The 112,812-nt window shown below is 35.3% G+C and overlaps 3 protein-coding genes across 5 annotated transcripts; 1 reads left to right on the top strand and 2 right to left on the bottom strand.

Annotated features, from left to right (window-relative positions):
• Positions 1–2,680: 2,680 nt before the first annotated feature.
• On the bottom strand, positions 2,681–70,262 carry LOC125829239 (vacuolar sorting protein 18-like). Its single transcript, XM_049508488.1, has 24 exons — positions 70,233–70,262; positions 68,741–68,904; positions 66,460–66,672; positions 66,237–66,376; positions 65,953–66,048; positions 65,029–65,096; positions 58,034–58,135; positions 57,721–57,865; positions 56,176–56,319; positions 55,965–56,084; positions 55,733–55,789; positions 55,107–55,166; positions 53,993–54,100; positions 39,234–39,376; positions 37,332–37,410; positions 29,882–29,944; positions 29,434–29,564; positions 25,875–25,980; positions 24,518–24,706; positions 21,024–21,251; positions 15,772–15,927; positions 15,388–15,549; positions 3,072–3,188; positions 2,681–2,901 (listed from the first exon to the last, which is right to left on the bottom strand). Exons 2-24 carry the CDS (start codon positions 68,901–68,903, stop codon positions 2,728–2,730), a joined length of 2,964 nt encoding a protein of 987 aa, XP_049364445.1. The 5' UTR covers position 68,904; positions 70,233–70,262; the 3' UTR covers positions 2,681–2,727.
• Positions 70,263–91,110: 20,848 nt separating this feature from the next.
• Positions 91,111–92,384, bottom strand: LOC125829236 (uncharacterized). Of its 3 annotated transcripts, none has more exons than XM_049508484.1 (4): positions 92,250–92,384; positions 92,049–92,154; positions 91,668–91,968; positions 91,111–91,591 (listed from the first exon to the last, which is right to left on the bottom strand). In XM_049508484.1, exons 1-4 carry the CDS (start codon positions 92,378–92,380, stop codon positions 91,587–91,589), a joined length of 543 nt encoding a protein of 180 aa, XP_049364441.1. In that variant the 5' UTR covers positions 92,381–92,384; the 3' UTR covers positions 91,111–91,586. The 3 variants fall into 3 exon arrangements, with proteins under 3 accessions (XP_049364441.1, XP_049364442.1, XP_049364440.1); XM_049508485.1 differs by having other exon boundaries at positions 91,684–91,968; XM_049508483.1 differs by lacking the exon at positions 91,111–91,591 and having other exon boundaries at positions 91,599–91,968.
• A 10,136-nt stretch (positions 92,385–102,520) lies between these two features.
• Positions 102,521–106,131, top strand: LOC125829237 (glucan endo-1,3-beta-glucosidase 8-like). Its single transcript, XM_049508486.1, has 3 exons — positions 102,521–102,864; positions 102,950–103,683; positions 105,797–106,131. Exons 1-3 carry the CDS (start codon positions 102,521–102,523, stop codon positions 106,129–106,131), a joined length of 1,413 nt encoding a protein of 470 aa, XP_049364443.1.
• Positions 106,132–112,812: the final 6,681 nt, after the last annotated feature.

Genomic DNA, 112,812 nt, shown 5'->3' with positions numbered 1-112,812 from the left:
AAACTTATACTTAGCATAACTTGCCAAAATTTCCAAATTTAATCTTTCCAAAAAATAGCTCTTTCTAATTCTAGTTCTTTCTAAGGCGGGATGTTACAAGTTCACAACTTCATATTATACAAAACGTTAAAATCTAAAGTAAGAACCCTATTCCTCTTAATTTCTCTATGTTACACTTGTATAATTTTTCTTTTTCATGTTTGTTATTATTGTTTCTATTTTATGAGCATTTGTAAAGTTACATTATTGTGTTGTCGCATCAAATTTATTAGAAAAGTCATATATTTTTTTATAAGTATTTTCTTATTGATTAAATCGAAAATCTAACCATTAAGGATCAAAACCGATAAAAAATATCTTATTGATTTAATGTATTTAAAAATAAAAAATCGATAAACCGAACCAATAATACATAAAACCGAACCAAACCGACTGGTGCACACCCTAGGGTACAATATATTATGAAACTTATATTATTTCTTCCTTTTTCATGTTTTTTTGAGACAAGGGTAACTTCCTTTATCATGTGTTTTGAGCTTATCAAATACTAAGTCTTTATTTCATTCACTTACAAATGATAAGAACTCATTTTGCAATGACTAGAAACCAAGAACCCGCACCTGCTGCAATGGCCATAACAAGCAATAGAGGCAGTAGATGAGGTAGGGCAAGGCAGGAGTTGCGGCGCCGACTAGAGCTAGAGCATTGACAGCTGCTCAGGCTTATGTTAGAGATAAGTCTCCCTATATTTCAGCGGATAATTAGATTCATATTGAAGGGATGAGCCTAGATAAGGTACCACCTGAGTTTGTTTCTACTCTAATACTTCAACACACTCGTGCCTATAGTCTTAGCTGTATGGATGAGCTGGGACATGACAATGTTCTACCTTACACAACAGATGGTTCTTATATTAGAGTAGGAGGTCAAACTCCCAATCATCAGATAACTCCAACACTTTAGCCTAAAACAGGTTAGCCAACTGAGGCAGTAGCTCCTAGAATTGGGGGTATGCCTTTGCCAGACATTTGCTCCACCCCCAGTTTCTAGGGTTACTGTACATATAGAGGAGTAGAAGTTGTTTAATCAATTCAGGATAGAGCCTCTCAGTTTGAAGGTGGTCATATGAGAGGATGCATATTAGTTTCTCATCAAATGTCATGAAAGGTTGCATAATTAGGAATCAGAGTCCCATAGAGTTTATTACACCGCATTTAAGATTATTGCCCCGGTCAAGCAATGGTGGAGATCGTATATCTAAACTATAAACCAACCAGGTCTACTATGTCTTGGGAGAAATTTACTCGGGCATACCTGGAGAAGTTTGGTACCCGTAGCATGCAGAAAGAAAGGAGTAATTAGTTCAAGAAGTTGATAAAGATGGGGGAAGAAAGGAGAAATCTGTCCAAAATGGGGAAGCTGCGACAGTTCAACGGATCAGAAATGGGGAACTCATTTGAAGCAAATATAAGGAACCAAAGTGCAATTTTCTTTATTGTTACACCCTACAGAGCATAGTTCCATCCCTTGCTTACCATATTTTAGACGCTGTTTTGGGAGGAAAGAAAAGAAAGAAAGAAGGAAAATCCCTGGTCCGGAAAAGCAGTAGCAGTAGGTGTTCAGTATAAAGGAGCATGTTTTCTAGAAAAAGTAGTTTTTTTTTACATATTTTTTTGTGTTTGGTAAGCAAGTTAAAATCTTTTTATTCTAAAAGTATTTGTATAAACACTCAGGGGTTGGCCTGCTGGCAATTGACTTGAGCCTTGGGGTTTGCTCCCTTTCAAGGTCTCAAGTTCGAAACCCACTGGGTGCAAACAATTTCTGAGGGCCATCGGACTGGGTAAAACCTGAATTAACCGTGGTGCACTTGCGGGAAACTCCTTGCCGAGGGCCTGTGCACCCCCGGGATTAGTCGGGGCTCAAAGAGACTCGGACACCCGGTGCAAATCAAAAAAAAAAAAAAAAAAAAGTATTTGTATATAATCTAGACAAATAATATGAGAGGTAAGAATAGGCTAGGGAGTGGAGTGAAGATGAAGTGTGTTGCAGGATGGGAGACCACAATCTATGTAAAGTATCATTCATAGAACTTGCTTTCCCTACTTCCACAAGGGAAGTTATTTTTTCTCATATTTAAGGAACTTTACTTTTCAACCGAAGATGGAAAAATTAGAAAATATTTTCTTCCCTTACGGAACACACCCAAAATGGACATTTCTATATCATGTGAATTTCAGAACAAAACAACAGCAAAAGAATACCAAGAAATTAGAAGACAAAATAAACCTTTTTCCTGTTTGCATCAATTTAACAGCAACATTGAAAACTTGACATGAGCGTTTTACTACTTCTGGAATCTGTAAGCACAGTGATCATATTTTTCTCAAGACAAGTTTATATTTCACCCATAATACAACAATTGGAGGAACATATGTTATCACAAGATGATACAATAGAAATAGGAATTAGGATGAAAACGAAATAATAAGCAGTTTTTTCCAAGATGATGCTTGGTATGCACAATGATTCGTGAAATATCGTAGGACAATTTATTTCCCCTACAATCAACATGCCCATGTTGCTTGCATTAGCTTCATGTTGCAATAATTACTATCAAACCTCATAAATTATACAAACAATTCTTTTAGACGCCTCAAACATGCTTTTTTTTTTTTACTTCTCAAACAAGGAATTGCAGGGAGAAACCTGCACTAACAGATGATAAAATCACACAGCCAAAGAAAGGCTTCTCTGACTAGGATGATTATGTGGCTTTATCTCCCACGATTCAGATTCTTCTGCTTCTTCTGGCAGAATGAAAGGCAAGGAAATCTCTCGGATCATAAGGTCGCCACAAAATGGGCAATCACTAGCTACAGCATCATCCAGCTGTGACCGGATCTGGAAAATCCAGTTAAGCAAAGTATCAAATACGGAATGCCAGAAACTAAGGCTACAATTTCTAGATGAATCAACATGGAGTGAGCTCATATGAATCAACTGGAAGAAACTTTATTCTATAATTACTAGACCACTTAAAGGAAGTGATATTTTACAGGCATAAGACAAACCTTATGCATGGGCGTCACACTAACTAGCGGTTCTTCACACAAGCCACCATTTGACACATTCTTAGGTTCAACCCCAAGTAAAGTAAGTTGCTTCTGCAGATCCAGAATGTATTCAGCCTGCAATATCATTTAAGGAAAATGCTAAAGAGACTGTCAACCAAAGTAACTACCAGAAGCAAAGACATTTCTTCCAAAGACGTAACAGACGGTATATGAGGACACAGATGTGGCCCTATCATGAATATGTATAATTGCAAGTATCAACGACAAGATTATGCATATGCATATTAGTCCTGTTAGTAAAAGAAGAATTAATTGGCCAGTGCCGAAAAGCAGAACTGCACTAGATCTCCTTTTCTTTATCAATTATTAGAAACAAAGATATAATTTTTTTTTTAAAAAGTAACAGATATTTGAGCACTTATATTTGGAACCATCATGGACAACTTATCAATCCTAAATTTATGCATATATGATATTTTCCCATTAATTAAAGAAAAGAAATTTGCTGTTGCTGCAAATGAGAACATCAACAAATCTGTAGAGCCTATGTTGTTCGGACTCTTCAAAAATGTCAATGGGTGAATATCGAATCTAATTTGCCTAGTTCCGTATGTCTTTCTGGTGATAGTGATACTCTCTCTTGGCTAAAGAGCATATGTCCGACATGTTCTATTTATGGTTGTTCGCCATTGGATTTTTAATCAGTTACATATTAAGAATGTTTTTCTCCACGTTGATCTCGAGGAAGAACATATGGAGCAACCACTTGGTTTAGTTGCTCAAGGGGAGTCTAGTAGCCTTGTATGTTGATTGTGCAGGTCACTTTATGGTCTGAAACAATAATCTCAAGCTTGGTTTGAAAAGTTCAGCACAGTAATTAAGGAATTTGGCATGACTCATGACGGAGCTAGTCACTTCGTGTTTTATTAGCACTATGCATCAAATTCATTATTTCATGAGAAGATTAAGCACATTAAAATTGACTGTCAATTTTGTAAAGTCGAGTGATCAACTTATAGATATCTTCACCAAGCCCCTCACCTAATAGAAATTTAAAATTCAAATCATCCTAAAACTTGCAACTGAAAGAGATTTTCAACAATCCACAATCCTCCTTTGCTTCAATTCCTGCAGTATTAAAAAAGTTGCTCCTCCTCAATTTCTGCTTCGATTGTTTGTGCATGAGGATTTTTTTTTATTTTTTTGAACTTGCACAGTTTTTTTGATATCGATCTTGGTCTTTTTTTGGTTTTGTGCTTAAAGAACACACTCAATAATCTTGTCTTGTTTGAAAATGCTTTCAACTGAAAAATGATAGCATTTGCAGTGAGTTCTTGCAAGGATTTCTCTTCCATCACAATATCTTATAAAACATAGGTTTCAAAATGAGATTTCATTTTCACGGATCAAATTTGATAGTTTTTGTCGATGAAAAATTTGTGGGACATTGAAAGAGAGACTGTTAGTTGACAGGATTGAAAAAGTAGGTTAAAAATTGATATTGGTTGAAAATAGTTTTTGAGAATTGGTAAACATTGTATTCTTCAGCATTAAGGATATGCTGGGGACCTTTAGAAAATCAGAAAAGAACAAAAAACATAATACTTACAAGGATCCTAAGAATTCTAAAAGTTGATCAAAAAGTTGATTTGAATCCTAATCCTATCTCTTTACACCAAAAATATAGAGATACAATGCAATTCCATTTAACCTTGTGAATGGAATTGGATATATCTTCAAAATTCCTACTATTCCTCTCCTTCCACACTGTCCACCAAATGCAATGTGGAATCAAATTCCACCAGGTCTTATGTCTCTTGCTACCTCCTCTCCTGATCCAACAACAAAGTAAATCAGTTGTATGTTCGGGCATAGTCCATTTCACTTCTAAAAAGTTGAAAAACATGGGCCATATTTGTGCTGTGAAAGTACAATGTAAGAATAAGTGACTGTTAGTTTCCTTGTCTTCCCACATAAAGAGCACCACGAAAGTATGATCTTTCTTTTCTTCCTCAAGACTTCATGTGTCAAGCATGCCTTTCTAATGACCAGCCAAGTAAAGCATTTAACTTTTGTTGGTGCTGCAGTCCTCCAGATATTTTTCCATGAACTCTGGTATCTGCTACTTTGCGAGTTGCACTCCTTTTTATATGCACTGCCAACTGTGAAGATCCCATCCTTACTGTGTGACCATCTAACAACATCATTGTCAGTATTGGTGCCTGCAAAATCCCCCACTTCCTTCAACAATTTGGCTACTCTCTCTATTTCCCAATCATTTAGAAGTCTTCTGAAATAGAGATTCCAACCTTGTACTGTCCAACAATCACTGATCATTGCCTCAGAATTGGTGCACAAAATAAATAGATCAGGAAACAGGTCTTTTAAGGGGGTTTGTCTGATCCATGCATCCCACCAGAATCTAGTTCTCCTTCCACCCCCCACCTTGATATGTAAATTTGCTTCTAACTTGGGCCATAAGTTTCTAATAGCTCTCCAAACCCTCGCTCCATAAGCATCCGTGCTTATGTTGCTAATCCATCCTCCCCATATTTACATTTAATCAAATCTTTCCACAAAGCTTGCCTCTCCTCAGTGTATCTCCACAACCATTTCATCAAAAGACTGTTGTTATGCTTCCTCAAATCTCTGATGCCCAAGCCACCTTTATCTTTTCTATGCGAAACTGTCGCCCACTTGACCAAATTGTATCCTTTGTTCTCTTTGCAACCATGCCAAAGGAAATCTCTCCTATGTTTGTCCAATTTCTTAACCACTTTTGCAGGTATAGTGAAAAGAGACATAACATTTGTTGGGAGAGAATCTAGAACAGAGTTGATAAGAATGTGTCTACCACCAAAAGAAATGTATTGAGCCTTCCATCGGGCTAGTCTTTTTTCAGTCGTCTCGACTATGTTGTCCCATATCTTCAAATCTTTGTGTGTATTACCTAAAGGCATACCCAAATAAGTTGTGGGCAATTTCCCCACTCCGCAGCCCAAAATGTCAGCTTGACTTTGGATGTTTGTCACATCCTGAATAGGATATAAACTGTTCTTTCCCATTTAACTTTCAAATCTGTACAAGCTTCAAAAAACAACAAAATTAGTTTGATGAATCTAAATTGCTCCTCCTGTGGCTCACAGAAAATCACGGTGTCATCTGCATAAAGTAGATGGCAAATCTCTTTAATATCACCATTGTTTCCACTAATCTGGAAACCTCTGATCCATCTGTTTTGAGTAGCAGTCCTTATCAAACTATCAAATACCTCTATTACCAGGATAAATAAAAAGGGTGAAAGAGGATCACCCTGTCTGATTCCCCTTCCTGAAGAGAAAAAACCCATTGGTTCTCCATTTACAAGAATGGAGAATCTCACAGTGCTTATGCAAAATTTTATCCATGCCACCCATCTTTCTCCAAAACCCATTTGTCTCAAGGTGTTTAGCAGGAAACCCCAATTTACGTGATCGTATGCCTTTTCAATGTCCAGCTTGCACATTACCCCTGGAATGTTTCCTTTCAATCTGGAGTCCACACTCACTTGCAATGAGAGTTGCATCCATTATTTGTCTTCCTTTAATAAATGCCATTTGGTTTTTGTTGACAAGCTTATCAATCACTCTTTTCAGCCTTTCTGCCAGTAGTTTTGCTATCACCTTGTAAACTCCAGTGATCAGACTTATTGGTCTGAAGTCTTTAAGTTCAGCAGCACTGGCTTTCTTGGGGATGAGTGCTACAAAAGTAGCATTAAAGCTCTTCTCAGTAATCTGTCTAGCATGGAATTCTTGTATAGCCTTTATAATATTCTCTTTTAGGATCTCCCAGAAAGACAAGTAAAAGGACATGGGGAAACCATCAGGTCCAAGTGCTTTCTCCATAGCACAAAGCTTTAAGCAGCCTAAGATCTCTTCCTCCTCAAAAGGACCCTCTAGTTCTATCTGCTCCTCCACAGTAATGGTTGTGATCCCTTGTAATTGGAGCTCAGGCCCCCACTCCTTTGGTTCTGTGTACAAATTTTGGTAGAAGCTTTTGATGGTCTCTTTAATGACAGAGGGGTCATTAGTATTGCATCCATCCACCAGTAGAGACTCAATGGAATTATACCTCTTATGAGAAGTAGCTACTCTGTGAAAAAAACTTAGTATTTTTATCCCCCTGCTTTAGCCACTGGATTCTTGATCTTTGCCTCCATCTTATTTCTTCATTCTTAGCTACTTGCTCATAAGTGATAGCCAAATTTGTTTATTGTTGGATCTCCTCCTCTGTGAGCACTCTTTGTTCCTGTACAACTTCCCATTTGGCTAGCTCCTCCATAATCTCCTCCTTTTGTGCTTTACAATTTTTTCTAGTATTCTTACTCTATTCCTTCATCTTTCGTTTCAAAAGTTTCAGATTTTCTGCCAAAACAAAACCTGGGGTTACAGTTATTACAAAAGATTGCCACCATAATTTCACCTCTTCCTTGAATCCTTCCACTCTCATCCACCAATTTTTGAATTTGAAGTAGGACTTCTTGAAATTCAGATTCCCAAATGTCAGTAGAATTGGGTTGTGGTCAGATCCCAACTTTGGCATTGTGGATTGCTTGATAAAAGTGAACTGCTCCTCCCATTGTGAGCTATACAGAAATCTATCAATTCTGGAAGCTGTTTGGTGCCCTTCCCCTCTTCTCCAAGTGTAAGACCCTCCAAATAAAGGAGGGTCTACTAATTCCAATTCCTCAATGCATTCAGAAAATTCAGTCATAGTACCATTAATCCTAGAGCAATTGGATCTTTCTGCCGGGTATCTAATAACATTGAAGTCCCCCCCTACTACCCAAGGACCTTCACACAGACTTCTCATAGCACCCAACTCACCCCACAGTTCTCTCCTCTCTATTTTCTTGCACTTAGCATAAACTACTGTCAGAAACCAGGAAAATTCTTGATTTTGGTTTGAAAATTTACAAGAAATGCATTGTGATCCTGCTTCCACCAGAACCCCCTCCCATATTCTTTTATCCCACATAATTAAAATACCTCCACTAGACCCTTGTGCCTCTACATGAAGTTCACTCAACCATCTGTTGTTCCAAATGCTGTGAATTAAACTGCTAATATTGTCCTTTAGTTTAGTCTCCAAAAGGATATAGACATCTGCCCCCCATTGATTAACCAGGTTTCTGACTAAATCCCTCTTTCCTTCGTCGTTTAACCCCCTTACATTCCAAGAAATTATTTTGACCATCATTGTTCCACAATTGATAATCTCCTCCCTCTACTCCTAGGCTCCCCCCTCTTTGAATTTCATATTGAAAATGAGATTCCTCAACTCTTTAGGCACTGATTGGTTGGTTGTGTTGCTATTATTCTCTCTGTTGCTTTGTTCCTCCCTTGTGGTTTTTTGCCCCATTCTACTTATTAATGAGAAGAATTCTCTTTCATATTCCTCTGTACACACCCCAAATATTTGGCTTAATTTGACTAAATTTATGTGAAATCTCAGCGATTGCGCGTTAAAAACAAATATGGGTTGGAATAGATTGAAAATAGCCTTGCGCTGAAAATAAGCATGGTTTGAAATGAATTGAAAATAGCCCTAACGAGTTAAAAATGAGTTGAAAACAGTTCTTTCGAAGAACTCACAAATCTCATAAGATCAATGAGTCTCTTGACACCTGTTAGAATAGAAATAAGTATTTCCTACTTAGAATAGAAATAAGAATAGGAATAGGAATAGGAATAAGAATAGGAATCCTAGTTGGAAAAGGATTCCAATGTAGTGTCTATAAATAGGGTCTCAATGTAACTATTTAGATACACAATTCAATAATATTTTTCGTATATATTTCTCACATGGTATCAGAGCATTGGTGAGAACAAACAAGTCACCGTATGTCTATGTCAATTTCCGGTGACTGTTGGGTCTGATTTTGTTATACTTTTTTCTTTCTGTGGGTGTTGTGCGAAAACCAACACCACCACGAGGCTCGGAAAGCCCCCGCGACCAAACCCCAGCCAAAACCACCGGAAAACACCACCCCACGCGCTCTCACGCGCCTATCGGAGGTGGCAGTTTCCGGCGAGATCTGTCTCACGCGCCGGCGCGTGAGGGCTTTTCTGATCATATTTTTTTGAGATTTTTTTTGACAGTTGGGGTCGTCCAGCCAATCCGACCAGGCCCATACTGTTTTTGACCAGATCCGATTGCCGGAATTAGAGTTCCAGCTATTTCCAGGCAGTTTCCGGCGACTTTTCTTCGAGATTTGAATTTTCCGAGACAAATTTAGCATAATGTCTTTTGGGTGTGATGTTTTTGGTTCCAAAAATATGGGGATTGGAAGTTCTAGCCCTATAATCACTTCAGAACTTTTATTGGGAAGTTCAAACTATTTATCTTGGGCTTCCTCAGTTGAGTTGTGGTGCAAGGGTCAAGGTGTCCAAGATCACTTAACATACAAGGCTACTAGAGGAATATTTTGCATGGTCCACCACCCAGTTATGATCCTATTGTTCTAAAGGAATATAATGAGTTCCTTCGAAATCGCGCAAGTAAACAGACATCTCCACCAGTAGCATATGGTGCTCAACCTAATCAACCATCCAATAATGCTCATATTGCTCAGACAGAATATGATGAGTTCCTTCAGTATCGTGCAAATAAGCAAACGTCTCCACAAGTAGTTTCCGTTGCACAACCTGATGTCTCTGTTGCGGGTAATTCTTTTGCTTGTGTGTCGCAATCTAGTACTCTTGGAACATGGGTCATGGACTCTGGGGCTTCTGATCATATCTCTGGTAATAAATCACTTTTATCCGATATTGTTTATTCACAATCTCTTCCAGCTATTACTTTAGCCAATGGGATCCAAACCAAACCAAAAGGGGTTGGAAAAGCCAAACCCCTATCTTCTGTCACCCTAGACTCTGTTCTTTATGTCCCTGGTTCTCCTTTTAATCTAGCATCTGTTAGTCGTTTGACGAAAGCCCTACATTGTAGCATAACTTTTTTCGATGATTTTTTTCTCATGCAGGACCGCAGTACGGGACAGATGATTGGAACAGGACATGAATCACAAGGCCTTTACTATCTTACCTCTTCAAATTCCTTAGCAGCATGCTCCATTACAGATTCCCCAGATTTAATTCACAAACGTTTGGGACATCCGAGTCTATCCAAACTGCAAAAGATGGTGCCTAGTTTGTCTAGTTTATCCACATTAGATTGTGAGTCGTGTCAACTTGGGAAACACACTCGTGCTACGTTTTCTCGTAGTACTGAGGGTCGTTCAGAGTCTATTTTTTCATTAGTTCATTCTGATATTTGGGGTCCTAGTAGAGTCAGTTCCACCTTAGGATTTCGTTATTTTGTTAGTTTCATTGATGATTATTCAAAATGTACTTGGGTTTTCTTAATGAAAGATCGTTCTGAGTTATTTTCTATTTTCAAAAGTTTCTTTGCTGAAATACAAAATCAGTTTGGTGTTTCTATTCGTACTTTTCGTAGTGATAATGCCTTAGAATACTTATCCTCCCAATTTCGGGAGTTTATGACTCACCAAGGCATTATTCACCAGACTACTTGTCCATACACCCCTCAACAAAATGGTGTAGCTGAAAGAAAAAATCGGCATCTTATTGAGACCGCTCGTACTCTTCTCCTTGAATCCAATGTTCCATTGCGTTTTTGGGGAGATGCAGTTCTTACGTCTTGTTATTTGATAAATAGAATGCCCTCTTCTTCTATTCAGAATCAGGTTCCCCATTCCATACTGTTTCCTCAGTCACATCTCTATCCTATCCCTCCTCGTGTCTTTGGGAGCACATGCTTCGTTCATAACTTAGCCCCAGGAAAAGATAAATTAGCTCCTCGTGCCCTCAAATGTGTCTTTCTTGGTTACTCTCGAGTCCAAAAAGGGTATCGTTGTTATTCACATGATCTTCATCGATACCTTATGTCTGCTGATGTTACATTTTTTGAGTCTCAGCCTTACTATACATCTTCTGATCATCCTGATGTCTCTATGGTCTTACCCATACCTCAGGTTTTACCTGTGCCAACCTTTGTGGAATCTACGGTTACTTCTACATCTCCAGTTGTAGTGCCACCACTACTAACTTATCATCGCCGTCCACGTCCAACCCTAGTCCCAGATGATTCATGTCATGCGCCAGACCCTGCTCCTACTGCGGACTTGCCTCCTCCTAGCCAACCGCTTGCACTTCAAAAAGGTATACGATCCACTCGAAATACTAACCCACATTATACCTTCTTAAGTTATCATCGTCTATCATCACCCCATTATGCATTTGTGTCGTCTTTGTCCTCTATTTCCATTCCTAAGACTACAGGTGAAGCACTTTCTCATTCTGGATGGAGGCAGGCTATGGTTGATGAGATGTCTGCTTTACATAAGAGTGGTACTTGGGAGCTTGTCTCCCTTCCTGCAGGTAAATCTACTGTTGGTTGTCGTTGGGTTTATGCAGTCAAAATTGGTCCAGACGGTCAGGTTGATCGACTTAAGGCTCGCCTTGTTGCCAAAGGGTATACTCAGATATTTGGGCTAGATTATAGTGACACTTTCGCTCCTGTGGCTAAAATTGCATCTGTTCGTCTTTTTCTATCTATGGCTGCCGTTCGTCATTGGCCTCTTCATCAGTTGGACATTAAGAATGCTTTTCTGCATGGTGATCTTGAGGAAGAAGTCTATATGGAGCAACCACCTGGTTTTGTTGCTCAGGGGGAGTCTAGTAGCCTTGTATGTCGATTGCGCAGGTCACTCTATGGTCTAAAACAGTCTCCTCGAGCTTGGTTCGGGAAGTTCAGCACAGTAATTCAGGAGTTTGGCATGACTCGTAGTGGAGCTGATCACTCTGTGTTTTATCGGCATTCTGCACCAAGTCGATGTATCTATTTGGTTGTTTACGTTGATGATATTGTTATCACCGGTAATGATCAAGATGGTATCACCGATTTGAAGCAACATCTCTTTAAGCACTTCCAAACTAAAGACCTTGGCAGATTGAAGTATTTTCTAGGTATTGAGGTTGCTCAGTCTAGATCAGGTATTGTTATTTCTCAGCGCAAGTATGCCTTAGACATTCTTGAGGAGACAGGGATGATGGGATGTAGACCTGTTGACACTCCTATGGATCCGAATGTTAAACTTCTTCCAGGACAGGGGGAGCCACTTAGTAATCCTAAAAGGTATAGACGACTTGTTGGAAAGTTGAATTATCTCACAGTGACTAGACCTGACATCTCTTTTCCTGTGAGTGTTGTAAGTCAGTTTATGACTTCCCCTTGTGATAGTCATTGGGAAGCAGTTGTTCGTATTCTGCGATATATAAAGTCAGCTCCCGGTAAAGGACTACTCTTTGAGGATCAAGGCCATGAGCATATCATTGGATATACAGACGCTGATTGGGCAGGATCACCCTCTGACAGACGTTCGACATCCGGATATTGTGTTTTAGTAGGAGGTAATTTGGTGTCGTGGAAGAGCAAGAAACAGAATGTGGTTGCTCGATCTAGTGCAGAATCAGAATATCGAGCAATGGCGACAGCAACTTGTGAGCTAGTTTGGATCAAACAGTTGCTGGGAGAACTAAAATTTGGCAAAGTTGATAAGATGGAACTTGTGTGTGATAATCAAGCGGCTCTTCATATCGCATCAAATCCAGTGTTTCATGAAAGGACTAAGCACATTGAGATTGACTGTCACTTTGTCAGAGAAAAGATACTCTCGGGAGATATTGTTACGAAATTTGTGAAGTCAAATGATCAGCTTGCAGATATCTTCACCAAGTCCCTCACATGTCCTCGTATTAATTACATCTGTAACAAGCTAGGTACATATGATTTGTATGCACCAGCTTGAGGGGGAGTGTTAGAATAGAAATAAGTATTTCCTACTTAGAATAGAAATAAGAATAGGAATAGGAATAGGAATAAGAATAGGAATCCTAGTTGGAAAAGGATTCCAATGTAGTGTCTATAAATAGGGTCTCAATGTAACTATTTAGATACACAATTCAATAATATTTTTCGTATATATTTCTCACAACACCATTGTTGTTTTTTTAAAAGATGGTGCAACAAATAGTTATAAGTATTGATTGAAAATGTCTCACAATATTTTTCTTATGCAGAGGAGGGCTTCAAATTGCCAACTTACAACAGAAAATCTTATAATTCCAAATTCAAAAACCATTAAAATATCTCAACAACTAACCAAAACCTAATAGAAATTTAAAACTCAAATCATCCTAAAACTTGCAACTTATTTTGCTAAAAAGAAAATTATTGCAGTAACTGAAAACAATTTTCAACAATAATTAATTTACTTTGGAGCTATTGGGCCAAAATCATTACACAACCTTAGAAAACAATTTGTTGAAGGAGTCAGAATGTGGGCCAAATCAAAGGCTTTGAGTAATGATATAGAAGTAAGGAACAGGGTCGAGAGACCAATTGTTCCTCACGTTTTAGCTGGGCATTAGAACATTTCTTGTTTTCATCATGGAAAGGAACAAAGAAACATGAGGTATTGGGGGAGCTGGTGGTGGCAGTAAATGAGCTTTTCCTCAACTCACTAGTGGCATGAATTGAGATCTAGGAGAGTCGAAAGTTCATGCATTCAATAGTATTGCTCAGGTATAATATTGCCCTATTAAATTGACTAGGAAGAATATCATTATTAAATTGATCTTGGAAAGTGACAAGAACGGAAGATGGAAACTAATTTCATGGCATGATTGAAATTAATAATGATGACTATGATTCGGTATAGAATAATTATTATGAAATCATCAGATTAATCATTTTAGACAAATAGAATACAAGTTAATGTATTGGTTCTATTTGAGTGACACTGTTTTGGCTTCTTGTTCAATTATGGTACCAGATTTACTTCAATTTGCATGCTTGTTAGGAGTATTATTTTGGGACAAGAGTATTAATATATTGGATATGATATTCACTAATAAGTTTGAATGGTGATATTGGGATATACTTCCACCTTTCAAACATGGTATTTGAGGTTTAAAACCGAAATTTAACAGAAGCTTGTTAATAGGGGGAAATGAGATTTGACCCATCAATTGGCAACAAAAAATTGAAACTTGAGCATAAAATTGAACTCATAAATTATGGGTAATTGGATTCCTGATTTGCTTCGGGATTCAATTAATTTGATTGAGGAATCAATCACCTCATTGACCACTAGGCCAAAAAAAAGAAATTAAATTGCAACAGCAATGCCAAGAAGATGATTTCCATTCCAACATGCAAATGTCTGATAAATACAGTGAGTATATACTGTGACATAAAGATTTGGGACTTGAAGTCAACTCTTGCAGTTCACTCTATTTAAGTCTATCAAGTTACTTATCAATTGTTCCATGAATGTTGAGCTTCTTAAAATACCACTTTGTGCTACTTCCCCTATTCTAGTGACAGTTACCGAAAGGCAACACCAAACCAATTCTACCGCACACTAGAAAACCAAAATATAAAGGTGAAACTTCCACCTTGAAACTATAACTTACATCACCTAAATAAAACATCAACCATTTCCTACACCATCCTGAAAGAACAAAAAATGAAGAGAACTTCCACCATAGAACTATAATCCCATTGTCCACTGCACTCCACAGAAAATTACCCATAATTCTCTCATCACCTTCCTAACAACTGCAACTTATTAATGAAGGCCAAGGGATCGTAACGGTGTTTACCCAACCAGGTTTAGAGAACATTTTCCAACTACGCCAATTACAAAACTCATAGTCAATGCCTAAACCCAGTCGTATCCATGAAAACTTGTTAAACCAAGGTCTCTTCAGAATTCCTAGACAGCTAAATATTGAGAAGACTGACATAACACCAGAAAGAAAAAGACACTATCATCAGAAACTCTATTACTTTCTCCAAAAACCTGGCAACCCGCAAAATAACTATCTGGATGTGTTGGTTTAGTGGTTAAGACTTTGGCAATAGCCAGGAGGTGGTAAAACCAAATATCAACTTCACCCCCACCCTAGCGTCGAATCTAACAATTCCTAAAGAGTGAAAACAAATATTCAAGCAAAGAACCAAATTCTTCCGGTTGTCAGAATTGCACTAAGCAAAAGTGACAAGATCATTTTCAACATGTTTTGTCAATATCAATAATGCAAAATTGAAAATACAGATGATCCAATAAATAAACATGTGGTTGCACATATATGATATATGAAGAGACCAGAAGACAAAAGCAGTACAACCAGTATTCAAATGATAAGCAGAAGCTGGTAAGGAAAGGACACACACTTCTGTTACTTACTTGAGCATGATTAGTACACCTTGTCACGTGAGCAATCAGGCATTGAGCATGAAATGCATGCCCACATGGAAAGACATAGAAAGGAGCCATTGGTCCAACAACCATATAACTTGTAGTCATTCGATAATCACCACCCACATTTAATATTTTCCGCCGGCAAACCTAAAAATGAAAATATAGGAGTGAAACTTAGTAAAAGAAAAGAAGAAAGAAAACCACAGCAATGCATGTACAGCAGTCTGGAAACAAAATATATTGCAGATATGATGAACAATAAAAAACTTGCAGGATACACATATTATATGCAAAAGCAATACATATACAAGCATATGATGGAGGTAATGCTAAAGAAATGCAAAAGAACAAACATCAGGAGGCCATTACCCCACATTCCTCATCCCGATCAATTACAGTATATCGCTGAGCAAGAGCGCTGATGTCATTTCTAATGTTATCGGCACCACGTGTTGCATCATTCATCTCCTGCTTTAGTTTTTCAATTTGCTCATTGTAATCTTCTAAGGATGAGCAAATTGCTTCCTACAAAAATTATTGAAAAAGAATAATGTAGAAGCAGTTGAACATAGAAATGACCATTACAGAATGAAAAGATAACATAAGTGTAAGAAAGAGGAGAGTTTGTGAGATAACTTAGCTTTATAATTCCCTCAAGCCATTGGGGTTTGAATAGCTAAGAGTATAGTGTTATATAGTTATTTTATATACGGAAAAGGCTCAAAAATACCCTTGAACTATCGAAAATAGCTCACATATACCCTTAAACTATATTCTGGCTCAAAAATACCCTTCCGTTAAAGTATTGGGTCACAAATACCCTTACTATTAACAGAGGTGTGTTAAGTGCCATGTGGACGCCACATGAACGCCACGTCGATGCCACATAAGCACCAAACAACTCTCACCTCCACATAGACCCATACATCTTAAGTATTAATTTTGCCCTCATTTCTTTTGGGACATACAATATGACCCACTCTCATTTCTCTAAAACTAGTTGTTTAGCAAATAGCCCATTTATGCACCTGTCATGTTAGGGACCTTTATGTCCCACGCGTTCCCTTTAAATATGAGTAGTAACTTTTTCCCTTATATATAACTAATTTCTTAAACTTATCATGATATTTTATTTAGGCAATTGAATTAAAACTTATTTCAATTAAATATATCTCAATTACTAATAAACTATTTTAGTTAGATACTTTCAAATTAAATTTTAGAAAACCTTTTTTCAAGTCAAATTTTGTACATTTTTTTATGTTAGGACTATATTTTTATTTGTCTATTAAATAGTTAAATTAACTATATAAAATATGTATCATTTACTCTCATTATACCATTTGCCTCAAGAAGATGTAAATTTTCACACATTTTTATTAAAGCTAATCTATATAATTAAAAGAAAAAATAAATTTTACGTGATTAATTTAACTATATAATTGACAAATAAGAATCCGCATCAATCTTTATTAGAAATTAAGATGTATAATTGAACATAAATTAATTTAAATATCTAAATACAATATTCTAATAAATTGAGGAAACTAACTACGTTAAGTCTTAGTTTTTCAACTTTCTTTTTTATTCGACACATTTACAACCTACTCATATCCAATCCATTAATCGTATACGATAATTAATGATAGGTACAAGTTTTTTTTTTTTTTTTAATAACAGCAGCTATCAGTGTTGGCAGTGACTTCTGCCCCACGTGTACTACTCCTTTCCACTCTTCATAACCTCTTTCTGCCATATGTCAATTTTCTTATAATTATACATTTCCCCTCTTTCTCTCTAATACGATTTCTCCTCTTTCTCTCTAATACGATTTCACCTAGGGTTTCAGATTTCCTCTCATGGACGCTATTCCATGAGAGGAAATCTGAAACCCTAGGTGAAATCGTATTAGAGAGAAAGAAGGAAAATGTATTTTAGAGAAATGAGAGTGGGTCAAATTGTATGTCCCAAAAGAAATGAGGGCAAAATTAATACTTAGGATGTATGGGTCTATGTGGAGGTGAGAGTTGTTTGGTGCTTATGTGGCATCGACGTGGCGTCCATGTGGCGTTCACGTGGCGTCCACATGGCACTTAACACACCTCTGTTAATAGTAAGGGTATTTGTGACCCAATACTTTAACGGAAGGGTATTTTTGAGCCAGAATATAGTTTAAGGGTATATGTGAGCTATTTCCGATAGTTCAGGGGTATTTTTGAGCCTTTTCCGTTTTATATAATACTACTCTTAGTGTCCCACATTGGTTAATATGTATGTTCATTTTGTAAATTAATTAGCATGATTCTAGGATAACTTATTTTTCCTTTAAATAGCGTGACTGTAGACATTGAATGTTTCTTTTTATTGCAATCCATTATGTTTCGTTAATCAATTAGGATTCACTTGTATAAATACCCTTTCTCATGGGATGTAAAGACATACGGCAATACAAAGAAGCATTTCTTATTTCTCGAATTCTACATGGTATCAAAGTCGTGGAAGTTCGCGTCTAGTGTCTTATGTGATAAGAATGTGTCATCAAAACTTAAAGCTAAGTTCTATAGAGTTATGGTTAGACCGACTTTGCTGTATGAGATTGAATGTTGGCCAATCAAGAACTCTCACCTTTCGAAGATGAAGGTAGCAGAAGTGAGGAAGCTTAGGTGGATGTGTGGGAATGCTAGGAGAGACAAGCTTAGGAACAAAGATATACGGGGCAAGGTAGGACTGGATTTAGTGGTGCACAAGATGTGGGAAACAAGACTGAGATAGTTCAATCATGTGCAGAGGAGGAGCACAGAAGCCCCAATGAGGAGGTGTGAGAGATTGACAGTGATAGGTCTAACGAGAGGTAGAGGTAGACCGAGAAAGAATTAGGGAAGGGTAATTAGACAAGACATGCCACATCTTCGACTCACCAAGGACTTGAACCTAGATAGGGGATCATGGAGGTTGAGGATTAGGGTAGACAATTAGTGGGCAATTGAGCAACTTATCTTTACCTGTGGTAGAGCACAGTTCTAGGTTAGAGCATCTACTTGCTCTCCTACCGGTATTATTATTGTTATGATGGCATTATCTATTTCTTCAATTTATTATTAATGTTGTTGATTATTACTTTGGTTATTTTTACTGATTGTGTTGTCAGTATTTCTACATACTCTTGCATTTGTTTTTATTCTTCAAAACTATTTTGAAAAACAATCCCTTTTCCCCTAAGCCGAAGGTCTATCGAAAACAATCTCTCTATCCTACAAAGGTAGGGGTAAGGTTTGCGTACGCCATACACCCACCCTCCCAAACTCCACTTGTGGGATCTCACTGGGTAGTTGTATCAGAGACATTGTTGTCGTTTGATGCAAGCTTTAATCCCTCACAGAATTAGGGTTGCTTTTTTCAAGTTGTCAGCCCCTAAAACTCTGTTTCTGTTAGTTTTTATTTTAAAATCCAATACCACCACAAGTTGCAGTTGACGATTGCAACCTGGTTTTCTAGTGAGACAGATCTGTCCGATGATTTTTTCCAGTTGTTTCTTCTTTCCCGAGTGACTGATTTGAAGATAATTTCCACCTAGAGTTATATGAATTCTATTTTCTAATTTGGAATCCTATTAAACCTATGAGTGATTTAAGGAGGATAAGGTGATAAAGTTCATTTGATTCATGCCCGGTACCAATGATCCGTGATGTACTGTGTTCCTGTATAAAAACAGTCATCTAACAATGAAGCAGAGCAGTTAAGTGTTTTGGCTAAGCGACTAATGGATATGAGATTAACAGGACTACCAGGAACATCATGGACTAGATTGACCTATTCCAGTTGCCATGGTTTGAGACTCATTGGTCATTTGTGACTTTTGGAAGAGATTGAGAGTAATAAATAGTAGTGAAAATAGATGTATTACCAGAAATGTAGTCAGATGCTCCTGAACTAATAACCCAACTACTGGGAGAAGAAGGTTGAGAGAAACAAGTAACGCTATTACCTATCTAAACGACAAAATCTATCTCAGAGGATGTCTATTTACATGTTCTGTACAGGACTCCTATAATCCAATAAAGAAACCATCCGTATATTCAAAGTATTAGATCCAATGGATTGGGAGCCAAAAGCATCTTATCCCAGTGACATTATAATCGAGTAAAGAGAGATTCACCAAACAAAACGGAATATCGAAAACTGGTAGGTCGACCTTCAAGGTGCTGAAAAATCTGCGCAAAGTAGGCTGGACAATGACTGGAGAGTTACTAGTTGACAAAGGTTGGCTGGAAAATCGCTGAATAAATCAAACATGGCTGGGAAACAAGTTTCAGGTGGCTGGGTTAGGGTTCCATTGATCGGAATATGCAGAAGAATAGCAAGGGTGACTCAGAAAGGCTGGACAACTCCCACGGAAAGAGATCTGCTCCAAAAGATGGCTGAAAATGGTCACACACGCCTGTCGCATGTTTCAGATGGAGCCGGAGCCGTAGGATCAGCTGGCGTGTGATGGCAAGTCTGCAAAGTGGTTTTCTAGAGTTATATTGTTGGAGCTTCCTCAACCTCATGGTGGTATCAGTTTTGGCAGAACACCCACCACCTCAGAAAAAAGTGATGCAATCAGCCTGAAATAAATCAGCGGAAAAAAGGCATGGTAACTGTCTTGGATTCACTGCTTACTGCACATCAAGGAATCTTACTAAGACCATTTTCATGTGAGAAAGAAGAGTTTGAGAGATAACACAGCTTCATTATTCCCTCAAACCATTTGGGGTTTAAATAGCTAATCAAAGAAAGGAAAAAGAATCAAAACACATAATTACAGGAGTATATCGAGCTATACTATATTTACAAGATCCTTGAATATTCTAGAATATCTCCGAGTTTCTAACAAGGAAAAAAAGCTTAGTTTAGATAAGCACTAAAAGTAGCGTTATATCAAGAATTAAGGTGACCCAATGTACACTATTTGTTGACCAACTAATGCTAAAATCATTCAATTGATCTTAGTAACAAAACAAAAAAAATCATCGACGGTAACTTACTGTGACAAGCAACGAGACCAGAAAAGTCTGAAGCTTAAACAACTCTTCACTAGGAGTTGGAAATCAGACACCTTGCTGTTCTTTGTTATTATCATGACACTGAAATTGTTTGTCCAAACAGAAGGATTTGTTTGATGAAACGAATTATACTCTGAAGAACATGGAAGAAAAACATATTTTCCAGAATCCTTCTGAACCAATCATAAATTAAGTAATAAAGTTGTGATCAAGTTTATAAAAGAGAGATCAAAGAACGGTAGGCAAGGTAGTATCAAAATCTCAAACTCATTCTGATTCTTATACAATGTGTTGCCAACCGGCACATGCAGGACCATTGAACTATTTGAGACCTAGCAGTTGCTCTTAAATTCCACATCTCTTTTCTTTCTAATCATTTTCTTTGATTTTACCCTTATAAACTTCAACTCATTGATCAGAAACAGCTTTCTGTGTTCTTTTTCCTCTAACAAAAGAAAGATATATTCAAGGCAAGGCTTTTTTAGTTAAGCTACATTACAGCTTTCTAACAAATAAATTTAAAGGATTAAAACCAATAAATATTTGAAGTAGTTAAGTAGTATGCCAAGTGGAACTTACCTTGAAGTCATCAATTAAAGCAAAGTCTGGGAAGAAGGGTAAGATGTCCTCAATCTTTAATAGGCCATCAGTTTCCTTGAGAAAAGCAATTGCCTTCCGTATATTCTCCCTTTTGGTTCCTTTTTCTTGCTCAATGACATGCTTAGCAATCATCAGCCAAAGCTTCTTCCTCAAGTCCTCATCATCTTCTACCTTGTCTGCTTCAGCCATCGCAAGTTCTGGATCAACCTATTGAAACAAGGGAAGTAGTGAATGGTGTACTCTCTTTAAGAAACTTATGGAAGCTATTTGAATGTGGAAAGTGCAAAAAACCTGACAGGATCTATAGGTGAAGCACAAAATTACAAGAACATGCCAAAAATCATTAAAATATCCTAAAAAGTTCATTACAAAAATGATTCCCCAGGCTTAACAAAGTAACCACAAATAATCTTGTCCATCAAAAATGAATAGGAAGCAAATAACTTCAGTTGCAAATTAACTCCACCTTATAACGTTAGTTCAAAATTAATCTTTAGCAACAGAAATTAGCATAAAGTTAAATTGAGCATATAATATCAATTACAAGAATCAAATTTAGCACATACTCCAGTCACAAAATTAATTACAACATGTTAATCATAGTACCAATATTAAAACAAAAATTAAAAGAAAGAAAAGCAAGAGTGTGCAAGACAGAGAAGCCTTAAAACAGACTATCGCCAAGTCTACTAGTGTTCCATCAATTCAGAAACACAAGGAGCAATACATCCTGCATAAGCAAGCCACATAAGAAGTTGAACCATGTACAGACATATGTCCTTATAGTTGAACGAAGTTTAATTGACTTAGTCCTAGTCCTATTAAGCTAGAAGTCACGAGAGAGAGAAGATATGGTGGTAGACGAAATGACCCGTCTACATTTGAGAAGAGAGGTAAACACAACTTAATTTGGTTATAGGCGAACATAAACATTGAACCTAGGTGCTATGCAGCTGGACCATTCGCCTCACTTAGGTGAGGCGTCATTGCATGCATCAAAAGCACACACCTTAGCTCAATTGACTCCATCAAAAATAAATTCCAGATCAATATAAAAAAGAGGAGGGCAATAAACAATAAAATCACAGGCTAAAGAATGAAAATTGTCAAAACAATGTTATGATAGATATGTACGTGTTTAAAAGTACAATATAGGAATTCAAGTTCAAAAAAAAAAGTACAATATAGGAGCAAGGAGGTCATCACCAAATTTGGATTAGACAATTAAATTACATTTTTTTGGTACAATTAAAATTACATTTTTAAATTATATGTTTATATAGGGTTTGAACTTGATTGTCAGATTCTTACTTCATTTATCTTTTCTTATTTTTGATAAGGTATTAACTCCCAACATTCCAATTTATGTGACACTCTATTCTTTTTAGTCAGTCCCAAAAAAAATGACATATTTTTATATAGAGTAGCAATTTAACTTTAAAATACTCATTTGACCCTTAATGACATGATATATATATATATAACCAGGCAAATATCTAAAGCTTATTTTAGACCACAAGATCCAAAAGTCTTCCTTTATTTCTTAAATTTCGTGTCCAGTCAAACACCATCACATAAATTGGGACGAAACTAATAATTCTTATAAGCGACAAGGGAAAAAAGGTGCCATATACAAAATTATCCCTCTTGCTAGCAACCAAGTACGAATCACACCTTTCCTGGTACTTTAGGTACTCAAATCGAGCTATATTAAAAGGAAACCTTCCAAGACAACATAAAGCACGCCATTCCAATTTATGTGACACTCTTTCCTTTTTAGTCAGTCCTAAAAAGAATGACACATTTCTATTTTTAGTAGCAATTTAACTTTAAAATACTCATTTTATCCTTAATGACATGATCTATAACCAGACAAATATATAAAGTTTATGTTAGACCACAAGATCCAAAAGTCTTCTTTTATTTCTTAAATCTTAAATTTTGTGTCCAAGTCAAACACCATCACATAAATTGAGATGGAGCTAATAAATCTTATTAATGTTGCCCAAGTAATAGCCCACCTACAAGATTATCCCTCTTGCTAGCAACCAAGTGAAAAATCACACCTTTCGAGGTACTTTAGGTACCCAATTTGAAAAGGAGGATGAAAAATCCTGCACAAGATGAAGGTTAGTGATCTGAAGATGAAGGTTAGTGATCTGAATAATTTTGATCCTTGTTTTATTTGCTTAAGTAGTGTTTTAGATGCTTAACTGTATTACTGAATATGCAGGGTATACTGTATACGTGTCAAGTGTGTGTATGTATTTGACTGGAAAAGGCCCATTTTGTGTTAATCTCAAGGTTTTGTTTGGTGGGTCATTGAGTTTAGGTCGGGACAATGGGCTAGGGTTATCACTCGGGTGAGAATTAATGACCCATAGTTTAGTGGGAATCCTAGTTGGCAACACTTAGATGGAGGGATTAGTCCCACGTGGCTTGTCACATCACCAAAAATTTGGGATGTTAACTCTTGAGGGTATTTGTGGTCTCTTGGGATAACAGCGGGGGTATTTTTTATCCCAAAATGTAATGGAGGGTATAAGTGATCCAAGCAATCAAAGTGTGGACATTTCATGACTATGATTAGTTGGGCTGAGAATAGCTGAAGTCAACTGCTATTTTTAATTCCTTAGTCTCCTTTTTTTTTATAACCATGGTGTCTGAGTTAGTTTGTATGCACCTTCACTAATTCCACGGGATACCTGACACCTCCCACCAGCATCATATACCAAGTAACTCTATCCACCAAGGCTAGAAGCCTAGAACTGATGGGAAGAAATCACCTAATGTTTTGTCTCTGCTGAGATTTGAACATGAGACCTCAGTGTGCTTGATACACTTCATTAACCACTAGGCCACACCGTTGGGTTCTTAATTCCTTAAGACTTTAAGTCGATTCTGTTTCTCTGTCTCAGTTATGTCCCAAAACGTCTATACAGCTATTAGGCGACACGAGTTGCTTTTATTATGGAGTTTGTTAGGGAATTGCCTTTGTAGGACAGCTGTCCAGATGAGTATAAATAGAATGCAGAGTCAGAAATATTCCCTTTTTATCTTTTTAATTCCTAGTAGCAGCTGGCACCTGCTACACACCACCAATGGCCTTGATTTTTAACGAAAAACTTGAATATAAATAAGGAAGACGTAATTCAGATAAGTTTTTTTGGATTTTACACTTTCTTTTTTTCTTTTTATTTAGTGTAAGTAACAAGAACAGCTTGTGCTTGAAAACTGGCTCTTAGTCTTGTTTTCCTACATGTGACAAGCAACAATCAATAGACCAACCTCATGCCTTGCACTTTTGATTTCAGCTTATTCCAAAGTACAATAAATGATGCATGAGAATTGTTAACATGACAGCTAACTTAATAGTTAATGTGGTCATAAATTGCAGAATATAAGCAGTAAGATTAAGAGAACCATCAGGCTTTCAGGAAACACACAGAGGGAAATCAGTATTGAAACAGAACCTGTAGTGCTAGAGCAACTGCTTCTTCATGCATAGACATCATGCTGTATATATGAACACAAGCTCGCATTCTCTTTTCCTTGAGGCAAAGGCGTAGCGCATATTTGGGATCATAAAAGAATTCAGGACCACCTGGTTGCCCTTTACCAAACTTGCATTCTAGGAAACGCAGAAGAGCACTCTCATCTTCCTACTTTGAAAAAAAAAGGGAGAGAGAGAGAGAGAGAAATTAGGCGCAACTATGCATATTTATAATTGACAAGCATGCAAATAACATCTAGCAAGTTATTGAGTGCACAAAGATATTCCAAGATCTCCCTGCAGCTATGATTAATGACTTTATCGACACATTTACATGACAACAACAACATTCCCAATGAAATCCCAGTCTGGGGGAGGGTAGAGTGTAAGCAAACCTTACCACTACCTCGTGGAGGTAGTGAGGTTGTTCCTGAAAGACCCTCGGTTCAAGTGTATCAAACCCAAGTAAGGAAGAAAAAAACAATGAAGAAAGCATTGCCGTTAATGAGAAAAAGCAATGTAAAATCTACAAGAAAGAGACAATAACAATAGCAAAATAGTGTGATAATCAAAACACAATAAACAACACATGACAAGAACTACAAGGGTACGATTAGTTCTACAACTTTGACAAAGAAACAATAATTTATAAAATAATTACACAAAGTAATTTTTTTTAAGATGGTGGTGTCTCGGGACAACTTGCGTGCACCTCAACTACTACACCGGGTACCTTGCTACCTCCAACAAGAACAACTACTCAGGTACCAGGTAACTCTGCCCACCAAGGCTTGGGCAGATGAGAAGAAATCACCAAGTACTTTTGCCTCAGCTAGGATTTGAACTTGAGACCTCATGGTTCTCATCCCTCTTCATGGACCACTAGGTGACAGCCTTGTGTGCATTGAAAAAAAAAGGGTACATCAAGAAGTACTGATTTCTCCCAATTCTTGCAAGTATAATTTGTAACATGTACAAAGCAGTCCTGATTTCTTCCAGTTCGTGCAAGTAACATTTGTATATCTGGTTACGGTGAAATATAAGCCACCTTCTATGAATTTAAAATGAAATCACAATTTATCAAGATGAATAGCTTTCAGTAGGGAAATTAGCATAATGCTTAAATATTGCCGTGGCTTCTGCACATTTGCAACAGAAAATGTGCAAGATTATTTTCTGTAAATGAGTAAAATGAGATGCAGACTGAGTACTCGAAGATATAATGGATGGGTAACTATTCACAGATTTAAAAAAATCTCAACGAAAATAGAAAGATGGATAAATCCCGCATAGCACATGAGACCAGATAAGCATTCCAAAAGCTAAATAACTTGAACCTTTTTGGCATATAAGGAAAGTAACAGATTGTGAATGCCAGGATCCTCATTCTGTAAACGATGAACACAATACTTCAGGTATTTGATTACTTCATGAGTTTCATTCCTGCAGGTGGCATATGGTAGAAATGATATTAACCAAAAAATACAAAGACTATCCAGATAAAGGGTATCCTGAATGCAGAAAACAATCAAACAGGAGAAACTTCAACGTGGAAGAAACTCACGGGGCACATCAGGACATACTAATATTCCACGTATATTGCTACAGAACACAAAAGTCTTCAATTTCTGTAGAATCCTAGATGATAAGATGAGATTTGTGCATCGTATTTTTGTCTAGTACAAAGTATTAAGTACTTATCAAAAACATTAAAAGATACATGGGAATCAACATGAATTTATGATTTTGCAACTAGTCAAGGAGAAGTTGCAGAAGAAAAAGAGAACAACAATGGATCTAAGCTTTTCAATTCACAAAAGATCAGTTAAATGGAAACCAAACTGGCAGTTCTTCCCCAAAATAAGAAAAGAATCACAATATCCAGATCACCTTAAAGTTCTGGAAGTTGAACCGAACGCTCAAGCCACTTGATCTACAGAAACACTATAAGACAGTCCACTTAGAAAGACTTAACTATATGTAATCCTAACAAAAATCAAGAAAAAGACATTTGCTTCACAAAATAAACCTAGGATGCAAGGCCTATTGGTGTTTCTAGCCTATAAAGCTTCATTTTCAAGGGGGTTCCAGCTTTCCCACTGTTAGAATAGGAATAGGAACAAGAATAGTATATACAATCCCACTTAGAATAGGAATAGGAATAGTATATAGAATTCTACTTGCAAAAGGACTGTAATATAGTGCCCTAGTTGGAAAAAGAGTCTAATGTAGTGTCTATAAATAAGATCTCAATGTAATAATGTAAATATACAATTCAATAATATTCTTCTCCAATATTTCTCACGTGGTATCAATGCTTCTACGATCCTGGTAAAGAATCAAAGAGCTTCTGCTGATGGCGGGGCGCTATGACCCATATATGTTGTCCGTCCGACCAATGGGTATGTTAACAAAAGTAAGGCCAATGATATATGCATGAACCCCATATTCAGAAGAAGATATCTCAATGAGACAGGTCACCATGCGTCAATTTCAGATGACTTTCTAAGACTGATTTGTGTCAACTCTGTATCCGTCAGTGTTTGCGTAGCACCATGCATCTTCCCGTGACTACTTTCTCATGTCTAATTAGCGTTTAGCGTAGCACCATGCCATCTTTTTGGTGACTACTTTCTCATATCCAATTTGTGTAGCATCATGCCATCTTTCTGATGACTACTTTCTCATATCCGATTTACGTTGCACCATGCCATCTTTTCGGTGACTACTTTCTCATATCCAATTTGTGTCGCACCGTGCTATCTTTTCGCTGACTACTTTTTCATACACGATTTGCCTAGCACAGGGAATCTTTTCGATGACTGTTTTTTCATATCTGATTTTCGTAGCACCGTGCATCATTCTAGTGATTACTTTTTCATATATGATTTGTGTAGCACCGTGCATCATTCCAGTGACCACTTTCTCATATCTGATTTGTGTAGCACCATGCATCTTTCCAATGACTACTCACAACTATCTATGTTTCTGTTGGTTTTGTGCAAAATCTAACACCACCTCAAGGACCAGCAACCACACAAGTACCACACATTGGTGCGTGAGCCTATTCCAACCAATTTTTCAGCGCCTTTTCTTGTTCAATATCAACTAGTATCTTGATCTCGAGACGATCCATATATTTTATACCAGATTTCGAGCACTTTCTAGTGATTGTTGTATTGTTTCTGGCAAATCTAAGTTTCCCAACGTTTTTTTCTCTGTTTCAAATTTACTTTTGCCAAAAGAGGGTATACTTAGATATTTTGGCTAGATTACAATGATACTTCCTATCCCATGGCTAAAATAGCATATGTCCACCTTTCTCTATCTATGATTGTTGTTCGCCATTGGCCTTTTAATCAGTTGAACACAGTGTTATCAAAGGCGAAAAGCGCAAAAAAGCTCTAAGGTTCGTGGGGGCTTTAAGCGCAAAGCGCAAATAAAGCGTGGACTTTAATGAGAAAAGGTGCAAAGGGAGAAAAGAATACTTCTTCCTTCCCTTCTGCCAGTAGCACTTCCACTCTTTCCTCAACCAAGTCGGACGCCTAGAGCGCCCCACCTGAGTTAGAACAAGTATTTGATAGAATCTGCCAAAATAGCACGGAGTTGCTTAGAGTCAAAGGTAGGGAATTTCCTCCATATATGTTTAGTCCAAGACTAATAATTATACACATGAATGACAAATATATGACCAAAGAAATGGAAAAAAAATTATGATAAAGTGAAATACCAATTATTTAGTTCCACTTCTTCATAAGAAGCTCATTGGCAAGGAAATGTTTGCCTTAGAACCTTGATGACGACACTGAAGCGCAAATAAAGCGAGGCGAAGTGCTCAACACGTTTTGAGCCTCGCTTCAGGGCTTAAGCACTCCTTTGATAACACTGGTTGGACATTAGAATATTTTTCTCCACAATGATCTCGAGGAAGAAGTTTGTATGGAGCAACCGCCTATTTTATTGCTCATGGGGAGTCTACTTGCCTTATATGTCGATTGTGTACGTCACTCTATGGTCTGAAATAGTTTGAAATAGTCATCAACATAGTAATTCAGGAGTTTGCTATGGCTCGTAGTAGAGGTGATCATTCTTTGTTTTATCGGCATTCTACATCAAATCCAGTTGTTCATGAGAGGACTACGCACACTGAGATTGACTATCACTTTGTCAAAGAAAAGATACTCTCAAGAGATGTTGTTACAAAATAAGTAAATACGAGTGATCAACTTGCAGATATCTTCACCAAGTCTCTCACCGGTCCTTGTATCAATTATATTTGTAACAAGCAAGGTAGATATAACTTGTATGCATCAGCTTGAGGGTGAGTGTTTAGAATATGAATAGGAACAAGAATAGTATATACAATCCCACTTAAAATAGGAATAATATATGGCATCCTACTTGAAAAAGGATTGTAATGTAGTGTCATAGTCGGAAAAAGAGTCTAATGTAGTGTCTATAAATAATGTCTCAATGTAATAATGTAGATACACAATTCAATAATATTCTTCCCCAATATTTCTCACACCTACGGAAAATATCATAGTGACCACTATAAGAACTTTGGAAACGCAGGTACTAAACATTGCCTTACCTTCTCAAGTCCACCTTTAAATTCAGAGAAGTAGGGGACAAAAGCAAACCACAACATTTTTATGGCTTTGTGCTACTCAGTTTTTGAGAGAAAATTTGTATAAATTGCAAATGAGATAGTAATATTACAACCGAAAAATACTCCCAGATATTAAAGAGGGTACCATCAGCCATTCTACAATCACTATTGGAATGTTCAATATTAGCATTTGTATTAACTACCCCCTACTATCCACAAAACTAAGATACAAATAAATGGAATAGAATTGGCACTTAAAAGTGCAAGGTAGAGATGCACATTACTTTGCATGTGGTTCACTTGAATAACGCATCATTGCAGGAATGAGCTTTCTCGGGTTCAAACTCTTAGTGGTCATCCATGACTCAACAGTTTCATATGCATCAAGCATGATGAGATCTGGCGCAAACTTGTACTGCAATAGAACAAAAAAAACCAAGTAGGGCATGGTGCGATTACAGTAAATTCAAAACACAATTCCTACTTAGGGGGCGTTTGGATTGGCTTTTTTTAAGTGGCTTATAAGTTAAAACCTATCAGCCATAAGTTGGGAACATCCAACTTTTGGCTTTTGGCTTCTTTTGTACTTTTAAAGCCTAAGATATAGTGCTTAAAAGCACTTTTTGTGTTTCCCAAACACTTCCAGAAATAAAAAAAATAAAAAAACTCAAAAGTCAAAAGCTACTTAAAATAAGTCAATCTAGACATGCACTTTATAGTTTCTACCCATACCTGAAGTTCTGTTGGAACATTAGGCTTCTGAAGAACTTGTAACGCCTTCTTTGCTTCTCCTTGCTGTGTATTTGCATGGAAAAAGAAAGACAAATTACTGTTCATACCAACAATCAACTAATGCACCAAGTTACTATGAGCACAAAATGCAGAACATATGCAAAAAGATCTCAAAATAATATTTCTTCCCTTGGTCTTATTCATAAGTATCTGTAAGGGTCCTGATCCAGTTACTCGACATTGGCACGGTGGCGGCAAAGGGTTGGCATGAATGACTTTGTCAAGGGCCTAGGTGCGGGTATAATCAACCATGTATAAAGTGGGCGAAGTGTTAGCATGGCTTAATGATGCCAAACAATGTTAGTCAGGCAGTGTCATAACATGAAATGGACGTTGGCAAGGCAACAGGCCATGGCATGGCATGGGCGCTAACCGGTATTGGTTGTGGGCAGGTTTGGCATGAGGAAAACACATGGTCTGGTCAAGTGCGGGAAAATCGAGCTGAACTAAATTAAAGCATAGACAAATATGAATGAAACGCAACAAGTAAACAATGAATGGCACGAGTGGATTAAAAGTTAGCATGGCCAAGGCAAACGCAGGCAAGGCAGCGGCAGGGCGTTGGCAGTGCGCAGGAATGGAAAATGGGCAGATGGATTCGGGTGGACTTTGATCAGGCAATGACTATACAATGTTTAGACACTGCATTGGCGCCATAAATGTGGAGGGAAATGGCAACAAAGGGCCGAAATCCAGTCAGCCAAGATCACATGCCAAGCACATGCGGCGGTTACCTTTTTGTAACCGCTTGTGTCCAGATTCATTGTAACTTGTATTTGCTTTTTGAATTCGAAATTTGAATGCTCTTATCAGTTGGGGATGTCAACTGAAGTTTAATTTAGTGGGCTGATGTCTTGACAAGTGTTAGACATGTGTCACAACACTATGCATTGTAAAACACAAGGCTGCCACATGGTCTATAAATGTGCAGCCTTGGTGTTGGACGGAAAAAAAAAAAAAAAAAGAGGGTGAAAGAGGGAGGATTAAGTCTGGAATTTCACCAAGACACTTAGAAAAAACGTGAGGGTTGTAAAAGAATGTCAAAGGCAGCAATCGACTTGTGATTGTGCCTTAAGTCGAAGTCGAAGTTGGGATAGAATTGTTATCCTAGCAAGTGAGTTCCTTTGTATTGTTTTGATTATTAATATAAAGGTTGGATTTTCCCGTATTCTATGTATTCATTTCATTGTTAAGCATCGAAAAATAATCTAAGGCAAAACAGAAAACGTCATTGAACGTTAGGCAAAATAGGCTGAGTTAAGTGTGGGACTTGACTGCCGCACAGTGGGCTAACCTCTTGCACTGAATTTAGGTGAAGTAGTCTGCCCGTGTGACAGTATCCAAGAAACAGAAGCATGCAAGTTGACAGAAGTTCATGCTATATGCCAAGTGCAATCTCAAAGAAAGAAATGTAAGAGTCTATATGGGGGTGCAGTGGGGTTGGACAGAGATCTCCAAAGATAATGCAAGGAAAAGGTAGTGGAATCAGTAAACAAAATGCATGTTATATGCATCAAGCCACTCTTTGGAGGAATCCATTGAAGATGAGTGTAGACTGGGATGTCCAAGCAAAATGCAAACATCATTCTATTTCAACTACATATTTAAGAGCATAAAGGGAAACCCAAGAGAACACCATGGCAAATTGCACCACTAACAGCACAACAAGGTTCACTCTCCGGAAGTAAAGGCGCTACTAGAAGAACAATACCTCTGATGCTCCAGCTCAAAAATGAGTTACTACAACTCACATATCTCAATGTTCTACCAATCAGTATGCCATCATATCGTTAAAAAAAATGTGCATAATTGTTTAATCTAAACCAACTCCACAACCTGATTTAGCATCCACTCAAGCATTCCATACAACAACAACATACCCAGTGTGATTCCACAAGCGGGGTCTGGGAAAGGTGGGATGTATGCAAACCTTACAAGAAAAATCTTTTACAAAGCAGGTTTGAAGAAGATGAGATGAAAATATCAAAGAAAAGAAAAATATTGACAACGAAAATAGTAAGGATACAGAACTGCCCATTAAAAGTAAATCAATTACCCTTGCCTACCCATCAAATTAATAACCCTTTGTAGCTTTAGTAGGTAATAGCCTCTTTTTCTCTGTTTCTTTTTTTTTCTTTACTTCTTTTGTTCCTCTTATTTCTCTTTTCCTTTGCCTTTTTCTCACTTATTCTTTATTTTTAAACTTTTTTTCTCCTTTTCAAGTCATTTTTTTTTCAAATCATATTATTCTTTATTTTCTTTTTTCATCATAATCTAATTTCATACTCATTTTGAGCTTTCATTATTTTCATCTTTTTTCCTTTTTCTTTTCTAATTTCATTTGACTCTTTTTTTCTCCATAATATAATTTCATTCACTTTTTTTGCTCCCTATCTTTAATTTCTATAAAGATAACAAATAGTAAATATTTATTCATTTCTTTTTTTATATAACTTTGCCTTTTTCTCAAAATCAGTAACCACAATAACTTATATATTATACTTATTTTCCATTTTTCTAATTTCTTTTATATATTTATTTCAAATCATTTTTCCTTATTTCCTGTATTTTTCAAAATCTAATTCTACACACCTTTTGGCTCCTTTTTTTTGTTCTCTTGTCTTTTTTTTCTAAATCAATAAAAAAGAACGCCCATGTGATGTGCGGAACTCTATGATACCCACGAGGTATATATACTTCCCTTTTTAGATTTGTATTAGAAAGGGAAGCCTCAAATAGTGATGGGAGTACCCCACAAGCTTAGGATATAGTGGGACGATATTACACGAGACCATAGTAGGGAGATCCGTAAATTGCTGGGTTTTCTGACGTTCCTTATTTATGTCGCTCCTAATTGATATTTGGTCAAAGCATTGCTAAATTTTTGGGATCCAGAAAGAGTGGACTTCAAATTTAAAGATTGAGTTAACACCCACCATAAACGAAATTGGTGGGTTCACTGATTTGAATTGCCATTGGAGGAGCATGATTGTACCTCACAGGCAATCCAGGAAGAAGTTCTTGCATTGAAAAACAATCTCAAGTTGGCATGCTTGGACTATGAATGGATCTCTCTCGACTTTTTGTATGAACACTTACAAGATGATAGAGGGAGAGATTTCTTGCCCGGCAGAAAAGTGGGAGAAGAAGCGTTTGAATAGTTTTGTCATTGCATTGTTGGGTACTTTGGTATTTTCTAAAGGTAACGGAAAAATTGACGCATGCTTTAGTTCGAGAGGTGGGTGGCATTGAGGTAACTATGGTGCCAATGATAGTAAGAGAAATATTGAGGGCTCTATCCAAATGTGCTAAAGGTAGAAGAATTTTTTAGGGATACAACTTTTTACTTCAACTATGGGCCGTAGAAAGCTTCTACGAGCACATGATACACACTCTTACGGGGGTTGGCAACAAAATTGACACTCATTCGTAGAGAATGACCATGTTTATTGCCACTGTAGGAGCTGAAGATTGGTTTGCATTCTTGAAAGAGCTTTTGGGTTATCGCATTTAATGGAAATACACTTATGTTATCCGCCCCTAGTGCTATTATAAGAGATGAGTTTTACTACATCGAGGTTCATTGGTCTAAGGGATGTCCAACCATATGGTCCTTTACGAGTGCTTCGTCAGTTTGGGGCTTTGGGCAAACTCAAGTCATACCGTTGTGGTCAAATATGGGCAAGCCTGAGTACGAGCTTGGGCCAGATTTTCCAAAAGTCCACAATATACTTCAAAGGTGGAAAGAGTTGTTGACTATGAGTGTCTGCGAGGAGTTACACGCTAGAATATTATGTGTGACTCCTAGAGGATGCTGAAAATGGACTTTAGCATAGAAGGGCATCATGGATGTGAAGGAAAAGACTTGGGCACGCAACTTGTTGAATCGTCCATATGACATCACTCTAGAGATGAAGGAACAAATTGCTCCAAGCTCTGAGAATCAACGTCATATGACATCTTGAGGTTTAGGATTTTCCCTTTTGTTATCCCATTTCCCTTAGTTTAACTTTATGTCTGTCTTACTTCGTTTCAAGAGATGTACTAGTTTCAATTATTTAATAAATCAAATGGTTTGTTTCTCTTTTATTTATTGACTTTAAACTCCCGTTAATGTCAAAATAAGGGTTGGATTAACCCTTGTGAGTCACTTATTTGTCGTCTTAGGCCTACCTCTGGCTCAATGAGGTCCCTGCCTTTAGAATGTTTATTTCTAGTAAAACGTGTTTATTTTTATAATTTGCTTTACTATCCTAACAAAACTTCTCTTGATATTATTTTTCCCTTCCCCAAAGATTGATTTGTGCACTCTAGCAGATACACAATCAAAAGGTAGAAGCAATCGTAGAATGAGGGAGTGCAGCTAGAATGAGCACTAAAACTAAGCACAATGCTCTGAAATAGCATCGTAGAGGCATTACCGTTAGAATAATCTCCAAGTATAACAGTGGTGTCATTAGAAAAGATGCCAGAAAATATATGATATGCCAGAGTGCACAGATCAAACTTTGGGGAAAGGAAAATAAGATTAAGAGAAAAGTCTTGTTATGAGAGTAAAAAATATAATAAATATAAACACGTTTTACGAGAAATAAACGTCCTAAATGTAGGGAGCCTCATTAAGCTAGAAGTAGGCCTAAGACGACAAATAAGTGATTCATGAGAGTTTAGAGTCAGAATTGAAAGAGAAACAAACCATTTGGTTCATTAAATAATTAAACCTAATACATCTCTTGAAACAGAGAAGTAAGAAAGACAAAAAATTAAACTAAGGGAAATGGGATAACAAAAGGGAAAATCCTAAACTTTAAGTTGTCCTATGACGATGATTCTCAGAGCATAAGCAATTTGTTCTTTCATCTCTAGAGTGATGTCATATGGACGATTCAGCAAGTTGTGTGCCCAAGTCTTTCCTTCATATCCTCACATCCATTATGCCCTTCTCTACTAAAGTTCACGCTCTCAGCGTCCTCAAGGAGCCACATGTAGAATTCTGGTGTGCAAAAGGCTTGCTTCTCATAGACACTCATAGTCCTTAGTTTTTTCCACCTTTGAAGAATATTGTGGACTTTTGGAATGTCTGGCCCAAACTCGTACTCAAACTTGCCCATATTTGACTGCAATGGTATGACTTGAGTTTGCCAAACTGACGAAGCACTCATAAAGGAGCATATGGTTGGACACCTCTTAGACCATGAACCTCGATGTAGTAAAGCTCATCACCTCTTATAATAGCATTAGGGGTGGACAACCAAAAGTATTTCCATTAAATTTGATAACCTGAAAGCTCTTTCATGAATGCATACCAATCTTCAGCTCTTATAGGGTCAATAAACCTAGCCATTCTCCGCGAATGAGTATCAATTTTGTTGCCAACCCTAGTAAGAATGTCTATCATGTTGGACCGACAGTTAAAGCAAAATGTTGCATCCCTCGAAAAATCTCCTACCTTTATCACATTTGGATAGAGCCCTCAACATTTTTGCTACTATCATTGGCACCTAAGTTACCTCATGCTACCCACCTCTCAGGCCAATGCTCGAACCACGCAACTAAGGCATGTCTCAATTTTTCCATTTTCATTAGGAAATACCAAAGTACCCAGGAATGAAATGGCAAAACCGTTCAAACGCTTTTTCTCCCACTTTTCAGCCGAGCACGAAAACTCTCTATTGAATATCTTGTAACCGCCCTTATGACCAAAGCGTTCATACAGAAAGTCAAGACAGATTCATTTATATTCCAAGCATGCCAATTTTAGATTGTTTTTCAATCCAAGATAATGCAAGAACTTCTTCCCCGAATGCCTATGAGGTACAATCATGCTCCTCCATGGTAATGCAAATCAGTGAGCCCACCAATTTTGTCTATGGTGGATGTTAACTCGAAATATTTTAATTTGTAGACCACTCTTTCTGGAGCAATGCTTTGACCAAATATCGATCAAGAGCAACATAAAAAAGGAACCTTAGAGAACTCAAAAATTTACGATTCTCCCGAACATGGTCCTGTTTAATATCTTCCCACCATCTCCTAAGCTTGTGGGGTACTCCCAGCCTTGAAGGTTGCTCCAAAGACCAAAGTAATCCACCAAATCTTTCAAACTAATATCATTTGTAATTTAATAGAGATTAGAGACTTGAGAGTTGAGAGAATTAAAGAGGAAGAATATTTGTGAGTAAAAATAATGAAAGTTTGGGGGCTTTTATAGTTAAAAAATAGGACAAAAATGTAAATTTTGAAACTTTGGGCTATTAAAAAAAGTTTGGGGGGTAGGGGGTGTTTTGGGGGGGTTAAAGGCTGAAATAGTCGTTGGGTGGGGCCCAATACCCGTTACCCAACGACTTGCAACGGCTATAATTTATTTAATTATTAAAAAAAAAAAAAATTAAAAATTTGAGTCGGACCGGACTGGTAATTTACCGTTTCCATCCCATTTCCCTTTCAAGCCGGACCAAACAGGAGCCTATAGGAACGGTACCGGACCGGTAACGGACCAGGACGGAACGGTACCGACCCCTCCCCGTTCCGCTGCCAAGCTTAACTCCCACCACCATTCGAGGTTGGAGAATGGAAACGAAGTTGAAGGTGTCAAAGCTTCGAAACTATAATTTCCTTTTTAGATTTGTATTAGAAAGGGAAACCAGAGTGCTTTTCAAGAAGGCCAACGAACGAGGAGTACCTGAAGCAGGAGAGATGGTTAGAAGGTGTAGGTTGTGTAGAGAAAAGGGCAAAGAAAGATATTATTGTGGTGAACATTTCCAACATCTCGGTGCACTTGTGGTCTGTGGACTTGTTTAGAAGGGTGGGGGTTATATGTTAAGGGTTTGTGGATATCCAGTGAAGTATGAACGATATGTCCAGAGTAAGCTTTTGTGCAGAAAGGGACACTATCCACACTAGAGAACGCTAGGGAACGTTGTTACAGGTTATGACTTACTCCAGAATTTGAGTCAAAAGTGTTTAATGCTAATAGGGAGGTTTAGGGAAAGAAGGAACGGAAGATAAGGGATGGGATAGAGTGAGAAAAGTCTAAGCTGAGAAAATTTGAAGGACTGCCTGGCTGGAAAGCCCCATTAATAAGATTGTCGTCTTCGCAATCTAATGACATTCAAAAGGAATACATGAGAGAATTGTATTATACACCAGATCTAAGAAGAAACTCTAGCATGAAAGACAACAATCCACCTTTGATTGTGGAGGGAAACAGTTTTCTCCAAACAAAAGGGAAAACAAGATAAGTATCCAAAATCATAAAGATGCCTCTGGTAACCTCTAACAAAAATAAAGAACAGCATGAAAGTGGAAATAAGACATTGATTAACAAAAAAAAAAAAAAGACAAGCCAATGAAAACACAGCATGTCAAAAGATACATAAAAAGAACAAACCTGAACGTAGTGGTGAAGTACAATTTCGTATTGCTCCTTTAGACTAGCAAAGAACACTAGCTCATCAACTCTACCGTAGCTGCAACAGAAAAAATAACAACATAGAAGACAATAAAGCCACTGACAAACTATTAGAACATATTAGGGAACGAATAAATAATAAAAATATATGAAGCAAAGATGATTGAACTTTTACAAAGGAAGAGTTCATTTTTTCCCCTAGATAACCATAGATTTCTTTTTTTTTTTTTTTGATAAAGGTAACATTTGTATATCAATCATCAGCTCAAAGCTGGTATCCAAAATTTACATCATATCGTCCCTCCACACATGTGTGTCGGACATAAACAAAAGATAAAGAAAAGAAAAGAAGAAAAAAGAGAAACTATCCCTAGATCCTCCTTTTATCTTTATAAGGACCCTAGAATGTCTACAATAGCCACAGGGTCATCTATATACTCTGAACTACACCAATAGCAAAAAGTGATAATGCAGTTCATTTTAATCTTGTGCAGAGGGCTGCTCTTGTTATCAAAATTCCTAGAATTTCTTTCTTTCCATATGGTCCACCAAATAACAGCTGGGACAATTTTCCATCTACTCTTGTCTGTGCTGCCACTGCCCTCCATATTCCAGCTTTCTAGAGCCTGTCCTATTCTCCCTGGAACAATCCAACTTATACCTCTGAAGCTAGTAAACAAATTCCACAGCTGGCCAACCACTTTACAATGTAAGAACAGATGATTAATTGTCTCTGCAAGCTGCTCACAAAAACAGCATCTTGGGCACATTTGTATTCCCCTCTTCATAAGATTCTCTTGTGTAAGTACAGCCTCTTTCACCACCAACCAAGTAAAAACTACCACTTTATATGGTATTTTAACCTTCCATATAAGCTTCCAAGGCAGAAAGTTAACTTGGGATCCCATCTAATTCATAATTCTATATGCAGAACTGACAGTGAATAAACCTTTATTATGACATTTCCATTTAAGAGTGTCTTCTCCATCCTTGAATCCTAAGAACTGATCAAGTGTTCCATAAAATTCAGCCAATCTTTCCACCTCCCAGTCTTGCATTAGTCTTCTGTAGGTAAGGTTCCATCCATGTTCAGACCAAACTTCATAAAGAGTCGACTCTTGTTGTTGGTTCAGGTGATGAATATCCGGGAACAAGCGTTTGAGGCTTCCATTCCCTAACCAGTTATCTTCCCAAAACCTGATCTTCCTCCCATTGTTCACATTACATTCAGTTTTTGCATAGAAATCATGACATAAGTTTCTAATTGATCTCCACAAACTGGTTCCATATGTGGATGTCACTTCCTTAGTCTTCCAGGGTCCTTCCTTCCCATATTTGGCCTGGATCACCCTACCCCACAAAGATTGATCTTCTAAAGGAAATCTCCACAACCACTTCATGAGAAGACTTTTGTTCTGCTTTCTAAGATTTTTGATTGCCAGTCCTCCCTGCTTCTTGGATAGTAGCAGTGTCTTCCATTCGACTAGGTGAAAACCTTTATATTCCTTCTCACCGTGCCACAAAAAATTCCTTCTCAGAGCATCAATTCTTTCTTCCACCTTTGCTGGAAGGGGAAAAACTGACATTAAGTAAGTTGGTAATGCATCCAGGACTGAGTCTCTGACATGTGCATACGTACATGAGATTTCAGCCTGAAAAACGTTGCAGGTCACAGCACCTAAAATGTCAAACATGTTCTACCATGTGAGTCTCTGACATGTGCATACGTACAGTCAGCAATTAGTATGACATGAAAAATACGCATTATGTTTCTTGGAGGAAGCGGAGATAGAAAAGATAAGTAATTGGACTGACAAAAAAAAAGAGAAATTTACAAGAATTGGATTTAAAACCAAGCGAGATCAGTTGTCAAAAAGCTACCTTTCTAGTAGTTTCATGGTTGTTGCCTCATCCAATACATCCTTGCAGTCACTTAGGAAAGCACGAAACTCTTTAATGAGTGATTGGTACTCAGTATTATTACTGTCCAATGCACCGTCATCTTCCAAAAGCAGCCGATTGATCTGTCAAGCAAGATGTATGAAATCAAAAACCTAAAAAGTCCAATCATATATGTTCAAATTACAGCCACCATGTTATCACTTAAAGAATACACTTTGGTCTGAAGATGGATAAGTGGAATCATTCCATTAATATTCAGCTTCCTCGTATCACATTAAGAGAGCTTAAGAGAAGAGGAGATATATTGATAATTAAGCCATTTGGTACCCATGACAGACCAATATATAGGTTGATGTGACGCCAAAATACATATTTTTTAATCATTATTTGCCTCACATTTATTATTTATTATTTATATTTGTCCTTTTTTAGCATGGATTTTATGAATTGTGCTTAATAATGTATTTTATTTGTAGGATTAAATTGATGGAAAAATAAAGAAGTTTGGAGCTAAAACGAATTAAAGATGGAAGATTGAAGAAGGAAATCAAGCAGACAGCTTAATGGATTAACTTCAATTTAATAATAATATTTTATATATATGGCAAAGTACATAATGCGAATTTTGAAGGAAATAAATATGTGCCACGTGGCAAATATCCAAGGCAAGACCACGAAGAGTTGGAGTCGGCTACAATTTCACGCGGAATCCTTTTAGGTTTTGGGTTCCTAATTTGTTTTGGACTCAATTATTTTATTCAGGATTTCCTACATCTATAAATAGTCCATAAGAATAAATTATTAGGGAGAGAGGAGGATGAATGTAGAAAATAACTTTTGATTTAGGGTTTTATCTTTTCTTTCTCTTTTATTTATTTTACATCTTTTCTTTGAATGATGGGTTGTAATTGCTCTATGTCTATGTGGAGTTAAACTTCTAGTTCTTAGATTATATTTACTTACAATATGATTGTTTAGTGATTTTGATTCAGCATGATTTGTTTATCATATTAGTTGTTCTTATATTCTTGTGATTACTATTTTGATGCTTGATCACCATTAAAATAAACATATTGTCCGAACTGAACTCGGGAGAGGAATAAGAGGATAGAACGTGGAATATAAGGAGCATGATTTTCTCTTACTAATTAGGGTTAATTTGTATCTAGGATAGGAATATACCTAGAAACCATGCTTGGTCACTATACAGGAAGAAATCGTAATGCTTGGTACTTGATCCAACCTATCCCCGCTCAACGATGTAGTTAGGTTGTCATTTATCGTAGGCGATTAGAGGTCGAGAGACCATGATCATACATTTAACCCTGTGAATCAATAACTAGATAATCAAATAAGTTGATGAAATTGATGCTAAACATGATTGTTAGTTAAATTATAATCCTAGATCGATTCATTCATTGATTGTTTAAACATCTATCTTTTCTTAGTTAATTGCTTTTTAGTTATTTTATCTTTATTTTTAGTTTAGTTAATATATTCATCTTTTGAAATCCTCCCCTCAAATAAATAATTAGAATTAATATAATTTAGTAAGAATAATTTTTTTTGAGAAAGTAACTTTGTATTCACAAAAAATCATCATCAAAAGAATGATGAGGTGGGGCACTTACAACCCACAATGGGTGGGACACATTCTCCACAAAAACTAAAAAGCTTTACAATTTGCCTATGAAATCAACTAGAGTTACTACCTCCCCCACCATATTCTGTTTACACCAAAAAAAATAAAAGGCTTAGGCATTTCATTTTGATCTTCTGTGTGTTGCAGCTTTTGCCTTCAAAACATCTAGTATTTCTTTCCTTCCATAAAGTCCACCAGATACAAATTGGAATGTTCATCCACCAATCTTCGCTTTGCCCTCTTCTTCCAATTCCTTTCCAACTGTTGAGTAGCTCCAGGGTGGTTTTAGGCATTACCCAACTTACTCCCAGAATACGTAAGAACATGTTCCACATATTTGCAGCTGTTTTGCAGTGTAGAAACAAATGACTATTTACCTATGTTTCCTGATCACACATAAAGCACCTTGAGCAAATATGTAAACCTCTTCTTTGTAACACCTCATGAGTTAGACATGCTCTTTTGATCACAAGCCAAGCGAAACATGAAACATTCAGTGGGCTTTTAACTTCCAGGAACATATATATATCTATCAAAGATTGCCTGTTGTTCATCTTCCAGTAGCAAGATTTTACGGTAAAAAAACCTCTACTATGTAGACTCCAAACTGGTTTGTCTGGCCCCATAGAGATACCTGAAAAAGAGTTTAAAACCTGAAGCAGGCCTGCTACTCCATCAATTTCCCAGTCATTCAAAGCTCTTCTAAAAATCAGGTTCCACCCTTGCTGGCTCCAAACCTGAGATACAGTGGCATTTTTTTGAAGGCTTATGATGTATAGTTGAGGAAAAGTGCTTCTTAGAGTATCATCACCTATCCAAAGCTCATTCCAAAAATCAATCTTCACTCCATCACCCACTCTGAATGAAATATTGACGTTGAATTTTGTCCATAATCTCCTGATGGTTTTCCATACACTACACCCAAAAGTACCCAAAACTTCCTCAGTTTTACACTGATTGAGCAGCCCATATTTTTCTGTGATGAACCTTCTCCACCGAGCCAAATCTTCCATGCAAAATCTCCATAACCATTTTTGTCGTAGGCATGCATTCTGTTTGCTGAGATTCTTTATACCTAGGCCCCCTTGTTTTTTTGTTGAGTGTTAGGGTATCCCACTTCACCCTCTCTTCTCCTTGTTTCCTTGCCAGATAAAAGATCTTCTCAGTTGATTGATTCTCTTTTCAATGATTTTAGGTATTGGGAAAAGACTCATCATATAAGTGGGAAGGCCATCCAACACAGATTTAATGAGTGTCAACCTCCCTCCAAGGGATAAATATTGACTCTTCCATCTTGTAAGTTTCTTTTCACATCTTTCCAACACTTCATTCCAGACTTCCAACTCTTTGTTCTTAGCTCCCAGTGGCATTCTAAGGTATTTTGTAGGTACGGAAGCTACCTGGCAACCGAGAGTCTAAGCTAAGGATTGTATATTGTCAACCTGATTGACAGGAGGGAACTCTTATTCCAGTTAACATGTAATCCAGAAATACCTTCGAAAATGGTGAGAATTGCCCTTAGCTTAGCTGCGCGGACTCTTCACTTTTGATGCTGCACCCGTCTCGGATTCTTCAAAAATACACTACTTTGGCGAATCCGACACGCACCCGTTGGCATTTTTGAAGAGTCCGAGCAACATAGGCCCTTAGGTGCCTGATTTGAATCTCCTCAGCTTCACAAAGAACTAATGAGTCATCTGCATACAGGAGATGTGTAACCTCCAAAGCATCTCCCCTGACTGTCTGAGCACTGAAACCCTTCAACCATCCTTTTCCATTTGCAATCCTTATCATGTGATTTAATCCTTCCATTGCCAGTAAAAATAGAAAGGGAGATATAGGGTCTTCCTGCCTCAATCCTCTCTGGGACTTAAAAAAAACCTTCAGTGCTCCCATTTATGATGAGTGAAAATTTCACATTGGATATGCAAAATCTGATCCATTTGTTGCCAAACCCCATATCTTTTAGAATTTTAAGAAGGAAATTCCAATTGACATGGTCATAGGCCTTCTCAATGTCAAGCTTACACAGAATTCCAGGTGTCTTTTGTTTCACCCTAGAGTCCACCAGTTCATTGGCCAACATAGCTGCATCTAGAATCTGCCTTCCTTTCAAAAAGGCCATTTGGTGTTCATCTACCAATTGCCCCATGACAGTTTTCAACCTTTCAGTGATAAGTTTAGAGATGATTTTGTACACTCCTCCTATCAAGCTAATAGGTCTGAAATCTTTTAATTCTTCTGCTCCTGTCTTTTTTTGGAATTAGAGCTATGAAGGTGGCATAAAAAGATTTCTCAAAGATCTCATTATGATGAAAGTTCTGGACAGTCAGCATCAGGTTTTCTCTCAATATTTCCCAACATCTTTTGAAGAAATTCATGGTAAAACCATCCGGGCCTGGAACTTTATCTCCATCACATTGCTTAACAATTTGTAGTACTTCTGCTTCTGTAAAAGGCCTCTCCAACCACTCTTGTTCCTCTCGGGAAACTTTTGGACAGTCCATAAGCTCAAAAGGTCTCCATGTCTCTGATTCTGTATATAGATCTTTGTAAAAGTCGATCATGGCTACCTTAATCTTTGCAGTGTCCTGAACTTCCTCCCCCCTTACCACCAACCTATCAATTGTATTGTATCTTCTGTGAGCTGTTGCTATTCGTTGGAAAAATTTAGTATTGTTATCTCCTTGTTTTAACCATAAAACTCTTGATTTCTGCCTCCAACTAGCCTCCTCATTCTTGGCCAGTACCTCCAATTCCACTAATATTGTTGCTCTTACCATCATTTCATCTTCAGTCAGGTCCCTGTCATCTTGAGTTCTATCAATTTCAGCCAGCTCCTCTAACAAGTTGTTCCTCTTATTGGTAAACTCACCGAAGGTTGTTTTACTCCATTCTTTGAGTTTTTGTTTCAACATCTTTAGCTTGATGCTAAATTTGTAATCTGGACAACCTTCCACCACAAACCCATTCCACCATCCCTGTACCATATCATTGAAGCCTTCCACATTGAGCCACCAGTTTTCAAACTTAAAAGTAAGAGCTTTTCTGCTCCCAGTTCCCACATTCAAGCATAATCGGGCTATGATCAGAAATCACTCTAGGTAGTATCTTCTGGCTGATATTTTTAAAAGCTTCCTCCCACTCCATGGAATAGAGAAATCTATCTAACCTGGCAGCACTTTGGTGATTGACTCCCCTGAACCATGTGAATTTCCCCCCATTCAAGTGGGGATCATGAAGCTCCATATCTTCTATCCACTTAGAGAAATCAGACATAACATTTGTGATCCTATTGCATCCTCTCCTTTCTCTCATGTATCTGACTGTATTAAAGTCCCCACAGGAAATCCAAGGACCTTCACACAGTTCCTTCATTGCTGCAATATCTTCCCAACATTCTAACTTTTCACCTCTGGTATGGCGTGCATAAACCCCAGTGAGATACCAAGTAAAAGAGTTTTGCACCGAGACAAATTTGTATGTTATCGAGTGTTGCCCTACTTCCATCATGGTACCAACCCAAATTCTGCTATCCCACATAACCAATATCCCCCCACTGCTACCATTAGCTTCTATGTAGCCACATCTCATCCATCTACATGACCATAGTTGCTTTGCAATACCCTCCACATCCTTACTCACCTTAGTTTCTTGAAAGCAGTATACATCCACCTTCCAATTCTGTAAAGAGCACTTAACAAGATTTCTCCTGGAAGTACTGTTAAGTCCCCTTACATTCCAAGTGACAAGATTAACATTCATTAAAGGTCAAACTGAGAACTCTCCCTCTACTCCAACCACCTTCTACCTCTTTATTAAGACTAGACTGAAGATTTTTCAGTTCATTCTTTCCAATCCTCCTGCTTTTCGGTGTCGTGCTTGATTTCCCTTGGCCCTTTTTGTCCAATGAAACCTTTCTCTCATCAATCTTCATGAGGAGTGCTAGAGTCTCCTTTTCAAAGCCTTCAAAAGCTACCCCGTAAGTATTGCTCAGTTCTAGAATGTGGGAATTTACCCAATTTGATGCCTCTGCTTCGGTTTCCTCTTGGTCAATCAGATTATGTGTGGCTACAGGTTCAACATCATGAATTTGTTGTAGCTGCATGTTTGTTCCTATCGTTTCTGCCTCAGAGGTGTCTTCATCTGTTCATTTTCCTTCTGAGAACTTAGGAGATTCAACATTCTTGTCAATTTCATTAATCTTTATGCTTTGCTCATTCTGCGTGCGAGCCTCTTTGTTTTTTGTGGTGTTTGCAATCTTCTTGACGTTTCCAATTTCTGTTGCAGATGACTCCCAGTCTTTGAGCGCTTCTAAGAAATTAGAAGCCAAAGTTTTAAGATCGTTCAGCTCTTTAGAGGGGGATTTGAGAGCTTCATGTGCAACCATGTGTTTATTAAAAGAGACTGATGGTTGGGAAAACCGAGTTTGGTCCAAAGAGAGAAAATTTGGGCCTCTATTTGTGTCTTCAGCATAAGATATATTGGACTGGCCCAAATGTTTTTAAAAAAGTTCCTCACGCGGGGGCACACGTGCTGGGAGCACTAACTTTTTAAGAGACGGGCTGTTATGAGCTGTTTCTTTACCCTTTGTGTTTTCCCTCAATATATGCTGGTCCAAGACTTGGACCCCTTCTTCCCCTTCTCCAACGTGAAATCTCACCGGCACTTCTGCCCAGATTTGAGTTGTGAAGAAGAATCCACCACTCTCAATAGTCACTTCCTTTGGGATAGATGTTCCATCTCCAAGGATTTTGATTCTAGCCCACTTAAGATGATTTCTTAGTTGTGTTTCTCCTCTGTTTCTATCCAGCCGCCACAAAAATCTCCAATGGCCTTGTAACTTTTCTGCGACCAAAGATGAAGGGGCAGGCCAACAATTCTAATCCATGTTGAATTAGGTTTTGCTTTTACTTCGATTGCTCCAACCGTAGGGCTCCACCACTGGAACCTAATGTGCATTTGTTTCCAAAGCCAATCACCATTCATTACTTGTTCTGCGGCTGCTTTCGAGGAAAACTCAAATAGGAAATTTTATTTCCCATTTCATAAATGTTCAGCCCAAAGATTTGCTTCCACATGCTAGAGGACCATCTTCTAATCTCTGAGAGGGATGGTGTATCCACATCCTTGAAGTTTCCAACCAAACTTCTACTAAGAACTTCATTTTGTTTGTTGGGTCCATCATTAATGCAAACTACTCCCCCCTTCAATGTGACTTCTGCATTGAATGAACTTTCCCCTCTGTTGGACCATTTACTACTTCGAAGGGCATCAGCGTAAGGGATGTTCTTGTCAGTCAATCTAGGTTCCGTTGGAACTTTCTCATTCCTGTGGAAGTTAATAAATCTTTCCACCTTTGCTGCAATGAACATCCAGCCTGAGTTAAAGGTTATTTCAGGGATTATCAACACTGATCTTCGTCTGCCTTTCAAGTTTATGATGTTGATGTATCGTCCAGACTTATTGAAATTCCTTGCACAATAAGTTTCAGAGAAAATTTCTCGCCTCTTCCACATTCTGACCGAGTTCCCTTTTACCAAAGAAGCTTCTTTCAGCCTTTGTATCAACCATATCATTGTTCTCTTGGTAAACTAGGTTCTAGTGATGCACTTCCTACTCCTTTCGGTTCATTCGTACAAGTCCCCCTGTGTACCTGAAATTCTTGAGACATCAAAAGACTTGAAGCCCACAGCAAAATAAATGGTGTCTTCTTCCATCAGATCAATGGTGAAAAGGGTTTCAGAAGAGAGAGGAGAGAGAAGATAGAGAAGAGGGATGAGAATCAATGGAGAAGTGGGTATCAGAAGAAAGAGGAGGGAGAGATAAAGAAGAGAAGGAGGACGAGAGGGGTTGATTCCGGTGATCAGAAGGATCACCGGAGAGGGAAAAGGAATGGAAGATAGGTTAGGTCATATTGTTGGGGAATGTGCCTGGGAGCATTTTGAAATTAAAATATTGGAGGTAATTACCCTTATCATTAATTATAGTCATTTTTCATCCCAAATTAAAAAATGACTATAATTAATGATAAGCACATATCCCAAGACTCTCCTCTAAAGACCCTTTTGGTCCTTTAGTCTCATCCCTCTGTGGTTTCTGGCCCTCCGGAATCCTTCTTCTCTCTCTTGTGTTTTCTTACTCAACCTTTTCTTATCTATAGAGAATCATATCTACTTCAGATTAGGGGGAAATCTTATGATCTCGCAAAAACTAAGTCTCCCTCTGAGACATGGTTCAAATAGGTTGAAAGTTATATTACATCATGAAAATGGTGCTATTTAAAGTGGCAATATGGTGGCTCTGCAGAAGACTCAAGGAGGCTTCAGATGTCAGGGGGAAGAGATTTAAGTCTTAGCGAGGCAGAGAGTCAGAGACATTTCAACCAACATTTGTTGCTCCCTCAAGTTCAATAAATTGGGAAGATACACTTCTATCATCAAGTTCAACCAACATTTGTTGCTCCCAGGCATCGTAAGCTTTTAAGAATTGCATAGCCAATGTTTTAAGACCACTTCGACCTTTATTAATCCCCACGTGCCCTTCATGTGCCACTTCTCTTTGCTTTCCTGAATTAATTGGGCTAAATGGACCATTCATTAAAAGACCCACACTAGGTTTTGGGCCTAAGTTTGTATTGCACAATATTTTCAAGCCCAAATTCAGATCAGGGATTTTGGCAGCTACCCCACGTGTTTCAGCCCTAGCACGTGGCTGGGCAGCTTTATATGTCCCCTCTCTTACTAAGACAGAATTCTCTTCTAAAACCTCTGGTCCGCGACTGGTTGACTGCTAGGTAAAAACCATCTAAGGCTGAGTTTGAATTCATTCTCCGGCAGCCACTCTCACTGGGGCTTCAGTCCATAATTGCATCGTGTACTGGAAAGAGCTGTCGTCAATCGTCACTTCCTTCGGCACGCAAGAGCCATCACCATTAGTTTTGATTCTCGCCCATTTGAGGTGGTTTCGGAGGTGAGTCTCCTCTTCCGTTTCGACCCCGCCTCCACAAAAATCACTGATGGCTTTGAATGTTTTTTGTGCCCAGAGATACAACGGCAGACCTACCACTCTAACCCAAGTAGATTTGGGTCGGCCATAATCCGCCGATGTACCTATTGTCTGACTCCACCACTGCATTTTGACCGGAAAATTCTTCCACACCAGTCACCTTCTACCACTTGTTCTGCAGTGGTTTTGGATGCAAATTCGAATAGGAAAATTCCCTCCCCCATTTCGTAAATATTCAGACCATGAATCTGCTTCTAGAGATTATTAGCCCATTTCCTGACCTCTGTAAGATTTGGAGTCTTACCTTTACTAACCATAAATGCCCACCAAACTCTTCTTTAATACATCACTCTGGGAATTTATGTCCTCATAAATGCAAATTTTGTCCCCCCCTTTTAACCGAGTTCACTGTTTGTGTGTTTTTCCTCCCCTCATTCCCCCATTTAATGCTTCTTAGCATATTCGCATACGGAATGTTGTTGTCAACCAGTCTATGCTTCTCTAAGTTCCCCCCACGTTTGTGACTACTAATGAATCTCCCAACTTTCTCTGCAATTCCTGTCCAGCCTGAGTTAAGAGTTAACTCCGATATAATCATGACTGCCCTTCTTCTACCTCTGATGTTTATCAAGCTTATATATCTGCCAAACTTGTTAAAATTCCTAGAGCGGTAGATTTCTGAAAAGGCATCTTTTTTCTTCCATCTTCTAACTGAGTTACCCTTTGATTTGGAAGCTTCTCACAAGGTCCAAGAAATCCATTCCATATCCTTGCCATTGAATGTTGTTCTCGTCATGGACTTCCTGTTTCTTTCTGTCCAGTAATACCAATCTCCTATTGTACCTGAGGTTCTTGCGATATCGTATGATTTGAATCCCACCACGAAATAAATGATGTCATCCATCGAATGCTTGGCTGAGTTTGAAAGAGAAGGGCAAGAAAGAGAAAGAGAAAAGAAATAGAAAGAAGAAGCGAGAAGGTGTTCCAGTGATCGGAAGAGATCACCGGATATAGAGGAAGGAGAAAGTTAGTTCTCAGGTGACCTACCGGAAAGAGGGATCTCTCTCCTAGGAAGTAGGAGAGAGAGGGTTTTTGGGAAAAGTGCATGAGAGCATTTTCCTTTTCATAAAACTCAAACTTGGAAAGTATATGCAGTCCTTTTGGAGTTCACAAGATCATTGCAAAGATGCTAGCAGAAAGACGGAAAAAGGCAGTAAGCAAACTGGTTAACAACCATCAAAGGAAGACAGATCATAGATGTTGCTCTTATAGCCTGTGAATGTGTGGATTCCAGACTTAAAGGCAATGATCCAGAAGTTATTACAAACTTGACATAGAAAAGGCATTTGATCATGTCAACTGGGACTTTCCTACTGCGCATTCTCAAGAAGATGGGTTATGGAGTGAAATGATTGAAATGGATTTGTTTTTGCATAAAAACTGTCAGGTTCTCAATACTGGTGAATGGAGAACTTGTGGATTTTTTTCTTTCTGAAACAAGTCTCAGACAGGGTGACCCACTTTCACCTTTCCTTTCCATTATTGCCAGAAAAGGTTTCAACAGCATAATGAAGATTGCAGTTCAGAAAGAGGTGGCTGAATGGCTTCAACATAGGCAGCAGGTTGGGTGAAGACATAAAAACTTTCCACTTACTTTTATGTTGATGACACTGTCATCTTCTGTGATGCTGAATTTGATCAAATATGCTATATCAGGATGATCCTCTTAACTTTTGAGGCAACCTCTGGGATAAGTGTAAATTGGAATAAGAGCAGCTTATTCCCTATCAATGAGGTGGCTCATATGGAAGGATTGGCCAGCATTCTGGGATGCATGATAGACCGTCTACCAACAATATATTTGGGCATGCCCTTGAGAAATAAGCACAAGAAACTGAAAATATGGGATGAGATGGCAGAAAAACAGAGAAGAAGCTATCAAAATGGAAATCACTAAACTTATCACTCAGAAGGAGATTGACTTCGACAAATCCTGTTCTAGATTCATTGCATATCTATGTAATGTCTCTATTCCCGAATCCTTCTAAAGTGGAAGAAAGGTTGGACAAATTAAAAAGAAATTTCTAGTGGCAGGGCAACAAGGAAGGCAATGGTTTCCATCATCTGGTCAAATGGGAGATTGTCCAACTAAGCAAAGACTCTGGGGGTCTTGGAATCAGGAACCTTGCACTTATAAGTATCTAATGATGAAAGGGCAATGGAGATGTGTTGATGAAGAACAGGCACTTTGGAAGAAAGTGATTCAGTTCAAATATGGCCAAGACAGTCATCAGGGTACCAATTTAGTGACCACTACTTATGGTGTCTCAGTATGGAGGTCTATTGCAGCCCTTTGGCCCACTTTCTCAAACAATTCTTGTTACAAAATTGGCAATGGCAACAAAGTTCCCTTTTGGAGGGATGTCTGGAATGGACAGGAGACATTGATGAGCACCTATCCAGCTCTGTTCTCTCTATGCAGCAATGCTGAAACAACTGTGGCTGACAATTGGTCCCCTCAAGGTTGGAAAATCTGCTTCAGAAAGGTAGAAATGGTAGCAAGAATGCTTCAAGACGTTAGCAGCTTCATAGGTATATAATGCAATCCCTGATACTATCATCTGGAAACATGACACTGATGGCAAATTCTCTGGAAACAAGTTCTACAACAAGGAGATACCGGAATAGCCAGGTTGTAAGACAGGGCAATGGAGACAGGTTTGGAAAAATCAGATCCCCAATAAAAACCAAATGCTTCTCCTGGCTGGTGACAAGGAAATCATGTCTGACTCATAGAGAGGCTAATGAGTAAGGGGATGCACTCAGCATCTAGATGCTTGCTGTGTGGGGAAGCAGAGGAGACAAACAACCACCTCCTCTTACACTGCAAAATCACTTCTCAGCTATGGTCCATTTTCTTCAGTTTTTCACATATTCATTGGTCAATGACTGAACATACTGCAGACCTTCTGAGCTGCTGGATCAGAAGAGGGGGAAGCAAAAGCCAAAAGAAATGGTGGAGAATAATCTCAGCTTGCATATAATGGACAATATGGGGGAGAGAGAGGGACATGGGAGATGTTTTGAGGATAGATTCACTTATCAAATGGAATTGTATTAGTATCCTTTACTTTTGGTGTAAATAAGATCTTGTAAATGATGCAATTCAAATAGTAGATTTGTTAGGCTCTCTATATTAGTTCTAAGACTCAGCTTTTGAAGGTTGCTGGCATACTGCTGAAGAATACAACATTACCAGTTTTTTTTTAAAAAAACATGCCAACAAATAAGGAAAGCAATACAAAGCATACAGAAAAAGAACAATAACAACATCATACAGTAACAGATAAAAAAACAAGAAATTACATGAATAAGGCCAATACTACGACATATACGATGCTCCAGACCACCACCAAGCCTAATCCCACTGAAAAGCGAGACAATAATCAACTACCTGCTAACTTTTTACCCTAATTTGCGACTTTCAATGCCTCCTATCTAAGGCCATGTCCTTAGTATAATGTAGTCGTGTCATGTCCTGTCTAATTACCTCTCCTCACTACTTCTTCACCCTACCTCTACCTCTCCTCGTACCCACCATATCCAACCTCTCACACCTCCTCACTAGGACATCTGCGCACATTCTCTTCACATGCCAAACCATCTCAACCCCACCTCCCTCTTCTTGTCCACCACGGAGGTCACTCCCACCTAGTCCCGGGTATATTCATTCCTAATTTTATCTTTCCGAGTATGCCTACGCATCAATCTTAGTATCGTCATTTCTGCAACTTGCATGTTCTGAACATGAGAGTTCTTGACTAGCCAACACTCTGCCCATACAACAAAGTCAGTCCAACCACCACACTGTAGAACTTACCTTTGAGTTCTGGTGGTACCTTTTTATCATACAAGACTCTGGATGCAAGCTTCCATTTCATCCACCCGCACCAATACGATGTGTGACATCATCATCGATCTCTCTATTTCCTTGGATTAAAGATCCAAGAGATATAAGAAGGGTGAAAAGAGAAATACATCTGTCGAACGGGCAGCCAACAGGCGAAATCTACTTCATTTCGTCTCTACTAAGATTGCAGAGGCCCTGACATCATGTGAGAAAATAAGAGAAGAAAAGAAATATAGAAATGATTTAATGAACTAATGAATACAAGATGCACCAAATTACAAGTGTCAAATACAATACATCTGCTATTTTTCAAGAGTGGGATGATATCCAACTTGGCAAAATAACACTTTGTAACTTTTACATTCCATTTCTAAGTTCTAACACACTAACACAAAACTCAACATATTGGCAATCATAACCAAAGCATTCAAATAGATTAAAAGCTTCAAATCCCATGTGTTAGCCATGTAAAACACTTTGGGGTCGTTTGGCGGGGTATATAAGAAAAGTGTTGAATAGGGTGCATTAGTAATGTTGGTATTACTTATGGGCATTAGTTGTGCTGAGATTATTTCTTATGCATTGTTTGGTTTGATGTATTTAAAAAATGTATTACATAATTTCTAAAAAATTGTTTGTTCACAAAAACACCCTCCATAAAATATAGTGGAAAGGATGTGGAAAAGGTTTTGAGGGGCAAATATGTCTTTAACCATGCTAATGCATGCATTAAAACCCCTTGCATAGCTAATACCATAATTTGTCATGTATTAGTTATGCATAGCATAATACCAAATAAAGTGTATAACTTATGCTTGCATTGGTTATACATAGGTTGAAAAAGTGTATCAAAAAATATATTAATAATATACAAAGTTAGTGCATGCATTTTTTTTTTTCTAATGCATCCTACCAAACAACCCTTTATTCTCTTTTGAGTTTGTCAATGGTGATCCATCATCACCCCTGTTACTTTCCCATTCTTAATCATTATACCTAGAACTTTAACTCCAATAACTAGTTGTACTCTATTCGATCTAAAAGACAGGTTAAAGTGACAATCCAACTATAGTAGGCTTTCTCTTTTGTAGCAGACATCTGGAACTGCTTCCTCACTATGTTTAGTCTACACTGGGTCTTTCCCCAGAACATCAAGGAAGCCTACTCTAGTTGGATTTTTTGGAAAGTTGATAAAACCATCAAGAAGATCTAGAGACTGACTCTAGCAGTAATTTTTTGGTGCGTCTGGAATGAACGAAATCACAGATGCTTTGATGAGATCTCAACTCCAAGCCATACTCTAAAAGCTAGATGCCTAGTCAATCTGTTCAGTTGGAACTTTTTGTCTCCTGCTAATAGTGCTGACAGTTTTTTGGATTTTGTTAGCTCTTTGATCCTAACTTAGTACTCAGGTAAGGGAACTAACTCTCTTTCTTTGCACACTTTTGCTTTTAGCATCACCCTGATGCTCTTTAATGAAATCCTTTACTTCATCAAAAAAGGTGACAACTTATTAAAATGAGTCGGAAGCTAGCAAGTGGATTAGCAAGGGCCAAGGGCAGATCCAGAACTTGAATGTGGTGGGTCCTACTAAGGCAAAAAAAGAACAGCACTGTATGCTAAACTTCCAGTATACATGGGGTTTGGGGAAGAGAAGACCACATAGGACCATTTCTGCTTCCAGGAGCGGATTCCAACACCATTTCCTTTCGTCATACTCCTTCATATATCTCCATATGGTTGCATAATTTGATTGGTTCTCTATCCCCAATTTGAGCTCTATCTTTTAGATAATGACCACAACCCATGATCCTTCACAAATAATTTCCAAAGCCATGTTCTTAGTATGGCTCTACTAAATACCCTCAAGTTCCTAACCACTACACCTCCCTTACTAGGAATGTCAAAATTCCCAATTAATAAGATTGGTTTTTTAACCATCCCCTATCCTATAGAATATTGCTTAGTACTTTTTCCAATCACTGTGCTAGACACTAGTACAGGTGACAAAGACATGTTGTAAGTCGGATAATCCAAGTTTGACCTATACATAATAGGAACTGGAAACAGAGATATTTTCAATGCTGGCATCAGAACAAATTTACAGTTTATGAAACCAAGGAAAAGAAAAGCAACCAAACTTTTAATCAACCAAGCTCAGTTCAAAAAGAGATGAACCTTATCAAGATATAATTCAGTTGCCCATGTTGAAATCATTGTTATTTGACATTTTTCATCCTTTGAAAGATTATCAAGCTTCCGCAGGAGAAATGTTCTCAATGCATCCTGCAAGCAAAGAGGTGTTATATCCAGGAAGAAATTTTCAACTAGTTCTTTTTTCTACTAATTCTGTTATTTGTGGCTGTTTTTCTATTCAAAGTTTCCAGATGTCAAAAATTAGAAAACTAACAAAATTAACTTTCAACAGCAGACCAAGGAATACCTCTCATTATAACATGTGCAAATGCAGCAAGATAACACTAGAGATCTGTTGTAAAAGGGATGGGATATCTATGCAAAGATAGGTTCATTATCTTCCTGAAGAATAATTGCTTCATATTATGAAAATGATAGGACTACTAAGCAAGAAGACAATCACAAGAAATTAAACTTCCGTGGTTCTGAAACATTAGAATTTTTTAAAGAAATAAAAGAACTTCAATAATAACCAGCAATGAGATGGCACTGCACAGCAGTACAATAAAGTTCTAAAAACAACACTGGAATATCTATCCTACAACAACAAACAAAAGCAGCAGCATCCCTCAAGTCCTGGTGAAGCCTAAGTACTAAAAATGGAAACAGATTCTAAACTGTAAAGAAAATTGGAATTCAAGAACATTTGTTTTGTCAATATGAAGAGATACTAAATTATCAAAATTTGCAGTCAGGATCTACCAAATAAACATATTTTCCAATGATGTTTAGTAATATAAAACCTCAGTATGATATATCTGGGTTTCATATGCAGTAATTTCATACAAGTAACTCAAGACTAAATACAATAACCTATAATGAATCGCCTGCAACGGACTCCAAATATGAAATATTTAAGTTCTAACAAGCTTCTTAGTTTTTTACAGACTACTAAACCCTGTCTCTTAAAAATGGAACGGGAAAAGTAATATTCCTTTTTAGATATGAGTGTAGATACTACTACAGATCTTGCCTCAAAAGAGCAAGATGGATTGAACTTAGATGAATTTGACCTTTTAGCTATTTTCAATAAGTGAAATAAAAAACTTTTCTTGCTTAACCATAAATCAGTGTCCTAGAATTGAAAAGGTCATACCTGTTCGCCTATGCTAATGAACTTCAACGAGATTTCTTCAAAAGATAATACATAGTTAATCTGCAATATCCATTTCCTTGCATTAGAAAGGTCTCCAGTTCCAGGAATAAATATGGATTACTTAGTAAGCCTCCTATGTCAAACATAAAAGAAAACAAAAGGGACATGAATGACGAGTTGCACTTACACCTTGTATATCAATTCATCCTCAAGCAATATCTAGGCCCAAGGGACAGAATTTTAATGCAGAGACGTAGTTTTTACAGGAAATATTCAAGACGGTAATCAATTTGATACTACTGAAAATGTAAGGGATTATCTGAAGCTGACCTTGCAAAGAAGATTTATCAGGGGTTTCCCTTGGGGTATGATAGATGAAAGTATTTTCATTTATCAGGAAACTAAATTCTAGTGGTCTTTGTAGAATTGAGTAGACATAGACACTGATTGCTACAAAAGTTTGTAGAAATTTCCCTTTTGCTGGTCGCGATGAAATTTGAACTTAGCGAACAAGAATTGGATTTTTTTAAGGGCATGTGGCTGGTTGACACAGATCAAGTTTACGAAGGTACAAAGAAATGGAAACCACAAAATGGAAGTAAAAAATAAATAAGTAAATTAAATACTTTTGCATAGAATGATGCAGCTCTGAGGAACTCCTTGGCAACAAAAGCAGCTTCAGCCTGCATAACATGAGGTCTATGATGAAAAACCAAAAGAAGATATTCAGCCTCCTCACAAACAATAAGAGTTTCTTCTGTTTATGATTAGGGGACAGTTATAAATGAGGCGAAATATTCAAAAAAAAAAAGCATCATATTTCCCAGCAGAAAAGAACAAGTTCAAATCAGCCACTACCTGAACCAGATAAACTTGGTCTCTCTGCAGGGCATCACGACAACTAGCCAAAGCTGCAGCATATTCTTTTAAGTCCAAGTACACTTTCCACATATCACGACCTTCATCATTTACAGACACCTAAATTCAGATTGTCGATTCAGAAACTGAAGCAGAAATATAATGGTACTACCACGTCACATAAGATTTAGGACAATGACTATTACTGCACCTGGAAAATAGAATTTTGGTCATATGCATAAAACAACCCAGCTGAGGCATCACTACATATGCCAATAATACCTCTTGAAACTGCATCAGGTGTCTGATCAAAATAAAGTTCTTCTACTACTTGTTCACTTATCCTGTTCACCACCTACAAAACGTCAACTATAGCATAACTATACAAGGTATTCAAAGGTGAAATGTCCATTATTCAGAATCAAGTGATTTGCTCAATAATTGGGCGTTCAGGTTGCCCTTGTCCTAAATTGTTCTTCTAACTGTCTTCTGTGATCTGTCATGTGGTAAAGGGAGAACCTCTAGCATCCACATATTTAACAATGTAGAACAAGATTAATATTGCAACAGCTTAGATTAATGCTGCAAAGCAATATTGTTATAGACTAACTTCTACCCAACAGAAAAACACACACTCAGTGGTCTTGCAGAACTAATTAACCATGAAATGTATTTTTCCTAAGATATATAAAATTAAGTGGATAATGGCAGACGAAAGAAGATACTATGACAAATGGAGTTTTTCTGTTTTGATGGAATGTCAACTCCAGCACACTCACTGAAGGCTATATGTCTAGTTAGTTCATTCAGTTGGAATTTTTCTTATCCCTGTTAATAGTGTTGACAATTTTTTGGACTTTGATAGTTCCCTGGTTCTAGCATAGGCATTCATACATTGGGGCTAATATTGTTTTTGGTCTTCTGTTTTGGACCTAACAGACTTTTTGTCTTTTGTAATTTTGGAATCTTCCTGATGCCCTTATCCATGATATTATCTTACTTCATCAAAAAAAAAAAAAAAAAAGTAAATGGAGTTTTTCATGTCAACTTAGGATTGATTTACCCTATTTTATCTTTTAGAATACAATCACTGGTATCGAAAATACTAAGTGGTGTACATTACATGAACCTAAAAGTTAAAGCAAACTTAGTCATCAATATCAACACCGACAAAATAGAGGTGTGCAGATGAGAAATTTAAGTATATCATCACTAGCCTTATTAGGTCTAAGACTTCCACATAATCATGTTTAAAGCTAAGAATTTGCATCAGCTGCCCTTTTCTGTTGAAAGAAAAAGGAAATTACATCCTAGTTTCTTCATGTGCAACAAACCAATATTTGTTTAATATCATGAAATCATGAAGCTTAGTGAAAAAGCAGCTAAAATTTACGTTAGAACATTATGGCTAACACATATACGATTGGTATTTGGTAGACACACTAAAGAATTTCCCAAGTCATAATAACTCAAATATGGAAGAATGTATGTATGCCTCATAATTATTGCTTCCATACCATCAAACTTACATGTTCATTTTTTTGGTATGTAATTATACGATATACAACCAAACAAAAAATTTCATACAATTCCAGTCTTTGGATTGAGCATAGCAAAACCCCAAGCCATATATTGCATATAGACATAGGCATGCATGAATAATAATTCCAACTTTAGAAACTGCTACAACTAATTGATCTATTAAAAGGTTAAAAGTAGACACAGAAACAAAGTCATGGAAGTAGCACTAACACACCTTAACCGTGTTACCAATGAGAAGTAGGAAATGAAACTCGGACATAGCCAGAGAGCTAGGTTTGACACCTTCAACTCCTTCAGAGAATTTAGAGTAGTCCAGAAGAGCTTTGTTTTCCACAAAGTTTTCATCCCCATTTGGCGAACTACAGTGAGGTTTTCAACAATTGTAGAAAATTATCAACAAAAAAATAATTATGTATAGAACTCTGAAGTTCAAATAAAATTTGAGCATTAAGGCCAGAGATGAAAAAAATTGGGATTGAAACAAACCAAAGAAGTATAAAGAAATAAACAACAGGTGGTAAATCTACCTATGTAGTGCTCCAAATTTTAGGTCACCATGGTAGATACCTGCTCCAGAAAGCCATGCGAAGTGTACAGCCCTCTTTTGCTGGATAAAGAAATGCAGTTCACTGAAAGAAGAGAACCCAATAACTCCTAACATCATTTGCAAATTAACAAACACAGTATGTTTTGTATGTACTTGGAAATTAACAAGTTAGTCTGTTGAAGAAAATCAACAAGTTCAGAGGCCCCTCTCCAGATCCAGATACTATTAGATGGAGACATACTACTGATGGGGTGTTCACTGTGAACAGATTGTATAAGATAGAAATCTTGGGGCAATCTGGAGGCAGTATAGGTCCATGGTCAAAGGGGTGGGATTGTCTGGTCCCTACTAAAATCAAATGCTTCACTTGGCTGGTAGTCAGAAAAGCTTGCCTAACACATGAAGCCCTTCAGAAGAGAGGAATCCAGATAGCATCGCAATGTTTTCTTTATAATGAGTATGCAAAGACAAATAGCCACTTATTTATGCACTGCAAGGTGACCGGCCACTCATGGTCAGTCTTTTTAAGTCTCTGTGGTATCAAGTGGACTATGCCAGAACACACTGGAGACCTCCTTAGTTGTTGGACTAGGAGAGGTGGTAGCAAGTCACAAAAGAGATGGTGGGGAGCAATCCTGCATGTATTTGGTGGACAGTATGGAAAGAAAGGAATGGAAGGTGCTTTGAGGATAGACTTAGCTCTCTACAGAAAATTAAGGGTAACTGTACTGCCAATCTCCATTATCTGGTGTAAAGAACATAGAGGATGTTGTCCAGTTGGTAGAGTTTTTAGGATTTCGGTAATTAGTTTTTTTTCTGCTGTTTAGTTTTTACCATTTCACTGTTGATATCTTTTTGGAGGTTGCCAGCATAACCCATAGTGCTGAGGAATACAATTACAAGTTCTCAAAAAAAATTAACAATTTATATAAAATGATAGTTAGTCTATTATGGTGCAAGCTCAAAAGTGTCTTCACAGACGATGAAAGTTGTGACAGCTATATAAAATGATGAAAAAGGAACATCACTTGCTGTGAACTGGAGTAAGGGTAGGTGGAACACAGGAGGGTGTATTTGTCTGTCAGTGCACATGCCACAATAAAGAACCAAGCTCTTGACATATGTCTGATCAATCAAATTTTACGCATCAAAAATGACGTTTGATTTTAAGTTTGAGTTAATAACTTACAAGTACTGGGATGCAAATTTAGAAGGAAAATTGGATAAAGGTAAGAGTGACAAATTGTTCCTCAAGCAATCATGTGGAAAATATAGAGACACAAATAGGAGGGTTTTTCAAGGGACGGAAAATTCATTTGACCATATTGAAGAAATATTTCTGTTTGATTTTGTTTATGCACATTATAAAGCATCTTTGACATTTCGGTTAATACTGATGACTTAGGGTGTGTTTGGTATGAAGGAAAATGTTTTCATAGAAAATATTTTCTTGAAAAATAAGTTGGTTTCTTACTTATTTCTCTTGTTTGGTTGGTGAGCGGAAAATATTTTCTAGTGTATGATTGGTGATAAAAAATATTTTTTCAGAAAACATCTTTTATTTTTTGCTAGAGAGTACAAAGTACTTTTTTAGGAAAATAGTTTCTAACCTGAAAATTAACCCCGATAATCGATCCAGCACCTGACCCCTACTCCCCACACGGAACCCGACATTTGAACTGGAACACAACCCTGACCATGAATTGAATCAAGACCCAATTCCAAGACCTAACCCCGCTAGAGACCCGACATTCGAACTAGAATATGATCCCAAATTCCAAACTTAAACTTGACTCAAGACCCAACCCCGACTCTTGTCCTCAAGATCCAACTTTGACATAGAATCCGACCCCGACCCCAACACGAGACCCAACCCTGACTCTGATACCCAACCTAAGATCCGACCGCAACCAAAGATTCGAGATCCGAACACGACCCCGAGACTCAACCTCGACACTTGACCCTAAATCTAGACCCTGACCCAGAGACCCAACCCTAACCTCGAGACCTAAGCCCGACACCCAACCCTAGACCCAACCCCGACCTAAGACACAACCTCTACCCTAATCTAAGACCTAACACCGACCCCGACACTCGACCTGACCCTAACCACAACTCCCAACCCGAGACCCAACCTCGAGGTTCGACCCCGACATCGACACTCGACTTGAGAGCTGACCCCGACACCTAACCTAAGAGCCCACCCCAACTCTTGATCCTAACGTTCGACTTGGTCTACTTTGAATTGGAATCCGAACCCAACCCCGACCCTAACTCCCGACTGAGGTATCAACTTCCAAATCATAACCCAACTCCAACCCGAGACCTGACCCCGACTCTCGACCCAGTTCCTGACATCCGACCTCGACTATCGATTCAGGACTCAAACTCGACACCTGACAGAGACTAACCTCGATTCCTAACCCAAAACCCTACTTTGACACATAACACGATACCCAACATCAACTCTCAACTCAAAACCCTACTCTAACACCCAACTCGAAATCCCATACCAACAATTGATTAGGGACCCAAACCTGACACTTAACCCTAAATTCGACCTCTAATTCTAACTCGAGATCTAACCCCGACTAAATTCAAAACTTGAGGGTTGGGTCCCGGATTGAGGTTGAGAGTCAGGTCTTGAATTGATAATATCTCGAATTAGTATTAAGAATCGATACCCGAGATTTAAGTTAAGATGGAAAGTTGAGGTGTGAAGTTCAAAATGATTTTGGAAAATGTTTTCCTTACTTTTTAAAGGGAAGTCATTTTCCTTAAATTTGAGGAAAATAAGTTGATTTGGAAAACACTTTCTAGAGTATTTAAGTCAACCAAACATGAGAAAATTGAAAAACATTTTCCTTCGTACCAAACACACCCTTAGTGTTGTTTGTGGAGAACCAAGTCTTTCCGTAAGATTCTATACAAGGGTATATGTCATGTATGCAAAGTTTTCTCACACATTTCAACAAATTACTAACCTTGTCAAACAAAAATACAGTTACAAGTACTAGTACCTCCAAAGATGTGTGTTTAGATGCATATAGATGTAAATAACATAACAGACATAGATCTCGCAAGAGATGTAAAGCATACTTGCATCTATATATACAGTTGTGTTGTTTGATGAATTTTTTGTTAGTCATACACCTTACTACTTTGAAAGGGAGCCTTTGGGTGACGGCTAAAGTTGTTGTCATGTGACCAGAAGGTCATGGGTTTGAGCTGTGGAAACCTCTTGCAGAAATGCATGGTAAGGTTGCATACAATACACCCTTGTGGTCCGACCCTTCCCGGGACCCCATGAATAGCGGGAGCTTATTGCACTGAGCTACCTTTTTTCTCTATGCACCTTACTACTTACACAAGGATTAAAAAAGGACTTGAAACGACTTTTATATGATAATAGTTGAATTCATATTTTTGTGGTCAACAAAAGTGGCACATAAAGAGGAGAAGTTATCAGGGAGTAGCATGATTTTATACCTAACTTTCAATCATTAATTTCCCGCGCTGGAGTAATTGGAGGACTCTTTCGAGTTCCTACCCATTGCAATTCCTTCTAACTAACATATTCCAGGGCTGATCGGACTTATTTGCAGCAACTAGCACAGGTATTGATGGCTGAGGGAAAGAGAACTAGAAAAGAGTCATTATCAAGTATCCCTTTTTCTATGTGTTGGTGTTCTATATGACCGACATAAGACTCGACTTGTTAGATATTACGGAGGTTCAGTGAGCACCATGCCGAATCTCTCTACCATTTTCTTCTCTTCCACCTTGGCCAATATGAGTTCACCTGGTACTAGCAGCTTTATCGGGGACTGTTAGGCCTAAGTGATTTACTTCCGCTTATTTAATTTGGATCGATGAATACCGTGGTTCACCCGGCATGGGATAGTCGGGTGCCATCACAACCAAGGGGATTTGGGTCGTGACAGGGATTCCCTTGTCTAAATCAAGGTTTGGAAGGAAGAACACCCTTTGGGAATTCTATTACTATTAATGGGCAGCTCCGTGATTTCTATGGGTACAAGTATCCCAGGTAATTCAGTCTTATGGTTCGAACCATTCACCGAGTTGGAAAATCTGACAGTAGATATGCAAAAGTTGTCCAACAACTCCAAACTTGTGTGCCCAAAATTGTAGATATTCAAATACTTGTGTTAGCCTTTGAGCATTTTCATTTTCTTTACACTCATGTGTATCCTACTAACAAATCTTTGTTTTCTTTCAATTCATTCAAACCAATAATTATTTTCAGTTAGGATCATTCTGACTTCGAAAGATTTGTGACCTATGATGAAAAGCAGCTTCCTCACCATATTTGCAATTTCTAGGATATCAAGAATGATCCAGAAAAGATCACAAAGGAAAGAGGCGAAAGGGTAACAAGTAAAAGAGAGGATGAGTGAGATGGAAAGAAAGATTTTCCATAGTCAGGGGGGAAAAGATAAGGCAGACCTTCTGTTTATACAAAATAGTTTGGGAGTTACAAGCTCTATTGTAACTTTGACATGTTAGACTAACACCTACATTATTGTATATTGATGTTCAAATTAATAATTTTAATTGATATTTGATTATTATAGTATTCAAGAAAGCTCACTGGAGGACACAAATGAATGCAAATTCGAATGATCAGTTTGCAATGGTTCTGTTGACCAGAATGAGAAGAAACATGGGTGGTGAGATTTGGGAGAAGTTAACTCCTATAATAGTTAGTTCCTCCTTGGGAAGCTGCTGGAAGTATGCTCACGCTTGAGTCCCCCCTGAATCTCTCTTCTGAGAGGAGGTGAGTATGAGCGTGTGGGAGGTCTAACAGGAAGTAAGCTTCTCAGTTTATCTTCTACCAATGTATTTATCATGTTCATTATCAAGCTTTCTTTAATTTTTGCAGGAGATTATTCCATTGAAGATAACCTAGAGAAAAGAAAGTCTTTGTCCCTCTTCCAAAGGCTAGTTTCCCTTCAATATGCTAACTATATTAATTTGTTCAGGTGGTGAAGGTTATCAGGACATTATCTGGATATGAGTTACACTAGCTGTAGTTTCAAAATCATTGTCAAAGAGATTTTGGATTTGTCAGAGTGGGACATTACACCAAAAATGAATTACATTAGCTATACTTTCAGGATAGTGGATCAAACACAGTATATGAATGTTTCTGCCACAGTAACACATCCTGCAGTAATGAGATGACGGAGCTTTGCGACACATGGGAGTCTGAAATTGTTTCTTTTTTTAATAATGGCAACTGTGTATTCACACCAGAAAGCCCATCAAGTAAAAGCTGATTGGGTAGAATTTACAACCCCAAAGGGCATCATCAAGATTAAAGTCTAGATAGGAGGCTTTAAAATTGTCCAATGAAATCAACTAACTACCTATTTCCCCTACTACTACCTCCGTCCACTTTTAATTGTCATGTTGCGCTTTTCGAAAGTCAATTTGACTAATCTTCAAAGTTAAATTAGATTACATTAATTCAATGTTTAAACAAAAAAAAATTAGATATTCAAAAACTATACGAATAGTACTATAAATTACAACTTTTTTCATATCAATATGATGAAAAAATACATCGTAAATTGTTAGTTAAAGTTCTTATAGTTTGACTCTAAAAAAAGAAATCATGATAATTAAAAATGGGCGGAGGGAGTATATCATGTTTACACCAAAAATACAAAAGACTTATACTCTTCATCTTGATCTTCTGGAAACAGCTAGCTTTTCCATCAAGACATCTTTCGTTTCTCTCTTTCCATAATGTCCACCAAACACATGTTGGGATACTTCTCCACCAATCTTCTTATGATCCCCTTCTTCCAACTCATTCCCAGCTTTTCAGCATATCAAAGGAGTTCCTGGGCATTACCCAACTTATCCCAAGTATACAGAAGAACATGTTCCACAGATTTACAGTTGTTTTAAGTGACTATTTATCTCTGCCTCTTGCTTACACATAAAACACCTTGAGTAAATCTGAATACCTCTTCTCTGTAGTACTTTATGTGTTAAACAGGCTCTCCTGACCACCAACCAGCTGAAGCATGAGATTGTGTGTGGTATTTTAACCTTCCAAATCAGTTTCCAGGGCCACTTTGTTGTCATTGTCTGGCTGAAATTAAATCTCCAGTAACATGATTTCCCGGTAAAAGACCCCTTGCTATGCAGTTTCCAAATTGGCAAATCATAACCTACAATTACTCCCGGGTAAGCATTTAGAATCTGCAGCAAATCAGCTACTCTATTTATTTCCCAATCATTCATGGCCCTCCTGAAAATCAAGTTCCACCCTTGAGGACTCCATACTTGTGCCACCTTATCCATCTGTTGCAAGCTCAAGATGTATAGATCTGGAAAAGTAGTCCTCAGATCCTCTTCCCCAATCCACAGTTCATTCCAAAAACTTGTCTTCTCCCCATCCTTAATTCTGTACTTCAGGTTGTTATTGAAAGAGGACCACAATCTTCCAAGTGTTTTCTACACAGAGCATCCAAAAGTACCAGTCACCTCCTCACAGTCCAACTATTCTGAAGCCCATATTTTTGTGAAATGAATCTCCTCCATAGTGCCATATCTTCACAACAGAATCTCCATAACCATTTCTTCAGTAGACTTTCATTCTGTGCACCTAGCTTCTTTATGCCCAGCCCACCCTGTTTTTTGCTAACGGTCACCATATCATGGGAGTCTGAAATTGTTATTCATTTTTCGTGTAGTTAATGAAAATAATTCCTGATAATTTGTGCTCCCTAAATTTATTCATTTATATTATGTCTTTGGCAGGTCCCTCCGGTGGCGACCGATTCGTCACTAACCCCAAGTGCTTGGAAGTGTTTATTATCTTTCTTCTAATATATTTTCTACTGCGATGTTGAATTATGTGGTTCAAGGTCATCTAAAAATTTAAGTAAAAGACTGACTTCCTTCCAATTGTTTTGACAATCTCATAAATAAGGAACATGCCTGTTAGGTATTTCACCAGGAAGCTCCATGAAATGAACTGTGCGGTCCACATAGCTTGCAAAAATCGCCTACACAAACCAAAATGCATCAATTCAATGAAATGTATTGATCATCAGATCATGATATGTCAATGAACTAGCAAAACTTTATTACAATAATAACAGGTATTAATATCCAACAAACCGAATCTCAATGGAGAGTTAAGGCACAGAGGGTTTGGGGAATTTTAATAATTTTTTAATTCATGGGCAGGTCTATATAGGTGCTGATGGAGATAATTAAGTAGAGAATGAAAGATGCCAAGCAAAGATATTACAGCACATAAAATCTACAGGAACAGCTGCCAAAGGAATAGATCAACAGCTTTGTACAACTTGATCCAGCAGAGCTGTTGGGAACAAATAAAAATGAAGTCCAACACTCTGTTCAAAACCTCTTCAACAGTACACAAGAATCTGTGTACTTAGTTAATAAGGAAAAGAAAGATCACAAGAAAGTAAGTGTACCAAGTTGAATGTTCAACGAAGTCAAAAGAAGTCAAGGCAGCAGGAGTAGCAAAGTGTACCAAGACGTGCCCAACAATTTCAAGTTTCCAAACTAAAGAAGCACAGTTTGTCAATATGAAAAGCTAAAAGTTCTTGATATAGATTTCAAAGATGATTCCATACCAGTCAAAACTCAAATCACACATATAAAGATATTCAACATAATAACAATGAAAATTGCACGAAGGAAAACATAAAAAAAACCCAGAACTTAATTAAGAAAAAAGCTATTTAGTATTTGGCAGCACCACGTGCTAGTAAACTAAAGATGAAAGTCAAATCAGAAAACCCTAATAATCCCATAAGAAAAAGAACGAAGATGTTGAGGGGAAGTAGTCGGTCAAACCGCAGAAATGATTACTACTAAATAAAAACTTACATCAAGTGATCCAATCCCTGTGAAAGAGTAAAGTCGAGTAGGTGTAACAGCCATCACAAAAAATCTGGTACCAATGTGCACACTTGCTGTTTCCATCTACAAGAAGATGAAAGAAAGGAAGGCTTTCATTAGCATCATCTCGGTATGAAATGACATGAACTACTTGATTAAATTGAGAAGTGAGCGAAAAGGAAACAGGTAAGCCACTTGGATGCTTTCTCCTTTTAGGGGAAAGAAGTTAAAAGAAGGAAAATAAGGAAGCAAGAAACCAGAAAGCACGGAACCTGCAAACCAGTGAATGCCTCAGGTAGTTCTTTAAGTTCAAATAGTAACTTAATGTACTTCTCCATTTTATCCTTTACATCTACAACCATCTCGTAAAGTTGACCATTGTCCGTACCCAAAATGATTTCTCTAGTTGAAGCTGAAACCATTATTCACATTTAAAATGAAGGAAAAGAAAGCATAACTATTCTGAGTGTCCTAAATTAGGAAATACCGACCTACCTTCTGTTATATGTAGTCTGTTCCAGGCGACAGCATTGACAACAAGACCTTTTAGTTTGCTCAAAATACGAGGCTTCGTCCATTTAGCATGAGTATAATATGTATCGGCACCACTACTACCAATAACAGTGGCAATACAGTGGCTCCCTCCAGGGTCAACAAAAACCTTATGAATTGATTGTTCCCCAGGCCTGCCAACAGAGAGATCTATATCTGCAAAAATAATCCAATACAATTAACCTATTTCCCTTATGGATCTGACACAAGTAGTGTAACATAAGTGTCACCAAGATATGTTTCGTTATGTAGAGGTCCAAAACTTAATCACAGTCAACACTGGATTCAAGAAAGCATTCCCCAGAGGTCTCATAGCACAACATTCATAAATTTCAATTGAAGTTCTTTTTAAGTTGCGTCATAAACAAATAACCTCGAGAAAAGGAAAGTTGCATTTCTCTCCAAACAAAAGAAAAGTAGAACCAAGTTCACAGTATGCAATGCATCCCAATGATCTTTCTTAGTTCAAGGAGAAGTTCACAAAAAGAAAGATCATGTTTGCCAAGGAATAAAAGATTAAGACACAATAACACACAAGATGTGTTAATTACAACGAAGCATGATAGGAATACTTTAACCCATACCATCCAAAACCTTGAATATACACTTCAAAGAGTTATTGCCTATTTTCACTTCATTTTTTTTTCTTGGGCACAAAGGTAGTGTATGGGCCATATTGTGTGCCCCTTGACTATTTTACCAGGTCCTGGCAACCATCCACCAACACAAGTACCGGGTGACTATGTCCATTAACACTTAGATAGATGGGGGAAAATCACGTAGTGTTTGCCCCACCACTACAGGGGTTCGAACCCTTGTTTCTCATGGTTATTTTTTTTTAGTAAGGCCTTGTTCCTCATGATTTGCATCCCACTTTCTTGACCATTAGGTCACATCAGTAGGTCTGAAATGTTCGTTCTGCCTAACGCCGCAATCATATTCTAATCACTCTCCATTCCAGAAAAAAATGCAGCAAAGCTACTTGTTGAACTCTCTTGCAAAGGGCTAAAACAGCGATTTCTTTCTCCTTTTTTTCCTGATAGGTTTAAATAGTGAATTCTCCCTTAAAGCCAATAACCTAACACAAGCACATGTTCCACAAAAGGAAGGAGAATGAAGTTGTATAAGAAAATAGCAAAAGGTCTGTGTTGCCAAAAGCAACGTAAAACCAAATAAGCATCAAATCTGCAAGGAAGTACTTAGAATACTCTTTATTTGAAGTCATTATCATTAAGTGTTCTAAGAAAAATTTAAGGCTCTCACGTTTATAAGACCTTCATACATGGTAAATTTTTTCTGTCACAAAATCTAACTAGTAGTTGTTTTGAAAAAACGTAGGAGCTAAAAGGGAAAGTCAGAAGGTCTCCCCAGCGTATAAAATTATAGGAAGAGAAGAACACCATCTCTCTATATATCTCTCCCCCTGCCTATGTAAAATTATAGTTCATTATGAACACCATCAGAAGACATCGACCATCACCCCAGCCAACATCAAGCTCTGTGACAATCATCTGCCTCATAAAACTCGAGTTGAAAACTTCAACTTCAAAATTTGTTTGCGAGAAATGCTTCAACACTTTCATAATGTAAAAAAGAAGAAAAAAAGTAGAACTAAAAGACATAAAACGAGAGCCATGAAATTGAATGAAAAATGACAAAAAGACCGTCACAGCTAATTCTGAAAAGCTTTGACACCATCAGCATCCAAATGTGAGCACCAAAGTTTCAATGTGATATATTGAGGCATTATTTGTGTGAGATTCATTCAACTACATTAGCATTCTCTCAAAACCAATTCCATGCATTTTCTTTATCAGGAAAAGTATAAATAAATGCACCCCCTTCCCCCCCCCCCCCCGCCCCACACACACACGCAACTCCAAGTATGTTCATCACATTTTAATATTTCATTGGGTTTTATTCTATGACTGCTATTTGAACTCCTTAATAAAACAACAATATTGGATGTTACCAGTCTACCCTGTTCCAGCCAATCAAGTATAGCATAAGAAATATTATGCTAAACCTCTATCCAGAAAAAGAGACAAAGAAAGAAACATTATGCTAAAGACATAAAAGCGTCAAGGATATGAGACTTTAAGCTCAAAAAGGAATTAAAAGACCAATTACAAATACGCACGTCATGTATCTTTAAGATACAAGGTAAGAGCATGGTGTCTTTGTTACAAATATCCGTTAGAATTGAGTTTTTATGCAGACGTACCATAAGAATCACCCACTCCAAAGTCATGTCTGATCACCCAGCCTTTGTTGGTTCCAAGAACGATGACATCATTGCCAGTCACCATGCATGTAATGGCTCCACGGCCTTTTGTGGCATATCTTTCAAGAAGATCTACAGAGAAAACGTGATGTCTTCCTTCCATTCTAAAAATGAGATGACATAAGCAAACCAAACAAAAGTTGAGTCAGGTCAAAGTATTCCCAATCTTCAGTTAAGAAAACTTCTCAAAACACTTAAGCCATCAAAACAAGTAATATCAAGGCATCCAAGGGTGTGACCTAGCAGTTAATGAAGTGGTTGAGACCTATAAGCTCTCAAGTTTGAATCCCAATGGAGACAAAAAAACACTAAGTGATTCTTTCCATCTACCTAGCCTTAGAGGACAAAGTTACTTGGTACATGTTATTGTTGGAGGTGATAGATATCCTGTGGAATTACTCAAGGTGCGTGAAAACTAGCCGGATACCACGGTCATCAAAAAAATAAAAAAACAAGGAATATCAATATGATAAATCAACAACTCCATTGGACATGCAAAAGACCGTGTTTTGCAAGTTGAAACGAGTGGGAGGGAGCTATAGCCGCATGACTATTGCAAAGAGTAAACTCTACGGGGTCGTTTGGTTAGGAATAGTTATCCAGGATTAGTTATCATGGGGTTAGCTATCCTGGAATAACTTATCCCACCATGTATATGGGATAACTTATCACATCACTATGATATAAATAGTGGGATAAGTTATCCTAAACATGGCAACCAAACAAGATACAAAATTTTATCCCATCACTATTTATTTTTATTCCACACACCAAACGACCCCTACATGTTTGGAGTATGGTTTATTAAGTATAACTGCAGTCTCTTGCTTATCCGATCAGACCTTAGTAGTCTTCATTCACGACTTTATGTCTAAAGGTGCAAAAATGCTTAGAACAAGATTGTGGGAGTCTGACACCAATAACCTAACTTAACGGGTGAGTTGGGACATTGATTCATTGTTAATTTTTATTTTTTATTTTTCTTTTTGCACATTTTAGAACTACTCTACCAGTTTTAAAATGTTTTTCCTTGAGCTGAGGGTCTACTTCAGTCTCTCAAGATAGAGGTATGTAACTGTTGTTGTTGCGTATTTAGAACTACATATAAAGTATTATAAATCATAATCTTTGCAATTGCAAATATTTAGAATATCTTTGAGGAAATCATAGTCAAAGAAGAAAATACTTGACACCTGAAATAATAATCCTAACAAACAAAATAGGACAGGATCATGAACAATAAGCCTGTTTAGCTCTGGAATTACCCACATTTTTCAATTGATGCAAAATGTAAATCCATACACTAATTAAATTCATCGATCATCCCATAAATTACTTTTATCAACAATTTGTATTATATAACTCCTAAAGGACTAGAAGTCCTAATATCAATTTAATGAAAAGGAAAATAGTTTACAAATAGGAAACTTACAAGTCGATTTCACCGGAAAAGATGAAATTCACTGCAAAATAGAGATGAAGAAGATAAATTTGCTGGAAGTATAGATACGAAATTGGGCTAAATGCGAGTCAAGTTCGGGTGAAATACCATTTTTAACCCTGTTATTCAAAATTAGGCAAAATTAAAGGCCATATCCGTTCGTGGAACTGCTTGTTGGTGGAAGTTTTAGGTGGTGGTAGACTTCTAGACAAATAAGGTTGAACAAATCTCATCCAAGGAAAATTAGTATGACTACTGCTAGTCTACCAAAAAGGGTGACTAAGAAAATGCCCTGAATGTTGCAGAAATGCACAAATGAAGATTAAATTAAAATAACCTAAAGAAACAATCTTTTTCCTTAGATCATGGCATAAATATTCTGGAAATTTCAGTAGACAAAAAAGAGTTTCACAAATTTATATATCAGAAGAAAAAGCTAAGTTACAACAAACTGAAACAAAACAAGAATGGACCTTTGTTTATTCAATTTCTTCAGGTCATTTTTGCTTTTCTCATTCAAGGGAAAAATGGAACCAAGTTTATCAAGCATAAAGCAGTTTAAAGCAACTTTAATAGTTAAATATCTAAAAAGATTATCCAAAAATAAAACGAACACATAGCCGATTAGCAACAGATAAACCTAAAAATGTTAAAAATTTCAAAAGTAAAAATGTATTCCAAGCATCTTATATGTGTTGAAATAATACTACCCAAAAAAAAAACCCAGCAAGAATCGACCCATCACAAAGGAAAAACTAGACTAGGAGACTTTAGATTTCACTTTAATATGTCTCAAACAAACAAAATCGTCAACATGTCAAATGGGAGAGTGATTACCTTCAATAGAAACTGAGTGATTTCCTGTGAAATCAAAAAATTAGGGTTTGGGCTCAATGCAGAGAGGAAAAACCTTCAAAGAATATATTGAGACGATGAATTTTAGGCAAAATCCTGGGCAAATGAAGAATCAGGCAAGAGATTTTGGGCAAACACCACTTAATTCTCTCTATCCTCCGTTTTTAGTGACAAATTTGAAGGACTTTTATTTATACTAGATACACGACCGCCCAATATATATGGAGTACTAATTGTTTTTGGGCAAACACTTCACTTAATTCTCTCTATCCTCCGTTTTTAGTGACAAATTTGAAGAACTTTTATTTATACTAGTTTATACTAGACTAGATACACGACCGCCCAATATATATTACTACTAATTTTTTTGTTTTAAAAATATTTTAAGTTGTTAATTATTGTAATTTATAGTACTTTTTTACATAATTTTAAAATAATAGTATATATTATTCTCTTTGTTTTAATTTATGTGGCATATATAGAATTTCAAAAATTAAGTTTTTTTTGTCTTTTAAATATATTAAATTATTAATTATTGTAATTAATAATACCTTTTTAATGTAATTTTCAAATAATATATGTTACTTTTCATGTCTAAAGTTATGTGACATTGATAGATTTTTTGGAGTCAAGTGATTTTTTTATATATATTTTAATTTTTTTAATTATTAATTATTGTGATTCATAATACTTTTTACGTCAATTTCAAATAATATATGTTTATCATTTAACCAATTTTATGTGGTACCAATAGATGTCAAGAGTCAATTGATTTTTTTATATAATTTTTAAATATTTATGTTGTTAATTATTGTGATTTATAGTATTATTTATATTATTATTAAATCTATAACCAACAAAAAGAATAAGAGAAATAAATTTAATACAAAGAAAATACTAAACAGTAATGAAAATACTATATATACAAATGTTTAAATGAAAAATGAATAGGGCCCACACAATTCAAGAGAAGAATATTTTGATAGGACATATAAGCCATTAGGTAAAACTGATTGGTTTTTGGGTCCAATAAAGAAAAGGTGCAATCTTAAAGCAAGAGGATACAAAGGGAAAGAAAAAGTAGGAAGTTACGAAAATGCCCTTGTCATACAAGCAAGCATGTTGACGAAGACATGCATGTTGGTAGACTCTTCTACTAAGTACTAGATACATGCCCCGTGCCAGCACGGGGCCCAATATATATTACTCTTTGTGTTTTAATTTATTTATGTGATATATGTGGAATTTGAAGTTAACCAATTTCTTAACATGTTTTTATATATTAGAGTCAACCAATTTATATATATATAGACAGAGAGAGAGACAGATTTTTTAAGTTGTTAATTATTGTGATTTATAATATTTTTTACGTAATTTTCATATAATATATATTACTTTTTTTGTGTTGATCATGTGATACAAATGAAGTTTCAAAAGTCAATCATTTTTTTTATAAATTCTTTTTGATATTCAAGTTATTAATTATTGTGATTTACAATATATTTTATGTATTTTATATAATATCTCTGTCTCTTTATCCCAATTTATGTGGTATAGATGAAATTTTGAGAGTTAACAAAATCTTTTTATATATTTTCAAATATTTTGAAGCTATTAATTATTATGATTTATGATATTTTTTACATAATTTTTAAATATATATAAAGTGATAAAAGACAAATTTTAAAAAAAGAAAACTTTAAATTGCCAAACTACCCCTAGCTACAAGCAGGCATGTTGAAACTTGAAAAGTTATTCAAAATTTTATATTGTTTTTAAAAATATTTTAAATTATTAATTACTGTGATTTATAATTTTTTAAGCGATTTTGAAGTAATATATATTATTTCGCTCTCCCAATTTATGCGGCATAGATATAATTTCAAAAATTAATCATTTTTATGTCTTTTAAATATTTTAAATTGTTAATTATTATAATTTGTAGTACCTTTTACGTAATTTTTAAATATTTTTTGTTACTTTTCATGTCCCAATTTATGTGGTATTGATATAATTTCGAGAGTTAGTCAATTTTGTTTATGTCTTTTAAATTTCGAAGTTGTTAATTATTGTGATTTATATACTTTTTACGTCATTGTCAAATAATATATGTCATTTCCTCTAACCCATTTTATGTGTCGCACATAGAATTTTGAAAGTCAAATGATTTTTTTATATTAATTTTAAATATTTTAACTTATTAATTATTGTGATTTAAAGTATTATTACTGTAATTTTCAAATATATAACAGGCTAAAAAAGAAATGTAAGACAAAGTTAAAAGGAAAAAAGTGCATAATTAATGGTCTAGTAATGTGATGGAAATGAAATTTGAAGAGGCAGCTAAGTGTTGTATATATTATTTTTTAAAAATTAAGTTGTTAATTATTGTGACTTATAGTATTATTGTGCTTTTAACATCATTTTTATAAATAACATATGTTTCTTCTTTTATCTTAATTTATGTGGCACAATAGAATTTAAAGAGTTAATCATTTTTTAATATGATTTTTCAATATTTGAATTCAATAATTTATAGTACTTTTTATGTAAACTTTAAATAATATGTGTTATTTCTTCTATCCTAATTTATGTGACATTAATAGAATTTTGAGTGTCGATAATTTTTTAATACTATTTTTAAATATTAGTAATGAACAATCATATTATCATTTAAATTTAGCCTTAGTAATGAAATATGAAATATTAAATTTTATTAGTTAATTTTATTCTACATGATCTCAAACACAATAACAAAGAAAGCCTAAAATAACTACAAATGAATACTAAATATGTCTACCAAAAAAAAGAATAGTACTAAATATTATTGATGGGACGTGTGGGTCTGAGTAAGTGCTAACATCAGCACTTTTATGCCTTTAAGGCATTGAAACAAGCCTCACATTTCAATATATATTTACCAATATGTACCAGTGGATTTTTTGTAAAAAGGTACAAAAGAAGGGGCAAATAAAACTTTGAAAAAGTACTGCATTATCAACAAAAGGACACTATAGGAATTAGAGGGGGAAAACCATGAAACGCACAATTCCCAAAGCAAATTGTATAAGCATTCACAGCAAAGTATATAGCAGAATTAGATAGTAACTTACCAAATTACCCTTGTCTAGGAAATTATCAACAAAAGGACACAATAGGAATTAGAGGGAAAAAATCATGAAATGCACAATTCCCAAAGCAAATTGTATAATCATTCACAGCAAAGTAGATAGCATAATTAGATAGTAACTTACCAAATTACCCTTGTCTAGGAAGCAAGCATGTTGACGAACAGCTGCTTCCTAGACTCTTCTATATATTAGTAAATTATCAACAAAAGGACACAATAGAAATTAGAGGGAAAAAATCATGAAATGCACAATTCCCAAAGCAAATTGTATAAGCATTCACAGCAAAGTAGATAGCAGAATTAGATAGTAACTTACCAAATTACCCTTGTCTAGGAAGCAAGCATGTTGACGAACAGTTACTTCCTAGACTCTTCTATATATTAGTAAAAATATAGTAATTCTCTATTCACTTTTTCGTTATCTTATTTATTATTTTATAATTAACATATTATTTTCATATAAAGTTATTAATTAAATCTTTAATATTTGTAATTTTGTTTAAATGTAATATATTATTTAATGTATACTCCTTTCATCCCGAATTGATAATATTTTAATTTTTTTAATTTTCTTCACTTTAATATAAGGGAAAAGGGTCTAATATATCCCCAATTTTATCATTTAGAGTTGATATACCTCTTGTTTTGAAAGTGGCTCATATATACCCTATTGTTACACAAATGGCTAACATATACCCTTTTCCTCTAACCGAAGTGAAAAAATATTTTTTTTTAATTTTTTTATTAAAAGAAATAATCCATGTAGGGATATATTTTATCCTTCTCACACATTTTTTTTACTTTTTTAATTCAACACCTAATTTGAATTTATTATTTTGATCTTTTCGCTTATTTTCTTATAATCTTTACTATAGATACTCTAAAAAAAATTATAGATATAAATAATAAATTAATTACAATAGCAAAAAAAAAAAATTGTTTAACTTTGTTTCTCTTTTTTTTTCATTCACACTTCTTTCTTTTTATTTCTCTTATTTTACACTAAAGAATGAAAGAAAAATTGAATTAAGAATAAGAAACTCAAATAATAATAATCATAATAATTAAAAAAAAGCAAAAATAATTTATGTGTGAAATAGATCAAATACATATTTTTCTAAAATATTAAAAATCAACAAAATTAATTTTAATTAATTTTATCACTTTTGTAACGATAGGGGTTATGTGGGCAACTTTTGTAACGGTAAGGGGTATATGTGTGTCAATTTTGTAACGGTGGGGGCATATATGAACCACTTTTGTAACGAGGGGCATATCAGCTCTAAAATGACAAAGTTGAAGGGTGTATCATGACCTTTTCCCTTAAATATAATTTGATTTTATTATTAATTTTCACTATAAAGAATGCACAAAATTAAATGGTTTATACTTATTCAAACTATTTGTGATCCACATTCTCAAAAGAAGAATTTTTTTGTGATGAAACAAGATTCTTGTTGAAAAGATGTTGAAAGTGCATTCGGGGTTTTGCAATCACATTTTGTAATTATAGGAGGCCCGTCGTGTTTTTGGAGAAAAGAAGTGCTACATGATATAGTGACTACATGTATTATACTGCACAACATGATAATCAAGGATGAACGTGATCTTAATGCACCAATTCAAGATGTCGTGGAGGTTCCAACTGCAACAACAGAAATGGTGGTAGATGAAAATCTCGAATTTGAACAATTTTTAGCTAGACATAAAAAAAAATTAAGGACACAAATGCTCATTTTGTACTCTGTAATGCATTAATAAAACATTAATGAGAGCAATGTAATAATCTTGAAAGTTGATTATTTATGTAAGTTTATGTAATTGTATTTCATTAATGATTTCACTTTTATTTGAATTGTCCATTAATTTGTATATTATATAATATTATGTTTGCAATTTCCTTTTCCAGTGCCCTGATCTTGTCGGATTAGGTTGTCCTGTTTCTTCCTTTTTTTGGGTCTGGGCTATTGTTGGGCCTGGAACCTTTAGTTTCTTGTGTAAATATTTTGGTTTTTTCAATAATATGCCTTTGTGACCTATTTTAATTTTTTTAAAATTACATTAGATACAAAATTTGAAAAAATAAAATTTTATATCACATGAAAATTATATAAAGTGATTATTTGAAAAAAAAAAGAAGAGAGAATTTATATTATGAAATAAGAAAATAAGAATGAAATAGATTTAATAATATAATATTGAGGAGAGAGAAGAAGAATATTTTTTAGAGAGTAAAATAAAGAATTGGGTTGGAGTTGGTTGTCTAAAAAATAGAGAACTCTATATTTGAAGAGTAAAATAGAGAATATGGCTGAAAATGTCGTTGTCATGGAAACTAGATTTGTCGCCACCAAAGATCCTTATTTGTTACGCCATTAGTGGTCTCCACCAAAGCTCGTCACTGAAAACCTATTTTCTTGTAGTGAAAGTACTTATGCATATATTTCTTGTGCTTGTATTGTTTCATAATATAGGGCTTGTCGCTTTTTCATCCTATCACAACTAGATTGGATTACTCAGGTTCTTTGTAAGATCCCGTACTTTTTCTCTATTCTTGCATAATATATGTGGCGTAGTATGGCATGGTTATATGAAGTGTATGCGACTTTGTATCGTACACTAGAGATTAAGATTGCAAATAGGTGGCAATATCAAGGAACTAAACTAAAGTTTTAGGTCAAAGGGACCCCTCAAACAAAGTTCATGATTAAAGAGATGGCTAGGGTAGAACTTCACCTGTTTGAAAGGTTTAAATTGTCCCAAACCATGTGGATAAGCCTATGAGTGTACAACATGCTAAGAATAGTGTGTTATGAGGTATTATAATATCACAAGGGTTGTATGTGAAGTTTTGAAGTCAAGAAAATTAGTGAAACTAAGGTCGGCAAAAGTTATCGAAGTTTCTCTAATAATATTTTCTTTACTTTGGGTCAAATGTCTTGGATGTTTTCTCCCAATATATAAAGAGTTAGAAGGCCTATGACCCATTAAATCGAAGGCCTACGAGTCTAGTTTGCAACACACAAAACCCAGTATCCAACCAACATCAGAGTAAAAAGTTATGAGGGTTTTACTGCGGACTGCTTGGACAGAATCCGAGTCACGATTCGGGTCGGGTCAATAAATGTGGTATGTCGGCTTACTCAATGTTTTAAGCCACAAAAATATTTCTTTTCACTCCCTAACCAGAAATAAAGCTTAAGAGATGGTTCTACTGGAGTTCTTGCATGATGAAGGTTAGTTTTTGACGATTTCTACCATTAAAGGCTGCCCCCATGCCTAGAAACGTGATCTCTACACGTGGCAATCGTTTTTCCCTTCTATTAGCTGCGTTTGGAGCTAGTTTTTTAAGATAAATTTGTAGTTATTGGTGTTTCTTCAAGGTTTACACTTGGTTAAATAAGGTAATCATCTCGAGACTCTTTTATGATTGTTTTTATGAATTTCTACGGACATTTCGTCAATTTGAGGTCATTTGGCAAATCTGCCGATTTAAGATCAATTACGAACTATTTATAGGTGCGTACCAGCTGTGTATAGATAGTGTTTGCAAAGCTTAGGACGTAAGGAACAACTTTCATGAAGAAACTATGGTCATTCGTGCGTTCATTGGAAAGGTATGTTAAGCCCAAGCTACGTCCCTCATTTTAGCACCACTCTTGGGAATTTCCTAAAACGCCGAATGTGATATTTTGCTATTCTTTTGCTAGAAAGACCTTCAGTGAAAGGCATTGGGATCTTAGCTGAATTATTTTCATGATTCTATTATTTTGATATTCCACTCGTTCGGATAAATAGAGTATTCGACATCTACATGTCATTTTATCGGTTTCCTTGATTATATGTCTGTATGTATGAATTCTTATTCTTCTTTGGGTGATGTAACTTAAAATATCACCTAAGACCCTTATAACTTGTAACCAACCCTCTTTCCCCACTAAAGTTATTAGGAAAAATCTTTAAAAGTAACTCACGATCTTCAAAACTCTCTAAAATAACTTAAATGTTTAAACTATTAGAACACTTGGTTTTTGAAATACTTCTTTTATAAAATATCTAGGAACCAAGTTAGGAACTAAGTAAATCACCTTAAACTTGTTATGAATATCTGCAAGGTTAGGTTATCTTTATAAAATTTGAGTTAACTTTTCAAGTTTATTTGGAAGAACGTATGAGGTTCCATGAGATGGTTACATGTTATACGAAACTGATTATGGGGTTATGAGAATAAGACTACAAACGGGCCAAGATTGGCAACATGACAATAGTAACTTATGAGTGTTATAAATCCATGACATGACATGCTATGCATTCTACTCCTGAGCTATAATCGGGAGGTATGAGGCCTATTGCCTTTATTTATACGTAGTGGGCGAATATGATGTCGGTTCGCTACCGGAAGGCACCACTATTGCTAGCATTTGGTTGGGTATGTCATGCATTTGCATCTATATATATATATATATATATGTATTCACGACATACGATTATACGAGCATACCATGCATATTTAAATAGTAGGGGGGCAAACGTCAGCCATGGAGGTTATTTGAGTTTCAGTTTCAGGTGGTATCTTTATTTCCCTTTTACAGTAAATATTTATGATTCTACTTTCTGCTTTACATACCAGTACATTTTTATTCGTGCGGACGTCCCTTTGCCTGGGGACGCTGCTTTTTGTTTCGTGCGAGTAGTACAGGTAGGGACTCTAATCGACCCACCCACTAGGATTCAGGTTCAGCTGTGAGTTGGTAAGCTCCATCTTATCCTGGGGATATCAGAGGATGTTTACTTTTGTTGTATAGTTTGGGACAGTGCTTATATAACTCATAGAGGCTATTGTGGAGACAATATTCTGGGTTTTCTTTTGTATGTTTCAATCTCCAACCAATAGTCTTGGCATGTATATATATGTGTGTGTAAGTAGGTATGTCTTCGGTTATGGCCTCGTCGGCTAGATAGTACATCTTTATTTTTTTTGGCTTGTCTACCATTGTTTGTATGGTTTATTCTCATTCAGGTCATGGCCTTCAGGTTCCAGGCTTCACTTTTTAGAGGTTGTGCTGCCCAATCTTTTTGTCTCATAGTTTGTTTTGCTAGTATGTTTTAGTGGGTAACTCGATCTTATAGGATATCGAGTGCCAGTTACTCCCCCTATTTCGGAGTGTGACATTCTGATTGCTAGTGGTGAGTCATCATAGTTCGAGGGCGGGATTACACCTATCTTTTATTGCTTTATGTCTTTTCAGTTTCAGACTTGTTTGTGGTTTAGGGGTTTATCTTAACCACATCTATGTAGTAGAGGCTTATGTCAGACTTAGTATGTTTTCCGCATTATTTCAATCTTGTAGTCAAATTCTCCTTTGTTAAGATATTATGATTTAGATTTCTTTTAGATTATGATTAATTTCATATTGTCTTATTGCTTTCTCCGTGTCATGTTCATGCCAAATGGTTTGTTTAGGATCTCTCGGGATCCTATTCGACATGTCACATCTAAGGGTAGTTTGAATCGTATCTGTTTTAAATTTAAGTATAATATAATGTGTGTAACTAAATGATTCACTTGGCAATTATTATCAATATATATTCCGTGTGATAGATGCTAATATCAAATTAATTCACTTTCTAATTTTTTGTTTTAAAGCATTACCATCTTCCATAATTGAATGAAAATATCCTGATTCTCCACGTACTGTATTTAGCATTGATTGAATAGATGCGTCCACTATCATTCAACTAACCAGGTCCCTTGACTCAACAAGAATGATATCTCGGAATGAATAATAGCAAAAACACAACACAAGAAGCTTACGTGGAAACCTCATTGCTCAAGGGAGTAAACCACGACCTGTCACACAGGAATTTCAACTGTTTTCACTAATCTTCCTTAAGCAAAAGCGAACAACAGTTACAACCAAAGTGAGAAGAAGTTATTAATCTCATAACCAAGTAATAGCTCTATTACTTGAAGAGCCTAAGCAGTGCCACACTGCCCACTAAGCTATCACCACTAGACAGCTTAGGATTTCAACTAAGCAACCCACCCAACACTAGATGACTTAGAATTTGACTAAGCATCAATGCAATGCTGCCCACCAAATCGGTTACCTCTAATCGATTTGGACTTTTCAACAAACAACAATATTTGAATCCTTTATAGATTTAGGAACAGATTTACAATGTACGTGCAGAAGAAATAATTCTAAGACAACCAAGCTTGCAGCTATATCAGGTCCCTGTTGTTCTTGAGGATGATTCTTCACTTTTGTTAACCTTTGCAAGAGTTCTTGAGAGTTTTCAAGTTGCAAAAACTAAAGTTATGACTATTGGACATAATCTTTATGAAGAATAGTCACAACCTTCAAAGCCATGCCATTGGCTGAGGTTTCTGCCACAGTTGGAGACTGTGCACCAACCAATTGTACTTTTTCCAGCCTGACAGTTGTGTGTGTATTTTCTCCCGGGATCAGGTCCCTGGATTTGTCAAATCATCAAAACTACAACTATCAAGCATATAATAATATATATATATATTATATTATATTTCTATTCTACAATTAGAACACATAACAAAAATAGTACTCGGCCAAACATAATATTTATCATATGGTTAGCAATTATTTGGTACTTCATTATGAAGCTAACAAGTATTTGACTAGATTGTAATGAACAAAAAAATAATTTAAAAAATCCAAAAATTCTTTCTTTTAAAGATGTCCAACAGAAAATGAACTATATTCAAACACAATACAATATAAAGTTGTAGTTGCACAAAATATAGTTTTTAATCAAGAAAAAGAATTCTAATTGAGATCACCATATCACAATTGATGCTCTAAAACCTGCAATTTCACATACAAAAATTAAGTATTTATCATTTTTTTTTCTCAACAAATCTAATATGAAGCACCTAAATTTCTACTTGACCTCATCAATCTATAAATTAATATTATGAAACTTTGGAAAAAGAAATGAAAAAAAGAGAATGATCTTTTTTGTTTGGAGAAGAGAAAACTACTTTGGTAAAGAAATGGGCCAAGAGAATGAAATGATCTTTGAGGAGTGTAGTTTGCTCAGAAGACTTAACCTTATTCAAATCAAACAGGAGTAAAGAGACAATATATTAATATTCCACTATATCTTACTAATATAATATTTATTATAATTTTTATTTAAATTTTTATTATACTATATACTCAATATGATTTTATGATATCCTAGTAAGATTTCTTCTTTTTTGCACTAGAGGAGGAGATGAAGAAGAAAGGAAATATAAAATGAAATAAAAATAAAAGGCAAAAAAGTCTTTTGATATTTGTTGTACCTAAAAATTGGATATTTTTGTTCAAAAATTAAAATGTTGGCTAAATATTAGTAAATATTTATCAAAAAATGGTCATATCCAATATCATAATGGGATTAGACCTGTAGCTCAAATTAATACTTATGGACATAAATATCTTGTGATATTCCAAGCAGAAAATGGTCAAATGCCCCCTTAAGTTATGACCGGATTCTCAACTACACACTTATTTTTTACGGGAGTCCTATCACCCCCCTAAACTGTTTAAAACTAAAATTATCATCACCCTAAATGCATACATGGCAAAGTGAGTGTATTGCACTCTCCTCGAGAGAGTGAACATAAAAAAAAATATTAAAACTTTACTTTTAATATTTTTTCATAAATTTCTGTATTTTTATTTTTTTTCTCCCTTTTCTTGTATTTGTTTCTAGTTCTAATTTGTTTTCTTCTTCATACCTATTAGAAGTAGATCATCAATGGCAGTCACCAAATTTCATCGTTTCTCATCATCTTGCCATTACTAATTTTAGCTTCAAATAATATTCTTTAACTTATTTAAGAATTGATAATTTTCCTGCAAATCTAAAAATGCAACCCAGTTCTCTATCTTCTTTAGAACAATTTCTATAAAAATTTGATGCCAAATCACCTCAATTCTTCTTCAAATCACTCCAAATTCTAGCTATTAACTTTTCTCACCGTTTCGAATCTTTTGGTATATTACCCACTTAAAATAGAGATCGTTTGTGGCAAGTCGAAATAAGAACTCAAGCTTTTGAACTAACTTTAATGGTGGTTTAAGTTGTGCTTCACGGTTTCAACCCTGAACTTCAATTTTCAGCCACACAAAATTCTTGAAACCATCAACGAAATCACTTGCTTCCAATTCATGAATATAGATTCAAAAAAATCATATTGAAGCTTACCCATTTTCATTGAAATCCGGCGTTCTTAGAACTAAAAATTACAGCTATGAAATCATTTAACCAGTGTTTTTAGCTTCAAACAACTAACAATCAACATTATAATCAACAAAATTCAAATAAGAAGATCAAAAGACACAGATCTATAAATTTTGACCTTTTAACCTTCAACAACGTTTTTAAATGATGAATCAATAAGGGAAAAACAAAAAAAAAAAAGTTTCTAATAAAATTTCCACCTGTCAAACCGGTGCATTTCACTTATCAACATAAATGTTGTTGTGACTTTTTAGGGGGGTGATAGGACCCCCGTAAAATTCAAGTGTGTAATTGGAAATTCGAGTATAGGTTAGGAGGATATTTGACCATTTTCTCTATTCCATGTGAAAATACTTCAAAGATTCAAAACAACTCTATCTTATGATTAAGTTAATATTTTTAGCCTTTGTGATAAAATTATAATGTGACAATTATGAATGAAGATTGAGATAAGTTCTTGTTGGAATTATTTATTGGATTGAACTTACTCATAAGGAGAGTTAATTAATTAATTAGTCCAGTAGTTTTTCCTCCTTTTTAACAGTAAGCATAATGTATAAATACCCATTATGAATGTAAGAAGAAGAAATTTATATTAGATGATGACTAGAATTAGTAAAACACTATACATTTCTGACGTTTGAAATATCTCTTTATCCTCCCATTTATTTATTATTTTTGGCATTTTGAGTGTTCGGCAATACCCAAATCACTATTTCAAAAAACTTATTGTAGTTTCCAATTCCGACTATTCTAGATGAGGTAGACAAACAATAGAGATCATTGATTTGAAAAGTTAAGAAAGCTTTTTTTTTCTTTAGAAAGTAAGGTGTTTGGTCCTTCTTTTTTTTTGGGGGGGGAGGGAGGGGGGAGGGTGGGGAAGTAATTAAATAAGTGTTTTTGAGGAGTGACTAAAGTTACTTTTGTAAGCTAAAAAATTCTATTTATTCCCTAAAATCACTTTTTTGAAAAGCAGTTTAGAGAAAATACACTTAGAGACAAGGGCGGATCTACATGGATCCGAGGGGTAAACGGCGGCGGGTCTATAGGATCAATTTTTCGATTTATATGTATATACCAGTGATGAACCCCTTGAGCATAAGCTAAGGGCTTGTGGTAAAGGGGTTCAAGAATTCGCAAGGTAAGTGTTGGGTCGCGGCTTCAACTCCATGTAGCAATATTTTTTTCCCATAGCTTCAATTGATTTTCATTTTTATTTTCTAAATAAATGAAAAATCTGTTTTGTTTGAAAACCTATTGGGATTTATAATATTTTATTAGATATTAAAAAAAATCTTTTCTATTTTTTATAAAATTAAGTAAAACTTATAACGTTTTTTAAGTTTCATAATTAAAATTAAAAATACATTCTCTCATACTCATTTTTTAAGTCAAACGTTTAATTTATATTTGATTAAGGAATAATATAATTATAAGTAAGATTAAATAAATATGAGTAATCATTTAAAATTTATAAATAAATATGATTGCCGCGATATTTTTCAATCTTGATAATTATTTTCTCGACGCGAATTTTATTGCTACAATATGATCGGATTCAGAAGTATTCCTTAGTTAGTTTCAAATTGAATAGCGTTTATATACAACAATGACAGAGGCAAGACACATAATTAAAGTTTTAAAAAATACATTCTCTCTTACTTATTTTAATGTTATGTCAAACATATACTTGCTCGATTTTATTGTTTGTGTTGAGGTAGAGTTGAATTTTTTTTAGTTGCTTATATCTGATCCAACCCATTTATATTTGACCCGCTCCACTTACCCCACTCCACTTGCCCCACTTATATGAATTCTATTAGTGCCCTTACTTATCTTTTTGAACCCCCTTGATGGAAATCCTGCCTCCACCACTGCTTAGATATATTTATACTTTTTAAAAAATTGGCCAAATTATTAATTGTTGCTAAAATAATTTTTAAAATTTATTGGTCAAATACAAAGTGCTTCTCACCAAAATAAATAATAATTTAAAAAACACTTATGAAAAATTTAATTTTCAAAATAAACTGATTATGGAAGTTTGACTAAACATGCTATAAGTAACTTGAAATTTAGAATGATAAAACATGTGAAAATTTTACAAATAGCTACTATAGGAAACTTAATTAGGGTTCATAGCTACAGTTTGCACAATTACGCATTGTAGCTATAGTTTCAGTTGCTATGGGCATTCTCTTTCCTATATTCGTGTTTATTTAATAGCTTATACCAAACGAAATTCAATTTTTTTTGAAAGATAATGGGCAATAATTTGTTGGAAAAAGGTAAACAATCCCTTAAATTACGGAATAGTATCCCATTAGACTTCATATCAAATATGACTTATTTCATACCAATAACACGATTATTTCTAGGTTCATGATATCAGAAACTTTAATTAAAAAATAATAATTGCTTTCTTCGTTCAATATACAACAGGTACATAATACAATGAATTCACCTCCTCTTATATTTGAATTGATCGAGTAATGAGGAAGATATATCTATACCTGTATAAACTGATTACTATGAACTGATTTCCATATTTTTTGTATAAATTCTTATCGATGGATGATGAATCCATTGACAATTGGAGCTTTGGTTGACTATCTGTTTTCAACTGTATTTGAATAGATCGAGAATGGAGACGTGATATTTGTAAATGTATTATTGGGCAATTCCCGTTTGTAATTATATAAATTGGTTAGTATCATTTGATTTGTATTTCTTTTTGCATAAATTATTTTTGGTTGATTCAATTCATCGATAATTGTAGTTTTGGTGGAATAAGTATTTGTATAAATGAGCTATTTTCGTTTGTAATTGCATAAACAAAGTAGTCACAATTGATTTGTACTCATATATTTTGTAAATGTATAATTATATTGGTAGACTTTATGTATATTTATCAGAAGATTATTAAATTTGTATATGCATCTAAATATACAAATCGGAAGATTAAAATTACAAATTATACATTGTTGGATTAATAACCTAGTTTTTCTTCTTATTTAATTGTATATAGAAATGTCTTCCATAACTAGTTTGGTATTGCATTTTGCAAAATGGGATGATGCAATCTATTATGTTGACTATGTTATCAAGGGGATCGTGTTTAGAGAAAATGTATCTTACACAAAATTGTATAATGTAATTACAACTCAACTAGGTGTGGATGTAACTATGAAGGTAAGGTTGAAGAGAATAATACTCCAATGGTGATACACAATCAGATGAGTGTGAGAGTATATGTAATGCTAAAAAAAGCTACAAATAAATTTAACACGTATCGCCTTCGTATAACTATTTCAGATAGGTGTTATCAGAACAATGAACTTTGTGAAAGTTCAAATCATGGGGCATATGGTGGTTTTGGATCATTTTGTATAACTGGAACTGATAAATTTGAAAAACAACAGTTGACCGTTGGAAATAGTAGATCCACTCAATACATTTCAATCACTACCAAAAAACAGTTAAATTGTGGCGAATTTTTTGTCAAGTTGTGACGATTTTTGACTGCAATAAAAAGAATTGTGGCGGTTCTTAAAAGTGCCACAATTAGCCTTGCCACGGGCATACAACAACGGTTTTTTTCAACCTCCATGACGTATGCCACAAAATGAATTTTGAATTTGTGGGGGGTTTTAAAATTAATCAATGGCAGTTTAGAACCCTCGCAATATGATAATGATGTTTCGAAAAAAATATTGTGGGAGTATTTAAACTCCCATAATATATCATAATGTTACCAAAAAAATAATTGTGGGGGTCTATAAAACTCCACAACATAATTTCAATTTTTTTTAAAAAAAAGATTACGTGGAAGTTTTCGACCGCTACAATATGATTTAAATGTTTTAGAAAAAAAAATTAATGACAGTTTCATTTCGCCTTCATATTTTTATTGCTGAAAATTTATTTCCATTTGAAATTCAATTATATGAACGAATAAATTAAAATAAATAATTAGTGGCAGCTTATATCTACCACAAATATTATTGCTACTGAAAATTACTTTTTATTTAAAATTTAATTATATATTTTCCCTCATGTTGAAGACACAATTCGGTACAATCAGGGAAAGACTGCTTCTTCAGCAACTTCCTTCTTTTTTTTTCTTCCCTGATAGTGTCAATGTAGACTCTAAACTAATCAAATAAGTGATATATAATATCAGCCATAAAATCCTTGACACCAAGTTCATCTTAAAGTTCCCGAGCTTCCTGTGTCACTTTAACATCAAAGGCCAAGATGGTTGCATACAGCTCTTTCTTCCTCTCAAGCATAACACTAGCTTTCATGACATCCTTTTTATGCATAGGACCTATGCAAAATCCCATTGACATGTATGCTTACTTTCGGGGTCTTCAAAAATTCCAGCAAAGCTTACCTACAAAATCAAATAATCTAGAGGAGACTTAAACATGACTATGAGTGGTCTAGAGTTAAAGAAATAACAAAATATAAGAAAGGAATAAAATTATTCACATATGACTGCTTGAACTAACAAAATAGACTGAACAAATATTTAACTTTGAGTGATTGGATTCCCGACTTGCTGGAACAATACCAAAAGAATCCATAACTATTGTTGAAATGCATGTTTACTGCAAGGACTTTATGCCAAGTCTTACCACCTAAGGTCATTACAAATTGAAGGAGACTTCTTAGATGTTATACAGATGCTTACAACACCAAATGAGCTTTACTCACATCTTATTAATGATTGCAAGTGCTTTTACTTCACTGTATAATCCACTAGTGGCTGACAAGTTAGTGTGCATGGGTACCCAATCCCCACTACCTACTCCACTGGAAGTTTTTTTAGCATGATCCAAAATGTACACTTGAGGCACCCGGGCTGATAAAACAGAAAGTACTTACCTGCATAGTTTATTGAATATGTCAAGAAATAGTCAGTGTGGAGCCTACCATTTTGAGCCTGTAAATACTGTTGCTGTTTCAACATCTACTACTCCTACTAGTATCGCAACCTTTTGAGCCTGTCCTTTGGAATTTGGGGCACATGCTCTTGGATGTAATAGTTGGTCGTTAATATATATCTTCTTTAATTAATGCCCCAAAAAAAACTATAGTAATTTCAAAAGTACCTCATTTAACACCCTGTGAAGCTTGTCCCTTGCCTCAACAACATGGTCATTGTCATTTCTATCAACCACAAAGATGAGACGATGTGTGTTTTGAAAGTAGTGTCTCCATGGGAATAGAGGTCTACTCTGCAAGTGCAACACAAAAGATAAATAGTAGAAACATACTTTTAGCTTTTCCAGAATCAGACTGTAATATACTTATAATTGTGCCTTTAATGAAAGCAATTGTACATTAAACCACTACCAGGTAACAAATCCTAACTTGAAAATCACCAATTAACCACAGCTGGTTGACATCTTAGATTTTGATATTTTATACCAAAGCTTAACTCTGTTTATAAGAAAACTTATTATAGTTTGTTTAATAGTGATGATTGAGACATGTGGTCTGCATATCCTCTATATCAGCTAGTCTTTTGCAGGGAACATGCAGAATTGATACATCTCTATCATGACTAACTTACCAAATTGTTTCATATATAAGGAACCAAAATCAGGTATAACACTATTTCTAATTGTAAGTGGTGGATATTGAGACCAAATTCTCTTTATGGTTGGTATTCACCATAGACATACTTCCTTGAGAAACCTTCTGCTGACCTGGTGGGATGTTGAATGCAAGAATGAAGTACAAAAACTCATAGCACACACCCTTCCTCTCTTTATTTGCTGGAACCTATGGAAAAATAGGTGTTTAGCAAGGTATGGGGCGGGGGGGGGGGGAATCAAGTGTTGCAAGGGTCAAGTGCCTCACTTTTAAAGTTATGTTTTACTTACTCCACTCTGTATATCCATACATCAGCTGGCCTAGTTCTTGGATTGATCTGTTCAAGCTTATAGAAGGATGCAGACATGAGTTGAGGGTCTGGAAAGTTAACTGGGAAAGACCTCCACCTAACACCTTTTAACTTAACACTGATGGGAGTGCCTTGAGTAATCCTGGAAAAATAGGTGGGGGAGGCATCTTTAGAGATTCACAAGGTGACATGATTTATGCATACACTGTTTCCTTAGGAACTGGTACCAATAACTTGGCAGAGGTTCAGGCAGCAGCTCATGGTTTATACTGGTGCACATAACATGGATACAAAAGAATCATCTTAGAGGTTCACTCGAAGCAACTTACAAAATGGCACATACAGCAGCCAACCTCCCTGGAAGTTGCAGGAGCAGATCAAGGACATTCACAGACTCATCAACCAACTTGAGTTTTTCCAGTGCAAGACATTTAGAGAGGCTAATAGTACTGCAGATTTCCTCTCAAAAGACAGTCACAACACTGATGAAACTCAACATTTTTACACTTACCACCAACTGCCTACTACAGTCAAAGGGAGCTATGTCTTGGAAAAAATGGGCAAGTCCAGTTGCAGAAGAAAGAACTACTGGACATAATGCAATCTACAACACTAGAGCAAGAAGTAGCATCTCTGAATTCATCACTTATCCTAGATGTATTTTTTCTTGTTTTGACAGTAGCACACAAGACATTTGTAGCTAAATCACGAAATTCACTGACTTCGTGAACCCTCTATTCTGAGCATGTTTACAACTACTCGAAATTTTAGCATATTTTGAAGTCTTTTAAAAGATGTGGTATCACAGACAACATAGACTATATCTTGGCAACATGCTTGAGTTATCGATTGATGAGATGGTAGCCATAGAAAAAGTCATAAAGGACAATGAAATTGACTTGACGGAATAAGAAAAAAGAATAAACTAGGCCAGATTCCCAAACATTACAAGATATCTAATTTGGAGCTGGAGGTATCATCATTTGAAGATGACATCACATCTAGAAGTGCTGCCAAAGACGCTTTATGAGCATTGCAAGCTTATGCCGCTATTTAGTTCATATTTTCAGGTGTAAACTACTCTTCATGAAACTGAAAAATAACTTACCTTGTGTGCAGATACCCTTTTTGCTATTCTGACTCTTTCACAAGCACTACGAGTTTGATAAAACTCTAAAACTCCTCTGATGTTGACTATGTTTGTTTTATACTTTAATCTATTTTCACAGTAGCACACAAGATATTTGAAGCTAAATCACGAGATTCATTGACTTCGTGAACCCTCCATTTTGAGCATGTTTTCAACTACTTGAGATTTTATCATATTTTGAAGTCTTTTAAAATATATGGTATCACAGACAACACATACTACATCTTGGCAACATGCTTGAGTTATCGACTGATGAGATGGTAGCCCACAGAAAAAGTCATAAAGGACAATGAAATTGACTTGACGGAATCAGAAAAAAGAATAAAGCAGGCCAGATTCACAAACATTAACACGATATCTAATTTGGAACTAGAGGTATCATCATTTGAAGATGCTATCACCTCCAAAATTGCTGCCAGAGATGCTTTATGAGCATTGCAAGACTATGCTACTATTTATTTCATATTTTCATGTGTAAACTACTCTTTATGAAACTAAAAAATAACTTACCTTGTGTGCAGATACCCTTTTGCTATTCTGACTCTTTCACAGGCACTACGAGTATGTGATAAAACTCCCCTGATGTTGACTATGGTTGTTTTATGCTTTATTTGCTTGTATTAAGTATCTCGAGGCCTTTTAAAAGTAAAATGCGATAGATTGACTAGGTTTTAAAAAAATAAATGTCGAGCAAGGATATCTTATCATTAAGTAATACTGAGCGCAATATAAGTAAATAGGTATAAGATCAATTCAACAGGTCATAATATAGACTTAATACCAATAAAATGTAGAAGATGTGTGTACCTTCAAGCACATCTTGATTCCTCAATATCGTCCGCAACTTAGTAGCCAACCTTCACTATTCCCAAATACCACATCAAATGAAGGAGCTTTAAAGTACGACCTTTAAAAAAACAATACACCAATAAATTAAGGAAGTTAAAATCCAGAGGAGCAAGATATTGATGGTTTCTCATCTTTCTCTTCTTCCATGGTTTGTTTTTCACCATCATAATAAATTACAACAACCTTCTCACCTTTCACGTCATGTATCTCACCATGTCCAGATATATCAGAAGCTATAGTGAGAAATTAATTATGAGAAATACCATAGTTGGAACCATTATTATGTAGTTGAGGATTCAAAACAGGGAATGGATTATGGGGATCACAAACTGAGACTTACGTACCTTCTTTAAAGATGAAATACAATCTTGCTTATAGACATGGAATAGTTATTGCAAACACCCGTCCAATTATCAAATAACATGTATTCGAAAAGGAAAGGATTCCAATATATTTTTCGAAAAGGAATTTCACAGTTAATGAACATTCTAAACAAATATCAGAATAAGTACACAAACCTCATAGCCATACAATAAGTCTTCAACTACTGATATATCAGTCCATCTCCTCGAGCAGACATGTTTTTTCTCCCTGGTCGCTCGTGGTTGCTTTGAGCAGATAGTTAAACACCATAATTAACTAGACTTGGCTAAACTTACAATTTATCTATAGAAAGAACTATGCACAATTTCATCATAATCAAGTCCTTTGAAATTTAAAATGAAATCTCTAAAAGAAAATCTTTCTCCAATCAAAAGTTCAATCTTTTTCTAATGAATCAAACATATCCATTAAAAGCCAATAAATATATCAACATAGAAAATTTCAATAAAAAAATAGAATTAACAAAAATCTTCAGTAAAACTCAGTCAGACATTGCATCTGTTGCTAGGTTAGTAGCAAAATTTGCCTCTACTATATCATCAATTATATAATCTGTAGCTAGCTGAACATACTCATCACCATCACCGAAAAATTGGTCTAGTTCTTGCTCTTGGTATGGTTCATTCTCATATACTTGTTCTTCCATTACTTCTCCCATATCATATAAATCTCTTGGCTTTAGATGCATAGCAACACTCCACCCTATATTGACAATATCATCCACATAGTACACTGTTTGTGCTTGAGATGCTTCGATGTAAGGCTCATGTTCTTCACGTTCACCAGTATGAATCAATCTATCAAAATTAACACAATTAAAATTTCAACGATCCTTTTGATACCCTCTATCTCGAGTCGTATCAGCCCATTTACATTTGAAAAGAACAACCTTGAACCGTCCATTGTAATTAATCTCAATAATATCTTCTAACTTCCCATAATATGGTAACTCTGCTTGCCTTAAATTTCCGTCAACACTGCTTGCAACACATGATGTTTTGGAGGTTAAGAAAACTCCACTATTCTGTGTTTTCAAACCTTCTTTTGGAGCCAAAGTTTGAAATTTGGACTCATTGATGTTATATGCAGTAAATTTTCTTGTATTTACAGATGGACCTCGTGCTAAAAACTTTAGATCGATAGACATTGTATCTATTGTGTCTTGATTCATAATCTAAATCAAAATAAAATGGACTTCGTCAAATTTGTTCATTCAAATCAAATATAAACAATAAATAACGATTGCTTACTCACCCGCTTTTGAAACCAATCAACAAACTGTTTATTAACTCTCCTCTCTATCTCTGTAGGTGAAGGTCTTCTTCCCCTTGAACTCCTCTTTATGTATTCTCTAAATTCGCTATATGAAATTATTAAGTTAATGTTAAAGAGTATGATTAGCCTACTTCAAACATTACAAAGACAAAGAACATAAAGTTTGTAATAGTTACTCACTCCACAAATGGCATGACTATTGCACAATTCAGAAGAACATATCGATGAGCTTGTAGTTTCTGCATAGGATTTAAAGGGAAGTTTTCTGAAGCTGATGTAGGTTTACCCAATTGAGGAAAGAGAGATGACATTCTAGCAGGCATATCAGTTGGTTCATCATGAACACGCCTAGGTCTGTTGAACCTTGTCTCAATATCCTCAATATACCAAGAACAAAAGGTAAGAGTCTTTTCAGCTATATGACCCTCAGCTATACAACCCTCTGGTTGTGATTTATTCCGTATATAGGGCTTACAATAACCTAATTCCCTAGAAAATTAATATACAGTAAGTGTACATACTATTTAAGGTGACCAGAACATAAATATCTATAAATTATAAATGTTAGTATTTCCAGAAAACACATAACTTTAAATTAGAAAAATGTTAATATTTTACCTCTCCATAGGATACATGTTTCGGTAATGCACTGGACCTCCGAGTTTTGCTTCATCTACTAGATGAACTGATAAATGAACCATTACAGTAAAAAATGATGGAGGAAATAACATCTCTAAGTGACAAAGTGTGATTATAAAGCGCTCCTGGAGAATATCAAGCTCTGAAGGATTTAAAGTTTTGCTAGATAGGGCTCTGAAAAATGAGAAAAATTCCACCAAAACTGTAACTACGTGATCTGGCAACACATTGCGAATTGCCAATGGTAGTAATTGCTCTAAAAGAACATGACTATCATGACTTTTCAACCCTGAAATTTTTTTCTGTGCAAGATCAACGCATCTGGAAATGTTACTTGAGTAGCCATCTGGTACTTTAATATTCTTCAAAGTTGTAAGAAACAACTTTTTGGTGTCCACCTACTTTTTGTTATCAGTCATAAGTGAAAACACAGCTAGGTTATATGATTCATCATCCTTCAGCCAAAGATCAGGCCTTATTCTCTTTTCTCTTAGATCTTTGCGAGCATTAGCATTATCTTTTGACTTTGATTTATCATCCAGCAACGTATATATGATATTGTCACATATATTTTTTTCAATATGCATAAAATCTAGATTATGACGCAATAAGTTGGACTCCCAATATGGAAGTTCAAAGAATATACTTCTCTTGTTCCATTGTTTAGTTGCTTGTCTAGATCTTTTCCTTCTACCATCCAACTCTACTCATCTCCCTTCAGTAATTTGTCTCAAAATGTTAGAACCTGATAATTTTAATGGTGTATTCCTCTCCTCTGTGCTTCCATTAAAGCGTACTCGACTTAATCTAAACCTGTGATTTCTTCTCAGAAAACATCGATGACCCATAAAACACCACAATAATGCGCTCTCCAACAGTTAGGTTATTAACCTCATTGGCCTTGACATGAATTTGCTTGATAGCATTTTCTGAGTCTTTACAAGAAAACAAGTTACTCAACCAAAAAGGAAAAAGACTAAGATACCATAGCTTGAAGTAAAAATTCTATAAAGCATACCTCTTGCGTCTACATTCCAATATTTTGAATATATACGTTGGTTCATAAGGGGTACACTTGAATTAGAAGGCAGAACGTGAACTTGTTCTTGTTGCGGTAGAATTGGAGCTTGTTCTTGTTGCGGTGGAATTGAAGCTTGTTCTTCTTGTAGGAGAATCAGAGCTTGTTCTTCATGAGCCTGCGAGGGAATTGTTGAAGCATCTGGGAGGGCTTGTGCCGCTGGAGTAGTTGATGATGAAGCACGTCCATTAGCAACCTTTAGTGGATTCTTGAAATGTTTCACCTTTGGCATGGCTGTATTTTCATTTAGAAAAAAGAGAGGTGAATCAAATATGAAGGAATATGATGAGATGATACAGTAATAACCAAGTAGTTGGTAGAGAAAATGTACTATAATGCACAGAGAATTGAAAACTACAGTATGTCTCAATACTGATAACTATGTCTTAATACTGATAAAACTTAACAATGAATGAAATAAAATACACATTTACATCCAAATTATAAAGCACAAACGTTTGTCCAACAATCATATCGATGAGGATAAAACACAAACTTAGAAGAATTTGAGTACAACAAAAAATCTTACCTTATGTTGATCGATAATCTGAATTCCATCTCTCCCAAAGGAACTATCTGGGAATTTATAGCTCTGGAAAGGGAAGGTTTCACCAAGAAAAGGGGAGAACAGGGGAAAGTGGAAACATGGAGGGGAAGGTGGGAATATGGCGCTGAAGGTGGGAATATGGAGGGAATAAAATCGCAAATATGATTTACTAGGTTAAAAGGGAGGGAAATAAAAAATAATATGGAAGTTTTCTTACTTTTTCCTCTCTTTTATTTTTACTATTACTATTATATAAATAGAAAAATAGAAATAATTTGTTTGGTAAGACATACTTAAGTACAATTTATTTACCCTTAATACGTAAAAGGCGTTGTGACTTCAAGTGTTCAACGTAAGGAGCTGATTCTGAGCAATCACAAGCTGGTAAGGGCACTGATACATCAACTTCATCCCATAGATCCTTCATCCTCAAATAACATGTAGTCACCGTGTCTATTCCTTGTCTTAAGGTCGCAATTTCTGTCCAGAGATTGTACATTCTAGTTAAATTTGTTCTATCAAATATCTCTATGAAGTCTAGCCATATCGTCTTAGCACTTGTTGCGTACATAGTTACTGGTATCTATTCGTTTGCAATTGTGCTTCCAATCTATGAAAGCACTATCGCGTTGCATTTTTCCCATTGTTCTGCTAAATCTCCCTTGTAATTAATTTTGATGCAGGTTCCTTCAACAAAACCTAGTTTACCTTTCGAGATAATTTCATCGATCTACTCCACATGTCATAGTTTTCTGGCCCTGTGAGTTTTATTGGTACTAAAACTGTGCCTGGAGCATCAGAAGGTTGTAGATAAAATACTGGATGATTATGATCAAGAGGTGTTACCTCATTTATTGTCATGATTTCTCTGAATCAACTTGCAATCTGCTTCAATGTTCTTTGATCCCTACTGTACAATATCTCTAGGTTGATTTAATTTTCTTCTGTATCTAAGGTCCAAATTCATTTTCTCCTATTATGCATCCAGAAGTAAAAGCAAGTTATGTTATCCCTATACTCAATGTCTTTGAGAAGCTCTTACTACAAACAAGAAATTGATTTTCTTTTACTCATAGATAGTAGAACTAGAATACCAATAGATATTCAACTTGTAAAGTCGCACTTTAACATTGCTTTCTTCCTCTGTTTCTCCATCTGCCAATTCAGGATCAGTGGAAGAGGTAATGATGCTTGCCTCTGAAACTTCTACAAGTATCATCTGTAATGTTGGTGGCTGCAATCTCATCAACAACCCCAATATAGAAATCTGATTATTATTATGACCCTATTTAGTGAATAGTTTCATCATATGGCTAGACAATCTAGTGTGTGAATGACACCAGTTTATGTGAGGAGACTTACCAGAAACTTGATGGGCATGATCATAAACTAAAGTGGCGTTCAATCAAACATCAAGGCAAGATGGTCATTTTTTTTGTATGGGGTCTATAGTGCTCTAGCACTCCACGTCCATGATGGAAATAAGAGATGACATATATGAGATTACAATTAAATACGCTAACAAGCTTATATTGAATAAACATAAGGAATATCCCACATGTGTTTGATCATTTATTTCTGACTCTACAGTGCAAGTACTTATTTTATCTTCATTATATATTTTAAGCTCTTTTGTTGAATAGATGAGCTAGAGAAAGCATAAGGTAATTCGATTAGCTATAGTCATTTTATGTTGAATTGGTTTGCTCAATGTGCTGAAATCATCAATTATTTTGTAATTTTGTCTTTGACTGGAACTAAAATATGTAGCCAGTTTGTGCTGAAATGAAGAGCTCAATCAGTTGGAATCTTTCATTATGAATGTTGTTTTTTTATTGTGCTGAAATGAAGAGCTCAATGGGATGAAACATCCCGTCATTTTGTGTTGTAAATTGAAGTTGTGGTGTTAAAATGTGCAACAAATGTTTTGCTGAAACTGATTGAAATTGGAAGAAAATGTTTTTGTTATTCTTCTGTACACATGCATATTTCAATGAGCACACATGACAATCTTCCTTCAATGAATTTTCTTTTATAATATTTATCATTATACGACTTATTTCTTAATTTCTTTGACAGACACAAGATTTATAAAGCGTTTCTTTACCAATTATGGACTAAGAAGATCCTATGATAGAGGTACCAATGGAGATAGAGCGAGTGTCAGTTAGTATCATCATTAGTATCGAAACTACTTTTTGTATTGTTGATGAATAGTTTAAAACTCTTACTTGAATCTAGATGTAATTTTGGGATACATATATTTTAGTTATTGGTACGTTCCCTGCTTCAGGTCATTGTTTAGATATTTATAGTGTATGATTTATTTTGGTGTAAGGAATTATTTTAGTAAGTTGTATTACATGACCAAATATTGCATATGTTGAAACTACCAAAATATTGTTTTTTACAATTATAATTATATAAAATGTGAATTTTATGGCGGTTTGAAACTATCGTAATACAAATTTTAAAAGTCATTATCAACTTGTAGCATTTTATGGCGGTTTTTTGAAACCGCTATAATAGTATTAATAATAGAAGGGATTTTGGCGGCATAAAAAACCGCCGTTTTATGCTCGTTGTGGTGGTTATAAACCACCGTCATACTAAAAATAAATTATCGAGATCGTTTCATTCTTTTGTAGTACAAAACCTGCACAAAAAAATCGCCACAACAAGAATGATTTTCTGGAGGTTGAAACAAACGCCACAAATTGAATGTATAGCAGGGGTCTTTTACAACCTCCACACTTAAGCCACCACAAAAGGAATTATTTTGTGGGGATTGACACAAACGCCACAAATTGAATGTGTAGTGGGGTTTCTTAAGACCCCTATAAATAAACCGCCATAATTTAGCAGTTTTTTTGTAGTGAATCAAGGAACTATAGTGTGGTAATTTCGGATCAATCTTATAAGTATGTGGAGGTGGATCAAGTATACAATGATAAAGCTATATTGAACTTTGAAGTGTGTGATGGATCATTATGTAATTGCGCAATGATTCCAGTTTAAAACTGAAAGATCAAATTCAATCAAGAAATATCATATGTATAAATCTGTTCAACTACTCATATGTATATAATTTTGAATCTTTTGAATACATTGATTAATTATAATGTATTTTAAGTGTAGTTATACATTTGTGTGTTTCTACAATGATTGTAATTGATTAATAAAGGCACTAGATATGTAATATGTATTTTTTAACTGTATAAACATGTATGTGTATAACATATCTTTCCACTAGTGTATGGTATCATTGATTCAGAGAATAACGGCGATTGACTTTTGGTTCTTTAAATGGCTACGAGAATCGCATGGGAAAATGAGTAACATGTGTGTTGTGTCCGATAGGAACGGGAGCATCATAAAGGCTATTACATGAGTGTATAATGATGTGTCACATTATACTTGTATGTGACACTTGTGAAAGAATGTTCAGACAAGGTATATAAAATTCCATGAAAAGTTAATTCCAGTATTTTATATAATGACAAAGACATGCAATCAATATGATTTTGATAAGCTGATGAAAACATTAGAAAGAGTTGATATACGAGTAAAAGAATACTTGGAGTTAGCTGGATATGATAAGTGAGCTAGGATGATCTATGCACCAGTTCATTGTGGGTGGTCACTAACATCTGACATCGAACATTGCAGAGAGTATAAATGCGACACTAGTTTCAACAAGAGAATTGTCAATCTACAATTTTCTGGAGGAAGTTAGGTTGATGTTCAACAAATGAAATTGTGATAATAAGAAAGAGGCATCATTCACATTTACTCTCTTGATTGAAAAAAATCAGGAGATACTCAAAGTCAATGAAGCAATGAGTACACGAATGAGGGTATGGGTATGATTTTTATATATTTGTATATACTTATACAGAACCATCTGCTTTTAATTATTTTTGTATATTGCATGTTGTTGTGTCAATTGACTTTGTTCACAATGTCAACGATAATGATAGGAATTATGTAGTTTGTCTTAAGAAGAAAATGTGTACTTGTGGAAGCTTTCAGTACGAAGAAATACCATGTGAACATACTTGAGCTGTTCTGAAGTTAAAGAGTTTAGCAACATATGATTTTTTCTTGGATTTAAACAAATCGAAGACAATTATTAAGACATATGAGTTTCCAATATACATATATCGAACAAAACAAAGTGAGTGATTCCTGGATACATAATGACTGGTTTTTATGCGAGTTTTTGTGTTTTGAAAGTTTAAAACTTGAATAGATTACTTCGGTCAAAACTTCAAGTAGATGGCCCCAGAATACAATTCTAATGGTTTTATTAGCTCAAGAATGTTGACTTTGGTCTTGTAGCATATTTGGTGCAGATCCCAAGGCTTCCAGACTCATTCTGAACTACCTTATGGATTTTGGCTTGAAACAAAGTTCGGGTGTGTGACCCACTTTTCATTGATACGACCTCGATTGGAAGTTTTGACATCTTTTTTGAGTCTGAAATATCAGATTTTGTGGGGGTAGCATAGCTCATTGTGCACATGTTTTCGAACCAATCCCGTGCACCCAATAGGAGTTCATTAGAGCTTAGCTAAAATTTCTAGTGCCTCATGTTGGTGCAATCTCTTTAAAGGCCCTGGCATCACTTAAGTGGTCACTATTTTAGTGGGCAGGTAGCGAGGGCGAATCGTTTTAAGGGCCCTGCCTTTGTTTAAACTGTCACTATTTTAGTGTTCATGGGTCCGCTTTAGCAGTATCCTACCTGCATGGCTAGGCCACTTTAGCAGTTAGGTCATCACTTTTGCGATTAAGTGGCCAAATTGACCGCTTGAGGTGTCTATAGGTAGTTATACCAGTTTTGGGATTCATTTCTCACAAAGTGTGATTTGAGTCTTGCTCTTGAGAACTCGATAATCTGTGGGAATTGCTTGTTGTTGAGGTTGTTGCAGATTTTTGTGGGTTGATTATGGGCTCGATAATTGCACGTTTTGACCGTGAATTAGGTGTTTATAAATGCATGAGCTATTTTACTAGTTCTCGAGATCGGATTATACTCATTTTTAGGACACGAGTGTCCTGAGCCTTTAGGGACCAATTGATGGAGTCAATTTTGGGATTCCCGGTGCGGGACCTATAATTCTAATTTTGACTCATTTTGGGCTCGTCTTCAATTGTTTCTAACTTGATGTCTAAACGTCGATATTAACGTTGTGATTGTTAATTTGATAGTGTAACACTATTCGGAGGTCGTTTGAAAGGAGAAGTCTCCGAAATAGGTGTTTTAGATATCGCACGGTCAAATTTGAGGTAGGCTACAACTTACCAGAGTTTAGTATGGGTTTGTGTATTTAGATTGATTATCTAGCTTTGGGTTGGGTTTCTAGCTTATATCTTGCTTAGCTGATAGAACACATTCCTTAGTCTTATTTTTGGGTAGTTTCGGGGTATTTGAGCATGTCTACCTTGATTTCGTGATTACATCACATCTTGTAGTCTCTCTTTGGTTGATTGTGTAGTTATTGGTAGCTTGTTCTTGGCCTTAGCCTAGGTGTGGGCGAGTGACTGCCTTAAACTTGTGATTTGGAACCTTTATGCCTTAGAATATCTCTGACTTTGCTTCGGGCGACTTAGATCCCTGTAGATTGATATATCAATCTTGGATTTGATACTATGAATCCTTATTTAGGAGATAACTCAGCTCTTGCAACTGTTCATCCATGATCTCCCTTGTGTTTTGACCCGGATGTGTTCTTTGGCGATTTCCAACCTTGTAGGATATTTTCGATGGGGTCTTGGATTTGGAGCTGGAGTGGGTCCCCGATGACTCTGCAAATGGTTTCACTCTACGACATGTTCTCGGTGGAGGAAAAGTGTGTGATTTGGAGACAGTCAAAGTCTACTAGCCACGGTTCGAGATCGTTGATTATGATTATCTGCCGCGATTCGAGGTTCGTGCTATTATCCAGGGTTTGAGACCATCTGTATCCCTACTAGCCACAATTTAAGTCTGGGCATCACCCTTTTGGTCGGGTTTGAGCCCCGACATGGTTATTAAATTGGGTTCTTCGGGTTTCCTTAACTGAGGTTCAAATTCGTGGATGATTGTTTCAGTTCTAAAATACTTTTAGACTTAACTAGTGTTATCCTTAGTTCTTCTGTGTACTCATTGGGCTTATAGGAGTCTGTTTGTGTTATTTACTTTCAAATTGTGCACGAGTGTACCTTCTGGACTTATGGACGCTCAATTAAGTTATAGCTAGCTACTTTACTTTTCCATATCGTCCTTTCTCTAGAATCGTGTGCTCTATAGTTAGTCTTTCGTTACCACTTCTCTTATTTGACCTCTAGTTGTTGTTACTCTCTCACTTTTCAAATTGCCTTTACTTTCCAAGCTTAGTTGGTCTATAATGCCTACTGGTACTTGTTATTTTGGTACTCATACTGCACTCTGCATCTGCTTTCTTGATGCAAATCCTAACGCCAACATACATTGTTGATTCTGGCCAACTGCAAAGATCTTCGGAGATTGAAGGTGAGTTGACGTCGTCCTAGTTCAACCTATCTCTCTTTGTATATAGTTTTGGACTAGTCTTTTCTATTCGAGACAAGTCTGTACTTTTTGGTCCACTTTTGGGACTTGTACTCGTATAATAGCTTTGTACTAACATCCCTAGGTCATGGGATTGGATCTTTTACTTCTCTTTTCTGTTGTGTTTCTTCTTCTTCTTTTTTTGCTTTATAATCTCTCATTGTTGTTGTTTCTACCCAATATGTTTGTTACTTGTTGTTCAGGGATATGAGTTGGCTTACCTGGTGGGTTATGATAGGTGACTCGAGTTTTCGGGTCATGACAATATTGGACCCATAACGGACCTTTCATTATTTAGTTTAAGTAGAAAAGACATGACTATATCATAGGCTAATTTACATAGATAATGTATTATATAGTCTTATTTACGAGTTGTAACATATATTTATTCTTACATAATTAGCCTTACTTTTCTTATCAAAAGTAGCTAAACACACATATATAATACATTTCTAATACAATTGTAATATAGTAACAGATAAACTAATTTTAAATAGTATATGAATATTTTAAATCTGGTATAATACATTAAGCATAGTTAATTAGAGGAAAAAACAAACAATAGTTTTCATACATTTTGAATTCAATATATATATATATATATATATATATATATATATATTATTGACATGATTCAAGTGCACGTTGTGAATGTATAACTAAAATATTTTTAACATAAATATATTTTAAGTATTATATGTAAATCTTAAACATTCAAATACTATTTAAATTAATTTATGTTGTTAAAATATTATATTTGTTCCGGAATGATAACTACCAAATTCATATCAATATATAATATTGAATTTAAATTGTATTATAATTATTTTTTATTTTTATATAAAATACAGTTTTAATATAATATTTCAAAGCTTCACCTCTTATTCTCTGGTGAATCACAATCACTAGATCGCTGCCGGACTACCAATAGCTCCAACCAACCCAAAAACAAACCATGCAGTCCACCCATACTGCTGGAGAAAATTTGCCGGATATCCAAAAACAACCGTCTCGCCACCAGACCACCGCAGGAACTTGTAGATTTTCAAAATTGAATTTTTTGGTTCTTGAAAATTAGAGGTTTTCTTACAATCCAAAAGTGATTAAGTTGTCACAAAGCAATTAGAATTAAAGCATAGGAAGATGATTGTTGAGTTTACATGGCGTGTGTGTTCAATATACACATGGATCACACATGCTTTTTTTTTCAAGTACTAGTAAAGTTTCAATTTAAAAATAAATAATAATTGTAAGTGTTTTGAAAAGTTTAATTAAAGATTGTATTGTAAGAGAAACTCCTCTGTATAGAATTAAGAGAATGTTCATCTCATAATATTGTGATGGTAGTTTGAGAAAGTTATAAACCACTCTTAAATATTTTTCCTACAATCATGCACAGTCACACAAACACAACATGTTAGGTATAGTTACAAGGGAAAAATCTCAAGTTTCATGACTAAATCTTTGGAAAGTTATGATCCTTTTCTCTTTTACGACAAATTCTTAATTACAAACATAGGCGGACTTCTTCTATTAGGCGAGCTGCATTACAGGCGCCTAGACATTACATGAAACATTATTCGTACGATATATTTTTACTTATTAGAAAACCCAAAATGTACAAAATGATAAGTTCGCTATCGATAAGTTTATTGATGCCATTGATACTGTTTTGTGGTGAGATTCATGTAGGGGCTTACTTGGGCATAAATTGGGGGAGGATGGCAACACAAAAGCTTGTCCCATCAATGGTTGTGGATTTACTCTTACAAAATGGAATTTCAGAGTTGAGACTTTTTCAACCAAGCTTTCATGTTCTTGATGCTTTTGCTGACACCAATATCGGTCTCATCGTTACCTTACAAGAGAACTATTTAAAAAATGTTTTTGAGCAAAAACAAATAGACGACTATATTCATGAACGTGTCAAGGTGTATTCGGAAAAAGGAGTTAAATTCAGGTAGATGTGATGAATTTAATATTCAAAGTAAGTAGATAATTGTTGTTTCATTTTTAGACTTGAACTCGAAGTTATTGATTTGTAGGTATGTGTACGTGGGGAACGAACCCTTTACAAAATCATTATATATGAAAAAACAATTTAATGGTACTATCCGTTACCTGAATATGACGAGAGATGCCCTTGATAAGTTCAACCTCCCAAATATCAAAGCAACAACTCCTCATTTCACAGACGTCTTAACAAATGTTACCAAACCATCAGAAGGTGATTTTCGAGAAGACATAAAGGGGAAAATGTTGGAATTTCTTGATTGCATTAACAGAACTGGTGCCCCTTTCGTTATCCATATCTTCCCAATCTATACAGTTTATAGATACGGATTTGATGTGGACTTTGCTTTCTTCGATAATAAATCCAAGTTCAAAATCGTAGATGGAAATAACTCCTACACTAATCTGTTCACTTTCATATACGATACACTTGTTTCTGCTCTAGCAAAGGCAGGTTATGGTGATATGGAGATTATTGTCGGACAAATTGGCTGGCCTACAGATGGTTATGTGTGTGCAAGTGAACCAAATGCTGAAAGATTTCATCGCGGCCTTCTTCAATATATTGCTAGGAAGGAGGGAACTCCACTACGCCCAAATAAAGATATAAATATGTATCTCCTTGGCTTAACAGATGAGAATATGGTTGTTACAGATTATGGACCTTATCAACGACATTGGGGTATCTATAAACATGATGGTATACCCAAGTACAAAATTGATTTCACCCTACAAGACCGAGATGTCAAGCCTTCCGTTGCAAAAGGTACTACTTATGTTGAATTTTGTGATCATCAAACATGGATAATTTCCTCTGCTTCATATCACGTTGTTTTTCTTGCGTTTAACATCTTCTTAACTTATGATTATATATATACTAGTGAATTGAGCCGCGCTTCGCGCGGTAATAAGTTTTTTAAACAATTTATTTTTATAATATGTGAATGATAAAATTGATTTTTTGACGTGCATGAGTAACAAATTTGAAACATAATTTTCCTTTATACATTTAATAATAAGTATTTAACTTTATTTCCTTTCATGGAAAATTTAATCTTTAGTATGTTCATATACTATATTTTAAATTTTAAATCTAAAAACTTAGCTACTATATAAATACATGAACTTGTCTAACAGTCTCATTTACATGCTATCCTGGTTTTATCAGGGTATAAAAAATATATTTACATTTTTCTTCTTTTTTTCTCTTCCTTTCCATGACTTCTTTCCTACTGCCCACTCTTCTTCCATCTTTACTTTTTCATTCACCTTCCTTTTATAAAATTGTAAAGAAATAAAAAAAAAATATATTACAAATCAAATAAATCTATCTTTCTTTCTTTCTTTCTTTCTTTTTCTCTTCAAATTCATCATCTCTAGTCTCCAATTAATTTTATCTAACCGTCAATTCTTATTTTTCTCTTATGATAATATTTATTATTGTGCCTTGTAAATTATATATGAAAGATATTGAAATAACTCTCCCTTTAAGTATTCCTTCTTCCATTTCCTTTTTATCTTTAGTCGCATAACGTCGATGTTATTACCAATTAGTTTCGAGTGACATCAATTGCTATTATTTTCGAAAATGCGTTGAACAATGTATTTTTTCATCAGATTCTCATATACATATGCAAAAGCGTTAGAAATTCATACAAACTCTGTTAAATACGAATCATATATAGCGATATTGAGATTTTACATTGTCTATTGATAATTAAGATATAAAAGTAAATATCTCTTATATTAATTAAATTGAGCAAAATGATGCACACAAATTTAAATCTTGCAATTGCGATTTGTGTGTTGAGATGTGGACTTATATAAGTCTTGAAATGTTGCTTGATATTTGTTAAGGTAATTATAATTATCAATTAAAAATAATTAAAACAGAAAATTAAGAGAGACTTGAGGAGATATTACATGCAGAAAAAGTAATAAGGACAGATAAAAGGTAACAATAATGAGTAATAAATGATCCATACGTTTTCCTGCAAATCTAAGGAAAAAATATTTTTTTTACGCTAAAAATAAGTTTTACATCACCCTTTTTTTTTATCCAACTTATGTTACATAGATTTTCTATATCATATGGATATGAATGTTTGTTTTCCTTTACACTTTTGCATTGCCTTTTATTGAATTGCAATAATAAAGTAAAAATAATAAAAAAATCCGAATAAAAAAAGAAAAAAGATGAATAATTTATTGGTGATAGAGAGATATCACATCACTTTGTCTATAACAAACTTTGATATTGTATAGATTGAGAGAGAGTGAGAGAGATGGGTATTCATATATATTAACAACTTCAAAAATATACTTCAATCACAAAAAATATGATAAAGTCTTGCAAAAACTTAAATAACAATGACACTGATTAAAAAAAATATCTGACTTGCCTCTTCACATAAAAAAAACTCCATATTGATTAGCCTGTTATAAGATGATGATAACATATATATAGATTAAAAATTAAGGATTATGAATCATGAATAAAATAAAATAAAAGAAAAGAGAAAAATACTTGCCTTAGACCTCAAATGACAGATATAAGGAGGAGTATATATATGCGAAAATAGAGTATGAATAAGTAAATGAATGTTGCCAATTAATTACTGGTGATTAAAAGCATCAAGAAGTAACCGATGCTGCGTGGGCTAAAGCAATAAATAATTTCCTAATTTAATTGCTCATTATGCTAAATGCTAATAATGAGGAAGGAAGTTACTTTTTTTTTAAAAAGATTATTGAATAGAAAAATGATGAAAAAATTCAAAATTATGGAAAAATAGATAAATAGCAATACTGATCAATAAGGCATGCCACATCAGCTTTGCCTATTTCCAGCTTTATATAAATATATAGATTGTGAAAAGGTACCGTGCGAATGCCAAACAGATGGTGTGCGTTTGATGGTAAAACGGATCACAACGAGTCCCTAGTGTTGCAAGATTACGAGTATGCCTGTGAGAAATCAGACTGCACTGCGTTTGGTGCTGGTGCAACGTGTGATAACCTCAGTTTCACAGAGAAGGTCTCTTATGCATATAATATGCTTTGCCAAATAACTAATCAAGATTTGCGGAAATGCAACTTATCAGGAGCAACGATGACAACAAATAATCCTTCCACTCCAGACTGTGATTTTCCAATTGAGATCTTAACTGCAGAGGTGGTGGATGGTGGAAGTGCATTAACCAGGAGATACTAAAATAAATATCCTTGTACCTCTATCTATCTATCTATCTATCTATCTATATTACGATTTTACCCCTATTATAAATTAAAATATTATAAAATATTTAATTATTTAATTTAAATATTAAATTGTATCATTTTAATTAATATGTTAATGACTTTTGCACTTCCTTAGATTAATTCCTAATTAAAATATCTAATTTAATACATATTTATCATCTATAATCTATATGTATATAATAATAATAATAATAATAATAATAATAATAATAATAATAATAATAATAATAATAATAATCCAAAAATCTCTTTACAAAATGTATAATTAATTAAATATTAAATTATTAAACAATAAACTGACCGTAGTATACTAATTGATACTAATGATATTATCATCATATGAAAAGACAATGCTGTCATTGTAATTACTACTGGTTTAAAACTAAAAGAAGAGGAAGGGTTGATATTAATTTATTCATTAATTCATTCATATGATAATATCATTCATTTTTTGTCTTTTCAAATTCCCTGGATTAATGGTGGAAAAATATTCTCTTTGAATTTATATAAAAAGGCCTAAGTTCTTGACATTACTATTAATGTTATATTCATAGATGATTCTCACTGGACTTTAGCCTTTTTCATAATTTTTTTAAGCTGTGCACTATATTTTTTTTCCATGAAACAATCATTGCTCTTTTGATTTGGTTTACTTGGTCATCCAGCAACATTTGTAGCATATAGGGAAGGATCATACTTCATTTATCTAGAGATCGTATGAAAAATATTTATGTCGCTACTTTTATTTATTGATTTGAATGAACATATTTCAAAACTTTTTATTGCTGTTTATATTTCTTACTCGACGAAAATGTTAAAATTCAGTGGCTATGACTTTTTGAATTACTATAAGTTGCATCTACTAGCTTTAAGTTATAATTTATTATACAGTCTAACTACTAACTATATTTAGATGCTCAAATTTACAGGTTTGGACAATCATTTTCCATATATGCAATAATCAAGTCATTCAAATAGGTTATGCTTTACCAAATAACTAATCAAGATTTGCGGAAATGCAACTTATCAGGAGCAACGATGACAACAAATAATCCTTCCACTCCAGACTATGATTTTCCAATTGAGATCTTAACTGCAGAGGTGGTGGATGGTGGAAGTGCATTAACCAGGAGATACTAAAATAAATATCCTTGTACCTCTATCTATCTATCTATCTATCTATCTATCTATATTACGATTTTACCCCTATTATAAATTAAAATATTATAAAATATTTAATTATTTAATTTAAATATTAAATTGTATCATTTTAATTAATATGTTAATGACTTTTGCACTTCCTTAGATTAATTCCTAATTAAAATATCTAATTTAATACATATTTATCATCTATAATCTATATGTATATAATAATAATAATAATAATAATAATAATAATAATAATAATAATAATAATAATCCAAAAATCTCTTTACAAAATGTATAATTAATTAAATATTAAATTATTAAACAATAAACTGACCGTAGTATACTAATTGATACTAATGATATTATCATCATATGAAAAGACAATGCTGTCATTGTAATTACTACCGGTTTAAAACTAAAAGAAGAGGAAGGGTTGATATTAATTTATTCATTAATTCATTCATATGATAATATCATTCATTTTTTGTCTTTTCAAATTCCCTGGATTAATGGTGGAAAAATATTCTCTTTGAATTTATATAAAAAGGCCTAAGTTCTTGACATTACTATTAATGTTATATTCATAGATGATTCTCACTGGACTTTAGCCTTTTTCATAATTTTTTTAAGCTGTGCACTATATTTTTTTTCCATGAAACAATCATTGCTCTTTTGATTTGGTTTACTTGGTCATCCAGCAACATTTGTAGCATATAGGGAAGGATCATACTTCATTTATCTAGAGATCGTATGAAAAATATTTATGTCGCTACTTTTATTTATTGATTTGAATGAACATATTTCAAAACTTTTTATTGCTGTTTATATTTCTTACTCGACGAAAATGTTAAAATTCAGTGGCTATGACTTTTTGAATTACTATAAGTTGCATCTACTAGCTTTAAGTTATAATTTATTATACAGTCTAACTACTAACTATATTTAGATGCTCAAATTTACAGGTTTGGACAATCATTTTCCATATATGCAATAATCAAGTCATTCAAATAGGTTCATTGTCAATCAATTTCAACTTGCACTTCAAATGGCTATACTAAATTCTACAAATATTTATAACACCTTAAATCTCTTCAATCACCCCATATTTGTTGTATTGTTTCAACCATATCAAATTATATATGTGCTCTTAAATTTGGCATTTAAGGTTGAGTGAGTTCAAGGCACAAGAAGTGTACTTTGAACTATAGAACATAAGACGTTGGCAAAAGATGGCATGGAGATGGTTTATTTCCGATATTATATTACACTGCATAAGGCACAATTTTCACTAATTTCTATTTTCTTTTGCAGGAATTAACTCAACAAGTCAGTAACGTTCTATAGGTTTGAACCTTTGGTCAGTAATATCCTTATTTGAAGTGAGAAGGTAGAACACTATATGCTTCTTCCTTGTAAGAATTCACTGCTTAGTGTATTATTAATCTTTTTTTTTCCAATAAAAATACACTAATTTATGTTAGTTTCTTCACTTACATTATCTATCATAATCTTCCTTTGAGAAGTCTATGGATTTTGAGATGCAACAACAAACTAAAAGATAAAAAACATGGATCCAAAAATGGTAGATGGACTGCATGGGGAAGAAGAAGTCGAGATGGTGATATCTAGGTGCACTTGAATTTGAGAAGGGTTGATTTGAAATATGAATTTATTTTTTATATGGTGTTTGATGCTCACAAAAAATACATTGATGTTGACTTATTGTCATAATATATTTTATAATACAATATACATATTATTCAACTAATATTTTCTACCAATTTTCTAGTTTAAATGACTCGTATAAGTAAATCAAATAAAGGGTACTTATACATGCACTTATGATTTATATATATTAAATTAATTATCTTAAGTTGATACAACTTCAACAAACACTACTTTCATATGACAATAACTACTTGATGGGCCTGAAGTATTTGTAACCATTAGTGGTGTTGCTCATATCCACTCTATTTGTCATTGGAATATCATTTAGGTAGAATATTTGATAGAGTAAAAGCACTATACAAGAAAACGTTATACAATTTGTTGATTGTATACAACTACTAACTATAGTAGTAGTTATCAAAGTAATAGAATACAATGCTGAATGAACTTTCTTTCTTTATTAAAACCACGGGGATCCTTTCAACTTCATTTGATATTAACTTTTGGTGTGATGTACTTTGTGATGATAGTGAATATCGATTGAACTATTCATCAATTGAGCATGTATTCTTCACTTTCAGTTTTGGTGTTATTTCTAATGTTTTAAGAAGTTTAAACTATTAGCATCGAATACGTGCAACACACGTGCTCAAAACTAGTTTTTATAAAAGCATGAATATAATTATTGATTGACCAAAATACTCTCCTTTTGTAATACAATTCATAGATAAATATAAGTACAAGATAAAACTGGATCTACCTCAGTTCTTCACAAAGGTCTTCTCTTTTCTTATAAAATTCACAAAGGTCTTATTATTATTATAACTTTCAATCAGGAAGTCTTCCCAAAAGTCTTTGTTAAATCTTCGTCATAGTAGCGCCAAAACATTTACAACTATGCATATTCAAAGAAAGGGGAAAATTAGAAAAAAGTAAAGCCTATAAAAAAGAGAGAGAACAATAATAATTTAAAAAAAAAGAAGGATGCATAAAAGTATGCAAACTTTCTTTCACTCCAAAACTCTCTTTCAACACTATAACTCAAGTCTCAAGTACCGATTCCCAATACTAATCTGAGATTCGAATCCTAATTATTGATTTGGGATTTGACTCCTAACCTCGATTCGAGACCCAAATCATAGGTCCCGGGTCAGATTGGGTTTGGATCCCATTTTGGGTATTGGATATCACGCCCCGAGCCTATACCCTAGATGTGGCCGACACTCAAAAACCATCATATTGTCCCCAAGTAAATCCTTGGTCTGATTGACCACTTAGCGGAAGGCTTACTCAAGCATACATAAGCTTAAAATTGAAGAACATTAAAGTATAAGGGATATGCATAACAACATGAAACATAAACATAAGGGGACATAAAAGAAAACATGATATGCATGACCAAACTAAATATATAAAAACTTTTAAAGAAAGATCATATATAAGTGATGAATATGGTCAATGCATCTTAAAATTGTAAGAAAAGATTCATAAAATCATTAAGAATAACTTAGTTCATTTTGTGGGATATTTACTATTAACCGACATTGATCAGATGAGCTGTAACGTGGAATTCGATGTCTTGCCCCCACACCAAAAAGTGATGTCCTTACTTGCCAAGGCATGGACCTTAACTTCTAGCTTGGGTGGATCCACTAGCTATGTTAGTTAAGACAATCCTACGGGGGCACGTAGTTAGGGACAAAGAGATTGCCACTAGAGACTCAACCTCTACTAGCGGGAGAGCCTCTATCTCAATATCCTCTCGATGCTAAGTAAAATCCCAATGGAATTAGTCATAAACATAAATTTATCATCATACATGGAAAAACACAATTAAGTTTCTAATCCAAGCTTAAAACATCATAGAGTAGCTCCTTAAACTATATGTTAGAGAATCTTTCACTAATCATGATTCCTTAAAGTGAGAAAACTTTTCACAATTTCGTTGATGCTTATCTTGAAGCAACCTAGATCATGAAACATTTATTTTCATAAGTCAAGCATAACTTTCATGAAAACTTCATTCATATATTCATAGTTTCTTCATAAATTCATGCCTTTAAGAGTTCATAGTCAAAATTATGAAAAATGCATGAGTTCATATGAAATCAATTGGAAAGCGTGTAATTGAGTCAAAACAATCATAATAAGATCAAAATCCAAAAATTGAATCAACACAATTAGAACCCATGAAGAATTGAATGAAGACCTAATCAATTTTGGTGAAATTGAACTTGGAGAATTTAGGGAATCTTGGGGCTCAAGGGGTGAATGAAACTCATTGATGAAACCCTACATACCTTGAGGATCAAATCCCAAAAGCAAATAGAGGAATTGGAGACTTGAAGCTTGAAACCCAGGAGTTCTTCCTTGATCTTGACAGAATTTGGAGAGGATGAATGTTGATGGTGTTTTATTTAAAAATGAATTTAGATTGGTTTTAGAGTCACCACTTAATTTTTAAAGTGAAATTAAGAAAACTATTTTTTTCCAAAAAAGATTAAAACAAAAATCTAATGAAAATATTGAAAGGGGGTTCGGGGTTTCATATTAGCATTTCGGGAAGGGTTTGAAAGCACCTGAAACACCCGCTAACGTGCGGTTATCCGGCAATTAACTATTTGGCTAATTATTTTTAAGAAAGTATACAAACTTAAATAAGAGAAAAGTAAACATATTTACTTAATTTTAAATTTTTAATTCAAAATGGTTATTTCTTAGGGAGTTGAATTTTTGAAACCTTAAGATTAGTTTTAACAAATAAACACATAATGACAATTAAGTAGTTAGAAAAAGAAGATTTGGGCCCAAGTTTGGATATGTCCGTCTGGGCCTTTGGAACAATATTTGGTACCTGTTCTAGAAATCTGATTTTTATTGGGCCTTAGGCCCAATTCCACCTATCCTAGAATCTAACAAGATAATAGATAAGTGGGCTTAGGCCCAAAAGTAACAAAATACAACTTTTGAAATTAAGAGTGGGTCCTTGGCCCAATCTTTTCAATTTTCTGACCTGCTGCATATTCTTTCGTTTCTGGGACCTGTTCATCGATTTTAATGGCCGGCTAACCCGAATAAAATACGGAATTTTGGGGCCTTCATGCCCCCCTTGAAAATGCAAAGATGGTGTCCGTGAGGTCTCGGGGCAGATTTCATATGCAACAAAAACGATAATAAGAATTAGTCAAAGGCAAATGACATGGAACAAATAACAAATTAATGAAAGAACTTTATCCAAAATTCAGATAATGATAATAAGATAATCAATATGCCAGGGATAACTAAGAAAAATAAAACAAATTCCAAGGTGAAATTCAAAAGGGCATTGAACAATTAAACTATCTACTAATACGATCATTCAACAATTATCTCATGGCACATGCTATTTTAGCCTTTTCCTGACAACAACAAAAAATAAAAATAAACATCTAATTCATAGAGCCTGTTAAAGCTCAAACAACATCGAGGGATATTTTTAGCAAATCAGAACATACTCAAATAAAGCATTTCAACTCCCCTTGCAAATAGACTAATGAGAATAGGCCATTAACAAAACGAACTCTCATTGCTAGCTAAATTTATATATTTAGAAGCTTGGATAAATTGGATAGAGACATTCCTACTACTTCTTTAAACCTTCAAAGGCAAAATTGTACACATACAGTAGGTAAAATAAAAATAACAATAAAAAAAATATTATTTACCGAGATGAGCCTTCCAAACCAATCGTAACAACAAGATACGAACAAATAGTGTCAAGACTGGGACGTGAAAAAAGAAACTAGATGACACCATTATGGACAACAACCTATCACTA

The sequence above is a fragment of the Solanum verrucosum genome, unplaced genomic scaffold (assembly GCF_900185275.1).
Source record: "Solanum verrucosum unplaced genomic scaffold, falcon-dt-bn FXZP01000028.1, whole genome shotgun sequence".
Taxonomy (NCBI): Eukaryota; Viridiplantae; Streptophyta; class Magnoliopsida; order Solanales; family Solanaceae; genus Solanum; species Solanum verrucosum.
This window is presented reverse-complemented; position numbering and strand designations above follow the sequence as displayed.

Bases quoted from the DNA above. Each gene is read 5' to 3' on its own strand.
- LOC125829239 (XM_049508488.1), bottom strand. From the start codon at position 68,903: ATGGAAGGAAGACATCACGTTTTCTCTGTAGATCTTCTTGAAAGATAT. The intron at 29,945-37,331 runs GTTTGTTCTTTT...GCAAATACACAG, and splicing joins TACTTCACCACTACGTTCAG to CAAGGAGAAGCAAAGAAGGC. The intron at 21,252-24,517 runs GTTCTGTTTCAA...TTGTTTCAATAG, and splicing joins CAGTTGCTCTAGCACTACAG to GTTGATCCAGAACTTGCGAT.
- LOC125829236 (XM_049508483.1), bottom strand. From the start codon at position 92,380: ATGTCATCTCTCTTTCCTCAATTGGGTAAACCTACATCAGCTTCAGAA. The intron at 92,155-92,249 runs GTGAGTAACTAT...AATTTCATATAG, and splicing joins ATAGTCATGCCATTTGTGGA to CGAATTTAGAGAATACATAA. The intron at 91,969-92,048 runs GTGAGTAAGCAA...ATTTTGATTTAG, and splicing joins TTGATTGGTTTCAAAAGCGG to ATTATGAATCAAGACACAAT.
- LOC125829237 (XM_049508486.1), top strand. From the start codon at position 102,521: ATGTACAAAATGATAAGTTCGCTATCGATAAGTTTATTGATGCCATTG. The intron at 102,865-102,949 runs GTAGATGTGATG...ATTGATTTGTAG, and splicing joins GAAAAAGGAGTTAAATTCAG to GTATGTGTACGTGGGGAACG. The intron at 103,684-105,796 runs GTACTACTTATG...GATTGTGAAAAG, and splicing joins CAAGCCTTCCGTTGCAAAAG to GTACCGTGCGAATGCCAAAC.